Genomic DNA, 140,824 nt, shown 5'->3' with positions numbered 1-140,824 from the left:
AGGAGATTATTTAAATACAATATTGTAAGAACAATGAGGATCCACAACGTGCATGCAGTCACTCACAAGAAACAAAACCGGAGGCCTTTTACTTCAGGGTACTCACAAGAAACAGTCGCTCACTCCAATAAAGAAGTGGGGTGTCATTAATCCCAGGAAGTTTCCTTAGACACTGTTCCTGTCTAAGGAAAGGACTCCAGTTCACAGACCCGCAGCTCCGAGAAGACCACTCAAAGGGGGTCTTCGGCGGGAACCCCGTTTCATTGTTTGGCCAGATGTGGCTGTGGGCGTTACAACATAGTCCAGAAGCTTCTCAGCGAGTCTGGGTATCTCCTTTGTTAAGGACCCTGTCGACTGACCAAGGGTCCCACCCCTCCTGACCCATCGGTTGGTAGAGGTGAAGTTTATTGACAACACCTTGGTACCATTCTAGGTGTATGTATGTGGGGACAGGCACAGTGGGGCACAGAAGGTGCTAAAGAGCCGTCAACCTCCTCACTGAAAGCTCCAGATTTCAGGGGAATGTGTAACTGCCTCACAATCCAGCCTGTGACCACAGTCATCTGGCAAACTACTTTGGAGTGGTGGTGCAGTCACCTCTTGCCTCCAAAGTCAAAAGGGGGCATTCTGTTGGTGAGTTTGAGTGCCTACTGTGGATCGTCATACCTTATGTGTCATTTTCTTGTTGCAAATCAACCTACAACAAAATAATACAAATTACAACAATTACAGTTATTAACAAATATTGGAGAAAGCTGGTTAGCCATACTAATAAGGAAAATAAATGCATTGAAAGTGCTTTCGACAGTTAGTCCCCAGTCCAAATCATGTAAATCTGTATCATTCTGATATGGCAGTGCCTCTTCCTTTGATCTCTTCTATTTCTTTGTTGCCCTCTGCCGCAGGGACAGATGCTGGATCTCTGGCATTAGGTCCTGCATCGTGTTTGTCCAGCTCGTAGAAAGGTTTAACATATTTCACAGGAAGCCACTTTGGTCCTGTTGGAAGAAGAACACAAGCAGAGCCCTTCCCCAGGCAATTAACTACAGGCCCTTGCCACTGACTGTTGTGCAGGGGATCCGGTTATAAAACCTTTGGTCTCTGAGACAGTGAATCTGGAACACGGCAGTGTTTTTCCACTGCTGCGATAGAGGAGGGAGGCACAGTACGATTCAAAACATTTAAAGCATATATTGCATTGTCTGACTGTTCTTGAAGCACCATATTTGCCCTTTTGTGTTTTAATAACATCTGTTTCAGTGTGGAATGTGCTCGTTCAGTGATGGCCTGTCCAGTGGGAGAATGTGGAACACCTGTGACATGCGAAACACCCCACTGCTATAGAAATTATTGCATGGATCTAGCAGTGTATCCAGGACTGTTGTCAGTTTTAATCTGTTATGGCACTCCCAGCATAGCAAAACAGTCGATCCAGTGGGGCTGAACATCTCGGCTTTTCTCACTTGTATGTGCAGATGCACAAAACGTACCTGAAAAAGTATCTATAGAAACATGTACGTATTTCAAACGGCCAAAAGATGAAACACGTGTAACATCAGAGTACCAAACGCCATTAGCCGAGAGTTCCCGAGGGTTAACTCCAAGGGAGGGCGAGCTTGTAATCAGACCTTGACATTCCCTCCAGCGCATCCACGGCACCACTCGGTTTGGTGGAAAAGCAAAACTGAAGTGTCTTGGGTGATGCAGAGACCAGGGAAAGGTGCCTGGCTTTAGCTCTCTGCCAAGCACACCTGGGGAAACCCTTTGAAATGCTTCAGTCACTTTAGCAGAGAAAAATAACACCCCCACACAGCTGCCAGGCTTTCACTGCTCACGCAGGGACAAAGGACAGCACGGGGACAGCACAGCTCTCACTCCGGAGCTCGCCGGCTCTGACACCCGTGTCTGTTTAGGACAAATATCAATGGGAAAGATTTCGTGCTCTGGGATTCAGGTCATCTGGAGAACACCAGCAAGGAGAACGACTGCCAAAACCTGCACAACGATGTGACCAGCTCCAGCTGCCCTGGGGAAGGAGGCGGCTGGTGCTTGTCCCAGCCCAGCCACGCCATGGGCGACCCAGAGCAGATGACAGCAAAGCCTCTTTCCAGGCTCTCTTCACTGTGAGACCGTGGGGCAGGGTCCCATCCTGGGGGGACATGGGAGCACATCCTGCCCGAGCTCTCACGGGCCACTCTGCTGCACAGGGAGCAGAGGAAGGGACAAAGGCGCCTGGGTGGGCAGGTAGCCCCCCAGCGCTGGGTGGTGCAGTGACACAGCGCGGTGACACTTGGCGCAGCCACCATCACCCCAAGTGGCTCATTTTGCCCACCAAGGTGGTTCTGTCTCCAGGATGATTCTCCCCTGTCCTGGGGGCTGGAGGAGAAGCTCCAGTGTCTGGTCCAGAAGTTGCAGTACCTGGAGCAGTGGGCAGCCCACCTGCCCCCTGAGTGCAAGATCCTGGACGAGAGCAGCAAGGTACGTGGGGTGTCCATCCCTGCTGGGGTCTTTGGGGACCCGCACCAGGCTCCTCCTGATGGCCCGTCCCAAGTGAGAAGAATGGCGGTGGCCCCATGTCGAGCGATCCTCGGAACGTGATGGTTTCCTTTGCGGAGAGAGACGGTAGGAGCAGCGATGATGGTAGGAGAGCATAGCGGGGACGCGTCCCCCGGCGACTGTCCCTGCCCCTGCCTGTTGGGATTTCTGACCATCCTTGCCTGTCTCTCCATGTCCCAGCAGTACCCAGCCCATGAGTTCTCTCCAGACCTTGGGGCTGTCTCCAAGGCTTTGAGCATGGGTGGTGCTTTTAGGTGGGGATGTGGGAGCATGAAGGTGGCCGGTGGGGTGGCGAGCGTTGGACCACAGAGGGAACAAGAAAAGCTCCGTGGGAACAGGGAGCAGCTCCCCTGCCTGTGTGAGGCCGTGCAGGAGGATGCCCAGGCTCTGGCCACGGCCCGGAAGGTAGCGGGAGGTCCCATCTGCCACATCCCCCTGCCTGGTCCTGGCCCTGCAGAGCCACCTGCTCCGCCAGCCCTCTCCGGGAGCAGACAGCAGTAGGACGTGACCGTCCCCATGCTGACGGGCAGTGCTGGAGTCACCAGTCCTGGAAGGGTTTGAATGATGCAGAGATGAGGTTCTCAGGACATGTGGCAGTGCCAGGGGTGGGTTATGGTTTGACTCAATCTTGAAATGATTCTATCATTATTGAATCAGGGTTATATCATCTACACTTTATGGATGACACAAGTACAACACAAGTGGCACCTGTTTACAGTAGAACTCCACCAAAACTCTCTTGCCAGCTCTCCGGTTTCATCTCCGTGTGTGTGGCCGCATCATGCCCTGCACACATCAGTGTCCCTCTGTCACCTCTGCTCACCCACGGACTGGGTGCACGGAAAGGTCAATTTAATTCAGAAATTAATTGCAAAGATAGTAAAACAAGCTCCTTATAGTTACCTTCATAAGTGATTTCACATACCATGTATGACATCTTCCCATATGTTAATTCCCTTCCAAGGCATCTCAGATGCCCAGGTCCCAGCTTCGCATCGTGCGCTGAGCTACAGCCGAGGGCAGGACTGGCTCCAGCGCTGCCTTTTCACTCATTTCTTGCTGTTTCTGTTGGCTGCAGCATCTTAGAAGTGCCCGAGCATCCACACCCACGGGGAGATGCTGATTTGTTGGCTACAAATAGGAAGACAACACTAATCCTTCTCAATTCAGCACAACTGAAAAGTCATCAGTCTTTCTGTGATGTTTTTCCAGCAGGTTCCCTTTATTAGATTTTTCCCCAGGGGCTGTGCCAAAGGCTGTGCTGGGATTGAGCCCGATTGCTTTTCAGAAAGTGCCATTCTGTGGCCAAGTGTGAAATCCTTGCTGCTTCCTGTTCTAAAACTGAAGTCAGCAAAGCCACCTCAGACACCATAATCCCTGTAGCACACCACGGATGTGCTGCAGTGAGGCAAATACCCAACCTCTCAGCCTTGCTCATCCCCAGATCTACAACAGTCCTGCTCCCACACCTTCACGGTTCTACATGGACCCTTAGTTTTAATTACCCGTTCATTTTTTTCTTTGAGGGACAACTATCATTATTTTTCACTGTGAGGCCTGACTTAATCACAGGGTTTGGAAGTTGAAGATGACGCTCAAATAAATGAATCAAAAATCACCACCACTCTACTGTAAGGGGAGTTTCCCAGAGTGAAACTGCTGCTTACAGCACCCCCTCATCCACATCGTTATAACAAACATGTCAGACAAAATCAGACCCAGGACTGCCCTGTGTGCTACACCACTAGTTACCGGCCTCCACGTAGACTTTGCGACACTGATCACCACCCCCTAGGCTCGGTCCACACTTCTTCAGCTTATAAACTCTAATCAATCCACCCAATCTCCAATAAGATTTATTATTATCATTGAGACACCTTGGAGACATGTCGAGCTTTATTAGTGTCTGTATTACCAGCAGGTCTAGCAGGATAAATCCAGGACAGGACTCAGTCCACTCACTGCCTTGGGAAATAGCTGAATACACCAAGAATATCTCTTCAGTAAAAAACATACAGGGGAGACGTCTTTTATACTTAGAAACTACAGGGGTCGTGGCAGCTGGACGCCAGAACCCTCAGATAACGGTTGGTTGTTGGACTGAGGGATCAGCTCAGATAAATGTATTAAAGCCCAGCTCAGGAGCGGGTATCTTCCCCTCCCCAGTGAAAGAGTCCACAGGCAGGCCTTTCGCTTTCCGTAGCCAGGCTTTCCTGCGCGCTCGCTCCCGTTCTTCCGTGAGCTGCTGCTCTGCCTTACACTGAGCTGCAACAGCTGCCTCGCACCGCTCCTTCCATTTTTCCGTCAGAAGCCTGAACCCACCGTTAGGCTGGGAAGGGTCTGCAGCACTCGTGCAAAAAGAGATTTTTCTCCTGGAAACCTCTTTGTTTCCCGTTTGTGCAATGGTCGCATGCGTTGGTTTGGTCCTCTCAGCAGCAGCTGTAACGGGATCAACAACCTGAACCCCATCTCCAGGGGGAGGAATGACTTCAGCAGGAGCTTTCTTTTCCTTCAGCAACCCAGAGCAAGTCTTGAGCCGCACAACAGAGGGAGCAGGGATGGAGGACTTCACAGTGGGGCCATGCAAAGAGTTTTTCAGCTTGAGCTGCAGCATTTTGGTTTCAAAGGGCACAGAGATTACCCTTGGGGTCAGAGAATCACTGTGCAATTTCGCACGTTGGAGCTGGGCTGCCTGATCGTTTTTGCGTTGCAGGGAGGGTTTGTGTATTTGTACCTTTTCAGGGTGGTGTTGCTCACTTTCACAGACTTCCCTGACTTCTGCGTGGCGATGAACGGGGTACCTGAGGGCGGCTGCCTTGCGGGCATTCTGCAGCGTGTTGAGCGTTAAGAGGAACTTGTCAACGGACATGGGACCACTTTCACCTCTTCTCTTTCCAAATTGCCAAGTGGATTCTGCCTTGTCAAGATGCGCAGGTACATTGACAGAAGGGCCATGTTGGAGTCTGCTACCTGTTCCCAAAAATACAACACAGCAGGAGTCAAAAATAGTTTTTCTGATCATCATTGCACTCCTATTTGTTTCCTGTTTCTACAAACTGTGCGTCCCTTACCAAGTAGAGCCACATCAGTGAGGTCAACACCCGGTGGCCTTAAAAGCATGAAAACTTTCTCAGTTTCCCTGCAATACACAGTTTGACTGTGGAGCTGGAAGATCTGTGATACGTCCTGCATTAAATAACTGCTGATTAAAAAAAATCACTGTGTTACGATTTAAAAGGTGCCTGCTCATGTCCAATTGCATTTCCCACGGATGGCAGATCCCAAACGCAGGTGTCCTGTGGCTTTCTGGAGTATTTTCTAATAAATCAGAACTGAACCAGCAGCCTGTTTCCCTGCACACCAGCTGTAATAATGTGAATAATACTGATTTCTCTGTTACTGAGCTGGAAAAACGACAGTGCCTGTCTGTATGGGGATATAGCGGAAGATTTGGCGAGGAGCTTAGTTAAATGTAAATACGCTCAAGTGACTTGCACCTGTCTGTAAAAACGCACACACATCACACTCATTGTTTTACTGACCTTGTGTGCTTGGCGAGCAGAACCTCTGTGTTAGATACCATAGGCCTGTGAGAAACTCCAGGCACCTCATCACTATGGCTGAGATTCCTGCTCTGGTGTGAGAAAGAGCAGGAGGCTGCGCCTGCCTGAAGCCTCGAAGCACAGGTGAGCTCAGCAGCTCAGAGCTCCCAGCAGGGCTGAACTGACCAGCGCCTGCGTCCCTGCCGGTGTCACCTCTGCTGGGAGCTCCCGTGAGGCTTCGGAGATCCCCCGGTAGAGAGGGAACTAAAATGAAGCTCGCTCTTTGCAGCACACCCGTGCCCTCTGGCTCTTCTTGCGACGCCTGCGGATGTGCACACACTGTCTGGACAAATGTCTCCAATTTATACCAAACCTTTCTAAAAAGGCACAAAAGTTTTACAAAAGCCTACAAGTGACGGAACCATTGAAACCAACAGCACACCTCCCAGACCGCACTTTTGAAAAGCACAGAGTCTGTATATTGATTAAGATGAAGGCAGCCATATACTTGCAATTATTTCAAATTCATTTTAGGAAACGCCAGCGTGTTGCAGAGGCCGTTTGTAATGTTTTGAGGTGTTCCCCAGCCTTTCAGTGACCGGCAGCGGACCCAGGTTGAAAACAGGAGCCGCCAGCACCTTCTGGTTCCAGAGCCAGGCGGCGCATCCGGTCGTGGTACAGCCTTCGCCAGCTGGGAACCGCGGTTCTGCTCCAAGTCGCCTGCTGCTGGTTGGTCTTCCCCGCCACCTCTCGGGCAGCATCCAAGGTGTAGTCCCAGCTGACGTCCTCAAACTGGAACACCAGCACTACGGCTGGAGAATTTATCACCATCCTGAAGGAGGGAAGGAAAAGCTGTGAAAGCACCAATACCATTAACCCAGGGCTTAGTGCCTGCAGACACTTCAACAGCTCTGAGATGACCTGCACTTGTTTAAGGGAGCAGGAACAATTAACCCCATCGGTGGTGCTGCACATTGTAACCCAACCTCTGTGTGAGCTCTGTGGGGCTCTTTTCATTCAGCTCTATAATAAATTTAGTTGTAAGATGATTAGGATGAAAACTTGCAGCAGTAGAGTGAGCTAGATCAGTGCAATGCCAAAAGAAACTGGAGACACCATATTATGAGGGACATTTAATGTAAATTGGAGGGGTGGAGCGGGCCTGGCTGGGATGGAGTTTTCTTCATAGCAGCCCATATTTTGCTGTGGTTCAGAGCTGTGACCAAAACACCAGCATTTTAGCCATTGCTTATGCAGAAGCTGGGAACCACCTTCACTTCAGAGGTGCAGATGTGAGGACACCTGGGAGAACTTTCCACTGCTGGCTTTTACAAAGAGGCAGTAAGGCAGGGAACAGGTAGAGGCTTTGTCAGGCCTTGGCTCGAGTCCCCAACCTGCTAAGAAATTTGGGTGCTCAATTCAACTTTACAGTTGGTCCATAGAATCTTTTAAGCTGGAAAAAACCAGTAAGATCATGAAGTCGACCATAAACTCGGCACTGCCGAGTCCACCGCTGAGCCACGGCCTGAGGTGCCACATCTTTAAAATACCTTCGGGGATGGGGACTCCACCGCTTGCCCGGGCAGCCAGTTCCTCTGTGTGTCTTAAGTTGGATAGAAACGGGAAATTGTCAATTGCTGGATGGAGTAAGCAAATCTATTTTTAGCCACTGCTAACAAAACCAAGTTATTAAAGCAGTCAACAAGCAGTAGAGCCCTTTAAAGCTTATTTGTGAGAAGGAAAAATGCTTAATTCCTTCAATTACCAAGTTATCTACCTAGTTTAGTTCAGAGACGACAGCTGCCCTCACCAACCTGTTTTCTGACACATGGACAGAAGAGATGGGGCCCCCGCTGGTATCGGCCGTCAGCACTTTCAGGCAGGTCCCAGTCAGGTAGTTAAATATACGGATGTTCCCGTCAGCGCAGCCGCTGATGACCCGGAGATAGAGGAGCTGCAGAGACACGACTTCCCTGGAAACACAACACGGCAGCGCTGGGACATCCACCGTGCTTTCCCGAGGAGACGCGATCAGCTCCCTCTTTTGTCCTGGAGGAGATGCAGAGCTCTGCCTCCATCAACAGCCTGAATAAAGAAGCTCATGGAGATATTTCAAAGGCCTGGTAGCGAAGTCCTTCATAATCCCTCCCTGCCCAAACCAACCAACCCAGCGCATCCTCAGAGCAGCCACTGTGGCTGTGGCCATCTGCCGTGTTTTGAATTGCATTTTTATGTCCAGGAAAGTAAAAGAAAATAATCTGATGGTACAGTTGTAATGAGGATTAGAAAATAACATAGTACACAGTTGGCAGGGTTCAGCATATAACTTGGCCACCTCTGACATAGACCGTGTCTTCTCTTGACCAGGTAGCATGACACCCTCTTGCATACAGGTTATGATCCTTGGATTATTAGACTATGCCCTGCCATCCCTGTTCCTGAACAAGTGGTTGCAATATTTGCATTTGAGGTTGTTATAGGTCTTAACTGACAAACACTGGTTATGATCACATAGTGCCTGACACTTTTAAAGATGAAGACTGTTGAATGTGGGGATATTTCAGATACTAAGCTTGATAATTGAGGCATTCTGTGTTTCTATAAGGAAGATGTTTTCTTTACAGACTTAGTAGATTGCTGAATACAACTCGAAACGCATCCGATTCCTACTTTGGGTGGTGGAAAGCTACGAGGCATCTGCTCAGCTTTCCCAACATGCTCCATCCCAGGGCGCTCCCATCGGTGCTGCCTGTGACAAGGTGCCACTGGTCAAAGGACAAGCACTTCACTGGGCCTTGGTGCTCCTCTAATGTCTGCAAAGTAAAAGAAATAGGTGTAACCCTCAGTAATCTAGATGTAAATACGCCAAGGTATCTTATGGCATTCCCAATACCAGCCTCATGTACTATATTGTAGTTTTATCAGGTATTATTCTAATGTACCAATATACTCTGTGGATAACTGTTGGGTTTATAGTCACCAGAAATATTTCGGGCTCGCTGCTGATAATGAGCTGCTGGTGTGGAATTAACATTAATTTTCCATCTTTATTTATGTGCTCAATAGATGTCACCACACCAAGACCTTTATCATCCATTGAATACTCACCCAGGAGAGAAGAGACCCAATGGCCCTGACTGTAATGAAAGGGACAACCGCAAATGTAGCTCAGCTGGAGCTGGGAAATCCTGCATCTGAGATGCTCTCAATTTGCAGCTAGATTGCTGTCAATTTGCAGACAGAAAGAGCTTCACTCCTCTCAAATGTGGACTAACACTGATTCTGGACACCTGCTAAGGTAATTAGCAGTCTGCAGCCTCAACCTTTAAAATGCAGAGCAGCCATCCAGCTGCTTCAGCTGCATCAACTGCTACCAGTTGTGAAGGTTTCATATTTTAGGCTGACAGGTGAGACCCAACCCCAAGAGCTGTTGGTCAGACCCCAACCTCTTCCCAGGGTCTGAATGTTCCTGCAGGAGCAGAGGTGAACGTTTCTACAGGAATGAAGGGGTCAGGCACAGCACATCAAACCCTGCATTAAAATTGACAGTTGTTTGCAAACAAGTTTTATATTATTTGCTTACAAATAAATCTGTGGTTTCTTTTACCAGTTTAGGCTGCCTTTGGTTTGGGGCTTTTTTTTTTTCTTCAGAAAATTTTTGACAGGAACCAAAGGCTGTGATAAACTAGCACAGATTTTTAAACATTTAGCACAAAACGATCCACCTAAGAAGAAACTCACTTTGATCAGAGCGCCCGTATCCGCAGCCCAGACTCTGACCAGCCCTCGCTCGCACCCGCTGACAACGCGGGCACCGTCGGTTCTGACCACCCAGACAGCGCTGCTGTGCTGCAGGGTCTGGAGACATCGCCCACTCCTCAGATTCCACACTGTTGGGAGCAAGGGGGAGAAAGGTCACAAATTAATAGTAAAGAAACCTCTGGCAAAGCTGCAAGCTGATACCATTTTCCCCGAGAGCTGGTGTGGCCTTAGAGCCACAAAACCTTTAAAAGTGAATAAAAGCAGAAGTAACGAGAATTTATGCAGTGACACAGAGACCTTGCATGTGCACGTGGCCACAGCTTCGGCTGCTCTGGAATCGAAATGGGATGCTAAACTCCACCCTCCAATCGATGCCCTTGCTCTATTCAGACGCTGCCCGTGTCACCCGTCACACCTCCAGCACTCTGCCCATCTCGCTACTCCCGGCCTTTGTCTGGAAGCTCCTGGTCTCACCTTTTACCATCCCATCCCTGGCTCCCGACACGAGCTGCTCTTCGTGTAAATCCAAGCAGGTGACTGTCCCACGGTGACCATCGAAGACTTTCACACAAGCACCACTGTAGATATTCCAGCACCTACAAAGGACCAACCAAAACAGGAATACAGCGATTAACTTAATTGATGGCTTATTCATTTTATTATTTCCTACTTAACAGGCCCAGCGTTCCTCCTCTACACACTAGGCTAAAGCCAGGAGTCATTCCACTAAGGTGTCAGAGTATTTGGAATGATCAAGTCAGGATTAGTAGTAATTTTTTGCCAATACCATTTGTTCTACCTGCAGACTACCTGGAAACACATGTCTAGATTCCACCTTAGGCACAGCTACCTCCAATTAACCTTAAAATGTAGAGCTTTGCAGATAAAATTGTTTCTTTAGTGGCTGGTGTCAATGTGATTCCTGTTGGCCTCGGAGAACACCAGCACCTGTTCAGACAAACATTTTGGAGCAGGGAAGAGCAGGGGGGTCAGAGCCTGAGTCACTGTAAACTCTTTCCCTTTTTAAGTGCTGCCTTTCATGAATTTCTGGTATTGCTGTGCCAGAGCCAGACAGCCTGCTGTTCAGCTTTTACCCCTCCTTGTGATACTCTCGAGATGTAGAGATGAATAACACGGAAGAGCTGAGCATCTCCTTGTCTGAGGGGGCAGTGTCTGCAAAGGAGCAGCTGTGCAGCGGGTACCAGGCTGTTAAACCTGCTCAGCCAAACTGTCACAGATAAACCCAGCCTTGCTGAACTCAGTGCTGACCTTAGCAAGGCCAGAATCTCACAGCAAGTGCCTTTGGGAAACATCTGGTGTTTTGAGGCACTTTAGGAAGACCTGTGCGTCACCAGGTGAAACCGGAAAAGAGAAGCTGTCCTATGTGAGTGGGGGTTGTTTCCTTATCTACTGTCCTTTCCTCGTTACTATAACGAAAGTGAGGGAAGGAAGATTCCGAAGATGGGCTGGAAGGACTAAAGATGAATGTTTTCCTGGATATTCCAAGAGGCTGGTAATCCCGTGGCACGGTCCCTGTGCTGCTCACCTGATGCTGAGATCAAAGCCTGTGCTGAGGACCAAGCCTTTGTTCTCATCGAGGAGCAGAGCTTTGCTCCCAGCACTACCAGAGAGCAGAGGCGGCACTTCTTTCGTCCCCGGCATGCCAAGGAACCGCACTTTTCGGCTTGCAGAGCCAACGGCTACCAGGTCACCACCACTGTAGTGGATTATTCTGCTCTGGTCTGATCTGGATAAGAAACAGCGACTGAGATGAGCTTTAGCCAGGTGACAAGGTACAACATGTCTAAGGTTGTGACAGGGATTTCTCTGATGCTTAATGGTCTTCACTGAGCAACCTGACACACAACACACTTAAATGGGTGAATCCTTTGCAGGGCACCACAGCCAAGGTCCCTAATTCTGCATATTTAAGGTTGTATCTGGAGAATAAGCTCAATAGGTGCTGGAGTGAGTTGAGAGAAGGGAACAGAGCTGGTGAGGGGCTGGAGCACAAGTGTGATGGGAGCGGCTGAGGGACCTGGGGGGTTCAGCTGGAGAACAGGAGCTGAGGGGAGACCTTCTGATCTCTGAACTGCCTGAAAGGAGCTTGGAGCCAGGGGGGTCGGGCTCTGCTCCCCAGGAACAAGCGCCAGGAGCAGAGGAAACGGCCTCAAGTTGCACCAGGGGAGGTTGAGGTTGGATGTGGGGAACAATTTCTTCCCCAAAGGGCTGTGGGGCATTGGAACAGGCTGCCCAGGGCAGTGCTGGAGTCACCATCCCTGGAGGGCTGGACAGACGGACATGAGGTTCTCAGGGACATGGGGCAGTGCCAGGGGTGGGTTTAATGGCTGGACTCCATGATCTTGAGGGTCTTTTCCAATCAACGCAATTCTGTAATTCTAAAACAGGGAGAGTGCTCTGTATCCTTTGTGATACACTGGGGATCACCAACCCTTAAGCCTTTTAAAATTCCCCTGCTATCTTTATTAAAAACTGGATTTGACACTGAGGATTTTTCAACACTGATGCTGAGGGACTCTCCCCTCCAGCCACACATTCCCACAGAAGGACCGCAGGGAACAGAACGGGTTTGCAGGAGCTGCTGTTGGGCCCTACAGGGTTAGTGCAGAGAGCAGCCAGGCAATCTACTCACTGGTCCATGAGGACACGAACACTGTAGGAGCCACAGAAGACATTTCTCTCTTCTAGTTGGATTGTGTCGGTTTTCAGATCGCTATAGGCTTTCTGCAGATTGTCTTTCTCCTCCCGTCTTTCTCCTCTCTGTCCAAAGAGAAATAGGGAAAAGTAACTCATGGAGGGAGGAAGGTAGCATTATTCCACAGTATTAAACATCAAGGCTTGGTCCCTACTATAGTGATGAGACCAGAGACAGAATGTGTTGGTAAAGAACACCCAGAGTGCAGGAGCTTCCTGTTTGGTGCAGAAACAAGGGTTGTTCCTTGGCAAAAATGCAAGGCCTGACATCTGCACCCTTGATTTCTGGGGAAAATGCTGTGCCCTCGGGATGCTGCCCGACCCTGCTCGCAGCCCTGGCCCCAAGGCTATGCCTGCGAGATGCATTAGGACAAGGCAGGATTTAGGGATGCAGGCTCCTGCTCGTGACAGAAGGTGCTGAGCAAGCTCTGGTCCTTAGGAGTTGCTCACGACGGTACAAACCAGAAGAGCAAAGCAACTCCAAATTCACTGTCACATCTTCCAAGATGTGTCCTCCTTCTTCCTCAAATGCTGAAATGCAGGATCCATGGAAGGCAAACACCTTTCAACATACCTGCGGTTTACTTTCACAGTCATGGCCTTCAATGACATCCCCCTCTTCGTTTAACACTGGAACTGTCACATCGACTCTTTTGGCATAGGTTGGAACTGCTCTTCTGGGGCACAACCCCTGGAATGAACCGGCAGAGGCACCACAGTCACCGCAGAGCCCGAGCACACAGAGGACGCTGCTCACGGGTGGTGCTCCAGCATCTCCATGGGACGCTGAAGCCACACGCAAATCTGAACTGCACACACTGGTTTACTGTTCCTTAAGAGACCTGACTTGCATTTACCACCTTGTTGCTATATGACTTGACTTGTTGTGAAAAATCATTGCCCTTTCTTTTTTTCCTCCAAAATCCAGTCTTGAGCTTCTAAGAGCCTCCAAAACTTTTCCATTTCAACAGAAAAAAGTTTGAAAGTGCATCTCATCTCTGGTGAGCGCTCACTTGGTTCAGAATCCAAACCCACTGAGATGAGAGGCTCTCAAAACATCTTCAGCAATATCTAAGTTTCATATGTAATGCGCAAAGCCTGACATGAAACAGCCTTTAAATGCTGGCACAGAGCTGAGATTTCAATGCTCTCTTCACAAATCAAAGCACACAAAGATCTCCTACTTTCTCTCTTTGGGGATTTACCTTTACACTTAGCTTGCTCTATGGCAAGTCTGTCCTAAGCAGGACAGGCATTTCCTAGCAGTTCTGCTTTACTGTGTCCCAACCGCCAGCTGTGACTTCTCACAAAGTCATCTCATCTTTCCATCTTCCTTGGTGGAGCAAATAAAGCTCAGGGAGCTGTTGCAGGTCTGCCAAATTGTCACCAGCTCCTGGAAATACAGCATTTGCATTCCTGACCAAACCCTGTTTTCTTTGTTACAAGAGTGTTTTGATCCATTTTTAGAGTCGCAGGCTCCCTGAAGGTCAGTAAAGGCTCTTACGTTGTGCTTACTGGTGATAGTATGAACATCTAACCTGGCTTAACTCTGCAGATGGAAGAACAGGACAAAGGTGGGAGGTGGCCTCTAGTAAAAGCATTTCCATCTAAGGGTTTGGGCAGTAGCAGAAAAACCCTCTTTTTAAAGCACATCATCATGGCAGAAGCCCAGACATCATACCTGCAAATATAGGATACTCTCCTGGATTATTTTTTGACATTCACGTTCCTTATTGACTTCTTCAACCAGATGAGCCCAGAATCTATTCACAGACGCACATGCTTCGAGGGATTTTTCATCCAAAAGTCCTGAGGAATTAAAAGGACAGAATGGTCAACCAAGATCCACACTACAGGCCATCCATGGCCCTCGGGGGAAACCACACTTGGAAAAACGAGGGCAGCTTTACCAAAGATGTACAGGGACAGGTGAGATGGCAGGCAGCTAATTAAGTTCTTGTACCCAAAGACATTAGAGGGTGACCGGTGGGCGGCAGGACCCACAGCCTCATCTCGACCAGTTAAGGGGCACAGCAGGCGAGTTCTCCTCTGCATCAGGACCCTCCCGGGGTAGGCACTTGATGCCGTGGGGCCAGCAGCTCACTGCTGGTGGGTGACCACCTAGGAAACAGAGGAATTGACAGTTTTGTAAGCACTTGAGCTTCAGTGGCTATTAATGATGCTGTTGTTAGCAGTGCACCGCAAGAGCTGGTTGATTTTCCTTAAACCCTTCAGTATTGTACTGGTGAAAGGAAAACACTGGACACTCAGTGTCTTGCAGGACAATTCAAGCCAGCAAGGCTGGGGGGCAGAGGTGTGTGGGATGACAACTCTTCCCACTCCCCTTTGTCCCGAGGAGCAGGCAGGGGCTCCCGAACAGCCCGGAATCCCAGTTCTAGTCTGCAAACAAAAGCTCCCTCCCCAGAGGAGGGAGGGCTGTGTGCTGCTCCTCCCCACCGCCGGCCCTGCAGGGAGGGGCTCTGCTGACAGCCACCCAGGCTGCTGACAGGCGACATCTTCCTGCCTGGGCACAGTTGCTTGCAGTTTGTGTTAAATTCAGCCACTTTAAGCCTCAGCTGGGAGAAATCAAGAGGATTTTCGCAGCTCAGGGGAATCCAGCACAAGCCCCAGCAAAGCAGCATTTGCTTTTCCTACACCCTTAACCCTCAAAAACACTACAGGGAAAACCAGCACGGCATCCGCACCCAGAACACCGAACCGCGCCGGCCTGGTTGCCCTCGGTGCGAGGTTTCGGTCCCCTCCAAGCAGCACATGAAGCATCAAGCGGTGCCCCCAGGCCCAGGTTCAGACAAACCCCTTTGTCCCCGGCTCCACCCGCGCCCACCGGCCCCGGGCCCGCTCACCCGCCCCGATGCCCCCGCCGCGTCCCGTTGCCAGGAGGCAACCGCTTAACGGAAACCTCCGAGCGCCGCCCGTGTTCTGCCGACAGCCGCGCCCGCCCGCCAGCGCCCGGCGTTCCGTGCCGAGCACGGGAACCCGCGGCGGGGCAGGGGGCACAGAGCCCCCGGAGCACAAGGCAGCTGGAAAGTGAAGCAGAGGGGCTGTAAAAAGACCTCAGGGAAGTGGGAGAGAAGAGAGGGGTAAAACAGCCAAACACCACACACACTCCAAAACAACAACCAGCAAACCACACTTCCTTAGCCATCTAATGATTCAAAAATGCATGTAGATTAAGATTAAAGACCTGTTCATCTATCATTTGGAAGAAGGTAGGGGGATTAATTAGATTATTAGAAAAAACCTTTTGAAAAGAAGATCAAGTTCTGCAGAACAGCCTGCAAAGGCCAGGATGAACTCGTACCTCCCCAGGGACTCCCCTCAGCCTTGCAAGGACAGGCCCAGATGCATCAGGACAGCAGTGGCACGTACCTGGGTCATGCTCTGTTCACAGCAAGTTCGGAGTTATCGCTGTGCCTGTTAGGCAGGAGTGGAAACGATGGTGCTGGATGGGAGCACAACAGTCTCTGCCCTGCGGAGATCTCAGCGCTGTGCAAAGCACTCGAGGCACCATCCCATGCACATCCCCATGGTCACATTCGCCGTGCAGGATTTTAACACAGCCCTCGGGCTGAGCAAGCAGAGAAATGCAATGCTCCAGCCTCAGCTATTTCTCCAGCGCTGGGTTGTTTTCCTGCCCCAAAGAGCTACTTAGAACAAATCCACCCCTTTTCACCAGTACCAAGCACTGCTACGGGGTCTCTCTGGGTGCTTGCTCAACTAGATCAAAGTTTGGAGCTCTGCCCAGATCACAAACCCCTCCAGAAATGCGTTTTACTCCCTACGCACAAAAATGCTTCTCTTACCTACCTTCCTGCATATCTAATGGTATCTCATAAATCATATTTTCTAGCAAAACAGTCCATTTGGGATTACAGCACCCAGCACCGAGACACTGCTGTCCCAGGTGAGAGAAGCTCTCAGACCCCAGACCTCCAGGAGGGTTCTGGAGGGAGCAGCCACCTCTCCCTGGGCCAGATTGCATTCTGTCCCCTTCTCCATGTTCACAAGAAGGTGCAAGCACCCTGATAGGGCAGCTCCTACTAAAACCAGCACTGAGACCCTCATACAACCGCCCATGGCCTCCTGGCTTTCACAGAGACCCCCAGCCCCAGCGCTGAGATGTCACTCTCCACACCAAACCTGAGCCCTGCCAGGGGGACCAGGAGCACATCCCACCCTGCCAGCTCTGTTCAGAAAACCCAGAGTTACCTTCCTAGCTGCACATGGCTTCCTACCTGTGGGGTGCTCAGCACAGCAAACAAGCTGGGGCTGCGGGTGGCCCCAGCACCCCCACCCCAGGCAGCAAAGGGGGAACCATGGCAGCAGCAGATCCCACAACACATCCAGTACCCATCAGGGGGAAATAAAACACCTGAGTGGGGGCAGGCAAACCAAGAAACCCCCACAGTGGGCACAGAGAACAGGGCTGAGCAGGACACATCCCAGCACTGGGGCTGCTGGGCTTAAATTGGTGTCCAGGAGCAGAGGGGTGCAGGTGAGGATGTTCAGGGTAATGAAGGCATCAGGGTGGGGATGCCCGTGGGAGGGGGTGTTGGGGGCTCTGAGGTGCCTGGGGATGTGTGTGTGTCCCCAGCCGTGCAGGGGACAGGGGGACAAGCACAGCCCTGTAACACACACGTAGTGGCTGCTGCTGGGTGTCACGGTGTGGAGACCCAGGATCGCCCCAACACGCTGCCCTGCGCTGGGCCCAGGCGGGTGCTCCCCCAAACTGCCAGCACCCACTCCTGGGCACCCCCCCCACTGGCTGCCACCCCTGGGCAGGCACAACGGTGCTGGGCTGTACTGGGACCTGCTGGTTCACAGCAGGATTTGGGGGGGGCCTGGAAGAGTAGTCAGGCACCCCACCCCATGCTGAGCTGGATCCATCCACCAGCACCATGTGGAGGACATTGGGGTGCAGGTGGGCTGGGAGGGGGCTTGCAGGGTGAAGGGGCAGCATAGTGGGGTACAGGACAGGATAGTGGGGTGCAGGGAGAAATAGCAGGGTGCAGATGGATGACGCCCACTGGAGGGCAGGTAGAAACACAGTCCATGGATCCCAGGCCACCCCACCAGCTCCTGGTGAAGCCAACCTGCGGTAACTGGGCATTGGTGCTCATGGTGGGGGACCAGCCATAGCAAGCGCCCACGGTGTATCCCAGCAGGGCTCACCACATCATGGGGGAGGCACAAGGATGTTGGGGGGCAACTCATGAAGAGCAATCACACCCCCAGCCCAGGATCCCTGCTCTGCTCCCCCAGGTCCCATCTCGGTCCTCACACCAGCGGGACCTCAGGGCAGTGCATGGGGGGACCCTCACCCTTGGCTGCTGCCTCAGCCCCCAGGTGGGGTCCCACAGGGCTCTCCCACCCCCCTCCCAGCTGGGTGCCCCTGTGGGTGCAGCAGAACCCCCCCCAACATCCATTTTAAGCCTTTTTCCAGGAAATAGGAGCCAGAAGCCGCTGAGCGGTCACTGTCAGCCCCTGCCCGCACGGAAGCCACTCGGGGTTGCAGTCAAGCCGGGTCAGCCGTGTTTATTGAGAATGGTTGTGGAGGGATTAAAAACATTTCCACTAGCTCTGTAAGAATGTATAAACCTATACTCTGCTTCTCCCTGAATAAATGCCTCTCTGACCGTCATGCAAAGGGAGGTACTTCTGTAAGAAAATAGCAACGTTAAAAAAAGGAAAGCGCTAATACACCCTGCAGGGCCCTGCCGTGTCAGGGGGGTCCCTGCCCGCGGGGGCCAAGGGACCCTCTGGCTGGCACGGGGACATGGGTGACGCACGCGGACGCTGCTCCAGCACCCTGCAGCACCCACCCCCAGTACAGCCCCCGTCAGCAGAGCCCTTGGTGTGCAAACCCCTTCGCTCAGGGGTGACCTCCCCGGGGACCACGGCTCAGGTGGCTCTGATAGGGAGGGGACACGTCCCCGCGCTAGGGAGCTCCCAGTGATCCCATTGCTCCCAGTTCTGCCTCCACCCTGCAGCTTTGCTGTCCCATCATCTCTCCCCATAGCCAGGGACACCCCTGCGGGGGACACGGCACAGTGTTCTGCAGGGCAGCAACACGGATGGGGACATCCTGGGGGGACACAGGGACACAAAACTGTGTCCCCAGCAGCAGGGCAGATGGAGGGGCTGGGATCGCTCCTCCACTTAAGCCAGGGCCAAGCTGAGCGTAACAGTGGAAAGCAGGCAGCTCGAGGTGACACGGGGACAAGGGACACGATTGGCGAGCAGATTGGCCAGTGGCCCTGCCCCGAGCGGCAAGGGGCACAGAGAAAGCCAAAGCTTGGGGATCAGAGCTGTCCCCAGCCCGCCAGGGGGTGGCTGGGGCAGCATCTGGCCGAGACAAGGGGCCTGTCCCCCTGGGTGGCCTGTCCCCTCGCTGTCCCCGCGGGCTGGGCGCTGGCCGCTTGGCGAAGGCGATACCGCAGCAGCGTAGGGTGGCGGGTGCGGCGTTGGTACCGGGGCAGGATGGAGCGCGATGTAAACATTTCTGATCTGGGGGGTGGCAAGGAGGAGAAGGAGGAGGAGGAGGGGGCTAGTGCCAGTCCTTCATCTGCTTCTGGATCTTCTGCAGCATCTCCTGCATCCGCCGCAGCTGGAGGGGAGCAGAGCAGGGAGCGTGGCGGGGGCTCGCACCCCCCAGCCCCCTTGCAAACCATAGTGGGGTTGAGCATCCCAAGCAAATTGGGATCCGCGAGTGCTGTGGGTTGGGGAGGGAACCTCTGACACCCCTCCAGCACCCCCCACCATGGCTGGCAGCTGCTGGGGTCTGCGGGAAGGGTGGTCCCTTGCTGTGGTCGCCGTTTGCTCTGCCCGCTCCGTGATCTTACTCACCATCTTCTGTATTATCACAAAACGCACATTTTGAGTCAACGGATTCTCATGATTTAACAGTCTGTGAACTTACTGTACCATATAACAGACAAAGACCTATTAAACGGTAATATGCTTAAACAGATACCTACAAAGGAAACAGGTTAATAAGGAAAGCATCTTGCAGAGTTCAGCAAGTTTACTGTGACCTGTGTGTTATCAGTTAACTCTCTCAGCTTGTTGAAGTTCAAACCGTTCCGCCTGTAAAACTGTCCGAAATGATTTAATGATCTCTTGTAGAGATTTCTTTTGTCCTGTTCCTCTCGCCTTAAAAGCAACATTAATTGTAACAAAGTGTTATACTTCAAGATTCTATTCTTCGGCCACTTTTCCCAATCATTTGACTTATACAGGAGCCACCATTAATTATAATATTTCACAAGATCTTCCTTCCTCATATTTCCAAGTGCTTTCCTATGTTTTAAAACACCTCCCAATACCGATTTCTTAGGAACACGAATGAAAACAGCCGTTCCCGACCCCATCTCGTAAGTAAAGACCATGAGAAGAGGGAGGGGGGAAGCACAGGGCTGCTGGCAGCGCGAGTGGGATAAGTGGGGAGAAAGTCTTACGGTGCACTTATAGCACAAAGAAACAATTCTGACAACAACCAGTAAAACAATGAACTCGCGTTCCTGACAAGCTGCTTGATTTTCAGCGAGGCAATGCACAGAAGCATGCAATATGTACTGTAAAACCCGCAGATAACACGTCGATAGCAAACATTAGCATTCTCTGCTGCTAATTTCAACACCAGCGCTTCCTTAACTTCTAAGTTTTCAACCTACTTATTGATGGCCTCTTGAAGATGGTCGATAAATTGCATGTAATTCTCATTGGGACCCTGATAATAGTTATAAACGATTTGGCTGCTTTGCTGGTTTCAGACACCTCTACTATAGCTTGATATGCGAAGTCCGTTGACTGTCTCAGGATTTCAGAACTAATCGCTCCTGTAATTGTGGTGTGCCAATTAGTGTCTGTCCCAGGAGTTGGGGGATACCCACTCCTTTCAACGAGTCCCCATCGTTCCGTCCTAAATGATCCACAGCTGTTACACTGCATAGGTCTAATTTTGCTTGAGTCTTTCATGGTTTTTATCTGATCTCGAGGCAACACATACACGAACTCTTTTTCCTGTTAACTTTTGAAGAAAATGCTGCAAACCCCCGTCCTCATCCGAGTCATCAGATAACGCGGACTCGGGCGGTGCTGCAGAATCGTTAGGAACAGGGGGGTTCGGAACAGTGCACGTTCTCGCCAATACTTTCTAGCATCATAGCTATTCGTATAACGCGAGTCCCCAGGCGCACCCCCTTTCCCGTCACGATCAGCGTGACCGCATTGCCGACTGCTGGATTCCAGCGACTCCTTCTGCTCTCTCGTGGAAGTTGGAGGGTTAAAAGGCGATAAAAAAAAGATACAAATTGGCAAAATTGTTTGCGACTTTAGCATTCTCAGCTTTCTCAGGTTCTTTGGGCAAGTTGTCCGACTCCAATCCTCTGGACTTGCTGTTCTCACCAGGGTTGGGCAATGGTACAGGAACCCACCCGCTCGGCATTTTTCCTCCCCCCGCCCCGGACTGCTGAGCTATCGGGGGTGCCGAAAGCACAGCAGGGGATGGAGTAGGGAGGGAATCAAAGACACGAACCGGGTGAACTTCACAGCGACTTTCAGGATACTTATCAGGCTGCAACGCTGCAAAAATTCCGGCAGCAGCAGACCGTTCAGCCTTAAGATCTTTTAAGGTGCTAATTATAAGCTTCCATGTAGTTGCTAATGATTTAACTTCTTTACCTCCATTGCTGACTTTATCGCATAATTTCTGCCCTGTGTCGTCCCAAAGTTCAAGTTTGAGTCACTAATGCTCATAACAGTCTTTTCAGGTTTTAATTGCTTCGCTGTAGTAATTATCAGTTTCCAGGCGGTTAAAAGGCCGAGAATATGTTTTTCACTGCGACTAATTGCCTTCCACAACACCGTTCCCACTTTTTCTCAAGTCTCTCTTTGAAAAGCTCCTAAGAGATCAGCAGGAAACCCATTGCCTCTGCACCAAATTAATAGTCTTTTGAGGTTACTCTCCTCATGCTTCACCCCTCTCTTAGAGAGAATATGCGAGAGGAGCCGCAGTATTTCTTCTTCTTTAAAAATATTCTGCCCCGTCTCCTCCCGCCCCCAGCTGCCCACCTCTTTGGGTGTCCGTTGCAACGATATCGGATGCTTTATCCCTCCTCTGTCGCTTCTGTAGCGATCAATCAGGAGTCACGCAGCCCGCAGACCGCGTCCCGGTCACGGTCCAGCCGAGCCGTTCCAGCTGGGGCTCGCTCCCCGCAGCGATCGTCCCCCTGCCGTAAATTCTCCTTATGGGTCACGTCGGGGTCACCACTTGCGGGGGCGAAAACTCATGGACTCCACACAATTCAATATGGATTCAAGCGAAGCCATTTATTAGAGAAACAAGCCTCTTTATATACGCAGTTATTTCCTGATCACGCGTCCACGCTCCAGGCGTGCACGGGCCGATTGGATGTTGTCCGTGTTCACGAGCTGTCCACGGGCCCGAGTCTCACTGCTGATAGGCCTGTTGATTTACATCCCCCACCACGGCTGGCAGCTGCTGGGATGCTGCGGGAAGGGTGCTCCCTTGCTGTGGTCGCCGTTTGCTCTGCCCGCTCCGTGACGATTAAACAGAGCTCTGGTTTGTGCTCCTGACACGACCTTTGCCTTTGTGCCATTAACGCGGTGTGAATTCTGTAGAATCGAAGCAGGGAGAGCTGATGTCAACGGGAGGAGCTTTGACGTGTGGGGTGCGGAGAGTCTGCGGGACTGGATGCTCTTGGAAGCTGATTTCTGCGGCGGCCGATTTACGGGAGCTCGTGCAAGGCTGGGTTAAGTTTCTTTAGGAATATTTTCAAAGTATTTGCCACTATAGACTCTGAGTTTTGCTGAGGGCCACTGCAATGGAGATTCTTGAACACTTTCTCCTGCCCCCAGGCTAATCTTCCGCGGTGTTTAAATGCTGCCTAGGAAAGTTCAGTGGCATAATGATTCTATTTGCTGTGTGGCCACAGCCTCAGTGTGGAAATCTCTCGGTGGACAGATCGGTAAGATTCCTCGCGTGTACAATCCGTGCTTTTCAGACGCCCATCTCTTCATGCGTGCTTTGTGAAGCGCTGAGGATGGTAACGTTGATATTTAGCTTGTCCCTGGCAATTAGCGCTAACATTCAATTCATGAATGTGCGAGTGAGACGCTGAGGAAGAGCCTCCGATGATGTTGTGTCAGTAATACTCGATTTCCTAATCCCGCCATTTGTTTTCTACATCCCAACACGCGGGGCACAAGAGGACGGCTGCAGGTCAAAGAGCTTCTGTTACAGAAACTTCATCTAAGCCAATTTACGCGCTTGATGCTAGGAAGGCAATTTCCTTATCAAGTCTGTTTTTTCTGCAAATTAAATGTTAAGTGTTTTCTCTGGTAGGGGGAGCTTCATTTGATCTATTAACACATCAATGCACATGCTTGCAGTTGTTGTCATAGTTGTCCTTCAGCAGGAATGTATGGTAAGCATCCAAATAAAGATCAGTATTGGCGGCTGGTTTCCGTGTGCGGGTTTGAAGAACTCCCTGCGCAAGCGTGTCCTGACCAATGAGGTGGAATTTGGGAAGGAGGATGTGCAGGGAGTGACAGACTCCTCCTGGCACTTGGAGCGAGCTGGCAGCTCCCGGGCGAGCGCTGCTGTGTTGTGTGTCCGTGTGCGCGTGTTTTGGCTGTGAGCGGCCGTGTGGCCGTTGGAGCTGCCGCGTGGCCGTTGGAGCTGCCGCGGCAACGGTTCCGCAGGCAACGGACACCCGGTTCCACAGGCGGTGCCGGCGGCGGCTCCGGCAGGCGGTGGAGCGGCCATGGCTGCGGCGGGGCCGGGGGACCGGGACGCGACTGCCACCGTGCGGGGCCAGAAGACACGGCTGAGCCGGCGCGCCCAGGAGCTGCGCGCCGCCACCGCCGTGCAAGGTGCTGCCCCTTGGGCTTGGCGGGGACGGGCTGGGGCTCTCGCTCCCCCCGTTGTCCCGCACCAACGGCGCCTTCGTGTCCCCCAGAGCAAGGGAGTGAGTTTTTCACGCAGTCCTGCGAGAAAAAGCTCCGTGGGAACAGGGAGCGGCTCCCCCGCCTGTGTGAGGCCGTGCAGGAGGATGCCCAGGCTCTGGCCACGGCCCGGAAGGTAGCGGGAGGTCCCATCTGCCACGTCCCCCTGCCCGGTGCTGGCCCTGCAGAGCCACCTGCTCCGCCAGCCCTCTCCGGGAGCAGACAGCAGTAGGACGTGACCGTCCCCATGCTGACGGGGACGTTCTCTTTGCCCGCAGCACAAGCCCGTCCTGGCCCCCGAGGTCCTCAGGGCGCACAACTTGCCCCCCGATCTGGCCGGGCTGACGGTGGAGGTAACGGGCTCTGGTGGGCACGGGCTGGTGCGGGGGCTGGGGCTCAAGGGACGCTGGGAACAGGGTGCGCCGTGGAGGGACCCGGTGCCGGCACAAGGACAAGCCCACAGGGCTGGTGTGGTGAGACACGGGGTGTACACCTGTGTCCCACGGGTCCCTTTCCACCGCAGGACGCATCCGTGCAAGGTCCTCCTTTAGCTCCCGGAGCAGATCCCTTGCCCCAGCAGAGCTCCTGGCCCTTCCAGCCTGCCTCTCCTGGGCTGTCTGACCGCAGAGTCCCCCAGCCCTGAGGTGTTGATGTCACCTCTGCCTTACCCCGCCCACCCCCCAGAGCAAAGCTCTCCCAGTCCCCATCCTTCCAAGGGAGTGACAATGTCCTGGAGCAACGTCCCAGCGTCCCCGGCTCTACGGTGGGGGGAGTTTCCCAGGCAGGACCCCCTTCTCCCGCGGGTGCTCCAGCTTGGTGACCTCTGGCTTGCCCATCCAGGAGGCCCGGGAGAAGCTCCGGGCCACAATCTACAAACAGGCCAACACGCTCAACATGCTGGACTACCAGCTGAGGCAGCGCTGCCAGACCCGGGACAAGCTGCAGCAGCAGCTGCTGCGGCTGCAGGAGGAGGAGTCGGATGAGACCAAGAAGCAAAAGCGGGTACCCAGGACCCCTCTTCCTGGGGTGGCTGCACCCATGGGAGGCTTGAACCCAAGCCCTGCAGCCCCTGGGTAGGTGCTGGGTTCAGCAGGTGGTGTCAGCCCATGTGTCCCCCCCCATCTCTGCCCCAGATGATTCGCCAGCTGGAGAAGGACCTTGACAAGATGCGCGCCAAACTCCGCGCTGCAGAGAAAGTGGGCACCGTGTACGAGCGGGTGTATGATGCCCTGCAGAAGGTGAGCCCCTCCTCAGCGGGCCATCGTCCCACCCGCTCCCCCTGCAAAGGCAGCGAGGTGCCCCAGGGACTGTGCTGGAGGGACGTCCTCCTGGCTCAGCGAGGTCCTTCTGCTCCCCTCCATGAAGTGGTGAGAGCCTGGCCCGGGTTGCCCAGAGAGGTGGTGGAGGAACCATCCCTGGAGACATCCCAGGCCAGGCTGGAGTGGGCTCTGAGCAACCTGAGCTGGTGAAGACGTCCCCGCTGATGGCAGGGGTGGCACTGGGGGAGCTGGGAAGGTCCCTTCAACCCCAGCTATTCTAGGATTCTGTGATTCCATCCATTGTCACAGTGTGGGGACCCCCAGGGCTCAGTGGGGTGACACGCTGTGGTTCCCTGTGTCCCAGGAGGTGAGCCAGCTGACTAGAGACGTGGAGCGCATGTGCAGGGAGTCCGAGCTGGACGACATGGAGCTGAAGGACATGGAGGCCAGGGCCGAGGAGGCCTGCAAAGCTGCTGAGAGAGCCCAGGTGAGATCAGCCAAGGCACCCTGGGGCCCACTGCCACCCTCCAGAGCCCACAGACAGCACCATGCACCCAGGCTGGTGGATCTTCCTGCAATGAAGAACAAAAGAGACTAAGCTGGGCTGGCCCACGGCACCTAGATCCTCTGGAGCTCCTCTCACGTCTCATTCTTGGGCCAGGATGCCCTAGGGCTGGGGACAACGTGCCCAAAGCAACAGCCATGGTGAAAGTAGCACTCTCCACCCTCCAGCCCTCCCTGCCCTCCATCCTGCTCGCTTTCCTACCCAGCCCATTTACACGGGGGGTCATTTATGACACTGGCCATCTCAGAAGCTCAGCTGGCTCACAGAGGTCCATCCTCAGAACAAGAAAGCCCTTGAGGTGCTGGAGCGAGTTGAGAGAAGGGAACAGAGCTGGTGAGGGGCTAGAGCACAAGTGTGATGGGAGCGGCTGAGGGACCTGGGGGGTTCAGCTGGAGAACAGGAGCTGAGGGGAGACCTTCTGATCTCTGAACTGCCTGAAAGGAGCTTGGAGCCAGGGGGGTCGGGCTCTGCTCCCCAGGAACAAGCGCCAGGAGCAGAGGAAACGGCCTCAAGTTGCGCCAGGGGAGGGTGAGGTTGGATGTGGGGAACAATTTCTTCCCCAAAGGGCTGTGGGGCATTGGAACAGGCTGCCCAGGGCAGTGCTGGAGTCACCATCCCTGGAGGGCTGGACAGACGGACATGAGGTTCTTAGGGACATGGGGCAGTGCCAGGGGTGGGTTGACGGTCGGACTCGATGATCTTGAGGGGCTTTTCCAAGCCAAATGATTCCATGATTCTGTGGTCCCAGCTTCTGCAGCCACTTCTCTCTTCTCTGATACCCTCCAGAAGGAGCTGGCCAAGAGGGAAGCCGAGTTCCTTGCGGAGCGCTCCCTGGACACCCAGAAGGTTCCCATGGAGAGGCTGTGGCTGAGGGAACTGAGCGAAAAGAAAGTGCCAGCGGTGAGCTGAGGGGAAAGCAGCAGCACCGAGCCCCATGGGTGGGGGTGGCAGGGCCAGCTCCCCAGGGTGCCAGCAGCTCGCGGGGTGACCATGAACGTCCTTACAGGCAGCCAAGTCCGAGCCCAGCACGGACGTCTCGACCCAGCAGGACCCAGTGGTGGGTGAGTGCTTGGCGGGGTGCAGTGGGGTGGGACGCGGGGGCAGCTCCGGGCATCCCTCTCTGCCGCTTTTCTCCCGCCTCAGCCACCGAACTGGAGGCCGCCGAGTCCCAGAGAGACCGCGAGGCCAGGATAAGCGAGACGATGGAGGCGGCCAAGGCTGCAGTACAGTGCTCCCGCCTCTGGGTAACGGAACAAGCCATCTCCCCAAAAACCTGAGGCTGCTCGTAGCCACAGGGAGCCGAGACCTCTCAGCTCGCTTTGTTTTCTTGAGGGGTTCTCAGCTCTCATGTGGGCCTGGAGAGCCCAGAGCCCCTATGTGTGGGCAAGGATGGAGCTGTGTTTCTCCACGCCTTGAGCCTGCAGTGGTCCCTGGTGCAGAAACCTCCCTGAGGCCACGGGCCAGCTCCTGCACCCTGCATGAGCACTGTGGGCTGAGTTCTCGTGCTGTCCCTTGGTTAGAACGTCCCCAGCAAGCTCCTGACACAGGACTCAACCTTGGAGGACCTGGAGAAGTACATCAAGGAGCAGGAAGAGCTGCAGGAGGAGCTGAAGAAAAAACTGAGGGATCTGGAGCTGAAGAAGGCTTTGCTCCTGTTTCAACCGGCCCCCAACAAAACCAGGTGCTGCTGGCCTCGGGACAGCCGTGTCATAGAATCACAGACTCGCTTTGGTTGAAAAAGACTCTCAAGATCACTGAGTCCAACCATCAACCCACCCCTGGCACTGCCCCATGTCCCTGAGAACCTCATGTCCTTCTGTCCAACCCTCCAGGGATGGTGACTCCAGCACTGCCCTGGGCAGCCTGTTCCAATGCCCCACAGCCCTTTGGGGAAGAAACTGTGCCCCAGATCCAAGCTCAACATCCCTTGGCGCAACTTGAGGCCATTTCTGTTTGTCCTATCACTTGTTAGGATTAGGGTGGCGAGAGCCTGTCCCATGTTGGCCAGAGAGGTGGTGGATGAACCATCCCTGGAGACATCCCAGGCCAGGCTGGACGGGGCTCTGAGCAACCTGAGCTGGTGAAGATGTCCCCGCTCATGGCAGGGGGGGGTGGGTTGCAACCTGAGCAGCTTTTGCAATGATTTGTGGTGTCTCTGCACCCCTGTGCAGTTGTATGCATGTGGCTGTGGTTGGCTGCAGGATGCTGGAGAAGGAGCTGAGGGCGAAACTGCAGGAGCAAGAGGCCCGGCGGGACCGGTCGCGAGCCCAGATGCTGAAGAACGAGGAGCTCCTCTTTCAGATTGAGAACAGAATCGACCACCTCCTCTTCCGTGTGCGTGACATCACCGTGCCCGGCCAGGTAACCCCCCAGCGCTGGGTGGTGCAGTGACACAGCGCGGTGACACTTGGCGCAGCCACCGTCACCCCAGGTGGCTCATTTTGCCCACCAAGGTTGTTCTCTCTGTCTCCAGGATGATTCTCTCCTGTCCCGGGGGCTGGAGGAGAAGCTCCAGTGCCTGGTCCAGAAGTGGCAGTACCTGGAGCAGCGGGTGGCCCACCTGCCCCCTGAGTACAAGATCCTGGACGAGAGCAGCAAGGTACGTGGGGTGTCCATCCCTGCTGGGGTCTTCGGGGACCCGCACCAGGAGGCTCCTCCTGATGGCCCGTCCCAAGTGAGGAGAATGGCGGTGGCCCCGTGGAGCAGCTCAGCTCCAGGTGGCACTGGGCACTGCAGGGCGTTGTTGCCAGGGGATCATCAAGGGCATCCCTTGGGTTGTAACACCCACCTCCCCTTCAACAACTAACCCAGGGTGTGTTTCACAGATTTTTGTGAAGGCCAGGGATTTTCTAGAGAAGAAAATGTCAAGCGATCCTCGGAACGTGATGGTTTCCTTCGAGGAGAGAGACAGCAGCGCTGATGGTAGGAGAACACAGCGGGGACGCGTCCCACGGCGACTGTCCCTGCCCCTGCCTGTTGGGATTTCTGACCATCCTCGCCTGTCTCTCCCTGTCCCAGCAGAGCCCAGCCCATGAGTTCTCTCCAGACCTTGGGGCTGTCTCCAAGGCTTTGAGCATGGGTGGTGCTTTTAGGTGGGGATGTGGGAGCATGAAGGTGGCCGGTGGGGTGGCGAGCGTTGGACCACAGAAGGAACAAGAAAAGATGCTATGGGGGAGGGAGGGAGAGCCTTGTCTTCAAAATCACCTGGTTTCGAAGAATAACCAGTGCTGGGGTCTGTCTGTGGCCTCTTCCTCTTGGATGCTCTTGGAGGAGCCACTGAGTTTTTGGAGCTTGCCACCTCTTTTGAATGAAGCTGGAGCGGCGCCCAGCACCGCGTGGCTCCAGACCTTTCTGGGAAGCCCCAGCAGCTGGGGATGGGCCACAGCAGCGGCACTGCCAGGCCCTGCAGGTCAGCCTGGGATGCTGGGCAGGAAGAGCCAGGGCTTGGCAGGAAAGCTCACTGGGATGCCACCAGCCCTCCAAAACGTGCTGGCTCTCCCTGGTGACACCGGCACAGTGGAGGTGGCCCTGCAGACCCTCCCCAGCCCATTTCTCTCTGTTCGCTCCTCCAGAATCCTCTGAATCCTCTGAAGAGAAGGAGGACGAAGATGGCGAGCACGTCCCCACTCGGGAAGACATCAAGAGGGAGGGGCAGCTGCTGATCCAAAGACACAAAAAAGCCATCGAAAAGTAGCAACCGCTCCACGAGAGCTTTGGATGCCCCCGCCCACCCCTTGTTCTTTGGATGCCCCCACTACCCCTGTGTTTTGGATGGCCCAGACCATCCACTTGACCCTGTATTCTCCCACCACCCCTTGTACCCTTTCTCCAACAGGTTTAATAAAGCAGATCTTTTTCGTTCCTCCCAAACCTGTGGTCAAGCTGCAATGGGGGGTCCTAGGTCACTTCTGTCACCCGGGACGCATGAGGGTCAAACCTTGAGGAGCACTCACCTGGGTTTGGAGGCAGCCCCATCGCCCTGGCCCTCACCCAGCTGTTCTCCTCGCAGAGCTGGGGATGGGCTGGGGTGGGGACGGCGTTCCTGGCCAGAGGAAAGCCGGGGGCAGCCTGGCTTTTCCCCACTTGATGCTGTGGAGCCAGCAACTTCCTGGGACCTCTGTCCCCCAGACGGCTCTGAGTGCACCAGTGGGCCACTGTGTGTCCACAAACATCTGCCAAAGCCTCAGGTAACCAAGAAACCCACCTCTCAGCAGTGACATCACCGAATCCAAGAGCCAGAGTCTGTTGGTCAACAGCTGGGAATGTCCAGTTCCAGGTATTCTGACAGCCTGAAGGTCATAGAGAAGAAAATCATGGAATCCCAGAATCAGACTCACAGAACAGTTTGGGTTGGAAGGGACCTTCAAAGCTCCTCCAGTCCAACCTCTGCCATGAGCAGGGACATCTTCACCCAGATCAGGTTGCAGCTGGTAGAAATGATGACCTTTCAGAGCGTGCTGGTGGTACTTTGTCCCTTGTGCCCTGCCCTGATGTGCAGAGGAGACAGAAGGGACACTGGGAAGCTTTGGGGAAGACCCTCCATATGCTGAGGTGTTGCGTCTCCTTCCTCTTCAGCCTCTAAAAGGCATTTGGTAAAGAGCAGAGTTGGAACTGGGGGTTCCCACCTTTTGAGATAAACTGTAAAAACTCATTAATCATTTTGGTTGGAAAAGACCCTCCAGATCATGGAGCCCAACCATAACCCACCCCTGGCACTGCCCCATATCTCTGAGAACCTCATCTCCGTCTGTCCAACCCTCCAGGGATGGTGACTCCAGCACTGCCCTGGGCAGCCTGTTCCAATGCCCCACGGCCCTTTGGGGAGGAAATTGTTCCCTATATCCCATCTAAAGCCTCCCCTGGTGCCAGTTGTTTCAGGGTCTTGGTCTGGTCTTTGCACTGGGACTGTGGGGAACAGAGAAGCCACAAAACGTGTTGAAGACTTCTCTCTGGTAAAGCTGGACTCCAAGGACATTCGCACATCCCACGCACTTGGGGGCGGTTATCCGGCCCGAGATACCATTCTCACAAGTCTGGGCTATAACTTTTTACAATTACAAGAAACGTACACAAAGTAATCTGTCCAAGGCCCTTTATATGTTATTATGTTAGTATTATGTCTTTGACCATCCAAATGGTCACGTTAGTATTGATCTTCCTTTATCATCCAGATGGCTGGAACCGCACGTCTTGCTCTCCCATATTTGACTTTCCAACATTTTCCCCTTTTTTGTTTTAAAATCAGGTTCTCAATGAGTGCAGTAAGGACCCTGGCTTTGTTCTTCTTTGCATTCTGTATCATTGTCCAGATGATTCGAAGGACTACAAGAAAAACATCACACAAGCATATCCAAATCCCTCAAAAACCCATATACGTAGACTGAGAGCTGAAAGTGAAGTTTTAGGGTCTAATCACTTTATGCTATGAGATAATGTTAGCCATTTTGTCTTACAGTCCTAGCTCTTACAAACTGTGTAATTATTTGCAGGGTACTGGCTAAATCCTAAATCAGGCCTTGCACATTAGCAAAGACTGTTATTTTACTTGATATCACTCATAAACACTAGAATTCAAGTTCAACAGTATTACACATATTTAGCACTCTGATAAGAGAAAATACAGGTTCAGATAGCAGCTAAGGAGATTATTTAAATACAATATTGTAAGAACAATGAGGATCCACAACGTGCATGCAGTCACTCACAAGAAACAAAACCGGAGGCCTTTTACTTCAGGGTACTCACAAGAAACAGTCGCTCACTCCAATAAAGAAGTGGGGTGTCATTAATCCCAGGAAGTTTCCTTAGACGCTGTTCCTGTCTAAGGAAAGGACTCCAGTTCACAGACCCGCAGCTCCGAGAAGACCACTCAAAGGGGGTCTTCGGCGGGAACCCCGTTTCATTGTTTGGCCAGATGTGGCTGTGGGCGTTACAACATAGTCCAGAAGCTTCTCAGCGAGTCTGGGCATCTCCTTTGTTAAGGACCCTGTCGACTGACCAAGGGTCCCACCCCTCCTGACCCATCAGTTGGTAGAGGTGAAGTTTATTGACAACACCTTGGTACCATTCTAGGTGTATGTATGTGGGGACAGGCACAGTGGGGCACAGAAGGTGCTAAAGAGCCGTCAACCTCCTCACTGAAAGCTCCAGATTTCAGGGGAATGTGTAACTGCCTCACAATCCAGCCTGCGACCACAGCCATCTGGCAAACTACTTTGGAGTGGTGGTGCAGTCACCTCTTGCCTCCAAAGTCAAAAGGGGGCATTCTGTTGGTGAGTTTGAGTGCCTACTGTGGATCGTCATACCTTATGTGTCATTTTCTTGTTGCAAATCAACCTACAACAAAATAATACAAATTACAACAATTACAGTTATTAACAAATATTGGAGAAAGCTGGTTAGCCATACTAATAAGGAAAATAAATGCATTGAAAGTGCTTTCGACAGTTAGTCGCCAGTCCACATCATGTAAATCTGTATCATTCTGATATGGCAGTGCCTCTTCCTTTGATCTCTTCTATTTCTTTGTTGCCCTCTGCCGCAGGGACAGATGCTGGATCTCTGGCATTAGGTCCTGCATCGTGTTTGTCCAGCTCGTAGAAAGGTTTAACATATTTCACAGGAAGCCACTTTGGTCCTGTTGGAAGAAGAACACAAGCAGAGCCCTTCCCCAGGCGATTAACTACAGGCCCTTGCCACTGACTGTTGTGCAGGGGATCCGGTTATAAAACCTTTGGTCTCTGAGACAGTGAATCTGGAACACGGCAGTGTTTTTCCGCTGCTGCGATAGAGGAGGGAGGCACAGTACGATTCAAAACATTTAAAGCATTTATTGCATTGTCTGATTGTTCTTGAGGCACCATATTTGCCCTTTTTTGTTTTAATAACATGTGTTTCAGTGTGGAATGTGCTCGTTCAGTGATGGCCTGTCCAGTGGGAGAATGTGGAACACCTGTGACATGCGAAACACCCCACTGCTATAGAAATTATTGCATGGATCTAGCAGTGTATCCAGGACTGTTGTCAGTTTTAATCTGTTGTGGCACTCTCAGCATAGCAAAACAGTCGATCCAGTGGGGCTGAACATCTCGACTTTTCTCACTTGTATGTGCAGATGCACAAAACGTACCTGAAAAAGTATCTATAGAAACATGTACGTATTTCAAACGGCCAAAAGATGAAACACGTGTAACATCAGAGTGCCAAACGCCATTAGCTGAGAGTCCGCGAGGGTTAACTCCAAGGGAGGGCGAGCTTGTAATCAGACCTTGACATTCCCTCCAGCGCATCCACGGCAGCACTCGGTTTGGTGGAAAAGCAAAACTGAATTCTCTTGGGTGATGCAGAGACCAGGGAAAGGTGCCTGGCTTTAGCTCTCTGCCAAGCACACCTGGGGAACCCTTTGAAATGCTTCAGCCACTTTAGCAGAGAAAAATAACACCCCCACACAGCTGCCAGGCTTTCACTGCTCACGCAGGGACAAAGGACAGCGCGGGGACAGCACAGCTCTCACTCCGGAGCTCGCCGGCTCTGACACCCGTGTCTGTTTAGGACAAACATCAATGGGAAAGATTTCGTGCTCTGGGATTCAGGTCATCTGGAGAACACCAGCAAGGAGAACGACTGCCAAAACCTGCACAACGATGTGACCAGCTCCAGCTCCCCTGGGGAAGGAGGCGGCTGCTGCTTGTCCCAGCCCAGCCACGCCATGGGCGACCCAGAGCAGATGACAGCAAAGCCTCTTTCCAGGCTCTCTTCGCTGTGAGACCGTGGGGCAGGGTCCCATCCTGGGGGGACATGGGAGCACATCCTGCCCGAGCTCTCACGGGCCACTCTGCTGCACAGGGAGCAGAGGAAGGGACAAAGGCGCCTGGGTGGGCAGGTAGCCCCCCAGCGCTGGGTGGTGCAGTGACACAGCGCGGTGACACTTGGTGCAGCCACCATCACCCCAAGTGGCTCATTTTGCCCACCAAGGTGGTTCTGTCTCCAGGATGATTCTACCCTGTCCTGGGGGGTGGAGGAGAAGCTCCAGTGCTTGGGCCAGAAGCTGCAGTACCTGGAGCAGTGGGCAGCCCACCTGCCCCCTGAGTGCAAGATCCTCGATGAGAGCAATGAGGTACGTGGGGTGTCCATCCCTGCTGGGGTCTTTGGGGACCCGCACCAGGCTCCTCCTGGCGGCCCGTCCCAAGTGAGGAGAATGGCGGTGGCCCCATGTCGAGCGATCCTCGGAACGTGATGGTTTCCTTTGCAGAGAGAGACGGTAGGAGCAGCGATGACGGTAGGAGAGCATAGCGGGGACGCGTCCCACGGCGACTGTCCCTGCCCCTGCCTGTTGGGATTTCTGACCATCCTCGCCTGTCTCTCCGTGTCCCAGCAGTACCCAGCCCATGAGTTCTCTCCAGACCTTGGGGCTGTCTCCAAGGCTTTGAGCACGGGTGGTGCTTTTAGGTGGGGATGTGGGAGCATGAAGGTGGCCGGTGGGGTGGCAAGCATTGGACCACAGAGGGAACAAGAAAAGCTCCGTGGGAACAGGGAGCAGCTCCCCTGCCTGTGTGAGGCCGTGCAGGAGGATGCCCAGGCTCTGGCCATGGCCCGGAAGGCAGCGGGAGGTCCCATCTGCCACGTCCCCCTGCCCGGTGCTGGCCCTGCAGAGCCACCTGCTCCACCAGCCCTCTCTGGGAGCAGACAGCAGTAGGACGTGACCGTCCCCATGCTGACGGGCAGTGCTGGAGTCACCAGTCCTGGAGGGGTTTCAATGATGCAGAGATGAGGTTCTCAGGACATGTGGCAGTGCCAGGGGTGGGTCATGGTTGGACTCAATCTTGAAATGATTCTATGATTATTGAATCAGGGTTATATTATCTACACTTTATGGATGACACAAGTACAACACAAGTGGCACCTGTTTACAGCAGAACTCCACCAAAACTCTCTTGCCAGCTCTCTGGTTTCATCTCCGTGTGTGTGGCCGCATCATGCCCTGCACACACCAGTGTCCCTCTGTCACCTCTGCTCGCCCACGGACTGGGTGCACGGAAAGGTCAATTTAATTCAGAAATTAATTGCAAAGATAGTAAAACAAGCTCCTTATAGTTACCTTCATAAGTGATTTCACATACCATGTATGACATCTTCCCATATGTTAATTTCCTTCCAAGGCATCTCAGATGCCCAGGTCCCAGCTTCGCATCGTGCGCTGAGCTACAGCCGAGGGCAGGACTGGCTCCAGCGCTGCCTTTTCACTCATTTCTTGCTGTTTCTGTTGGCTGCAGCATCTTAGAAGTGCCCGAGCATCCACACCCATGGGGAGATGCTGATTTGTTGGCTACAAATAGGAAGACAGCACTAATCCTTCTCACTTCAGCACAACTAAAAAGTCATCAGTCTTTCTGTGATGTTTTTCCAGCAGGTTCCCTTTATTAGATTTTTCCCCAGGGGCTGTGCCAAAGGCTGCGCTGGGATTGAGCCCGATTGCTTTTCAGAAAGTGCCATTCTGTGGCCAAGTGTGAAATCCTTGCTGCTTCCTGTTCTAAAACTGAAGTCAGCAAAGCCACCTCAGACACCATAATCCCTGTAGCACACCACGGATGTGCTGCAGTGAGGCAAATACCCAACCTCTCAGCCTTGCTCATCCCCAGATCTACAACAGTCCTGCTCCCACATCTTCACGGTTCTACATGGACCCTTAGTTTTAATTACCCATTCATTTTTTTCTTTGAGGGACAACTATCATTATTTTTCACTGTGAGGCCTGACTTAATCACAGGGTTTGGAAGTTGAAGATGACGCTCAAATAAATGAATCAAAAATCACCACCACTCTACTGTAAGGGGAGTTTCCCAGAGTGAAACTGCTGCTTACAGCACCCCCTCATCCACACCATTATAACAAACATGCCAGACAAAATCAGACCCAGGACTGCCCTGTGTGTCACACCACTAGTTACCGGCCTCCACGTAGACTTTGCGACACTGATCACCAACCCCTAGGCTCGGTCCACACTTCTTCAGCTTATAAACTCTAATCAATCCACACAATCTCCAATAAGATTTATTATTATCATTGAGACACCTTGGAGACATGTCGAGCTTTATTAGTGTCTGTATTACCAGCAGGTCTAGCAGGATAAATCCAGGACAGGACTCAGTCCACTCACTGCCTTGAGAAACAGCTGAATACACCAAGAATATCTCTTCAGTAAAAAACATACAGGGGAGACGTCTTTTATACTTAGAAACTACAGGGGTCGTGGCAGCTGGACGCCAGAACCCTCAGATAACGGTTGGTTGTTGGACTGAGGGATCAGCTCAGATAAATGTATTAAAGCCCAGCTCAGGAGCGGGTATCTTCCCCTCCCCAGTGAAAGAGTCCACCGGCAGGCCTTTCGCTTTCCGTAGCCAGGCTTTCCTGCGCGCTCGCTCCCGTTCTTCCGTGAGCTGCTGCTCTGCCTTACACTGAGCTGCAACAGCTGCCTCGCACCGCTCCTTCCATTTTTCCGTCAGAAGCCTGAACCCACCGTTAGGCTGGGAAGGGTCTGCAGCACTCGTGCAAAAAGAGATTTTTCTCCTGGAAACCACTTTGTTTCCCGTTTGTGCAATGGTCGCATGCGTTGGTTTGGTCCTCTCAGCAGCAGCTGTAACAGGATCAACAACCTGAACCCCATCTCCAGGGGGAGGAATGACTTCAGCAGGAGCTTTCTTTTCCTTCAGCAACCCAGAGCAAGTCTTGAGCCGCACAACAGAGGGAGCAGGGATGGAGGACTTCACAGTGGGGCCATGCAAAGAGTTTTTCAGCTTGAGCTGCAGCATTTTGGTTTCAAAGGGCACAGAGATTACCCTTGGGGTCAGAGAATCACTGTGCAATTTCGCACGTTGGAGCTGGGCTGCCTGATCGTTTTTGCGTTGCAGGGAGGGTTTGTGTATTTGTACCTTTTCAGGGTGGTGTTGCTCACTTTCACAGACTTCCCTGACTTCTGCGTGGCGATGAACGGGGTACCTGAGGACGGCTGCCTTGCGGGCATTCTGCAGCGTGTTGAGCGATAAGAGGAACTTGTCAACGGACATGGGACCACTTTCACCTCTTCTCTTTCCAAATTGCCAAGTGGATTCTGCCTTGTCAAGATGCGCAGGTACATTGATAGGAGGGCCATGTTGGAGTCTGCTACCTGTTCCCAAAAATACAACACAGCAGGAGTCAAAAATAGTTTTTCTGATCATCATTGGCAGGTTGTGCGATTATGCCCTTGACTGAGAACTGGACGGGGATTGTGTAAAATGCTCAGCCCCACGGACTTTGCCATAGTGATACGTTTGTCACTGTGTTCTGCCATGTCATTCCCATGTCAGTGCTTTGCAACAACAATTCTCCTTTTCCAGTCTGGCCAGCTGGAACTTCTGCCCCCTGGAAATATAGTTCAGAGAACATTAAGTTCAGTGCAGAAAGGCAGAGCACAGCAAAGCAAACTAATGAAAGCGGTGCTTGTTCCTCATTTACGGACTTTAGAACTGATTAATCTGCACATACATATGACCCTGTTGGCTGAGACAATTCACACGTAATTTTTTTAAACAATTTTCTGAGTTGCTGCTATGGATTAAATACCAGCTCCTCAAATTTTGTGCATGGTTCTGCTGCACCTGTTTAAGAAATGAAACATAGTACAAGGATGTAACAAAACCCCCTAGACAGCAGAGAAGTAGAGCCGTACAGCTAGAGCTGAGCACTTGTCCTGTGTCTTCAATGCACAGCAGGTTCTGCAGCCATCACAGGCTCTGCCAGTGATGCGTGTGAGCGCTGCAAACCTTCCATCCCGAGCAGGCCCGGCTTCCAGAGATCCTCGTGTTTCACTCTTTAGTTTATCTGAGGTGCACTCGTTTGAGGAATCGCTGTCCTGCCTACCCGCCAAGGGTCCTCACCAGGAATATCTGCCGGGAATCCTCTAGAACGTGCTCTCGCCAGTTTTCCCGAGGTGAGGGCGCGGGGTTGTGTGGTGTCAGGACCACACAGTTTATTGCGCTGCTCTGCCTGAACGTGAGAACTCTGCTTCATCTTGAGCAAATGCGGGTGCTGCTGGCAAGCCGCTGATTTCATCGGTTTCTTGGAGAGAGCTAGAAAACAACAAAAAAGTAATCTCAACTTCACTGGTGTCCAACCTTTAAAATTTAAGTCTTTGGTTACTGTTTCGCCTCTTATCACAGCTTCCAAAGATCTAGGGATTAGAAACAATCCAAACACATTTGTTTAGCAGAAAACTTCACAGCATTCAAAGATGACAGCAAATGTAGATCTTTTAAAATATTAAGTATGTACACACAGCCCGTACTTTTTTGCCACTAGAATTACAATACGCTGCACTCCTGTTTGTTTCCTGTTTCTACAAACTGTGCGTCCCTTACCAAGTAGAGCCACATCAGTGAGGTCAACACCCGGTGGCCTTAAAAGCATGAAAACTTTCTCAGTTTCCCTGCAATACACAGTTTGACTGTGGAGCTGGAAGATCTGTGATACGTCCTGCATTAAATAACTGCTGATTAAAAAAAATCACTGTGTTACGATTTAAAAGGTGCCTGCTCATGTCCAATTGCATTTCCCACGGATGGCAGATCCCAAACGCAGGTGTCCTGTGGCTTTCTGGAGTATTTTCTAATAAATCAGAACTGAACCAGCAGCCTGTTTCCCTGCACACCAGCTGTAATAATGTGAATAATACTGATTTCTCTGTTACTGAGCTGGAAAAACGACAGCGCCTGTCTGTATGGGGATATAGCGGAAGATTTGGCAAGGAGCTTAGTTAAATGTAAATACGCTCAAGTGACTTGCACCTGTCTGTAAAAAAGCACACACATCACACTCATTGTTTTACTGACCTTGTGTGCTTGACGAGCAGAACCTCTGTGTTAGATACCATAGGCCTGTGAGAAACTCCAGGCACCTCATCACTATGGCTGAGATTCCTGCTCTGGTGTGAGAAAGAGCAGGAGGCTGCGCCTCCCTGAAGCCTTGAAGCACAGGTGAGCTCAGCAGCTCAGAGCTCCCAGCAGGGCTGAACTGACCAGCGCCTGCGTCCCTGCCGGTGTCACCTCTGCTGGGAGCTCCCGTGAGGCTTCGGAGATCCCCCGGTAGAGAGGGAACTAAAATGAAGCTCGCTCTTTGCAGCACACCCGTGCCCTCTGGCTCTTCTTGCGACGCCTGCGGATGTGCACACACTGTCTGGACAAATGTCTCCAATTTATACCAAACCTTTCTAAAAAGGCACAAAAGTTTTACAAAAGCCTACAAGTGATGGAACCATTGAAACCAACAGCACACCTCCCAGACCGCACTTTAGAAAAGCACAGAGTCTGTATATTGATTAAGATGAAGGCAGCCATATACTTGCAATTATTTCAAATTCATTTTAGGAAATGCCAGCGTGTTGCAGAGGCCGTTTGTAATGTTTTGAGGTGTTCCCCAGCCTTTCAGTGACCGGCAGCGGACCCAGGTTGAAAACAGGAGCCGCCAGCACCTTCTGGTTCCAGAGCCAGGCGGCGCATCCGGTCGTGGTACAGCCTTCGCCAGCAGGGAACCGCGGTTCTGCTCCAAGTCGCCTGCTGCTGGTTGGTCTTCCCCGCCACCTCTCGGGCAGCATCCAAGGTGTAGTCCCAGCTGACGTCCTCAAACTGGAACACCAGCACTACGGCTGGAGAATTTATCACCATCCTGAAGGAGGGAAGGAAAAGCTGTGAAAGCACCAATACCATTAACCCAGGGCTTAGTGCCTGCAGGCACTTCAACAGCTCTGAGATGACCCGCACTTGTTTAAGGGAGCAGGAACAATTAACCCCATTGGTGGTGCTGCACATGGTAACCCAACCTCTGTGTGAGCTCTGTGGGGCTCTTTTCATTCAGCTCTATAATAAATTTAGTTGTAAGATGATTAGGATGAAAACTTGCAGCAGTAGAGTGAGCTAGATCAGTGCAATGCCAAAAGAAACTGGAGACACCATATTATTAGGGACATTTAATGGAAATTGGAGGGGTGGAGCGGACCTGGCTGGGATGGAGTTTTCTTCATAGCAGCCCATATTTTGCTGTGGTTCAGAGCTGTGACCAAAACACCAGCATTTTAGCCATTGCTTATGCAGAAGCTGGGAACCACCTTCAGTTCAGAGGTGCAGATGTGAGGACACCTGGGAGAACTTTCCACTGCTGGCTTTTACAAAGAGGCAGTAAGGCAGGGAACAGGTAGAGGCTTTGTCAGGCCTTGGCTTGAGTCCCCAACCTGTTAAGAAATTTGGGTGCTCAATTCAACTTTACAGTTGGTCCATAGAATCTTTTAAGCTGGAAAAAACCATTAAGATCATGAAGTCGACCATAAACTCGGCACTGCCGAGTCCACCGCTGAGCCGCGGCCTGAGGTGCCACATCTTTAAAATACCTTCGGGGATGGGGACTCCACCGCTTGCCCGGGCAGCCAGTTCCTCTGTGTGTCTTAAGTTGGATAGAAACGGGAAATTGTCAATTGCTGGATGGAGTAAGCAAATCTATTTTTAGCCACTGCTAACAAAACCAAGTTATTAAAGCAGTCAACAAGCAGTAGAGCCCTTTAAAGCTTATTTGTGAGAAGGAAAAATGCTTAATTCCTTCAATTACCAAGTTATCTACCTAGTTTAGTTCAGAGACGACAGCTGCCCTCACCAACCTGTTTTCTGACACATGGACAGAAGAGATGGGGCTCCCGCTGGTTTCGGCCGTCAGCACTTTCAGGCAGGTCCCAGTCAGGTAGTTAAATATACGGATGTTCCCGTCAGCGCAGCCGCTGATGACCCGGAGATAGAGGAGCTGCAGAGACACGACTTCCCTGGAAACACAACACGGCAGCGCTGGGACATCCACCGTGCTTTCCCGAGGAGACGCGATCAGCTCCCTCTTTTGTCCTGGAGGAGATGCAGAGCTCTGCCTCCATCAACAGCCTGAATAAAGAAGCTCATGGAGATATTTCAAAGGCCTGGTAGCGAAGTCCTTCATAATCCCTCCCTGCCCAAACCAACCAACCCAGCGCATCCTCAGAGCAGCCACTGCGGCTGTGGCCATCTGCCGTGTTTTGAATTGCATTTTTATGTCCAGAAAAGTAAAAGAAAATAATCTGATGGTACAGTTGTAATGAGTATTAGAAAATAACATAGTACACAGTTGGCAGGGTTCAGCATATAACTTGGCCACCTCTGACATAGACCGTGTCTTCTCTTGACCAGGTAGCATGACACCCTCTTGCATACAGGTTATGATCCTTGAATTATTAGACTATGCCCTGCCATCCCTGTTCCTGAACAAGTGGTTGCAATATTTGCATTTGAGGTTGTTATAGGTCTTAACTGACAAACACTGGTTATGATCACATAGTGCCTGACACTTTTAAAGATGAAGACTGTTGAATGTGGGGATATTTCAGATACTAAGCTTGATAATTAAGGCATTCTGTGTTTCTATAAGGAAGATGTTTTCTTTACAGACTTAGTAGATTGCTGAATACAACTCGAAACGCATCCGATTCCTACTTTGGGTGGTGGAAAGCTACGAGGCATCTGCTCAGCTTTCCCAACATGCTCCATCCCAGGGCGCTCCCATCGGTGCTGCCTGTGACAAGGTGCCACTGGTCAAAGGACAAGCACTTCACTGGGCCTTGGTGCTCCTCTAATGTCTGCAAAGTAAAAGAAATAGGTGTAACCCTCAGTAATGGCCCTGACTGTAATGAAAGGGACAATCGCAAATGTAGTTCAGCTGGAGCTGGGAAATCCTGCATCTGAGATGCTCTCAATTTGCAGCTAGATTGCTAGATTGCTGTCAATTTGCAGACAGAAAGAGCTTCACTCCTCTCAAATGTGGACTAACACTGATTCTGGACACCTGCTAAGGTAATTAGCAGTCTCCAGCCTTGACCTTTAAAATGCAGAGCAGCCATCCAGCTGCTTCAGCTGCATCAACTGCTACCAGTTGTGAAGGTTTCATATTTTAGGCTGACAGGTGAGACCCAACCCCAAGAGCTGTTGGTCAGACCCCAACCTCTTCCCAGGGTCTGAATGTTCCTGCAGGAGCAGAGGTGAACATTTCTACAGGAATGAAGGGGTCAGGCACAGCACATCAAACCCTGCATTAAAATTGACAGTTGTTTGCAAACAAGTTTTGTATCATTTGCTTACAAATAAATCTGTGGTTTCTTTTACCAGTTTAGGCTGCCTTTGGTTTGGGGCTTTTTTTTTTTCTTCAGAAAATTTTTGGCAAGAACCAAAGGCTGTGATAAACTAGCACAGATTTTTAAACATTTAGCACAAAACGATCCACCTAAGAAGAAACTCACTTTGATCAGAGCGCCCGTATCCGCAGCCCAGACTCTGACCAGCCCTCGCTCGCACCCGCTGACAACGCGGGCACCGTCGGTTCTGACCACCCAGACAGCGCTGCTGTGCTGCAGGGTCTGGAGACATCGCCCACTCCTCAGATTCCACACTGTTGGGAGCAAGGGGGAGAAAGGTCACAAATTAATAGTAAAGAAACCTCTGGCAAAGCTGCAAGCTGATACCATTTTCCCCGAGAGCTGGTGTGGCCTTAGAGCCACAAAACCTTTAAAAGTGAATAAAAGCAGAAGTAACGAGAATTTATGCAGTGACACAGAGACCTTGCATGTGCACGTGGCCACAGCTTCGGCTGCTCTGGAATCGAAATGGGATGCTAAACTCCACCCTCCAGTTGATGCCCTTGCTCTATTCAGACGCTGCCCCTGTCACCCGTCACACCTCCAGCACTCTGCCCATCTCGCTACTCCCGGCCTTTGTCTGGAAGCTCCTGGTCTCACCTTTTACCATCCCATCCCTGGCTCCCGACACGAGCTGCTCTTCGTGTAAATCCAAGCAGGTGACTGTCCCACGGTGACCATCAAAGACTTTCACACAAGCACCACTGTAGATATTCCAGCACCTACAAAGGACCAACCAAAACAGGAATACAGCGATTAACTTAATTGATGGCTTATTCATTTTATTATTTCCTACTTAACAGGCCCAGCGTTTCTCCTCTACACACTAGGCTAAAGCCAGGAGTCATTCCACTAAGGTGTCAGAGTATTTGGAATGATCAAGTCAGGATTAGTAGTAATTTTTTACCAATATCATTTGTTCTACCTGCAGACTACCTGGAAACACATGTCTAGATTCCACCTTAGGCACAGCTACCTCCAATTAACCTTAAAATGTAGAGCTTTGCAGATAAAATTGTTTCTTTAGTGGCTGGTGTCAATGTGATTCCTGTTGGCCTCGGAGAACACCAGCACCTGTTCAGACAAACATTTTGGAGCAGGGAAGAGCAGGGGGGTCAGAGCCTGAGTCACTGTAAACTCTTTCCCTTTTTAAGTGCTGCCTTTCATGAATTTCTGGTATTGCTGTGCCAGAGCCAGACAGCCTGCTGTTCAGCTTTTACCCCTCCTTGTGATACTCTCGAGATGTAGAGATGAATAACACGGAAGAGCTGAGCATCTCCTTGTCTGAGGGGGCAGTGTCTGCAAAGGAGCAGCTGTGCAGCGGGTACCAGGCTGTTAAACCTGCTCAGCCAAACTGTCACAGATAAACCCAGCCTTGCTGAACTCAGTGCTGACCTTAGCAAGGCCAGAATCTCACAGCAAGTGCCTTTGGGAAACATCTGGTGTTTTGAGGCACTTTAGGAAGACCTGTGCGTCACCAGGTGAAACCGGAAAAGAGAAGCTGTCCTATGTGAGTGGGGGTTGTTTCCTTATCTACTGTCCTTTCCTCGTTACTATAACGAAAGTGAGGGAAGGAAGATTCCGAAGATGGGCTGGAAGGACTAAAGATGAATGTTTTCCTGGATATTCCAAGAGGCTGGTAATCCCGTGGCACGGTCCCTGTGCTGCTCACCTGATGCTGAGATCAAAGCCTGTGCTGAGGACCAAGCCTTTGTTCTCATCGAGGAGCAGAGCTTTGCTCCCAGCACTACCAGAGAGCAGAGGCGGCACTTCTTTCGTCCCCGGCATGCCAAGGAACCGCACTTTTCGGCTTGCAGAGCCAACGGCTACCAGGTCACCACCACTGTAGTGGATTATTCTGCTCTGGTCTGATCTGGATAAGAAACAGCGACTGAGATGAGCTTTAGCCAGGTGACAAGGTACAACATGTCTAAGGTTGTGACAGGGATTTCTCTGATGCTTAATGGTCTTCACTGAGCAACCTGACACACAACACACTTAAATGGGTGAATTCTTTGCAGGGCACCACAGCCAAGGTCCCTAATTCTGCATATTCAAGATTGTATCTGGAGAATAAGCTCAATAGGTGCTGGAGCGAGTTGAGAGAAGGGAACAGAGCTGGTGAGGGGCTGGAACACAAGTGTGATGGGAGCGGCTGAGGGACCTGGGGGGTTCAGCTGGAGAACAGGAGCTGAGGGGAGACCTTCTGATCTCTGAACTGCCTGAAAGGAGCTTGGAGCCAGGGGGGTCGGGCTCTGCTCCCCAGGAACAAGCGCCAGGAGCAGAGGAAACGGCCTCAAGTTGCACCAGGGGAGGTTGAGGTTGGATGTGGGGAACAATTTCTTCCCCAAAGGGCTGTGGGGCATTGGAACAGGCTGCCCAGGGCAGTGCTGGAGTCACCAGCCCTGGAGGGCTGGTCAGACGGACATGAGGTTCTCAGGGACATGGGTCAGTGCTAGGGGTGGGTTATGGTTGGACTCCATGATCTTGAGGGTCTTTTCCAATCAAAACAATTCTGTAATTCTAAAAGAGGGAGAGTGCTCTGTATCCTTTGTGATACACTGGGGATCACCAACCCTTAAGTCTTTAAAAATTCCCCTGCTGTCTTTATTAAAAACTGGATTTGACACTGAGGATTTTTCAACACTGATGCTGAGGGACTCTCCCCTCCAGCCACACATTCCCACAGAAGGACCGCAGGGAACAGAACGGGTTTGCAGGAGCTGCTGTTGGGCCCTACAGGGTTAGTGCAGAGAGCAGCCAGGCAATCTACTCACTGGTCCATGAGGACACGAACACTGTAGGAGCCACAGAAGACATTTCTCTCTTCTAGTTGGATTGTGTCGGTTTTCAGATCGCGATAGGCTTCCTGCAGATTGTCTTTCTCCTCCCGTCTTTCTCCTCTCTGTCCAAAGAGAAATAGGGAAAAGTAACTCATGGAGGGAGGAAGGTAGCATTATTCCACAGTATTAAACATCAAGGCTTGGTCCCTACTATAGTGATGAGACCAGAGACAGAATGTGTTGGTAAGGAACACCCAGAGTGCAGGAGCTTCCTGTTTGGTGCAGAAACAAGGGTTGTTCCTTGGCAAAAATGCAAGGCCTGACATCTGCACCCTTGATTTCTGGGGAAAATGCTGTGCCCTTGGGATGCTGCCCGACCCTGCTCGCAGCCCTGGCCCCAAGGCTACGCCTGCGAGATGCAGTAGGACAAGGCAGGATTTAGGGATGCAGGCTCCTGCTCGTGACAGAAGGTGCTGAGCAAGCTCTGGTCCTTAGGAGTTGCTCACGACGGTACAAACCAGAAGAGCAAAGCAACTCCAAATTCACTGTCACATCTTCCAAGATGTGTCCTCCTTCTTCCTCAAATGCTGAAATGCAGGGTCCATGGAAGGCAAACACCCTTCAACATACCTGCGGTTTACTTTCACAGTCATGGCCTTCAATGACATCCCCCTCTTCGTTTAACACTGGAACTGTCACATCGACTCTTTTGGCATAGGTTGGAACTGCTCTTCTGGGGCACAACCCCTGGAATGAACCGGCAGAGGCACCACAGTCACCGCAGAGCCCGAGCACACAGAGGACGCTGCTCACGGGTGGTGCTCCAGCATCTCCATGGGACGCTGAAGCCACACGCAAATCTGAACTGCACACACTGGTTTACTGTTCCTTAAGAGACCTGACTTGCATTTACCACCTCGTTGCTATATGACTTGACTTGTTGTGAAAAATCATTGCCCTTTCTTTTTTTCCTCCAAAATCCAGTCTTGAGCTTCTAAGAGCCTCCAAAACTTTTCCATTTCAACAGAAAAAAGTTTGAAAGTGCATCTCATCTCTGGTGAGCGCTCACTTGGTTCAGAATCCAAACCCGCTGAGATGAGAGGCTCTCAAAACATCTTCAGCAATATCTAAGTTTCATATGTAATGCGCAAAGCCTGACATGAAACAGCCTTTAAATGCTGGCACAGAGCTGAGATTTCAATGCTCTCTTCACAAATCAAAGCACACAAAGATCTCCTACTTTCTCTCTTTGGGGATTTACCTTTACACTTAGCTTGCTCTATGGCAAGTCTGTCCTAAGCAGGACAGGCATTTCCTAGCAGTTCTGCTTTACTGTGTCCCAACCGCCAGCTGTGACTTCTCACAAAGTCATCTCATCTTTCCATCTTCCTTGGTGGAGCAAATAAAGCTCAGGGAGCTGTTGCAGGTCTGCCAAATTGTCACCAGCTCCTGGACATACAGGATTTGCATTCCTGACCAAACCCTGTTTTCTTTGTTACAAGAGTGTTTTGATCCATTTTTAGAGTCGCAGGCTCCCTGAAGGTCAGTAAAGGCTCTTACGTTGTGCTTACTGGTGATAGTATGAACATCTAACCTGGCTTAACTCTGCAGATGGAAGAACAGGACAAAGGTGGGAGGCGGCCTCTAGTAAAAGCATTTCCATCTAAGGGTTTGGGCAGTAGCAGAAAAACCCTCTTTTTAAAGCACATCATCATGGCAGAAGCCCAGACATCATACCTGCAAATATAGGATACTCTCCTGGATTGTTTTTTGACATTCACGTTCCTTATTGACTTCTTCAACCAGATGAGCCCAGAATCTATTCACAGACGCACATGCTTCGAGGGATTTTTCATCCAAAAGTCCTGAGGAATTAAAAGGACAGAATGCTCAACCAAGATCCACACTACAGGCCATCCATGGCCCTCGGGGGAAACCACACTTGGAAAAACGAGGGCAGCTTTACCAAAGATGTACAGGGACAGGTGAGATGGCAGGCAGCTAATTAAGTTCTTGTACCCAAAGGCATTAGAGGGTGACCGGTGGGCGGCAGGACCCACAGCCTCATCTCGACCAGTTAAGGGGTACAGCAGGCGAGTTCTCCTCTGCATCAGGACCCTCCCGGGGTAGGCACTTGATGCCGTGGGGCCAGCAGCTCACTGCTGGTGGGTGACCACCTAGGAAACAGAGGAATTGACAGTTTTGTAAGCACTTGAGCTTCAGTGGCTATTAATGATGCTGCTGTTAGCAGTGCACCGCAAGAGCTGGTTGATTTTCCTTAAACCCTTCACTATTGTACTGTTGAAAGGAAAACACTGGACACTCAGTGTCTTGCAGGACAATTCAACCCAGCAAGGCTGGGGGGCAGAGGTGTGTGGGATGACAACTCTTCCCACTCCCCTTTGTCCCGAGGAGCAGGCAGGGGCTCCCGAACAGCCCGGAATCCCAGTTCTAGTCTGCAAACAAAAGCTCCCTCCCCAGAGGAGGGAGGGCTGTGTGCTGCTCCTCCCCACCGCCGGCCCTGCAGGGAGGGGCTCTGCTGACAGCCACCCAGGCTGCTGACAGGCGACATCTTCCTGCCTGGGCACAGTTGCTTGCAGTTTGTGTTAAATTCAGCCATTTTAAGCCTCAGCTGGGAGAAATCAAGAGGATTTTCGCAGCTCAGGGGAATCCAGCACAAGCCCCAGCAAAGCAGCATTTGCTTTTCCTACACCCTTAACCCTCAAAAACACTACAGGGAAAACCAGCACGGCATCCGCACCCAGAACACCGAACCGCGCCGGCCTGGTTGCCCTCGGTGCGAGGTTTCGGTCCCCTCCAAGCAGCACATGAAGCATCAAGCGGTGCCCCCAGGCCCAGGTTCAGACAAACCCCTTTGTCCCCGGCTCCACCCGCGCCCACCGGCCCCGGGCCCGCTCACCCGCCCCGATGCCCCCGCCGCGTCCCGTTGCCAGGAGGCAACCGCTTAACGGAAACCTCCGAGCGCCGCCCGTGTTCTGCCGACAGCCGCGCCCGCCCGCCAGCGCCCGGCGTTCCGTGCGAGCACGGGAACCCGCGGCGGGGCAGGGGGCACAGAGCCCCCGGAGCACAAGGCAGCTGGAAAGTGAAGCAGAGGGGCTGTAAAAAGACCTCAGGGAAGTGGGAGACAAGAGAGGGGTAAAACAGCCAAACACCACACACACTCCAAAACAACAACCAGCAAACCACACTTCCTTAGCCATCTAATGATTCAAAAATGCATGTAGATTAAGATTAAAGACCTGTTCATCTATCATTTGGAAGAAGGTAGGGGGATTAATTAGATTATTAGAAAAAACCTTTTGAAAAGAAGATCAAGTTCTGCAGAACAGCCTGCAAAGGCCAGGATGAACTCGTACCTCCCCAGGGACTCCCCTCAGCCTTGCAGGGACAGGCCCAGATGCATCAGGACAGCAGTGGCACGTACCTGGGTCATGCTCTGTTCACAGCAAGTTCGGAGTTATCGCTGTGCCTGTTAGGCAGGACTGGAAACGATGGTGCTGGATGGGAGCACAACAGTCTCTGCCCTGCGGAGATCTCAGCGCTGTGCAAAGCACTCGAGGCACCATCCCATGCACATCCCCATGGTCACATTCGCCGTGCAGGATTTTAACACAGCCCTCGGGCTGAGCAAGCAGAGAAATGCAATGCTCCAGCCTCAGCTATTTCTCCAGCGCTGGGTTGTTTTCCTGCCCCAAAGAGCTACTTAGAACAAATCCACCCCTTTTCACCAGTACCAAGCACTGCTACGGGGTCTCTCTGGGTGCTTGCTCAACTAGATCAAAGTTTGGAGCTCTGCCCAGATCACAAACCCCTCCAGAATTGCGTTTTACTCCCTACGCACAAAAATGCTTCTCTTACCTACCTTCCTGCATATCTAATGGTATCTCATAAATAATATCTTCTAGCAAAACAGTCCATTTGGGACTACAGCGCCCAGCACCGAGACACTGCTGTCCCAGGTGAGAGAAGCTCTCAGACCCCAGACCTCCAGGAGGGTTCTGGAGGGAGCAGCCACCTCTCCCTGGGCCAGATTGCATTCTGTCCCCTTCTCCATGTTCACAAGAAGGTGCAAGCACCCTGATAGGGCAGCTCCTACTAAAACCAGCACTGAGACCCTCATACAACCGCCCATGGCCTCCTGGCTTTCACAGAGACCCCCAGCCCCAGCGCTGAGATGTCACTCTCCACACCAAACCTGAGCCCTGCCAGGGGGACCAGGAGCACATCCCACCCTGCCAGCTCTGTTCAGAAAACCCAGAGTTACCTTCCTAGCTGCACATGACCTCCTACCTGTGGGGTGCTCAGCACAGCAAACAAGCTGGGGCTGCGGGTGGCCCCAGCACCCCCACCCCAGGCAGCAAAGGGGGAACCATGGCAGCAGCAGATCCCACAACACATCCAGTACCCATCAGGGGGAAATAAAACACCTGAGTGGGGGCAGGCAAAGCAAGAAACCCCCACAGTGGGCACAGAGAACAGGGCTGAACAGGACACATCCCAGCACTGGGGCTGCTGGGCTTAAATTGGTGTCCAGGAGCAGAGGGGTGCAGGTGAGGATGTTCAGGGTAATGAAGGCATCAGGGTGGGGATGCCCGTGGGAGGGGGTGTTGGGGGCTCTGAGGTGCCTGGGGATGTGTGTGTGTCCCCAGCCGTGCAGGGGACAGGGGGACAAGCACAGCCCTGTGACACACACGTAGTGGCTGCTGCTGGGTGTCACGGTGTGGAGACCCAGGATCGCCCCAACACGCTGCCCTGGGCTGGGCCCAGGCGGGTGCTCCCCCAAACTGCCAGCACCCACTCCTGGGCACCCCCCCCACTGGCTGCCACCCCTGGGCAGGCACAGCGGTGCTGGGCTGTACTGGGACCTGCTGGTTCACAGCAGGATTTGGGGGGGACCTGGAAGAGTAGTCAGGCACCCAACCCGTGCTGAGCTGGATCCATTCACCAGCACCATGTGGAGGACATTGGGGTGCAGGTGGGCTGGGAGAGGGCTTGCAGGGTGAAGGGGCAGGATAGTGGGGTACAGGACAGGATAGTGGGGTGCAGGGAGAAATAGCAGGGTGCAGATGGATGACGCCCACTGGAGGGCAGGTAGAAACACAGTCCATGGATCCCAGCCCACCCCACCAGCTCCTGGTGAAGCCAACCTGCGGTAACTGGGCATTGGTGCTCATGGTGGGGGACCAACCATAGCGAGCGCCCACGGTGTATCCCAGCAGGGCTCACCACATCATGGGGGGGGCACAAGGATGTTGGGGGGCAACTCATGAAGAGCAATCGCATCCCCAGCCCAGGATCCCTGCTCTGCTCCCCCAGGTCCCATCACGGTCCTCACACCAGCGGGACCCCAGGGCAGTGCATGGGGGGACCCTCACCCTTGGCTGCTGCCTCAGCCCCCAGGTGGGGTCCCACAGGGCTCTCCCAGCCCCCTCCAAGCTGGGTGCCCCTGTGGGTGCAGCAGAACCCCCCCCAACATCCATTTTAAGCCTTTTTCCAGGAAATAAGAGCCAGAAGCCGCTGAGCGGTCACTGTCAGCCCCTGCCCGCACGGAAGCCACTCGGGGTTGCAGTCAAGCCGGGTCAGCCGTGTTTATTGAGAATGGTTGTGGAGGGATTAAAAACATTTCCACTAGCTCTGTAAGAATGTATAAACCTATACTCTGCTTCTCCCTGAATAAATGCCTCTCTGACCCTCATGCAAAGGGAGGTACTTCTGTAAGAAAATAGCAACGTTAAAAAAAGGAAAGCGCTAATACACCCTGCAGGGCCCTGCCGTGTCAGGGGGGTCCCTGCCCGCGGGGGCCAAGGGACCCTCTGGCTGGCACGGGGACATGGGTGACGCACGCGGACGCTGCTCCAGCACCCTGCAGCACCCACCCCCAGTACAGCCCCCGTCAGCAGAGCCCTTGGTGTGCAAACCCCTTCGCTCAGGGGTGACCCCCCCGGGGACCACGGCTCAGGTGGCTCTGATAGGGAGGGGACACGTCCCCGCGCTAGGGAGCTCCCAGTGATCCCATTGCTCCCAGTTCTGCCTCCACCCTGCAGCTTTGCTGTCCCATCATCTCTCCCCATAGCCAGGGACACCCCTGCGGGGGACACGGCACAGTGTTCTGCAGGGCAGCAACACGGATGGGGACATCCTGGGGGGACACAGGGACACAAAACTGTGTCCCCAGCAGCAGGGCAGATGGAGGGGCTGGGATCGCTCCCCCACTTAAGCCAGGGCCAAGCTGAGCGTAACAGTGGAAAGCAGGCAGCTCGAGGTGACACGGGGACAAGGGACACGATTGGCGAGCAGATTGGCCAGTGGCCCTGCCCCGAGCGGCAAGGGGCACAGAGAAAGCCAAAGCTTGGGGATCAGAGCTGTCCCCAGCCCGCCAGGGGGTGGCTGGGGCAGCATCTGGCCGAGACAAGGGGCCTGTCCCCCTGGGTGGCCTGTCCCCTCGCTGTCCCCGCGGGCTGGGCGCTGGCCGCTTGGCGAAGGCGATACCGCAGCAGCGTAGGGTGGCGGGTGCGGCGTTGGTACCGGGGCAGGATGGAGCGCGATGTAAACATTTCTGATCTGGGGGGTGGCAAGGAGGAGAAGGAGGAGGAGGAGGGGGCTAGTGCCAGTCCTTCATCTGCTTCTGGATCTTCTGCAGCATCTCCTGCATCTGCCGCAGCTGGAGGGGAGCAGAGCAGGGAGCGTGGCGGGGGCTCGCACCCCCCAGCCCCCTTGCAAACCATAGTGGGGTTGAGCATCCCAAGCAAATTGGGATCCGCGAGTGCTGTGGGTTGGGGAGGGAACCTCTGACACCCCTCCAGCACCCCCCACCATGGCTGGCAGCTGCTGGGGTCTGCGGGAAGGGTGGTCCCTTGCTGTGGTCGCCGTTTGCTCTGCCCGCTCCGTGATCTTACTCACCATCTTCTGTATTATCACAAAACGCACATTTTGAGTCAACGGATTCTCATGATTTAACAGTCTGTGAACTTACTGTACCATAGAACAGACAAAGACCTATTAAACGGTAATATGCTTAAACAGATACCTACAAAGGAAACAGGTTAATAAGGAAAGCATCTTGCAGAGTTCAGCAAGTTTACTGTGACCTGTGTGTTATCAGTTAACTCTCTCAGCTTGTTGAAGTTCAAACCGTTCCGCCTGTAAAACTGTCCGAAATGATTTAATGATCTCTTGTAGAGATTTCTTTTGTCCTGTTCCTCTCGCCTTAAAAGCAACATTAATTGTAACAAAGTGTTATACTTCAAGATTCTATTCTTCGGCCACTTTTCCCAATCATTTGACTTATACAGGAGCCACCATTAATTATAATATTTCACAAGATCTTCCTTCCTCATATTTCCAAGTGCTTTCCTATGTTTTAAAACACCTCCCAATACCGATTTCTTAGGAACACGAATGAAAACAGTCGTTCCCGACCCCATCTCGTAAGTAAAGACCATGAGAAGAGGGAGGGGGGAAGCACAGGGCTGCTGGCAGCGCGAGTGGGAAAAGTGGGGAGAAAGTCTTACGGTGCACTTATAGCACAAAGAAACAATTCTGACAACAACCAGTAAAACAATGAACTCGCGTTCCTGACAAGCTGCTTGATTTTCAGCGAGGCAATGCACAGAAGCATGCAATATGTACTGTAAAACCCTCAGATAACACGTCGATAGCAAACATTAGCATTCTCTGCTGCTAATTTCAACACCAGCGCTTCCTTAACTTCTAAGTTTTCAACCTACTTATTGATGGCCTCTTGAAGATGGTCGATAAATTGCATGTAATCCTCATTGGGACCCTGATAATAGTTATAAACGATTTGGCTGCTTTGTTGGTTTCAGACACCTCTACTATAGCTTGATATGCAAAGTCCGTTGACTGTCTCAGGATTTCAGAACTAATCGCTCCTGTAATTGTGGTGTGCCAATTAGTGTCTGTCCCAGGAGTTGGGGGATACCCACTCCTTTCAACGAGTCCCCATCGTTCCGTCCTAAATGATCCACAGCTGTTACACTGCATAGGTCTAATTTTGCTTGAGTCTTTCATGGTTTTTATCTGATCTCGAGGCAACACATACACGAACTCTTTTTCCTGTTAACTTTTGAAGAAAATGCTGCAAACCCCCGTCCTCATCCGAGTCATCAGATAACGCGAACTCGGGCGGTGCTGCAGAATCGTTAGGAACAGGGGGGTTCGGAACAGTGCACGTTCTCGCCAATACTTTCTAGCATCATAGCTATTCGTATAACCTGAGTCCCCAGGCGCACCCCCTTTCCCGTCACGATCAGCGTGACCGCATTGCCGACTGCTGGATTCCAGCGACTCCTTCTGCTCTCTCGTGGAAGTTGGAGGGTTAAAAGGCGATAAAAAAAGATACAAATTGGCAAAATTGTTTGCGACTTTAGCATTCTCAGCTTTCTCAGGTTCTTTGGGCAAGTTGTCCGGCTCCATTCCTCTGGACTTGCTGTTCTCACCAGGGTTGGGCAATGGTACAGGAACCCACCCGCTCGGCATTTTTCCTCCCCCCGCCCCGGACTGCTGAGCTATCGGGGGTGCCGAAAGCGCAGCAGGGGATGGAGTAGGGAGGGAATCAAAGACACGAACCGGGTGAACTTCACAGCGACTTTCAGGATACTTATCAGGCTGCAACGCTGCAAAAATTCCGGCAGCAGCAGACCGTTCAGCCTTAAGATCTTTTAAGGTGCTAATTATAAGCTTCCATGTGGTTGCTAATGATTTAGCTTCTTTACCTCCATTGCTGACTTTATCGCATAATTTCTGCCCTGTGTCGTCCCAAAGTTCAAGTTTGAGTCACTAATGCTCATAACAGTCTTTTCAGGTTTTAATTGCTTCGCTGTAGTAATTATCAGTTTCCAGGCGGTTACAAGGCCGAGAATATGTTTTTCACTGCGACTAATTGCCTTCCACAACACCGTTCCCACTTTTTCTCAAGTCTCTCTTTGAAAAGCTCCTAAGAGATCAGCAGGAAACCCATTGCCTCTGCACCAAATTAATAGTCTTTTGAGGTTACTCTCCTCATGCTTCACCCCTCTCTTAGAGAGAATATGCGAGAGGAGCCGCAGTATTTCTTCTTCTTTAAAAATATTCTGCCCCGTCTCCTCCCGCCCCCAGCTGCCCACCTCTTTGGGTGTCCGTTGCAACGATATCGGATCCTTTATCCCTCCTCTGTCGCTTCTGTAGCGATCAATCAGGAGTCACGCAGCCCGCAGACCGCGTCCCGGTCACGGTCCAGCCGAGCCGTTCCAGCTGGGGCTCGCTCCCCGCAGCGACCGTCCCCCTGCCGTAAATTCTCCTTATGGGTCACGTCGGGGTCACCACTTGCGGGGGCGAAAACTCATGGACTCCACACAATTCAATATGAATTCAAGCGAAGCCATTTATTAGAGAAACAAGCCTCTTTATATATGCAGTTATTTCCTGATCACGCGTCCACGCTCCAGGCGTGCACGGGCCGATTGGATGTTGTCCGTGTTCACGAGCTGTCCACGGGCCCGAGTCTCACTGCTGATAGGCCTGTTGATTTACATCCCCCACCACGGCTGGCAGCTGCTGGGATGCTGCGGGAAGGGTGCTCCCTTGCTGTGGTCGCCGTTTGCTCTGCCCGCTCCGTGACGATTAAACAGAGCTCTGGTTTGTGCTCCTGACACGACCTTTGCCTTTGTGCCATTAACGCGGTGTGAATTGTGTAGAATCGAAGCAGGGAGAGCTGATGTCAACGGGAGGAGCTTTGACGTGTCGGGTGTGGAGAGTCTGCGGGACTGGATGCTCTTGGAAGCTGATTTCTGCGGCGGTCGATTTATGGGAGCTCGTGCAAGGCTGGGTTAAGTTTCTTTAGGAATATTTTCAAAGTATTTGCCACTATAGACTCTGAGTTTTGCTGAGGGCCACTGCAATGGAGATTCTTGAACACTTTCTCCTGCCCCCAGGCTAATCTTCCGCGGTGTTTAAATGCTGCCTAGGAAAGTTCAGTGGCATAATGATTCTATTTGCTGTGTGGCCACAGCCTCAGTGTGGAAATCTCTCCGTGGACAGATGGGTAAGATTCCTCATGTGTACAATCCGTGCTTTTCAGACGCCCATCACTTCATGCGTGCTTTGTGAAGCGCTGAGGATGGTAACGTTGATATTTAGCTTGTCCCTGGCAATTAGTGCTAAAATTCAATTCATGAATGTGCGAGTGAGACGCTGAGGAAGAGCCTCCGATGATGTTGTGTCAGTAATACTCGATTTCCTAATCCCGCCGTTTGTTTTCTACATCCCAACACGCAGGGCACAAGAGGACGGCTGCAGGTCAAAGAGCTTCTGTTACAGAAACTTCATCTCAGCCAATTTACGCGCTTGGTGCTAGGAAGGCAATTTCCTTATCAAGTCTGTTTTTTCTGCAAATGAAATGTTAAGTGTTTTCTCTGGTAGGGGGAGCTTCATTTGATCTATTAACACATCAGTGTACATGCTTGCACTTGTCATATTTGTCCTTCAGCAGGAATGTATGGTAAGCATCCAAATAAAGATCAGTATTGGCGGTTGGTTTGCATGTGCGGGTTTGAAGAACTCCCTGCGCAAGCGTGTCCTGACTAATGAAGCGGAATTTGGGAAGGAGGATGTGCAGGGAGTGACAGACTCCTCCTGGCACTTGGAGCGAGCTGGCAGCTCCCGGGCGAGCGCTGCTGTGTTGTGTGTCCGTGTGCGCGTGTTTTGGCTGTGAGCGGCCGTGTGGCCGTTGGAGCTGCCGCGTGGCCGTTGGAGCTGCCGCGGCAACGGTTCCGCAGGCAACGGACACCCGGTTCCACAGGCGGTGCCGGCGGCGGCTCCGGCAGGCGGTGGAGCGGCCATGGCTGCGGCGGGGCCGGGGGACCGGGACGCGACTGCCACCGTGCGGGGCCAGAAGACACGGCTGAGCCGGCGCGCCCAGGAGCTGCGCGCCGCCACCGCCGTGCAAGGTGCTGCCCCTTGGCCTTGGCGGGGGCGGGCTGGGGCTCTCGCTCCCCCCGTTGTCCCGCACCAACGGCGCCTTCGTGTCCCCCAGAGCAAGGGAGTGAGTTTTTCACGCAGTCCTGCGAGAAAAAGCTCCGTGGGAACAGGGAGCGGCTCCCCCGCCTGTGTGAGGCCGTGCAGGAGGATGCCCAGGCTCTGGCCACGGCCCGGAAGGTAGCGGGAGGTCCCATCTGCCACGTCCCCCTGCCCGGTGCTGGCCCTGCAGAGCCACCTGCTCCGCCAGCCCTCTCCGGGAGCAGACAGCAGTAGGACGTGACCGTCCCCATGCTGACGGGGACGTTCTCTCTGCCCGCAGCACAAGCCCGTCCTGGCCCCCGAGGTCCTCAGGGCGCACAACTTGCCCCCCGATCTGGCCGGGCTGACGGTGGAGGTAACGGGCTCTGGTGGGCACGGGCTGGTGCGGGGGCTGGGGCTCAAGGGACACTGGGAACAGGGTGCGCCGTGGAGGGACCCGGTGCCGGCACAAGGACAAGCCCACAGGGCTGGTGTGGTGAGACACGGGGTGTTCACCTGTGTCCCACGGGTCCCTTTCCACCGCAGGACGCATCCGTGCAAGGTCCTCCTTTAGCTCCCGGAGCAGATCCCTTGCCCCAGCAGAGCTCCTGGCCCTTCCAGCCTGCCTCTCCTGGGCTGTCTGACGCAGAGTCCCCCAGCCCTGAGGTGTTGATGTCACCTCTGCCTTACCCCACCCACCCCCCAGAGCAAAGCTCTCCCAGTCCCCATCCTTCCAAGGGAGTGACAATGTCCTGGAGCAACGTCCCAGCGTCCCCGGCTCTACGGTGGGGGGAGTTTCCCAGGCAGGACCCCCTTCTCCCGCGGGTGCCCAGCAAGCGCTGCCTCCAGCTTGGTGACCTCTGGCTTGCCCATCCAGGAGGCCCGGGAGAAGCTCCGGGCCACAATCTACAAACAGGCCAACACGCTCAACATGCTGGACTACCAGCTGAGGCAGCGCTGCCAGACCCGGGACAAGCTGCAGCAGCAGCTGCTGCGGCTGCAGGAGGAGGAGTCGGATGAGACCAAGAAGCAAAAGCGGGTACCCAGGACCCCTCTTCCTGGGGTGGCTGCACCCATGGGAGGCTTGAACCCAAGCCCTGCAGCCCCTGGGTAGGTGCTGGGTTCAGCAGGTGGTGTCAGCCCATGTGTCCCCCCCATCTCTGCCCCAGATGATTCGCCAGCTGGAGAAGGAGCTTGACAAGATGCGCGCCAAACTCCGCGCTGCAGAGAAAGTGGGCACCGTGTACGAGCGGGTGTATGATGCCCTGCAGAAGGTGAGCCCCTCCTCAGCGGGCCATCGTCCCACCTGCTCCCCCTGCAAAGGCAGCGAGGTGCCCCAGGGACTGTGCTGGAGGGACGTCCTCCTGGCTCAGCGAGGTCCTTCTGCTCCCCTCCATGAAGTGGTGAGAGCCTGGCCCGGGTTGCCCAGAGAGGTGGTGGAGGAACCATCCCTGGAGACATCCCAGGCCAGGCTGGAGTGGGCTCTGAGCAACCTGAGCTGGTGAAGACGTCCCCGCTGATGGCAGGGGTGGCACTGGGGGAGCTGGGAAGGTCCCTTCAACCCCAGCTATTCTAGGATTCTGTGATTCCATCCATTGTCACAGTGTGGGGACCCCCAGGGCTCAGTGGGGTGACACGCTGTGGTTCCCTGTGTCCCAGGAGGTGAGCCAGCTGACTAGAGACGTGGAGCGCATGTGCAGGGAGTCCGAGCTGGACGACATGGAGCTGAAGGACATGGAGGCCAGGGCCGAGGAGGCCCGCAAAGCTGCTGAGAGAGCCCAGGTGAGATCAGCCAGGGCACCCTGGGGCCCACTGCCACCCTCCAGAGCCCACAGACAGCACCATGCACCCAGGCTGGTGGATCTTCCTGCAATGAAGAACAAAAGAGACTAAGCTGGGCTGGCCCACGGCACCTAGATCCTCTGGAGCTCCTCTCACGTCTCATTCTTGGGCCAGGATGCCCTAGGGCTGGGGACAACGTGCCCAAAGCAACAGCCATGGTGAAAGTAGCACTCTCCACCCTCCAGCCCTCCCTGCCCTCCATCCTGCTCGCTTTCCTACCCAGCCCATTTACACGGGGGGTCATTTATGACACTGGCCATCTCAGAAGCTCAGCTGGCTCACAGAGGTCCATCCTCAGAACAAGAAAGCCCTTGAGGTGCTGGAGCGAGTTGAGAGAAGGGAACAGAGCTGGTGAGGGGCTAGAGCACAAGTGTGATGGGAGCGGCTGAGGGACCTGGGGGGTTCAGCTGGAGAACAGGAGCTGAGGGGAGACCTTCTGATCTCTGAACTGCCTGAAAGGAGCTTGGAGCCAGGGGGGTCGGGCTCTGCTCCCCAGGAACAAGCGCCAGGAGCAGAGGAAACGGCCTCAAGTTGCGCCAGGGGAGGTTGAGGTTGGATGTGGGGAACAATTTCTTCCCCAAAGGGCTGTGGGGCATTGGAACAGGCTGCCCAGGGCAGTGCTGGAGTCACCATCCCTGGAGGGCTGGACAGACGGACATGAGGTTCTTAGGGACATGGGGCAGTGCCAGGGGTGGGTTGACGGTCGGACTCGATGATCTTGAGGGGCTTTTCCAAGCCAAATGATTCCATGATTCTGTGGTCCCAGCTTCTGCAGCCACTTCTCTCTTCTCTGATACCCTCCAGAAGGAGCTGGCCAAGAGGGAAGCCGAGTTCCTTGCGGAGCGCTCCCTGGACACCCAGAAGGTTCCCATGGAGAGGCTGTGGCTGAGGGAACTGAGCGAAAAGAAAGTGCCAGCGGTGAGCTGAGGGGAAAGCAGCAGCACCGAGCCCCATGGGTGGGGGTGGCAGGGCCAGCTCCCCAGGGTGCCAGCAGCTCGGGGGGTGACCATGAACGTCCTTACAGGCAGCCAAGTCCGAGCCCAGCACGGACGTCTCGACCCAGCAGGACCCAGTGGTGGGTGAGTGCTTGGCGGGGTGCAGTGGGGTGGGACGCGGGGGCAGCTCCGGGCATCCCTCTCTGCCGCTTTTCTCCCGCCTCAGCCACCGAACTGGAGGCCGCCGAGTCCCAGAGAGACCGCGAGGCCAGGATAAGCGAGACGATGGAGGCGGCCAAGGCTGCAGTACAGTGCTCCCGCCTCTGGGTAACGGAACAAGCCATCTCCCCAAAAACCTGAGGCTGCTCGTAGCCACAGGGAGCCGAGACCTCTCAGCTCGCTTTGTTTTCTTGAGGGGTTCTCAGCTCTCATGTGGGCCTGGAGAGCCCAGAGCCCCTATGTGTGGGCAAGGATGGAGCTGTGTTTCTCCACGCCTTGAGCCTGCAGTGGTCCCTGGTGCAGAAACCTCCCTGAGGCCACGGGCTAGCTCCTGCACCCTGCATGAGCACTGTGGGCTGAGTTCTCGTGCTGTCCCTTGGTTAGAACGTCCCCAGCAAGCTCCTGACACAGGACTCAACCTTGGAGGACCTGGAGAAGTACATCAAGGAGCAGGAAGAGCTGCAGGAGGAGCTGAAGAAAAAACTGAGGGATCTGGAGCTGAAGAAGGCTTTGCTCCTGTTTCAACCGGCCCCCAACAAAACCAGGTGCTGCTGGCCTCGGGACAGCCGTGTCATAGAATCACAGACTCGCTTTGGTTGAAAAAGACTCTCAAGATCACTGAGTCCAACCATCAACCCACCCCTGGCACTGCCCCATGTCCCTGAGAACCTCATGTCCGTCTGTCCAACCCTCCAGGGATGGTGACTCCAGCACTGCCCTGGGCAGCCTGTTCCAATGCCCCACAGCCCTTTGGGGAAGAAACTGTGCCCCAGATCCAAGCTCAACATCCCTTGGCGCAACTTGAGGCCATTTCTGTTTGTCCTATCACTTGTTAGGATTAGGGTGGCGAGAGCCTGTCCCATGTTGGCCAGAGAGGTGGTGGATGAACCATCCCTGGAGACATCCCAGGCCAGGCTGGACGGGGCTCTGAGCAACCTGAGCTGGTGAAGATGTCCCCGCTCATGGCAGGGGGGGGTGGGTTGCAACCTGAGCAGCTTTTGCAATGATTTGTGGTGTCTCTGCACCCCTGTGCAGTTGTATGCATGTGGCTGTGGTTGGCTGCAGGATGCTGGAGAAGGAGCTGAGGGCGAAACTGCAGGAGCAAGAGGCCCGGCGGGACCGGTCGCGAGCCCAGATGCTGAAGAACGAGGAGCTCCTCTTTCAGATTGAGAACAGAATCGACCACCTCCTCTTCCGTGTGCGTGACATCACCGTGCCCGGCCAGGTAACCCCCCAGCGCTGGGTGGTGCAGTGACACAGCGCGGTGACACTTGGCGCAGCCACCGTCACCCCAGGTGGCTCATTTTGCCCACCAAGGTTGTTCTCTCTGTCTCCAGGATGATTCTCTCCTGTCCCGGGGGCTGGAGGAGAAGCTCCAGTGCCTGGTCCAGAAGTGGCAGTACCTGGAGCAGCGGGTGGCCCACCTGCCCCCTGAGTACAAGATCCTGGACGAGAGCAGCAAGGTACGTGGGGTGTCCATCCCTGCTGGGGTCTTCGGGGACCCGCACCAGGAGGCTCCTCCTGATGGCCCGTCCCAAGTGAGGAGAATGGCGGTGGCCCCGTGGAGCAGCTCAGCTCCAGGTGGCACTGGGCACTGCAGGGCGTTGTTGCCAGGGGATCATCAAGGGCATCCCTTGGGTTGTAACACCCACCTCCCCTTCAACAATTAACCCAGGGTGTGTTTCACAGATTTTTGTGAAGGCCAGGGATTTTCTAGAGAAGAAAATGTCAAGCGATCCTCGGAACGTGATGGTTTCCTTCGAGGAGAGAAGCAGCAGCGATGACGGTAGGAGAGCATAGCGGGGACGCGTCCCACGGCGACTGTCCCTGCCCCTGCCTGTTGGGATTTCTGACCGTCCTCGCCTGTCTCTCCTGTCCCAGCAGAGCCCAGCCCATGAGTTCTCTCCAGACCTTGGGGCTGTCTCCAAGGCTTTGAGCATGGGTGGTGCTTTTAGGTGGGGATGTGGGAGCATGAAGGTGGCCGGTGGGGTGGCGAGCGTTGGACCACAGAAGGAACAAGAAAAGATGCTATGGGGCAAGGAGGGAGAGCCTTGTCTTCAAAATCACCTGGTTGCGAAGAATAACCAGTGCTGGGGTCTGTCTGTGGCCTCTTCCCATTGCATGCTCTTGGAGGAGCCACTGAGGCTTTGGAGCTTGCCACCTCTTTTGAATGAAGCTGGAGCGGCGTCCAGCACCGCGTGGCTCCAGACCTTTCTGGGAAGCCCCAGCAGCTGGGGATGGGCCACAGCAGCGGCACTGCCAGGCCCTGCAGGTCAGCCTGGGATGCTGGGCAGGAAGAGCCAGGGCTTGGCAGGAAAGCTCACTGTGATGCCACCAGCCCTCCAAAACGTGCTGGCTCTCCCTGGTGACACCGGCACAGCAGAGGTGGCCCTGCAGACCCTCCCCAGCCCATTTCTCTCTGTTCGCTCCTCCAGAATCCTCTGAATCCTCTGAAGAGAAGGAGGACGAAGATGGCGAGCACGTCCCCACCCGGGAAGACATCAAGAGGGAGGGGCAGCTGCTGATCCAAAGACACAAAAAAGCCATCGAAAAGTAGCAACCGCTCCACGAGAGCTTTGGATGCCCCAGCCCACCCCTTGTTCTTTGGATGCCCCCACTACCCCTGTGTTTTGGATGGCCAAGACCATCCACTTGATCCTGTATTCCCCCGCCACCTCTTGTACCCTTTCTCCAACAGGTTTAATAAAGCAGATCTTTTTCGTTCCTCCCAAACCTGTGGTCCAGCTGCAATGGGGGGTTCTAGGTCACTTCTGTCACCCGGGACGCATGGGGGTCAAACCCTGAGGAGCACTCACCTGGGTTTGGAGGCAGCCCCATCGCCCTGGCCCTCACCCAGCTGTTCTCCTCGCAGAGCTGGGGATGGGCTGGGGTGGGGACGGCGTTCCTGGCCAGAGGAAAGCCGGGGGCAGCCTGGCTTTTCCCCACTTGATGCTGTGGAGCCAGCAACTTCCTGGGACCTCTGTCCCCCAGACGGCTCTGAGTGCACCAGTGGGCCGCTGTGTGTCCACAAACATCTGCCAAAGCCTCAGGTAACCGAGAAACCCACCTCTCAGCAGTGACATCACCGAATCCAAGAGCCAGAGTCTGTTGGTCAACAGCTGGGAATGTCCCAGTTCCAGGTATTCTGACAGCCTGAAGGTCATAGAGAAGAAAATCATAGAATCCCCGAAACAGACTCACAGAACAGTTTGGGTTGGAAGGGACCTTCAAAGCTCATCCAGTCCAACCTCTGCCATGAGCAGGGACATCTTCACCCAGATCAGGTTGCAGCTGGTAGAAATGATGACCTTTCAGAGCGTGCTGGTGGTACTTTGTCCCTTGTGCCCTGCCCTGATGTGCAGAGGAGACAGAAGGGACACTGGGAAGCTTTGGGGAAGACCCTCCATATGCTGAGGTGGTGTGTCTCCTTCCTCTTCAGCCTCTATGGCCAGAAGCATTCCCTACCAGGACAGCAGAAGTTTAGGAGGTGACTAGAACATTGATACACGAAATAATATCAAGGTTTGGAGTTCCAGCTGTTATATCCTCAGATAGAGGGCCACATTTTATCTATGTGTATGTGAAGTCTTTTGCAGAGAACTTTGGAACCATAATAGGAAGGTCCGTTTCAAGACCTCCTGATATCCTTCACTGCTACCAATATTAAAGAACAGAATGGCTGGATTCACCATTCTAGAGTGAAGAAAGCCTGCGAAACACCATGGAGGGTAACCCGGGTGCAACCTGGAAAACTGTATTTTTCACAATCACCTTTTAGTCCTTCTGAGTCAGCAGCCTGGGTGGTGCTCACCGCATTGGGAAGAAGAGACCCAAAAGAACAAAACAAGTAGAATTTTTGGTAGATATGGGGGCAACACTAATGAAAACCTGGAAAGAAGAAACTCCAGCCCCACGATGGGAGGGGCCTTTTCTTGTTTTGTTAACTACAGAAACAGCTGTTCGGAGGGCACAGAAAGGATGGACACACGTCTCTCGAGTGAAAGGACCACTGATGGAAGAAAGAACCTGGAAAGTAACTCAGGAACCGGGGGAATTGAAACTGAACTTGACACGGGATCGGTGATGTAACTACTATTAGTATTAGGAATGTGAATGCCCAGTATAAATGAAAATGAGAATGGTTTAATAGTTAAATGTGTTGAACCGAGTTGTATATGTAATTCTCTTGTTATATTCAATGTTTAGGTTGTAAATGGAGTGTGGGATAAGCATATCCACAAAGGGAACTTACCAACAGGATTGTGTAATATATGTCTAAGAATACAAGATAAGGAAACCAGAGGTAGGTTGAGGATTCTTGTCGCCACTGGAAGAATAGAAAAAGAATAGTGAAGAATGGTGGGAGGTATTTACTGAAGAGGTGAATGGGAATTTAGAGAGTCCACCAGTGATGAGAAGAATAGAGCGTAGAAAGAGAAACCAAATTCCGTGTTGCTCCTGTTGTTCCTGGGAAGTGACGGCCAAGAGGTGGGAAACGACAAAAGTCGCCATGCTAAAGGCAAAAATAGGAAAGGCGGGGACATGGCCCTTGCTGCCGAGAAGATGACGAACTCGGCTGCCGGCTGCAGCCTGGTCGGCCAGAGAGGCAGAGGGTGTGGAAACCTGGACCTGATCCTCTTGCCAGGAGTGGTGACTTATTGTTCCCAACTTAGCCTGGCCAATCCCTGTACCAAGTGCCACGAGCGTGTGAGAATAGGAAGACTAACCCAATATGTTCTAAATTATCACGCTCGTATTAATTCTGGATGTTATGATAGAACAGAATTGGAGAAGTGTGAAATCCAAGGGCAGAAATTATGGGTAACAACTAACCCAGGGAAAGGTGGACTCGGTGTAGGCTTTGTCTCCTGCCCTAGGGGAGAACAGAATATCTGTTTTAGACAAGCTGGTGTGTGGGGCTATTCAGATGGAGGGGGAGTGCAAGATCAGTATAAGGAGGAGTTAATTAAGAGTGCCACTCAGGAATTCAAAAGAAGGCAAGAGAAAGAGAAATTGGTACAGAAAAGCAGTGATTGGGGTGAAGAAATAAGGCAAAAGACAAGGGATTACAATTACCAACAGGAGGGAAAAACATGTTTATAGATCTTATAGAAAGATAGGCCAGGAATTAAATGTCACCTCATGCTGGATATGTGGGGGGTCTCAAATGACTGAATACGTTGGACGAACCCCTTGTAAGCTGGTGTTGCGGGTAAATTCATCAAATACCTCTATTCCTCCCACTTGATGGCCAGGTCCACCTCATGGATATTGGTCTTGAATTTGTAGCCTGGTGGAAGAAAATAGGGTTCATGATAGTGTGTGCATTTCTGGGTTTACTGTTTGTGTCATGTATGGTCCCATGCTTTATGCGGTTAATACATTCAGTAGTCCAAGGCATGCAAATCTCAGGCATGCCTATAGATCCTGAAACGGCAACAAAAGGAACTAGGTATAAATTAATGATTTTAAAAGATAACACCAAACTGGATCAAGCCGTCGCTAGGCAAGTGCCAGCGAACTTTGAAGCCAAAGCACTGGGAAGCTTTGGGGAAGACCCTCCATACGCTGAGGTGTTGCGTCTCCTTCCTCTTCAGCCTCTAAAAGGTATTTGGTAAAGAGCAGAGTTGGAATCGGGGGTTCCCATCTTTTGCGATAAACTGTAAAAACTCATTAATCATTTTGGTTGGAAAAGACCCTCCAGATCATGGAGCCCAACCATAATCCACCCCTGGCACTGCCCCATGTCCTGAGAACCTCATCTCCATCTGTCCAACCCTCCAGGGATGGTGACTCCAGCACTGCCCTGGGCAGCCTGTTCCAATGCCCCACAGCCCTTTTCAGGAAGAAATTGTTCCCTAATCCCATCTAAAGCCTCCCCTGGTGCCAGTTGTTTCAGGCTCTTGGTCTGGTCTTTGCACTGGGACTGTGGGGAACAGAGAAGCCACAAAACGTGTTGAAGACTTCTCTCTGGTAAAGCTGGACTCCATTTTTCCATCTCAGTTTTTGGAGAATCTGCTCTGTGGCCTGTTTGCCAAATGCAAGGGAACACTGAGATGCTTTAGCTGCCTTGAAAGGAGGGAAGAGCAACGACACGCAGCAACATAGGAATTTCAGGTCTACTGAAACCATTAAGTTGTGAGCAGAAGATACAAAGGCCAATTGCTTTATCATGAGCATTCACTGAATGTGTTCAGACACAGCATCCCAACTCCTCACCACGTCTGCGAGGAGAAGACGTCACCGCACCAGCGAGCTCCTGCCCGGGACACAACAGCGGGTGCAATCGGACTGACTGCCGCTGTCTTAGCCTGGCCCGGGAGAGGCAGCCGTCAAAATGGATGTGACAAGCGGCGAAAAGGTACAAGAGCGAGTGGGAAGACACCAGAGGCAATGCCTGGGTTTCTAGAGTAAGAAAAAACAAAAGACAACCAACCAGGAAGGCAGCAGCAGAGTCTGGAGCATCCCTCTGCCAAAGTGAGCCCTGGGCCAGACAGGACAGTCCTGCCTGGGACAACCTGCCTGCACCAGGCAGGGGAGCTGCATGGGGCACAGTAGGGCACTGTCCCCACCCCATGGGGGCCATGGGGCAGTAGAGCCATGCAGAGGGTCCCCAAGATGGAGATCATAAAATCATCTAATTATTTTGGTTGGAAGAGACCCTCAAGATCATCGAGTCCAACCCAAACCTGGCACTAAGCCGTGTCCCTGAGAACCTCATCTCCGTGTTTGTCCAACCCCTCCAGGGATGGTGACTCCACCACTGCCTGGGGGAGCACACGTGTCTCCAAATGCTGGAAAAAGAAAGGTTGCACGGTGCTCTCTAATACAGGAATATTAATAATATAAAGGATAATGCAGGGGAGGGAAATGGCTGATGCCATTGGGGTTTCTTTAGGTGGCAAGTGGGGGGTGACACAGCCCAGGGAAGGAAAGGAGAGATTTCCTCTTCTGCCCTGAGAAACCCTTATTCCTTCCACAACAACCACTGCCAAAGGCTTGACAGGAGCTCCAGCGCAGTTGTCTGCAGCCGGTGCCGGCGAGAAACCTAAAATAGGACACGGGAGAATTTGCACGGGAGCGTTCACCACGCGGAAATATCTCTGCCCTGGGAGGGCTGAGATTGAGTGGGTTGGAGGTTCTTTTTGTTTTCAAAATCACATGAAATGAAATGCAATGCAACGAAGGGTAGGTGCAGGCTGGGACTGACACTGGAGCCTCAGCACTGGGTTTTATCCTTCACAGAGAAAGGGAACCAGGCTAACTCAGCCTGGGGGGGAGGCCAAAACAAGGGGCTCCTTTGGCTGTTCTGCGATGGGAGATGCAGGCAGGGCCACCAGTGTGGGGTCTGTCCTGGAGCTGCAAGGGTGGGATGCGGGACGAGGCAGCCAGAGCTGCTTCCACACAAGGAGGCACAAACATCTGCCATTTCCATGCTGGTTTTAGGAGGGTTAATATATGTGATGATGATTTTTGACCCACACATCGCCTGGGTTGGCATCGCCAGCCACAGGTTGGGTTTTAGCATCGTTCTAAAATGCTGGAGGGAGCAGGGTGGGACTGAGGCAGCACTGGTGACAGAGGGACAGACCCCCTGGGGTCCATGTCTGTCTTGTGCTGGACAACCCAGAGCTGGACTCGGTTCTCTGGGGGGCCCCAGGAGAGCAGAGCAGAGGGGAAGCATCCCCTCCCTCCACCGGCTGGTGATGTGGCCCAGGAGACACTTGGCTTTCTGGGCTGCAAGTGCACATTGCCGGCTTATGTCCCTTTTGTCACCCACCAGCCCTTCTCCACAGGGTTGCTATCCATCCATCCATCCATCCATCCATCCCTCCCTCCCTCCCTCCCTCCCTCCCTCCCTCCCTCCCTCTCCCAGTCTGTACTGGTACTGGGGTTGCCCTGACCCAGATGCAGGACCTTGCACTTGGCCTGCTTGAATTTCATGAGGTTCACATGGACCCCCCAGCCTGTCCAGGTCCCTCTGGATGTCACCCCTTCCCTCCAGCGCATCGACCGCACCACTCGGCTTGGTGGAAAAGCAAAACTGAAGTGTCTTGGGTGATGCAGAGACCAGGGAAAGGTGCCTGGCTTTAGCTCTCTGCCAAGCACGCCTGGCGAAACCCTTTGAAATGCTTCAGCCACTTTAGCAGAGAAAAATAACACCCCCACACAGCTGCCAGGCTTTCACCGCTCACGCAGGGACAAAGGACAGCGCGGGGACAGCACAGCGCTCACTCCAGAGCTCGCTGGCTCTGACACCCGTGCCTGTTTGGGACAAATATCAATGGGAAAGATTTCGTGCTCTGGGATTTAGGTCATCTGGAGAACACCAGCAAGGAGAACGACTGCCAAAACCTGCACAATGATGTGACCAGCTCCAGCTCCCCTGGGGAAGGAGGCGGCTGCTGCTTGTCCCAGCCCAGCCACGCCATAGGCGACCCAGAGCAGATGACAGCAAAGCCTCTTTCCAGGCTCTCTTCGCTGTGAGACCATGGGGCAGGGTCCCATCCATGGGGGACATGGGGAGCACATCCTGCTGGAGCTCTCGCAGGCCGCTCTGCTGCACGGGGAGCAGAGGAAGGGACAGAGGGCCCTGGGTGGCCCCAAAGGAGCTTGGAGCAAAGCAGGGGGCACAGAAACCCAGGGAGGGTCATGTTAGAATTTTGGACTCCCCAACAGTCTCTTGGGGGAGAACATGCTAAAATTCTGGGATGAAGAGAAGTTCACCCAAGGAAAAAGCGATGGATAAATGGACTCAAGGAGTGGACTCCCCCAGTTTGTAACAAAGTCCTGGGGAGATATAAGAAACAAACTAGAAAACTCGAAGAGATAAGGTTACCTTCATAAGTGATTTCACATACCATGTATGACATCTTCCCATATGTTAATTCCCTTCCAAGGCATCTCAGATGCCCAGGTCCCAGCTTCGCATCGTGTGCTGAGCTACAGCCGAGGGCAGGACTGGCTCCAGCGCTGCCTTTTCACTCATTTCTGGCTGTTTCTGTTGGCTGCAGCATCTTAGAAGTGCCCGAGCATCCACACCCACGGGGAGATGCTGATTTATTGGCTACAAATAGGAAGACAACACTAATCCTTCTCACTTCAGCACAACTAAAAAGTCATCAGTCTTTCTGTGATGTTTTTCCAGCAGGCTCCCTTTATTAGATTTTTCCCCAGGGGCTGTGCCAAAGGCTGCGCTGGGATTGAGCCCGATTGCTTTTCAGAAAGTGCCATCCTGTGGCCAAGTGTGAAATCCTTGCTGGTTCCTGTTCTAAAACTGAAGTCAGCAAAGCCACCTCAGACACCATAATCCCTGTAGCACACCACGGATGTGCTGCAGTGAGGCAAATACCCAACCTCTCAGCCTTGCTCATCCCCAGATCTACAACAGTCCTGCTCCCACATCTTCACGGTTCTACATGGACCCTTAGTTTTAATTACCCATTCATTTTTTTCTTTGAGGGACAACTATCATTATTTTTCACTTTGAGGCCTGACTTAATCACAGGGTTTGGAAGTTGAAGATGACGCTCAAATAAATGAATCAAAAATCACCACCACTCTACTGTAAGGGGAGTTTCCCAGAGTGAAACTGCTGCTTACAGCACCCCCTCATCCACATCGTTATAACAAACATGCCAGACAAAATCAGACCCAGGACTGCCCTGTGTGCTACACCACTAGTTACCGGCCTCCACGTAGACTTTGCGACACTGATCACCAACCCCTAGGCTCGGTACACACTTCTTCAGCTTATAAACTCTAATCAATCCACACAATCTCCAATAAGATTTATTATTATCATTGAGACACCTTGGAGACATATGTCGAGCTTTATTAGTGTCTGTATTACCAGCAGGTCTAGCAGGATAAATCCAGGACAGGACTCAGTCCACTCACTGCCTTGGGAAATAGCTGAATACACCAGGAATATCTCTTCAGAAAAAAACATACAGGGGAGACGTCTTTTATACTTAGAAACTACAGGGGTCGTGGCAGCTGGACGCCAGAACCCTCAGATAACGGTTGGTTGTTGGACTGAGGGATCAGCTCAGATAAATGTATTAAAGCCCAGCTCAGGAGCGGGTATCTTCCCCTCCCCAGTGAAAGAGTCCACCGGCAGGCCTTTCGCTTTCCGTAGCCAGGCTTTCCTGCGCGCTCGCTCCCGTTCTTCCGTGAGCTGCTGCTCTGCCTTACACTGAGCTGCAACAGCTGCCTCGCACCGCTCCTTCCATTTTTCCGTCAGAAGCCTGAACCCACCGTTAGGCTGGGAAGGGTCTGCAGCACTCGTGCAAAAAGAGATTTTTCTCCTGGAAACCACTTTGTTTCCCGTTTGTGCAATGGTCGCATGCGTTGGTTTGGTCCTCTCAGCAGCAGCTGTAACGGGATCAACAACCTGAACCCCATCTCCAGGGGGAGGAATGACTTCACCAGGAGCTTTCTTTTCCTTCAGCAACCCAGAGCAAGTCTTGAGCCGCACAACAGAGGGAGCAGGGATGGAGGACTTCACAGTGGGGCCATGCAAAGAGTTTTTCAGCTTGAGCTGCAGCATTTTGGTTTCAAAGGGCACAGAGATTACCCTTGGGGTCAGAGAATCACTGTGCAATTTGGCACGTTGGAGCTGGGCTGCCTGATCGTTTTTGCGTTGCAGGGAGGGTTTGTGTATTTGTACCTTTTCAGGGTGGTGTTGCTCACTTTCACAGACTTCCCTGACTTCTGCGTGGCGATGAACGGGGTACCTGAGGGCGGCTGCCTTGCGGGCATTCTGCAGCGTGTTGAGCGTTAAGAGGAACTTGTCAACGGACATGGGACCACTTTCACCTCTTCTCTTTCCAAATTGCCAAGTGGATTCTGCCTTGTCAAGATGCGCAGGTACATTGACAGAAGGGCCATGTTGGAGTCTGCTACCTGTTCCCAAAAATACAACACAGCAGGAGTCAAAAATAGTTTTTCTGATCATCATTGCACTCCTATTTGTTTCCTGTTTCTACAAACTGTGCGTCCCTTACCAAGTAGAGCCACATCAGTGAGGTCAACACCCGGTGGCCTTAAAAGCATGAAAACTTTCTCAGTTTCCCTGCAATACACAGTTTGACTGTGGAGCTGGAAGATCTGTGATACGTCCTGCATTAAATAACTGCTGATTAAAAAAAATCACTGTGTTACGATTTAAAAGGTGCCTGCTCATGTCCAATTGCATTTCCCACGGATGGCAGATCCCAAGCACAGGTGTCCTGTGGCTTTCTGGAGTATTTTCTAATAAATCAGAACTGAACCAGCAGCCTGTTTCCCTGCACACCAGCTGTAATAATGTGAATAATACTGATTTCTCTGTTACTGAGCTGGAAAAACGACAGCGCCTGTCTGTATGAGGATATAGCGGAAGATTTGGTGAGGAGCTTAGTTAAATGTAAATACGCTCAAGTGACTTGCACCTGTCTGTAAAAAAGCACACACATCACACTCATTGTTTTACTGACCTTGTGTGCTTGACGAGCAGAACCTCTGTGTTAGATACCATAGGCCTGTGAGAAACTCCAGGCACCTCATCACTATGGCTGAGATTCCTGCTCTGGTGTGACAAAGAGCAGGAGGCTGCGCCTGCCTGAAGCCTCGAAGCACAGGTGAGCTCAGCAGCTCAGAGCTCCCAGCAGGGCTGAACTGACCAGCGCCTGCGTCCCTGCCGGTGTCACCTCTGCTGGGAGCTCCCGTGAGGCTTCGGAGATCCCCCGGTAGAGAGGGAACTAAAATGAAGCTCGCTCTTTGCAGCACACCCGTGCCCTCTGGCTCTTCTTGCGACGCCTGCGGATGTGCACACACTGTCTGGACAAATGTCTCCAATTTATACCAAACCTTTCTAAAAAGGCACAAAAGTTTTACAAAAGCCTACAAGTGACGGAACCATTGAAACCAACAGCACACCTCCCAGACCGCGCTTTAGAAAAGCACAGAGTCTGTATATTGATTAAGACGAAGGCAGCCGTATACTTGCAATTATTTCAAATTCATTTTAGGAAACGCCAGCGTGTTGCAGAGGCCGTTTGTAATATTTTGAGGTGTTCCCCAGCCTTTCAGTGACCGGCAGCGGACCCAGGTTGAAAACAGGAGCCGCCAGCACCTTCTGGTTCCAGAGCCAGGCGGCGCATCCGGTCGTGGTACAGCCTTCGCCAGCAGGGAACCGCGGTTCTGCTCCAAGTCGCCTGCTGCTGGTTGGTCTTCCCCGCCACCTCTCGGGCAGCATCCAAGGTGTAGTCCCAGCTGACGTCCTCAAACTGGAACACCAGCACTACGGCTGGAGAATTTATCACCATCCTGAAGGAGGGAAGGAAAAGCTGTGAAAGCACCAATACCATTAACCCAGGGCTTAGTGCCTGCAGGCACTTCAACAGCTCTGAGATGACCCCCACTTGTTTAAGGGAGCAGGAACAATTAACCCCATTGGTGGTGCTGCACATGGTAACCCAACCTCTGTGTGAGCTCTGTGGGGCTCTTTTCATTCAGCTCTATAATAAATTTAGTTGTAAGATGATTAGGATGAAAACTTGCAGCAGTAGAGTGAGCTAGATCAGTGCAATGCCAAAAGAAACTGGAGACACCATATTATTAGGGACATTTAATGGAAATTGGAGGGGTGGAGCGGGCCTGGCTGGGATGGAGTTTTCTTCATAGCAGCCCATATTTTGCTGTGGTTCAGAGCTGTGACCAAAACACCAGCATTTTAGCCATTGCTTATGCAGAAGCTGGGAACCACCTTCAGTTCAGAGGTGCAGATGTGAGGACACCTGGGAGAACTTTCCACTGCTGGCTTTTACAAAGAGGCAGTAAGGCAGGGAACAGGTAGAGGCTTTGTCAGGCCTTGGCTCGAGTCCCCAACCTGCTAAGAAATTTGGGTGCTCAATTCAACTTTACAGTTGGTCCATAAAATCTTTTAAGCTGGAAAAAACCATTAAGATCATGAAGTCGACCATAAACTCGGCACTGCCGAGTCCACCGCTGAGCCACGGCCTGAGGTGCCACATCTTTAAAATACCTTCGGGGATGGGGACTCCACCGCTTGCCCGGGCAGCCAGTTCCTCTGTGTGTCTTAAGTTGGATAGAAACGGGAAATTGTCAATTGCTGGATGGAGTAAGCAAATCTATTTTTAGCCACTGCTAACAAAACCAAGTTATTAAAGCAGTCAACAAGCAGTAGAGCCCTTTAAAGCTTATTTGTGAGAAGGAAAAATGCTTAATTCCTTCAATTACCAAGTTATCTACCTAGTTTAGTTCAGAGACGACAGCTGCCCTCACCAACCTGTTTTCTGACACATGGACAGAAGAGATGGGGCCCCCGCTGGTTTCGGCCGTCAGCACTTTCAGGCAGGTCCCAGTCAGGTAGTTAAATACACGGATGTTCCCGTCAGCGCAGCCGCTGATGACCCGGAGATAGAGGAGCTGCAGAGACACGACTTCCCTGGAAACACAACACGCAGCGCTGGGACATCCACCGTGCTTTCCCGAGGAGACGCGATCAGCTCCCTCTTTTGTCCTGGAGGAGATGCAGAGCTCTGCCTCCATCAACAGCCTGAATAAAGAAGCTCATGGAGATATTTCAAAGGCCTGGTAGCGAAGTCCTTCATAATCCCTCCCTGCCCAAACCAACCAACCCAGCGCATCCTCAGAGCAGCCACTGTGGCTGTGGCCATCTGCCGTGTTTTGAATTGCATTTTTATGTCCAGGAAAGTAAAAGAAAATAATCTGATGGTACAGTTGTAATGAGTATTAGAAAATAACATAGTACACAGTTGGCAGGGTTCAGCATATAACTTGGCCACCTCTGACATAGACCGTGTCTTCTCTTGACCAGGTAGCATGACACCCTCTTGCATACAGGTTATGATCCTTGAATTATTAGACTATGCCCTGCCATCCCTGTTCCTGAACAAGTGGTTGCAATATTTGCATTTGAGGTTGTTATAGGTCTTAACTGACAAACACTGGTTATGATCACATAGTGCCTGACACTTTTAAAGATGAAGACTGTTGAATGTGGGGATATTTCAGATACTAAGCTTGATAATTAAGGCATTCTGTGTTTCTATAAGGAAGATGTGTTCTTTACAGACTTAGTAGATTGCTGAATACAACTCCAAACGCATCCGATTCCTACTTTGGGTGGTGGAAAGCTACGAGGCATCTGCTCAGCTTTCCCAACATGCTCCATCCCAGGGCGCTCCCATCGGTGCTGCCTGTGACAAGGTGCCACTGGTCAAAGGACAAGCACTTCACTGGGCCTTGGTGCTCCTCTAATGTCTGCAAAGTAAAAGAAATAGGTGTAACCCTCAGTAATCTAGATGTAAATACGCCAAGGTATCCTATGGCATTCCCAATACCAGCCTCATGTACTATATTGTAGTTTTATCAGGTATTATTCTAATGTACCAATATACTCTGTGGATAACTGTTGGGTTTATAGTCACCAGAAATATTTCGGGCTCGCTGCTGATAATGAGCTGCTGGTGTGGAATTAACATTAATTTTCCATCTTTATTTATGTGCTCAATAGATGTCACCACACCAAGACCTTTATCATCCATTGAATACTCACCCAGGAGAGAAGAGACCCAACGGCCCTGACTGTAATGAAAGGGACAATCGCAAATGTAGCTCAGCTGGAGCTGGGAAATCCTGCATCTGAGATGCTCTCAATTTGCAGCTAGATTGCTGTCAATTTGCAGACAGAAAGAGCTTCACTCCTCTCAAATGTGGACTAACACTGATTCTGGACACCTGCTAAGGTAATTAGCAGTCTCCAGCCTCAACCTTTAAAATGGAGAGCAGCCATCCAGCTGCTTCAGCTGCATCAACTGTTACCAGTTGTGAAGGTTTCATATTTTAGGCTGACAGGTGAGACCCAACCCCAAGAGCTGTTGGTCAGACCCCAACCTCTTCCCAGGGTCTGAATGTTCCTGCAGGAGCAGAGGTGAACGTTTCTACAGGAATGAAGGGGTCAGGCACAGCACATCAAACCCTGCATTAAAATTGACAGTTGTTTGCAAACAAGTTTTATATTATTTGCTTACAAATAAATCTGTGGTTTCTTTTACCAGTTTAGGCTGCCTTTGGTTTGGGGCTTTTTTTTTTTCTTCAGAAAATTTTTGGCAAGAACCAAAGGCTGTGATGAACTAGCACAGATTTTTAAACATTTAGCACAAAACGATCCACCTAAGAAGAAACTCACTTTGATCAGAGCGCCCGTATCCGCAGCCCAGACTCTGACCAGCCCTCGCTCGCACCCGCTGACAACGCGGGCACCGTCGGTTCTGACCACCCAGACAGCGCTGCTGTGCTGCAGGGTCTGGAGACATCGCCCACTCCTCAGATTCCACACTGTTGGGAGCAAGGGGGAGAAAGGTCACAAATTAATAGTAAAGAAACCTCTGGCAAAGCTGCAAGCTGATACCATTTTCCCCGAGAGCTGGTGTGGCCTTAGAGCCACAAAACCTTTAAAAGTGAATAAAAGCAGAAGTAACGAGAATTTATGCAGTGACACAGAGACCTTGCATGTGCACGTGGCCACAGCTTCGGCTGCTCTGGAATCAAAATGGGATGTTAAACTCCACCCTCCAATTGATGCCCTTGCTCTATTCAGACGCTGCCCGTGTCACCCGTCACACCTCCAGCACTCTGCCCATCTCGCTACTCCCGGCCTTTGTCTGGAAGCTCCTGGTCTCACCTTTTACCATCCCATCCCTGGCTCCCGACACGAGCTGCTCTTCGTGTAAATCCAAGCAGGTGACTGTCCCACGGTGACCATCGAAGACTTTCACACAAGCACCACTGTAGATATTCCAGCACCTACAAAGGACCAACCAAAACAGGAATACAGCGATTAACTTAATTGATGGCTTATTCATTTTATTATTTCCTACTTAACGGGCCCAGCGTTTCTCCTCTACACACTAGGCTAAAGCCAGGAGTCATTCCACTAAGGTGTCAGAGTATTTGGAATGATCAAGTCAGGATTAGTAGTAATTTTTTACCAATATCATTTGTTCTACCTGCAGACTACCTGGAAACACATGTCTAGATTCCACCTTAGGCACAGCTACCTCCAATTAACCTTAAAATGTAGAGCTCTGCAGATAAAATTGTTTCTTTAGTGGCTGGTGTCAATGTGATTCCTGTTGGCCTCGGAGAACACCAGCACCTGTTCAGACAAACATTTTGGAGCAGGGAAGAGCAGGGGGGTCAGAGCCTGAGTCACTGTAAACTCTTTCCCTTTTTAAGTGCTGCCTTTCATGAATTTCTGGTATTGCTGTGCCAGAGCCAGACAGCCTGCTGTTCAGCTTTTACCCCTCCTTGTGATACTCTCGAGATGTAGAGATAAATAACACGGAAGAGCTGAGCATCTCCTTGTCTGAGGGGGCAGTGTCTGCAAAGGAGCAGCTGTGCAGCGGGTACCAGGCTGTTAAACCTGCTCAGCCAAACTGTCACAGATAAACCCAGCCTTGCTGAACTCAGTGCTGACCTTAGCAAGGCCAGAATCTCACAGCAAGTGCCTTTGGGAAACATCTGGTGTTTTGAGGCACTTTAGGAAGACCTGTGCGTCACCAGGTGAAACCGGAAAAGAGAAGCTGTCCTATGTGAGTGGGGGTTGTTTCCTTATCTACTGTCCTTTCCTCGTTACTATAACGAAAGTGAGGGAAGGAAGATTCCGAGGATGGGCTGGAAGGACTAAAGATGAATGTTTTCCTGGATATTCCAAGAGGCTGGTAATCCCGTGGCACGGTCCCTGTGCTGCTCACCTGATGCTGAGATCAAAGCCTGTGCTGAGGACCAAGCCTTTGTTCTCATCGAGGAGCAGAGCTTTGCTCCCAGCACTACCAGAGAGCAGAGGCGGCACTTCTTTCGTCCCCGGCATGCCAAGGAACCGCACTTTTCGGCTTGCAGAGCCAACGGCTACCAGGTCACCACCACTGTAGTGGATTATTCTGCTCTGGTCTGATCTGGATAAGAAACAGTGACTGAGATGAGCTTTAGCCAGGTGACAAGGTACAACATGTCTAAGGTTGTGACAGGGATTTCTCTGATGCTTAATGGTCTTCACTGAGCAACCTGACACACCACACACTTAAATGGGTGAATCCTTTGCAGGGCACCACAGCCAAGGTCCCTAATTCTGCATATTTAAGGTTGTATCTGGAGAATAAGCTCAATAGGTGCTGGAGTGAGTTGAGAGAAGGGAACGGAGCTGGTGAGGGGCTGGAGCACAAGTGTGATGGGAGCGGCTGAGGGACCTGGGGGGTTCAGCTGGAGAACAGGAGCTGAGGGGAGACCTTCTGATCTCTGAACTGCCTGAAAGGAGCTTGGAGCCAGGGGGGTCGGGCTCTGCTCCCCAGGAACAAGCGCCAGGAGCAGAGGAAATGGCCTCAAGTTGCACCAGGGGAGGTTGAGGTTGGATGTGGGGAACAATTTCTTCCCCAAAGGGCTGTGGGGCATTGGAACAGGCTGCCCAGGGCAGTGCTGGAGTCACCATCCCTGGAGGGCTGGACAGACGGACATGAGGTTCTCAGGACATGGGTCAGTGCTAGGGGTGGGTTATGGTTGGACTCCATGATCTTGAGGGTCTTTTCCAATCAACACAATTCTGTAATTCTAAAACAGGGAGAGTGCTCTGTATCCTTTTGTGATACACTGGGGATCACCAACCCTTAAGCCTTTAAAAATTCCCCTGCTATCTTTATTAAAAACTGGATTTGACACTGAGGATTTTTCAACACTGATGCTGAGGGACTCTCCCCTCCAGCCACACATTCCCACAGAAGGACCGCAGGGAACAGAACGGGTTTGCAGAAGCTGCTGTTGGGCCCTACAGGGTTAGTGCAGAGAGCAGCCAGGCAATCTACTCACTGGTCCATGAGGACACGAACACTGTAGGAGCCACAGAAGACATTTCTCTCTTCTAGTTGGATTGCATCGGTTTTCAGATCGCTATAGGCTTCCTGCAGATTGTCTTTCTCCTCCCGTCTTTCTCCTCTCTGTCCAAAGAGAAATAGGGAAAAGTAACTCATGGAGGGAGGAAGGTAGCATTATTCCACAGTATTAAACATCAAGGCTTGGTCCCTACTATAGTGATGAGACCAGAGACAGAATGTGTTGGTAAGGAACACCCAGAGTGCAGGAGCTTCCTGCTTGGTGCAGAAACAAGGGTTGTTCCTTGGCAAAAATGCAAGGCCTGACATCTGCACCCTTGATTTCTGGGGAAAATGCTGTGCCCTCGGGATGCTGCCCGACCCTGCTCGCAGCCCTGGCCCCAAGGCTACGCCTGCGAGATGCAGTAGGACAAGGCAGGATTTAGGGATGCAGGCTCCTGCTCGTGACAGAAGGTGCTGAGCAAGCTCTGGTCCTTAGGAGTTGCTCACGATGGTACAAACCAGAAGAGCAAAGCAACTCCAAATTCACTGTCACATCTTCCAAGATGTGTCCTCCTTCTTCCTCAAATGCTGAAATGCAGGATCCATGGAAGGCAAACACCTTTCAACATACCTGCGGTTTACTTTCGCAGTCATGGCCTTCAATGACATCCCCCTCTTCGTTTAACACTGGAACTGTCACATCGACTCTTTTGGCATAGGTTGGAACTGCTCTTCTGGGGCACAACCCCTGGAATGAACCGGCAGAGGCACCACAGTCACCGCAGAGCCCGAGCACACAGAGGACGCTGCTCACGGGTGGTGCTCCAGCATCTCCATGGGACGCTGAAGCCACACGCAAATCTGAACTGCACACACTGGTTTACTGTTCCTTAAGAGACCTGACTTGCATTTACCACCTTGTTGCTATATGACTTGACTTGTTGTGAAAAATCATTGCCCTTTCTTTTTTTCCTCCAAAATCCAGTCTTGAGCTTCTAAGAGCCTCCAAAACTTTTCCATTTCAACAGAAAAAAGTTTGAAAGTGCATCTCATCTGTGGTGAGCGCTCACTTGGTTCAGAATCCAAACCCACTGAGATGAGAGGCTCTCAAAACATCTTCAGCAATATCTAAGTTTCATATGTAATGCGCAAAGCCTGACATGAAACAGCCTTTAAATGCTGGCCCAGAGCTGAGATTTCAATGCTCTCTTCACAAATCAAAGCACACACAGATCTCCTACTTTCTCTCTTTGGGGATTTACCTTTACACTTAGCTTGCTCTATGGCAAGTCTGTCCTAAGCAGGACAGGCATTTCCTAGCAGTTCTGCTTTACTGTGTCCCAACCGCCAGCTGTGACTTCTCACAAAGTCATCTCATCTTTCCATCTTCCTTGGTGGAGCAAATAAAGCTCAGGGAGCTGTTGCAGGTCTGCCAAATTGTCACCAGCTCCTGGAAATACAGCATTTGCATTCCTGACCAAACCCTGTTTTCTTTGTTACAAGAGTGTTTTGATCCATTTTTAGAGTCGCAGGCTCCCTGAAGGTCAGTAAAGGCTCTTACGTTGTGCTTACTGGTGATAGTATGAACATCTAACCTGGCTTAACTCTGCAGATGGAAGAACAGGACAAAGGTGGGAGGCGGCCTCTAGTAAAAGCATTTCCATCTAAGGGTTTGGGCAGTAGCAGAAAAACCCTCTTTTTAAAGCACATCATCATGGCAGAAGCCCAGACATCATACCTGCAAATATAGGATACTCTCCTGGATTGTTTTTTGACATTCACGTTCCTTATTGACTTCTTCAACCAGATGAGCCCAGAATCTATTCACAGACGCACATGCTTCGAGGGATTTCTCATCCAAAAGTCCTGAGGAATTAAAAGGACAGAATGGTCAACCAAGATCCACACTACAGGCCATCCATGGCCCTCGGGGGAAACCACCCTTGGAAAAACGAGGGCAGCTTTACCAAAGATGTACAGGGACAGGTGAGATGGCAGGCAGCTAATTAAGTTCTTGCACCCAAAGACATTAGAGGGTGACCGGTGGGCGGCAGGACCCACAGCCTCATCTCGACCAGTTAAGGGGCACAGCAGGCGAGTTCTCCTCTGCATCAGGACCCTCCCGGGGTAGGCACTTGATGCCGTGGGGCCAGCAGCTCACTGCTGGTGGGTGACCACCTAGGAAACAGAGGAATTGACAGTTTTGTAAGCACTTGAGCTTCAGTGGCTATTAATGATGCTGTTGTTAGCAGTGCACCACAAGAGCTGGTTGATTTTCCTTAAACCCTTCACTATTGTACTGTTGAAAGGAAAACACTGGACACTCAGTGTCTTGCAGGACAATTCAACCCAGCAAGGCTGGGGGGCAGAGGTGTGTGGGATGACAACTCTTCCCACTCCCCTTTGTCCCGAGGAGCAGGCAGGGGCTCCCGAACAGCCCGGAATCCCAGTTCTAGTCTGCAAACAAAAGCTCCCTCCCCAGAGGAGGGAGGGCTGTGTGCTGCTCCTCCCCACCGCCGGCCCTGCAGGGAGGGGCTCTGCTGACAGCCACCCAGGCTGCTGACAGGCGACATCTTCCTGCCTGGGCACAGTTGCTTGCAGTTTGTGTTAAATTCAGCCACTTTAAGTCTCAGCTGGGAGAAATCAAGAGGATTTTCGCAGCTCAGGGGAATCCAGCACAAGCCCCAGCAAAGCAGCATTTGCTTTTCCTACACCCTTAACCCTCAAAAACACTACAGGGAAAACCAGCACGGCATCAGCACCCAGAACACCGAACCGCGCCGGCCTGGTTGCCCTCGGTGCGAGGTTTCGGTCCCCTCCAAGCAGCACATGAAGCATCAAGCGGTGCCCCCAGGCCCAGGTTCAGACAAACCCCTTTGTCCCCGGGTCCCACCCGCGCCCACCGGCCCCGGGCCCGCTCACCCGCCCCGATGCCCCCGCCGCGTCCCGTTGCCAGGAGGCAACCGCTTAACGGAAACCTCCGAGCGCCGCCCGTGTTCTGCCGACAGCCGCGCCCGCCCGCCAGCGCCCGGCGTTCCGTGCCGAGCACGGGAACCCGCGGCGGGGCAGGGGGCACAGAGCCCCCGGAGCACAAGGCAGCTGGAAAGTGAAGCAGAGGGGCTGTAAAAAGACCTCAGGGAAGTGGGAGACAAGAGAGGGGTAAAACAGCCAAACACCACACACACTCCAAAACAACAACCAGCAAACCACACTTCCTTAGCCATCTAATGATTCAAAAATGCATGTAGATTAAGATTAAAGACCTGTTCATCTATCATTTGGAAGAAGGTAGGGGGATTAATTAGATTATTAGAAAAAACCTTTTGAAAAGAAGATCAAGTTCTGCAGAACAGCCTGCAAAGGCCAGGATGAACTCGTACCTCCCCAGGGACTCCCCTCAGCCTTGCAGGGACAGGCCCAGATGCATCAGGACAGCAGTGGCACGCACCTGGGTCATGCTCTGTTCACAGCAAGTTCGGAGTTATCGCTGTGCCTGTTAGGCAGGAGTGGAAACGATGGTGCTGGATGGGAGCACAACAGTCTCTGCCCTGCGGAGATCTCAGCGCTGTGCAAAGCACTCGAGGCACCATCCCATGCACATCCCCAGGGTCACATTCGCCGTGCAGGATTTTAACACAGCCCTCGGGCTGAGCAAGCAGAGAAATGCAATGCTCCAGCCTCAGCTATTTCTCCAGCGCTGGGTTGTTTTCCTGCCCCAAAGAGCTACTTAGAACAAATCCACCCCTTTTCACCAGTACCAAGCACTGCTACGGGGTCTCTCTGGGTGCTTGCTCAACTAGATCAAAGTTTGGAGCTCTGCCCAGATCACAAACCCCTCCAGAATTGCGTTTTACTCCCTACGCACAAAAATGCTTCTCTTACCTACCTTCCTGCATATCTAATGGTATCTCATAAATAATATTTTCTAGCAAAACAGTCCATTTGGGATTACAGCACCCAGCACCGAGACACTGCAGTCCCAGGTGAGAGAAGCTCTCAGACCCCAGACCTCCAGGAGGGCTCTGGAGGGAGCAGCCACCTCTCCCTGGGCCAGATTGCATTCTGTCCCCTTCTCCATGTTCACAAGAAGGTGCAAGCACCCTGATAGGGCAGCTCCTACTAAAACCAGCACTGAGACCCTCATACAACCGCCCATGGCCTCCTGGCTTTCACAGAGACCCCCAGCCCCAGCGCTGAGATGTCACTCTCCACACCAAACCTGAGCCCTGCCAGGGGGACCAGGAGCACATCCCACCCTGCCAGCTCTGTTCAGAAAACCCAGAGTTACCTTCCTAGCTGCACATGACTTCCTACCTGTGGGGTGCTCAGCACAGCAAACAAGCTGGGGCTGCGGGTGGCCCCAGCACCCCCACCCCAGGCAGCAAAGGGGGAACCATGGCAGCAGCAGATCCCACAACACATCCAGTACCCATCAGGGGGAAAGAAAACACCTGAGTGGGGGCAGGTAAAACAAGAAACCCCCACAGTGGGCACAGAGAACAGGGCTGAACAGGACACATCCCAGCACTGGGGCTGCTGGGATTAAATTGGTGTCCAGGAGCAGAGGGGTGCAGGTGAGGATGTTCAGGGTAATGAAGGCATCAGGGTGGGGATGCCCGTGGGAGGGGCTGTTGGGGGCTCTGAGGTGCCTGGGGATGTGTGTGTGTCCCCAGCCGTGCAGGGGACAGGGGGACAAGCACAGCCCTGTGACACACACGTAGTGGCTGCTGCTGGGTGTCACGGTGTGGAGACCCAGGATCGCCCCAACACGCTGCCCTGGGCTGGGCCCAGGTGGGTGCTCCCCCAAACTGCCAGCACCCACTCCTGGGCACCCCCCCCACTGGCTGCCACCCCTGGGCAGGCACAGCGGTGCTGGGCTGTACTGGGACCTCCTGGTTCACAGCAGGATTTCGGGGGGGCCCAGGAAGAGTAGTCAGGCACCCCACCCCGTGCTGAGCTGGATCCATCCACCAGCACCATGTGCAGGACATTGGGGTGCAGGTGGGCTGGGAGGGGGCTTGCAGGGTGAAGGGGCAGCATAGTGGGGTACAGGACAGGATAGTGGGGTGCAGGGAGAAATAGCAGGGTGCAGATGGATGATGCCCACTGGAGGGCAGGTAGAAACACAGTCCATGGATCCCAGTACCACCCCACCAGCTCCTGGTGAAGCCAACCTGCGGTAACTGGGCATTGGTGCTCATGGTGGGGGACCAGCCATAGCAAGCGCCCACGGTGTATCCCAGCAGGGCTCACCCCATCATGGGGGGGGCACAAGGATGTTGGGGGCAACTCATGAAGAGCAATCGCACCCCCAGCCCAGGATCCCTGCTCTGCTCCCCCAGGTCCCATCACGGTCCTCACACCAGCGGGACCCCAGGGCAGTGCATGGGGGGACCCTCACCCTTGGCTGCTGCCTCAGCCCCCAGGTGGGGTCCCACAGGGCTCTCCCACCCCCCTCCAAGCTGGGTGCCCCTGTGGGTGCAGCAGAACCCCCCCCAACATCCATTTTAAGCCTTTTTCCAGGAAATAGGAGCCAGAAGCCGCTGAGCGGTCACTGTCAGCCCCTGCCCGCACGGAAGCCACTCGGGGTTGCAGTCAAGCCGGGTCAGCCGTGTTTATTGAGAATGGTTGTGGAGGGATTAAAAACATTTCCACTAGCTCTGTAAGAATGTATAAACCTATACTCTGCTTCTCCCTGAATAAATGCCTCTCTGACCGTCATGCAAAGGGAGGTACTTCTGTAAGAAAATAGCAACGTTAAAAAAAGGAAAGCGCTAATACACCCTGCAGGGCCCTGCCGTGTCAGGGGGGTCCCTGCCCGCGGGGGCCAAGGGACACTCTGGCTGGCACGGGGACATGGGTGACGCACGCGGACGCTGCTCCAGCACCCTGCAGCACCCACCCCCAGTACAGCCCCCGTCAGCAGAGCCCTTGGTGTGCAAACCCCTTCGCTCAGGGGTGACCCCCCCGGGGACCACGGCTCAGGTGGCTCTGATAGGGAGGGGACACGTCCCCGCGCTAGGGAGCTCCCAGTGATCCCATTGCTCCCAGTTCTGCCTCCACCCTGCAGCTTTGCTGTCCCATCATCTCTCCCCATAGCCAGGGACACCCCTGCGGGGGACACGGCACAGTGTTCTGCAGGGCAGCAACACGGATGGGGACATCCTGGGGGGACACAGGGACACAAAACTGTGTCCCCAGCAGCAGGGCAGATGGAGCGGCTGGGATCGCTCCTCCACTTAAGCCAGGGCCAAGCTGAGCGTAACAGTGGAAAGCAGGCAGCTCGAGGTGACACGGGGACAAGGGACACGATTGGCGAGCAGATTGGCCAGTGGCCCTGCCCCGAGCGGCAAGGGGCACAGAGAAAGCCAAAGCTTGGGGATCAGAGCTGTCCCCAGCCCGCCAGGGGGTGGCTGGGGCAGCATCTGGCCGAGACAAGGGGCCTGTCTCCCTGGGTGGCCTGTCCCCTCGCTGTCCCCGCGGGCTGGGCGCTGGCCGCTTGGCGAAGGCGATACCGCAGCAGCGCAGGGTGGCGGGTGCGGCGTTGGTACCGGGGCAGGATGGAGTGCGATGTAAACATTTCTGATCTGGGGGGTGGCAAGGAGGAGAAGGAGGAGGAGGAGGGGGCTAGTGCCAGTCCTTCATCTGCTTCTGGATCTTCTGCAGCATCTCCTGCATCCGCCGCAGCTGGAGGGGAGCAGAGCAGGGAGCGTGGCGGGGGCTCGCACCCCCCAGCCCCCTTGCAAACCATAGTGGGGTTGAGCATCCCAAGCAAATTGGGATCCGCGAGTGCTGTGGGTTGGGGAGGGAACCTCTGACACCCCTCCAGCACCCCCCACCATGGCTGGCAGCTGCTGGGGTCTGCGGAGAAGGGTGGTCCCTTGCTGTGGTCGCCGTTTGCTCTGCCCGCTCCGTGATCTTACTCACCATCTTCTGTATTATCACAAAACGCACATTTTGAGTCAACGGATTCTCATGATTTAACAGTCTGTGAACTTACTGTACCATATAACAGACAAAGACCTATTAAACGGTAATATGCTTAAACAGATACCTACAAAGGAAACAGGTTAATAAGGAAAGCATCTTGCAGAGTTCAGCAAGTTTACTGTGACCTGTGTGTTATCAGTTAACTCTCTCAGCTTGTTGAAGTTCAAACCGTTCCGCCTGTAAAACTGTCCGAAATGATTTAATGATCTCTTGTAGAGATTTCTTTTGTCCTGTTCCTCTCGCCTTAAAAGCAACATTAATTGTAACAAAGTGTTATACTTCAAGATTCTATTCTTCGGCCACTTTTCCCAATCATTTGACTTATACAGGAGCCACCATTAATTATAATATTTCACAAGATCTTCCTTCCTCATATTTCCAAGTGCTTTCCTATGTTTTAAAACACCTCCCAATACCGATTTCTTAGGAACACGAATGAAAACAGTCGTTCCCGACCCCATCTCGTAAGTAAAGACCATGAGAAGAGGGAGGGGGGAAGCACAGGGCTGCTGGCAGCGCGAGTGGGAAAAGTGGGGAGAAAGTCTTACGGTGCACTTATAGCACAAAGAAACAATTCTGACAACAACCAGTAAAACAATGAACTCGCGTTCCTGACAAGCTGCTTGATTTTCAGCGAGGCAATGCACAGAAGCATGCAATATGTACTGTAAAACCCGCAGATAACACGTCGATAGCAAACATTAGCATTCTCTGCTGCTAATTTCAACACCAGCGCTTCCTTAACTTCTAAGTTTTCAACCTACTTATTGATGGCCTCTTGAAGATGGTCGATAAATTGCATGTAATCCTCATTGGGACCCTGATAATAGTTATAAACGATTTGGCTGCTTTGTTGGTTTCAGACACCTCTACTATAGCTTGATATGCGAAGTCCGTTGACTGTCTCAGGATTTCAGAACTAATCGCTCCTGTAATTGTGGTGTGCCAATTAGTGTCTGTCCCAGGAGTTGGGGGATACCCACTCCTTTCAACGAGTCCCCATCGTTCCGTCCTAAATGATCCACAGCTGTTACACTGCATAGGTCTAATTTTGCTTGAGTCTTTCATGGTTTTTATCTGATCTCGAGGCAACACATACACGAACTCTTTTTCCTGTTAACTTTTGAAGAAAATGCTGCAAACCCCCGTCCTCATCCGAGTCATCAGATAACGCGGACTCGGGCGGTGCTGCAGAATCGTTAGGAACAGGGGGGTTCGGAACAGTGCACGTTCTCGCCAATACTTTCTAGCATCATAGCTATTCGTATAACGTGAGTCCCCAGGCGCACCCCCTTTCCCGTCACGATCAGCGTGACCGCATTGCCGACTGCTGGATTCCAGCGACTCCTTCTGCTCTCTCGTGGAAGTTGGAGGGTTAAAAGGCGATAAAAAAAAGATACAAATTGGCAAAATTGTTTGCGACTTTAGCATTCTCAGCTTTCTCAGGTTCTTTGGGCAAGTTGTCCGGCTCCATTCCTCTGGACTTGCTGTTCTCACCAGGGTTGGGCAATGGTACAGGAACCCACCCGCTCGGCATTTTTCCTCCCCCCGCCCCGGACTGCTGAGCTATCGGGGGTGCCGAAAGCGCAGCAGGGGATGGAGTAGGGAGGGAATCAAAGACACGAACCGGGTGAACTTCACAGCGACTTTCAGGATACTTATCAGGCTGCAACGCTGCAAAAATTCCGGCAGCAGCAGACCGTTCAGCCTTAAGATCTTTTAAGGTGCTAATTATAAGCTTCCATGTGGTTGCTAATGATTTAGCTTCTTTACCTCCATTGCTGACTTTATCGCATAATTTCTGCCCTGTGTCGTCCCAAAGTTCAAGTTTGAGTCACTAATGCTCATAACAGTCTTTTCAGGTTTTAATTGCTTCGCTGTAGTAATTATCAGTTTCCAGGCGGTTAAAAGGCCGAGAATATGTTTTTCACTGCGACTAATTGCCTTCCACAACACCGTTCCCACTTTTTCTCAAGTCTCTCTTTGAAAAGCTCCTAAGAGATCAGCAGGAAACCCATTGCCTCTGCACCAAATTAAGAGTCTTTTGAGGTTACTCTCCTCATGCTTCACCCCTCTCTTAGAGAGAATATGCGAGAGGAGCCGCAGTATTTCTTCTTCTTTAAAAATATTCTGCCCCGTCTCCTCCCGCCCCCAGCTGCCCACCTCTTTGGGTGTCCGTTGCAACGATATCGGATCCTTTATCCCTCCTCTGTCGCTTCTGTAGCGATCAATCAGGAGTCACGCAGCCCGCAGACCGCGTCCCGGTCACGGTCCAGCCGAGCCGTTCCAGCTGGGGCTCGCTCCCCGCAGCGATCGTCCCCCTGCCGTAAATTCTCCTTATGGGTCACGTCGGGGTCACCACTTGCGGGGGCGAAAACTCATGGACTCCACACAATTCAATATGGATTCAAGCGAAGCCATTTATTAGAGAAACAAGCCTCTTTATATATGCAGTTATTTCCTGATCACGCGTCCACGCTCCAGGCGTGCACGGGCCGATTGGATGTTGTCCGTGTTCACGAGCTGTCCACGGGCCCGAGTCTCACTGCTGATAGGCCTGTTGATTTACATCCCCCACCACGGCTGGCAGCTGCTGGGATGCTGCGGGAAGGGTGCTCCCTTGCTGTGGTCGCCGTTTGCTCTGCCCGCTCCGTGACGATTAAACAGAGCTCTGCTTTGTGCTCCTGACACGACCTTTGCCTTTGTGCCATTAACGCGGTGTGAATTGTGTAGAATCGAAGCAGGGAGAGCTGATGTCAACGGGAGGAGCTTTGACGTGTCGGGTGTGGAGAGTCTGCGGGACTGGATGCTCTTGGAAGCTGATTTCTGCGGCGGCCGATTTACGGGAGCTCGTGCAAGGCTGGGTTAAGTTTCTTTAGGAATATTTTCAAAGTATTTGCCACTATAGACTCTGAGTTTTGCTGAGGGCCACTGCAATGGAGATTCTTGAACACTTTCTCCTGCCCCCAGGCTAATCTTCCGCGGTGTTTAAATGCTGCCTAGGAAAGTTCAGTGGCATAATGATTCTATTTGCTGTGTGGCCACAGCCTCAGTGTGGAAATCTCTCCGTGGACAGATCGGTAAGATTCCTCGCGTGTACAATCCGTGCTTTTCAGACGCCCATCTCTTCATGCTTGCTTTGTGAAGCGCTGAGGATGGTAACGTTGATATTTAGCTTGTCCCTGGCAATTAGCGCTAACATTCAATTCATGAATGTGCGAGTGAGACGCTGAGGAAGAGCCTCCGATGATGTTGTGTCAGTAATACTCGATTTCCTAATCCCGCCATTTGTTTTCTACATCCCAACACGCAGGGCACAAGAGGACGGCTGCAGGTCAAAGAGCTTCTGTTACAGAAACTTCATCTAAGCCAATTTACGCGCTTGATGCTAGGAAGGCAATTTCCTTATCAAGTCTGTTTTTTCTGCAAATGAAATGTTAAGTGTTTTCTCTGGTAGGGGGAGCTTCATTTGATTTATTAACACATCAATGTACATGCTTGCAGTTGTTGTCATAGTTGTCCTTCAGCAGGAATGTATGGTAAGCATCCAAATAAAGATCAGTATTGGCGGCTGGTTTCCGTGTGCGGGTTTGAAGAACTCCCTGCGCAAGCGTGTCCTGACTAATGAGGTGGAATTTGGGAAGGAGGATGTGCAGGGAGTGACAGACTCCTCCTGGCACTTGGAGCGAGCTGGCAGCTCCCGGGCGAGCGCTGCTGTGTTGTATGTCCGTGTGCGCGTGTTTTGGCTGTGAGCGGCCGTGTGGCCGTTGGAGCTGCCGCGTGGCCGTTGGAGCTGCCGCGGCAACGGTTCCGCAGGCAACGGACACCCGGTTCCACAGGCGGTGCCGGCGGCGGCTCCGGCAGGCGGTGGAGCGGCCATGGCTGCGGCGGGGCCGGGGGACCGGGACGCGACTGCCACCGTGCGGAGCCAGAAGACACGGCTGAGCCGGCGCGCCCAGGAGCTGCGCGCCGCCACCGCCGTGCAAGGTGCTGCCCCTTGGGCTTGGCGGGGACGGGCTGGGGCTCTCGCTCCCCCCGTTGTCCCGCACCAACGGCGCCTTCGTGTCCCCCAGAGCAAGGGAGTGAGTTTTTCACGCAGTCCTGCGAGAAAAAGCTCCGTGGGAACAGGGAGCGGCTCCCCCGCCTGTGTGAGGCCGTGCAGGAGGATGCCCAGGCTCTGGCCACGGCCCGGAAGGTAGCGGGAGGTCCCATCTGCCACGTCCCCCTGCCCGGTGCTGGCCCTGCAGAGCCACCTGCTCCGCCAGCCCTCTCCGGGAGCAGACAGCAGTAGGACGTGACCGTCCCCATGCTGACGGGGACGTTCTCTCTGCCCGCAGCACAAGCCCGTCCTGGCCCCCGAGGTCCTCAGGGCGCACAACTTGCCCCCCGATCTGGCCGGGCTGACGGTGGAGGTAACGGGCTCTGGTGGGCACGGGCTGGTGCGGGGGCTGGGGCTCAAGGGACGCTGGGAACAGGGTGCGCCGTGGAGGGACCCGGTGCCGGCACAAGGACAAGCCCACAGGGCTGGTGTGGTGAGACACGGGGTGTTCACCTGTGTCCCACGGGTCCCTTTCCACCGCAGGACGCATCCGTGCAAGGTCCTCCTTTAGCTCCCGGAGCAGATCCCTTGCCCCAGCAGAGCTCCTGGCCCTTCCAGCCTGCCTCTCCTGGGCTGTCTGACGCAGAGTCCCCCAGCCCTGAGGTGTCACCTCTGCCTTACCCCACCCACCCCCCAGAGCAAAGCTCTCCCAGTCCCCATCCTTCCAAGGGAGTGACAATGTCCTGGAGCAACGTCCCAGCGTCCCCGGCTCTACGGTGGGGGGAGTTTCCCAGGCAGGACCCCCTTTTCCCGCGGGTGCCCAGCAAGCGCTGCCTCCAGCTTGGTGACCTCTGGCTTGCCCATCCAGGAGGCCCGGGAGAAGCTCCGGGCCACAATCTACAAACAGGCGAACACGCTCAACATGCTGGACTACCAGCTGAGGCAGCGCTGCCAAATCCGGGACAAGCTGCAGCAGCAGCTGCTGCGGCTGCAGGAGGAGGAGTCGGATGAGACCAAGAAGCAAAAGCGGGTACCCAGGACCCCTCTTCCTGGGGTGGCTGCACCCATGGGAGGCTTGAACCCAAGCCCTGCAGCCCCTGGGTAGGTGCTGGGTTCAGCAGGTGGTGTCAGCCCATGTGTCCCCCCCATCTCTGCCCCAGATGATTCGCCAGCTGGAGAAGGAGCTTGACAAGATGCGCGCCAAACTCCGCGCTGCAGAGAAAGTGGGCACCGTGTACGAGCGGGTGTATGATGCCCTGCAGAAGGTGAGCCCCTCCTCAGCGGGCCATCGTCCCACCTGCTCCTCCTGCAAAGGCAGCGAGGTGCCCCAGGGACTGTGCTGGAGGGACGTCCTCCTGGCTCAGCGAGGTCCTTCTGCTCCCCTCCATGAAGTGGTGAGAGCCTGGCCCGGGTTGCCCAGAGAGGTGGTGGAGGAACCATCCCTGGAGACATCCCAGGCCAGGCTGGAGTGGGCTCTGAGCAACCTGAGCTGGTGAAGACGTCCCCGCTGATGGCAGGGGTGGCACTGGGGGAGCTGGGAAGGTCCCTTCAACCCCAGCTATTCTAGGATTCTGTGATTCCATCCATTGTCACAGTGTGGGGACCCCCAGGGCTCAGTGGGGTGACACGCTGTGGTTCCCTGTGTCCCAGGAGGTGAGCCAGCTGACTAGAGACGTGGAGCGCATGTGCAGGGAGTCCGAGCTGGACGACATGGAGCTGAAGGACATGGAGGCCAGGGCCGAGGAGGCCCGCAAAGCTGCTGAGAGAGCCCAGGTGAGATCAGCCAGGGCACCCTGGGGCCCACTGCCACCCTCCAGAGCCCACAGACAGCACCATGCACCCAGGCTGGTGGATCTTCCTGCAATGAAGAACAAAAGAGACTAAGCTGGGCTGGCCCACGGCACCTAGATCCTCTGGAGCTCCTCTCACGTCTCATTCTTGGGCCAGGATGCCCTAGGGCTGGGGACAACGTGCCCAAAGCAACAGCCATGGTGAAAGTAGCACTCTCCACCCTCCAGCCCTCCCTGCCCTCCATCCTGCTCGCTTTCCTACCCAGCCCATTTACACGGGGGGTCATTTATGACACTGGCCATCTCGGAAGCTCAGCTGGCTCACAGAGGTCCATCCTCAGAACAAGAAAGCCCTTGAGGTGCTGGAGCGAGTTGAGAGAAGGGAACAGAGCTGGTGAGGGGCTAGAGCACAAGTGTGATGGGAGCGGCTGAGGGAGCTGGGGGGTTCAGCTGGAGAACAGGAGCTTCTGATCTCTGAACTGCCTGAAAGGAGCTTGGAGCCAGGGGGGTCGGGCTCTGCTCCCCAGGAACAAGCGCCAGGAGCAGAGGAAACGGCCTCAAGTTGCGCCAGGGGAGGTTGAGGTTGGATGTGGGGAACAATTTCTTCCCCAAAGGGCTGTGGGGCATTGGAACAGGCTGCCCAGGGCAGTGCTGGAGTCACCATCCCTGGAGGGCTGGACAGACGGACATGAAGTTCTTAGGGACATGGGGCAGTGCCAGGGGTGGGTTGACGGTCGGACTCGATGATCTTGAGGGGCTTTTCCAAGCCAAATGATTCCATGATTCTGTGGTCCCAGCTTGTGCAGCCACTTCTCTCTTCTCTGATATCCTCCAGAAGGAGCTGGCCAAGAGGGAAGCCGAGTTCCTTGCGGAGCGCTCCCTGGACACCCAGAAGGTTCCCATGGAGAGGCTGTGGCTGAGGGAACTGAGCGAAAAGAAAGTGCCAGCGGTGAGCTGAGGGGAAAGCAGCAGCACCGAGCCCCATGGGTGGGGGTGGCAGGGCCAGCTCCCCAGGGTGCCAGCAGCTCGGGGGGTGACCATGAACGTCCTTACAGGCAGCCAAGTCCGAGCCCAGCACGGACGTCTCGACCCAGCAGGACCCAGTGGTGGGTGAGTGCTTGGCGGGGTGCAGTGGGGTGGGACGCGGGGGCAGCTCCGGGCATCCCTCTCTGCCGCTTTTCTCCCGCCTCAGCCACCGAACTGGAGGCCGCCGAGTCCCAGAGAGACCGCGAGGCCAGGATAAGCGAGACGATGGAGGCGGCCAAGGCTGCAGTACAGTGCTCCCGCCTCTGGGTAACGGAACAAGCCATCTCCCCAAAAACCTGAGGCTGCTCGTAGCCACAGGGAGCCGAGACCTCTCAGCTCGCTTTGTTTTCTTGAGGGGTTCTCAGCTCTCATGTGGGCCTGGAGAGCCCAGAGCCCCTATGTGTGGGCAAGGATGGAGCTGTGTTTCTCCACGCCTTGAGCCTGCAGTGGTCCCTGGTGCAGAAACCTCCCTGAGGCCACGGGCTAGCTCCTGCACCCTGCATGAGCACTGTGGGCTGAGTTCTCGTGCTGTCCCTTGGTTAGAACGTCCCCAGCAAGCTCCTGACACAGGACTCAACCTTGGAGGACCTGGAGAAGTACATCAAGGAGCAGGAAGAGCTGCAGGAGGAGCTGAAGAAAAAACTGAGGGATCTGGAGCTGAAGAAGGCTTTGCTCCTGTTTCAACCGGCCCCCAACAAAACCAGGTGCTGCTGGCCTCGGGACAGCCGTGTCATAGAATCACAGACTCGCTTTGGTTGGAAAAGACTCTCAAGATCACTGAGTCCAACCATCAACCCACCCCTGGCACTGCCCCATGTCCCTGAGAACCTCATGTCCGTCTGTCCAACCCTCCAGGGATGGTGACTCCAGCACTGCCCTGGGCAGCCTGTTCCAATGCCCCACAGCCCTTTGGGGAAGAAACTGTGCCCCAGATCCAAGCTCAACATCCCTTGGCGCAACTTGAGGCCATTTCTGTTTGTCCTATCACTTGTTAGGATTAGGGTGGCGAGAGCCTGGCCCATGTTGGCCAGAGAGGTGGTGGATGAACCATCCCTGGAGACATCCCAGGCCAGGCTGGACGGGGCTCTGAGCAACCTGAGCTGGTGAAGATGTCCCCGCTCATGGCAGGGGGGGGTGGGTTGCAACCTGAGCAGCTTTTGCAATGATTTGTGGTGTCTCTGCACCCCTGTGCAGTTGTATGCATGTGGCTGTGGTTGGCTGCAGGATGCTGGAGAAGGAGCTGAGGGCGAAACTGCAGGAGCAAGAGGCCCGGCGGGACCGGTCGCGAGCCCAGATGCTGAAGAACGAGGAGCTCCTCTTTCAGATTGAGAACAGAATCGACCACCTCCTCTTCCGTGTGCGTGACATCACCGTGCCCGGCCAGGTAACCCCCCAGCGCTGGGTGGTGCAGTGACACAGCGCGGTGACACTTGGCGCAGCCACCGTCACCCCAGGTGGCTCATTTTGCCCACCAAGGTTGTTCTCTCTGTCTCCAGGATGATTCTCTCCTGTCCCGGGGGCTGGAGGAGAAGCTCCAGTGCCTGGTCCAGAAGTGGCAGTACCTGGAGCAGCGGGTGGCCCACCTGCCCCCTGAGTACAAGATCCTGGACGAGAGCAGCAAGGTACGTGGGGTGTCCATCCCTGCTGGGGTCTTCGGGGACCCGCACCAGGAGGCTCCTCCTGATGGCCCGTCCCAAGTGAGGAGAATGGCGGTGGCCCCGTGGAGCAGCTCAGCTCCAGGTGGCACTGGGCACTGCAGGGCGTTGTTGCCAGGGGATCATCAAGGGCATCCCTTGGGTTGTAACACCCACCTCCCCTTCAACAACTAACCCAGGGTGTGTTTCACAGATTTTTGTGAAGGCCAGGGATTTTCTAGAGAAGAAAATGTCAAGCGATCCTCGGAACGTGATGGTTTCCTTCGAGGAGAGAGACAGCAGCGCTGATGGTAGGAGAACACAGCGGGGACGCGTCCCCCGGCGACTGTCCCTGCCCCTGCCTGTTGGGATTTCTGACCGTCCTCGCCTGTCTCTCCTGTCCCAGCAGAGTCCAGCCCATGAGTTCTCTCCAGACCTTGGGGCTGTCTCCAAGGCTTTGAGCATGGGTGGTGCTTTTAGGTGGGGATGTGGGAGCATGAAGGTGGCCGGTGGGGTGGCGAGCGTTGGACCACAGAAGGAACAAGAAAAGATGCTATGGGGGAGGGAGGGAGAGCCTTGTCTTCAAAATCACCTGGTTTCGAAGAATAACCAGTGCTGGGGTCTGTCTGTGGCCTCTTCCTCTTGGATGCTCTTGGAGGAGCCACTGAGTTTTTGGAGCTTGCCACCTCTTTTGAATGAAGCTGGAGCGGCGTCCAGCACCGCGTGGCTCCAGACCTTTCTGGGAAGCCCCAGCAGCTGGGGATGGGCCACAGCAGCGGCACTGCCAGGCCCTGCAGGTCAGCCTGGGATGCTGGGCAGGAAGAGCCAGGGCTTGGCAGGAAAGCTCACTGGGATGCCACCAGCCCTCCAAAACGTGCTGGCTCTCCCTGGTGACACCGGCACAGTGGAGGTGGCCCTGCAGACCCTCCCCAGCCCATTTCTCTCTGTTCGCTCCTCCAGAATCCTCTGAATCCTCTGAAGAGAAGGAGGACGAAGATGGCGAGCACGTCCCCACTCGGGAAGACATCAAGAGGGAGGGGCAGCTGCTGATCCAAAGACACAAAAAAGCCATCGAAAAGTAGCAACCGCTCCACGAGAGCTTTGGATGCCCCCGCCCACCCCTTGTTCTTTGGATGCCCCCACTACCCCTGTGTTTTGGATGGCCCAGACCATCCACTTGACCCTGTATTCTCCCACCACCCCTTGTACCCTTTCTCCAACAGGTTTAATAAAGCAGATCTTTTTCGTTCCTCCCAAACCTGTGGTCAAGCTGCAATGGGGGGTCCTAGGTCACTTCTGTCACCCGGGACGCGTGAGGGTCAAACCTTGAGGAGCACTCACCTGGGTTTGGAGGCAGCCCCATCGCCCTGGCCCTCACCCAGCTGTTCTCCTCGCAGAGCTGGGGATGGGCTGGGGTGGGGACGGCGTTCCTGGCCAGAGGAAAGCCGGGGGCAGACTGGCTTTTCCCCACTTGATGCTGTGGAGCCAGCAACTTCCTGGGACCTCTGTCCCCCAGACGGCTCTGAGTGCACCAGTGGGCCACTGTGTGTCCACAAACATCTGCCAAAGCCTCAGGTAACCAAGAAACCCACTTCTCAGCAGTGACATCACCGAATCCAAGAGCCAGAGTCTGTTGGTCAACAGCTGGGAATGTCCAGTTCCAGGTATTCTGACAGCCTGAAGGTCATAGAGAAGAAAATCATGGAATCCCAGAATCAGACTCACAGAACAGTTTGGGTTGGAAGGGACCTTCAAAGCTCCTCCAGTCCAACCTCTGCCATGAGCAGGGACATCTTCACCCAGATCAGGTTGCAGCTGGTAGAAATGATGACCTTTCAGAGCGTGCTGGTGGTACTTTGTCCCTTGTGCCCTGCCCTGATGTGCAGAGGAGACAGAAGGGACACTGGGAAGCTTTGGGGAAGACCCTCCATATGCTGAGGTGTTGCGTCTCCTTCCTCTTCAGCCTCTAAAAGGCATTTGGTAAAGAGCAGAGTTGGAACTGGGGGTTCCCACCTTTTGAGATAAACTGTAAAAAGTCATTAATCCTTTTGGTTGGAAAAGACCCTCCAGATCATGGAGCCCAACCATAACCCACCCCTGGCACTGCCCCATATCTCTGAGAACCTCATCTCCGTCTGTCCAACCCTCCAGGGATGGTGACTCCAGCACTGCCCTGGGCAGCCTGTTCCAATGCCCCACAGCCCTTTGGGGAGGAAATTGTTCCCTATATCCCATCTAAAGCCTCCCCTGGTGCCAGTTGTTTCAGGCTCTTGGTCTGGTCTTTGCACTGGGACTGTGGGGAACAGAGAAGCCACAAAACGTGTTGAAGACTTCTCTCTGGTAAAGCTGGACTCCAAGGACATTCGCACATCCCACGCACTTGGGGGCGGTTATCCGGCCCGAGATACCATTCTCACAAGTCTGGGCTATAACTTTTTACAATTACAAGAAACGTACACAAAGTAATCTGTCCAAGGCCCTTTATATGTTATTATGTTAGTATTATGTCTTTGACCATCCAAATGGTCACGTTAGTATTGATCTTCCTTTATCATCCAGATGGCTGGAACCGCACGTCTTGCTCTCCCATATTTGACTTTCCAACATTTTCCCCTTTTTTGTTTTAAAATCAGGTTCTCAATGAGTGCAGTAAGGACCCTGGCTTTGTTCTTCTTTGCATTCTGTATCATTGTCCAGATGATTCGAAGGACTACAAGAAAAACATCACACAAGCATATCCAAATCCCTCAAAAACCCATATACGTAGACTGAGAGCTGAAAGTGAAGTTTTAGGGTCTAATCACTTTATGCTATGAGATAATGTTAGCCATTTTGTCTTACAGTCCTAACTCTTACAAACTGTGTAATTATTTGCAGGGTACTGGCTAAATCCTAAATCAGGCCTTGCACATTAGCAAAGACTGTTATTTTACTTGATATCACTCATAAACACTAGAATTCAAGTTCAACAGTATTACACATATTTAGCACTCTGATAAGAGAAAATACAGGTTCAGATAGCAGCTAAGGAGATTATTTAAATACAATATTGTAAGAACAATGAGGATCCACAACGTGCATGCAGTCACTCACAAGAAACAAAACCGGAGGCCTTTTACTTCAGGGTACTCACAAGAAACAGTCGCTCACTCCAATAAAGAAGTGGGGTGTCATTAATCCCAGGAAGTTTCCTTAGACACTGTTCCTGTCTAAGGAAAGGACTCCAGTTCACAGACCCGCAGCTCCGAGAAGACCACTCAAAGGGGGTCTTCGGCGGGAACCCCGTTTCATTGTTTGGCCAGATGTGGCTGTGGGCGTTACAACATAGTCCAGAAGCTTCTCAGCGAGTCTGGGCATCTCCTTTGTTAAGGACCCTGTCGACTGACCAAGGGTCCCACCCCTCCTGACCCATCGGTTGGTAGAGGTGAAGTTTATTGACAACACCTTGGTACCATTCTAGGTGTATGTATGTGGGGACAGGCACAGTGGGGCACAGAAGGTGCTAAAGAGCCGTCAACCTCCTCACTGAAAGCTCCAGATTTCAGGGGAATGTGTAACTGCCTCACAATCCAGCCTGCGACCACAGCCATCTGGCAAACTACTTTGGAGTGGTGGTGCAGTCACCTCTTGCCTCCAAAGTCAAAAGGGGGCATTCTGTTGGTGAGTTTGAGTGCCTGCTGTGGATCGTCATATCTTATGTGTCATTTTCTTGTTGCAAATCAACCTACAACAAAATAATACAAATTACAACAATTACAGTTATTAACAAATATTGGAGAAAGCTGGTTAGCCATACTAATAAGGAAAATAAATGCATTGAAAGTGCTTTCGACAGTTAGTCGCCAGTCCACATCATGTAAATCTGTATCATTCTGATACGGCAGTGCCTCTTCCTTTGATCTCTTCTATTTCTTTGTTGCCCTCTGCCGCAGGGACAGATGCTGGATCTCTGGCATTAGGTCCTGCATCGTGTTTGTCCAGCTCGTAGAAAGGTTTAACATATTTCACAGGAAGCCACTTTGGTCCTGTTGGAAGAAGAACACAAGCAGAGCCCTTCCCCAGGCAATTAACTACAGGCCCTTGCCACTGACTGTTGTGCAGGGGATCCGGTTATAAAACCTTTGGTCTCTGAGACAGTGAATCTGGAACACGGCAGTGTTTTTCCGCTGCTGCGATAGAGGAGGGAGGCACAGTACGATTCAAAACATTTAAAGCATATATTGCATTGTCTGATTGTTCTTGAGGCACCATATTTGCCCTTTTTTGTTTTAATAACATGTGTTTCAGTGTGGAATGTGCTCGTTCAGTGATGGCCTGTCCAGTGGGAGAATGTGGAACACCTGTGACATGCGAAACACCCCACTGCTATAGAAATTATTGCATGGATCTAGCAGTGTATCCAGGACTGTTGTCAGTTTTAATCTGTTATGGCACTCCCAGCATAGCAAAACAGTCGATCCAGTGGGGCTGAACATCTCGGCTTTTCTCACTTGTATGTGCAGATGCACAAAACGTACCTGAAAAAGTATCTATAGAAACATGTACGTATTTCAAACGGCCAAAAGATGAAACACGTGTAACATCAGAGTGCCAAACGCCATTAGCTGAGAGTCCGCGAGGGTTAACTCCAAGGGAGGGCGAGCTTGTAATCAGACCTTGACATTCCCTCCAGCGCATCCACGGCACCACTCGGTTTGGTGGAAAAGCAAAACTGAAGTGTCTTGGGTGATGCAGAGACCAGGGAAAGGTGCCTGGCTTTAGCTCTCTGCCAAGCACACCTGGGGAACCCTTTGAAATGCTTCAGTCACTTTAGCAGAGAAAAATAACACCCCCACACAGCTGCCAGGCTTTCACTGCTCACGCAGGGACAAAGGACGGCGCGGGGACAGCACGGCTCTCACTCCGGAGCTCGCCGGCTCTGACACCGGTGCCTGTTTAGGACAAATATCAATGGGAAAGATTTTGTGCTCTGGGATTCAGGTCATCTGGAGAACACCAGCAAGGAGAACGACTGCCAAAACCTGCACAACGATGTGACCAGCTCCAGCTGCCCTGGGGAAGGAGGCGGCTGGTGCTTGTCCCAGCCCAGCCACGCCATGGGCGACCCAGAGCGGCTGAGAACAAAGCCTCTTTCCAGGCTCTCTTCCCTGTGAGAACGTGGGGCAGGGTCCCATCCATGGGGGACATGGGAGCACATCCTGCCCGAGCTCTCACGGGCCACTCTGCTGCACAGGGAGCAGAGGAAGGGACAAAGGCGCCTGGGTGGGCAGGTAGCCCCCCAGCGCTGGGTGGTGCAGCGACACAGCGCGGTGACACTTGGTGCAGCCACCATCACCCCAAGTGGCTCAATTTGCCCACCAAGGTGGTTCTGTCTCCAGGATGATTCTCCCCTGTCCTGGGGGCTGGAGGAGAAGCTCCAGTGCCTGGTCCAGAAGTGGCAGTACCTGGAGCAGTGGGCAGCCCACCTGCCCCCTGAGTGCAAGATCCTCGATGAGAGCAATGAGGTACGTGGGGTGTCCATCCCTGCTGGGGTCTTTGGGGACCCGCACCAGGCTCCTCCTGATGGCCCGTCCCAAGTGAGAAGAATGGCGGTGGCCCCATGTCGAGCGATCCTCGGAACGTGATGGTTTCCTTTGCGGAGAGAGACGGTAGGAGCAGCGATGACGGTAGGAGAGCATAGCGGGGACGCGTCCCACGGCGACTGTCCCTGCCCCTGCCTGTTGGGATTTCTGACCATCCTTGCCTGTCTCTCCCTGTCCCAGCAGAACCCAGCCCATGAGTTCTCTCCAGACCTTGGGGCTGTCTCCAAGGCTTTGAGCATGGGTGGTGCTTTTAGGTGGGGATGTGGGAGCATGAAGGTGGCTGGTGGGGTGGCAAGCATTGGACCACAGAGGGAACAAGAAAAGCTCCGTGGGAACAGGGAGCAGCTCCCCTGCCTGTGTGAGGCCGTGCAGGAGGATGCCCAGGCTCTGGCCATGGCCCGGAAGGTAGCGGGAGGTCCCATCTGCCACATCCCCCTGCCTGGTCCTGACCCTGCAGAGCCACCTGCTCCGCCAGCCCTCTCCGGGAGCAGACAGCAGTAGGACGTGACCGTCCCCATGCTGACGGGCAGTGCTGGAGTCACCAGTCCTGGAGGGGTTTGAATGATGCAGAGATGAGGTTCTCAGGACATGTGGCAGTGCCAGGGGTGGGTTATGGTTGGACTCAATCTTGAAATGATTCTATCATTATTGAATCAGGGTTATATCATCTACACTTTATGGATGACACAAGTACAACACAAGTGGCACCTGTTTACAGTAGAACTCCACCAAAACTCTCTTGCCAGCTCTCCGGTTTCATCTCCATGTGTGTGGCCGCATCATGCCCTGCACACACCAGTGTCCCTCTGTCACCTCTGCTCACCCACGGACTGGGTGCACGGAAAGGTCAATTTAATTCAGAAATTAATTGCAAAGATAGTAAAACAACCTCCTTATAGTTACCTTCATAAGTGATTTCACATACCATGTATGACATCTTCCCATATGTTAATTCCCTTCCAAGGCATCTCAGATGCCCAGGTCCCAGCTTCGCATCGTGCGCTGAGCTACAGCCGAGGGCAGGACTGGCTCCAGCGCTGCCTTTTCACTCATTTCTTGCTGTTTCTGTTGGCTGCAGCATCTTAGAAGTGCCCGAGCATCCACACCCACGGGGAGATGCTGATTTATTGGCTACAAATAGGAAGACAACACTAATCCTTCTCAATTCAGCACAACTGAAAAGTCATCAGTCTTTCTGTGATGTTTTTCCAGCAGGTTCCCTTTATTAGATTTTTCCCCAGGGGCTGTGCCAAAGGCTGTGCTGGGATTGAGCCCGATTGCTTTTCAGAAAGTGCCATCCTGTGGCCAAGTGTGAAATCCTTGCTGTTTCCTATTCTAAAACTAAAGTCAGCAAAGCCACCTCAGACACCATAATCCCTGTAGCACACCACGGATGTGCTGCAATGAGGCAAATACCCAACCTCTCAGCCTTGCTCATCCCCAGATCTACAACAGTCCTGCTCCCACATCTTCACGGTTCTACATGGACCCTTAGTTTTAATTACCCATTCATTTTTTTCTTTGAGGGACAACTATCATTATTTTTCACTGTGAGGCCTGACTTAATCACAGGGTTTGGAAGTTGAAGATGACGCTCAAATAAATGAATCAAAAATCACCACCACTCTACTGTAAGGAGAGTTTCCCAGCGTGAAACTGCTGCTTACAGCACCCCCTCATCCACACCGTTATAACAAACATGTCAGACAAAATCAGACCCAGGACTGCCCTGTGTGCTACACCACTAGTTACCGGCCTCCACGTAGACTTTGCGACACTGATCACCACCCCCTAGGCTTGGTCCACACTTCTTCAGCTTATAAACTCTAATCAATCCACCCAATCTCCAATAAGATTTATTATTATCATTGAGACACCTTGGAGACATATGTCGAGCTTCAGTAGCGTCTGTATTACCAGCAGGTCTAGCAGGATAAATCCAGGACAGGACTCAGTCCACTCACTGCCTTGAGAAATAGCTGAATACACCAAGAATATCTCTTCAGAAAAAAACATACAGGGGAGACGTCTTTTATACTTAGAAACTACATGGGTCGTGGCAGCTGGACACCAGAACCCTCAGATAACGGTTGGTTGTTGGACTGAGGGATCAGCTCAGATAAATGTATTAAAGCCCAGCTCAGGAGCGGGTATCTTCCCCTCCCCAGTGAAAGAGTCCACCGGCAGGCCTTTCGCTTTCCGTAGCCAGGCTTTCCTGCGCGCTCGCTCCCGTTCTTCCGTGAGCTGCTGCTCTGCCTTACACTGAGCTGCAACAGCTGCCTCGCACCGCTCCTTCCATTTTTCTGTCAGAAGCCTGAACTGTGTTACGATTTAAAAGGTGCCTGCTCCTGTCCAATTGCATTTCCCACGGATGGCAGATCCCAAACGCAGGTGTCCTGTGGCTTTCTGGAGTATTTTCTAATAAATCAGAACTGAACCAGCAGCCTGTTTCCCTGCACACCAGCTGTAATAATGTGAATAATACTGATTTCTCTGTTACTGAGCTGGAAAAACGACAGCGCCTGTCTGTATGGGGATATAGCGGAAGATTTGGCGAGGAGCTTAGTTAAATGTAAATACGCTCAAGTGACTTGCACCTGTCTGTAAAAAAGCACACACATCACACTCATTGTTTTACTGACCTTGTGTGCTTGACGAGCAGAACCTCTGTGTTAGATACCATAGGCCTGTGAGAAACTCCAGGCACCTCATCACTATGGCTGAGATTCCTGCTCTGGTGTGAGAAAGAGCAGGAGGCTGCGCCTGCCTGAAGCCTCGAAGCACAGGTGAGCTCAGCAGCTCAGAGCTCCCAGCAGGGCTGAACTGACCAGCGCCTGCGTCCCTGCCGGTGTCACCTCTGCTGGGAGCTCCCGTGAGGCTTCGGAGATCCCCCGGTAGAGAGGGAACTAAAATGAAGCTCGCTCTTTGCAACACACCCGTGCCCTCTGGCTCTTCTTGCGACGCCTGCGGATGTGCACACACTGTCTTGGCAAATGTCTCGAATTTATACCAAACCTTTCTAAAAAGGCACAAAAGTTTTACAAAAGCCTACAAGTGATGGAACCATTGAAACCAACAGCACACCTCCCAGACCGCGCTTTAGAAAAGCACAGAGTCTGTATATTGATTAAGACGAAGGCAGCCATATACTTGCAATTATTTCAAATTCATTTTAGGAAACGCCAGCGTGTTGCAGAGGCCGTTTGTAATGTTTTGAGGTGTTCCCCAGCCTTTCAGTGACCGGCAGCAGACCCAGGTTGAAAACAGGAGCCGCCAGCACCTTCTGGTTCCAGAGCCAGGCGGCGCATCCGGTCGTGGTACAGCCTTCGCCAGCAGGGAACCGCGGTTCTGCTCCAAGTCGCCTGCTGCTGGTTGGTCTTCCCCGCCACCTCTCGGGCAGCATCCAAGGTGTAGTCCCAGCTGACGTCCTCAAACTGGAACACCAGCACTACGGCTGGAGAATTTATCACCATCCTGAAGGAGGGAAGGAAAAGCTGTGAAAGCACCAATACCATTAACCCAGGGCTTAGTGCCTGCAGGCACTTCAACAGCTCTGAGATGACCTGCACTTGTTTAAGGGAGCAGGAACAATTAACCCCATCGGTGGTGCTGCACATGGTAACCCAACCTCTGTGTGAGCTCTGTGGGGCTCTTTTCATTCAGCTCTATAATAAATTTAGTTGTAAGATGATTAGGATGAAAACTTGCAGCAGTAGAGTGAGCTAGATCAGTGCAATGCCAAAAGAAACTGGAGACACCATATTATGAGGGACATTTAATGGAAATTGGAGGGGTGGAACGGGCCTGGCTGGGATGGAGTTTTCTTCATAGCAGCCCATATTTTGCTGTGGTTCAGAGCTGTGACCAAAACACCAGCATTTTAGCCATTGCTTATGCAGAAGCTGGGAACCACCTTCACTTCAGAGGTGCAGATGTGAGGACACCTGGGAGAACCTTTCACTGTTGGCTTTTACAAAGAGGCAGTAAGGCAGGGAACAGGTAGAGGCTTTGTCAGGCCTTGGCTCGAGTCCCCAACCTGCTAAGAAATTTGGGTGCTCAATTCAACTTTACAGTTGGTCCATAGAATCTTTTAAGCTGGAAAAAACCATTAAGATCATGAAGTCGACCATAAACTCGGCACTGCCGAGTCCACCGCTGAGCCACGGCCTGAGGTGCCACATCTTTAAAATACCTTCGGGGATGGGGACTCCACCGCTTGCCCGGGCAGCCAGTTCCTCTGTGTGTCTTAAGTTGGATAGAAACGGGAAATTGTCAATTGCTGGATGGAGTAAGCAAATCTATTTTTAGCCACTGCTAACAAAACCAAGTTATTAAAGCAGTCAACAAGCAGTAGAGCCCTTTACAGCTTATTTGTGAGAAGGAAAAATGCTTAATTCCTTCAATTACCAAGTTATCTACCTAGTTTAGTTCAGAGACGACAGCTGCCCTCACCAACCTGTTTTCTGACACATGGACAGAAGAGATGGGGCCCCCGCTGGTATCGGCCGTCAGCACTTTCAGGCAGGTCCCAGTCAGGTAGTTAAATATACGGATGTTCCCGTCAGCGCAGCCGCTGATGACCCGGAGATAGAGGAGCTGCAGAGACACGACTTCCCTGGAAACACAACACGCAGCGCTGGGACATCCACCGTGCTTTCCCGAGGAGACGCGATCAGCTCCCTCTTTTGTCCTGGAGGAGATGCAGAGCTCTGCCTCCATCAACAGCCTGAATAAAGAAGCTCATGGAGATATTTCAAAGGCCTGGAAGCGAAGTCCTTCATAATCCCTCCCTGCCCAAACCAACCAACCCAGCGCATCCTCAGAGCAGCCACTGTGGCTGTGGCCATCTGCCGTGTTTTGAATTGCATTTTTATGTCCAGGAAAGTAAAAGAAAATAATATGATGGTACAGTTGTACTCAGTATTAGAAAATAACATAGTACACAGTTGGCAGGGTTCAGCATATAACTTGGCCACCTCTGACATAGACCGTGTCTTCTCTTGACCAGGTAGCATGACACCCTCTTGCATACAGGTTATGATCCTTGAATTATTAGACTATGCCCTGCCATCCCTGTTCCTGAACAAGTGGTTGCAATATTTGCATTTGAGGTTGTTATAGGTCTTAACTGACAAACACTGGTTATGATCACATAGTGCCTGACACTTTTAAAGATGAAGACTGTTGAATGTGGGGATATTTCAGATACTAAGCTTGATAATTAAGGCATTCTGTGTTTCTATAAGGAAGATGTTTTCTTTACAGACTTAGTAGATTGCTGAATACAACTCGAAACGCATCCGATTCCTACTTTGGGTGGTGGAAAGCTACGAGGCATCTGCTCAGCTTTCCCAACATGCTCCATCCCAGGGCGCTCCCATCGGTGCTGCCTGTGACAAGGTGCCACTGGTCAAAGGACAAGCACTTCACTGGGCCTTGGTGCTCCTCTAATGTCTGCAAAGTAAAAGAAATAGGTGTAACCCTCAGTAATCTAGATGTAAATACGCCAAGGTATCCTATGGAATTCCCAATACCAGCCTCATGTACTATATTGTAGTTTTATCAGGTATTATTCTAATGTACCAATATACTCTGTGGATAACTGTTGGGTTTATAGTCACCAGAAATATTTCGGGCTCGCTGCTGATAATGAGCTGCTGGTGTGGAATTAACATTAATTTTCCATCTTTATTTATGTGCTCAATAGATGTCACCACACCAAGACCTTTATCATCCATTGAATACTCACCCAGGAGAGAAGAGACCCAATGGCCCTGACTGTAATGAAAGGGACAATCGCAAATGTAGTTCAGCTGGAGCTGGGAAATCCTGCATCTGAGATGCTCTCAATTTGCAGCTAGATTGCTGTCAATTTGCAGATAGAAAGAGCTTCACTCCTCTCAAATGTGGACTAACACTGATTCTGGACACCTGCTAAGGTAATTAGCAGTCTCCAGCCTTGACCTTTAAAATGCAGAGCAGCCATCCAGCTGCTTCAGCTGCATCAACTGCTACCAGTTGTGAAGGTTTCATATTTTAGGCTGACAGGTGAGACCCAACCCCAAGAGCTGTTGGTCAGACCCCAACCTCTTCCCAGGGTCTGAATGTTCCTGCAGGAGCAGAGGTGAACATTTCTACAGGAATGAAGGGGTCAGGCACAGCACATCAAACCCTGCATTAAAATTGACAGTTGTTTGCAAACAAGTTTTATATTATTTGCTTACAAATAAATCTGTGGTTTCTTTTACCAGTTTAGGCTGCCTTTGGGTTGGGGTTTTATTTTTTTCTTCAGAAAATTTTTGGCAAGAACCAAAGGCTGTGATAAACTAGCACAGATTTTTAAACATTTAGCACAAAACGATCCACCTAAGAAGAAACTCACTTTGATCAGAGCGCCCGTATCCGCAGCCCAGACTCTGACCAGCCCTCGCTCGCACCCGCTGACAACGCGGGCACCGTCGGTTCTGACCACCCAGACAGCGCTGCTGTGCTGCAGGGTCTGGAGACATCGCCCACTCCTCAGATTCCACACTGTTGGGAGCAAGGGGGAGAAAGGTCACAAATTAATAGTAAAGAAACCTCTGGCAAAGCTGCAAGCTGATACCATTTTCCCCGAGAGCTGGTGTGGCCTTAGAGCCACAAAACCTTTAAAAGTGAATAAAAGCAGAAATAACGAGAATTTATGCAGTGACACAGAGACCTTGCATGTGCACGTGGCCACAGCTTCGGCTGCTCTGGAATCGAAATGAGATGCTAAACTCCACCCTCCAATCGATGCCCTTGCTCTATTCAGACGCTGCCCGTGTCACCCGTCACACCTCCAGCACTCTGCCCATCTCGCTACTCCCGGCCTTTGTCTGGAAGCTCCTGGTCTCACCTTTTACCATCCCATCCCTGGCTCCCGACACGAGCTGCTCTTCGTGTAAATCCAAGCAGGTGACTGTCCCACGGTGACCATCGAAGACTTTCACACAAGCACCACTGTAGATATTCCAGCACCTACAAAGGACCAACCAAAACAGGAATACAGCGATTAACTTAATTGATGGCTTATTCATTTTATTATTTCCTACTTAACAGGCCCAGCGTTTCTCCTCTACACACTAGGCTAAAGCCAGGAGTCATTCCACTAAGGTGTCAGAGTATTTGGAATGATCAAGTCAGGATTAGTAGTAATTTTTTACCCATATCATTTGTTCTACCTGCAGACTACCTGGAAACACATGTCTAGATTCCACCTTAGGCACAGCTACCTCCAATTAACCTTAAAATGTAGAGCTCTGCAGATAAAATTGTTTCTTTAGTGGCTGGTGTCAATGTGATTCCTGTTGGCCTCGGAGAACACCAGCACCTGTTCAAACCAACATTTTGGAGCAGGGAAGAGCAGGGGGGTCAGAGCCTGAGTCACTGTAAACTCTTTCCCTTTTTAAGTGCTGCCTTTCATGAATTTCTGGTATTGCTGTGCCAGAGCCAGACAGCCTGCTGTTCAGCTTTTACCCCTCCTTGTGATACTCTCGAGATGTAGAGATAAATAACACGGAAGAGCTGAGCATCTCCTTGTCTGAGGGGGCAGTGTCTGCAAAGGAGCAGCTGTGCAGCGGGTACCAGGCTGTTAAACCTGGTCAGCCAAACTGTCACAGATAAACCCAGCCTTGCTGAACTCAGTGCTGACCTTAGCAAGGCCAGAATCTCACAGCAAGTGCCTATGGGAAACATCTGGTGTTTTGAGGCACTTTAGGAAGACCTGTGCGTCACCAGGTGAAACCGGAAAAGAGAAGCTGTCCTATGTGAGTGGGGGTTGTTTCCTTATCTACTGTCCTTTCCTCGTTACTATAACGAAAGTGAGGGAAGGAAGATGGGCTGGAAGGACTAAAGATGAATGTTTTCCTGGATATTCCAAGAGGCTGGTAATCCCGTGGCACGGTCCCTGTGCTGCTCACCTGATGCTGAGATCAAAGCCTGTGCTGAGGACCAAGCCTTTGTTCTCATCGAGGAGCAGAGCTTTGCTCCCAGCACTACCAGAGAGCAGAGGCGGCACTTCTTTCGTCCCCGGCATGCCAAGGAACCGCACTTTTCGGCTTGCAGAGCCAACGGCTACCAGGTCACCACCACTGTAGTGGATTATTCTGCTCTGGTCTGATCTGGATAAGAAACAGCGACTGAGATGAGCTTTAGCCAGGTGACAAGGTACAACATGTCTAAGGTTGTGACAGGGATTTCTCTGATGCTTAATGGTCTTCACTGAGCAACCTGACACACAACACACTTAAATGGGTGAATCCTTTGCAGGGCACCACAGCCAAGGTCCATAATTCTGCATATTTAAGGTTGTATCTGGAGAATAAGCTCAATAGGTGCTGGAGTGAGTTGAGAGAAGGGAACAGAGCTGGTGAGGGGCTGGAGCACAAGTGTGATGGGAGCGGCTGAGGGACCTGGGGGGTTCAGCTGGAGAACAGGAGCTGAGGGGAGACCTTCTGATCTCTGAACTGCCTGAAAGGAGCTTGGAGCCAGGGGGGTCGGGCTCTGCTCCCCAGGAACAAGCGCCAGGAGCAGAGGAAACGGCCTCAAGTTGCACCAGGGGAGGGTGAGGTTGGATGTGGGGAACAATTTCTTCCCCAAAGGGCTGTGGGGCATTGAAACAGGCTGCCCAGGGCAGTGCTGGAGTCACCATCCCTGGAGGGCTGGACAGACGGACATGAGGTTCTCAGGAACATGGGTCAGTGCTAGGGGTGGGTTAATGTTTGGACTCCATGATCTTGAGGGTCTTTTCCAATCAACACAATTCTGTAATTCTAAAACAGGGAGAGTGCTCTGTATCCTTTTGTGATACACTGGGGATCACCAACCCTTAAGCCTTTAAAAATTCCCCTGCTATCTTTATTAAAAACTGGATTTGACACTGAGGATTTTTCAACACTGATGCTGAGGGACTCTCCCCTCCAGCCACACATTCCCACAGAAGGACCGCAGGGAACAGAACGGGTTTGCAGGAGCTGCTGTTGGGCCCTACAGGGTTAGTGCAGAGAGCAGCCAGGCAATCTACTCACTGGTCCATGAGGACACGAACACTGTAGGAGCCACAGAAGACATTTCTCTCTTCTAGTTGGATTGCATCGGTTTTCAGATCGCTATAGGCTTCCTGCAGATTGTCTTTCTCCTCCCGTCTTTCTCCTCTCTGTCCAAAGAGAAATAGGGAAAAGTAACTCATGGAGGGAGGAAGGTAGCATTATTCCACAGTATTAAACATCAAGGCTTGGTCCCTACTATAGTGATGAGACCAGAGACAGAATGTGTTGGTAAGGAACACCCAGAGTGCAGGAGCTTCCTGCTTGGTGCAGAAACAAGGGTTGTTCCTTGGCAAAAATGCAAGGCCTGACATCTGCACCCTTGATTTCTGGGGAAAATGCTGTGCCCTCGGGATGCTGCCCGACCCTGCTCGCAGCCCTGGCCCCAAGGCTACGCCTGCGAGATGCAGTAGGACAAGGCAGGATTTAGGGATGCAGGCTCCTGCTCGTGACAGAAGGTGCTGAGCAAGCTCTGGTCCTTAGGAGTTGCTCACGACGGTACAAACCAGAAGAGCAAAGCAACTCCAAATTCACTGTCACATCTTCCAAGATGTGTCCTCCTTCTTCCTCAAATGCTGAAATGCAGGATCCATGGAAGGCAAACACCTTTCAACATACCTGCGGTTTACTTTCGCAGTCATGGCCTTCAATGACATCCCCCTCTTCGTTTAACACTGGAACTGCCACATCGACTCTTTTGGCATAGGTTGGAACTGCTCTTCTGGGGCACAACCCCTGGAATGAACCGGCAGAGGCACCACAGTCACCGCAGAGCCCGAGCACACAGAGGACGCTGCTCACGGGTGGTGCTCCAGCATCTCCATGGGACGCTGAAGCCACACGCAAATCTGAACTGCACACACTGGTTTACTGTTCCTTAAGAGACCTGACTTGCATTTACCACCTCGTTGCTATATGACTTGACTTGTTGTGAAAAATCATTGCCCTTTCTTTTTTTCCTCCAAAATCCAGTCTTGAGCTTCTAAGAGCCTCCAAAACTTTTCCATTTCAACAGAAAAAAGTTTGAAAGTGCATCTCATCTCTGGTGAGCGCTCACTTGGTTCAGAATCCAAACCCACTGAGATGAGAGGCTCTCAAAACACCTTCAGCAATATCTAAGTTTCATATGTAATGCGCAAAGCCTGACATGAAACAGCCTTTAAATGCTGGCCCAGAGCTGAGATTTCAATGCTCTCTTCACAAATCAAAGCACACAAAGATCTCCTACTTTCTCTCTTTGGGGATTTACCTTTACACTTAGCTTGCTCTATGGCAAGTCTGTCCTAAGCAGGACAGGCATTTCCTAGCAGTTCTGCTTTACTGTGTCCCAACCGCCAGCTGTGACTTCTCACAAAGTCATCTCATCTTTCCATCTTCCTTGGTGGAGCAAATAAAGCTCAGGGAGCTGTTGCAGGTCTGCCAAATTGTCACCAGCTCCTGGACATACAGGATTTGCATTCCTGACCAAACCCTGTTTTCTTTGTTACAAGAGTGTTTTGATCCATTTTTAGAGTCGCAGGCTCCCTGAAGGTCAGTAAAGGCTCTTACGTTGTGCTTACTGGTGATAGTATGAACATCTAACCTGGCTTAACTCTGCAGATGGAAGAACAGGACAAAGGTGGGAGGCGGCCTCTAGTAAAAGCATTTCCATCTAAGGGTTTGGGCAGTAGCAGAAAAACCCTCTTTTTAAAGCACATCATCATGGCAGAAGCCCAGACATCATACCTGCAAATATAGGATACTCTCCTGGATTGTTTTTTGACATTCACGTTCCTTATTGACTTCTTCAACCAGATGAGCCCAGAATCTATTCACAGACGCACATGCTTCGAGGGATTTCTCATCCAAAAGTCCTGAGGAATTAAAAGGACAGAATGGTCAACCAAGATCCACACTACAGGCCATCCATGGCCCTCGGGGGAAACCACCCTTGGAAAAACGAGGGCAGCTTTACCAAAGATGTACAGGGACAGGTGAGATGGCAGGCAGCTAATTAAGTTCTTGCACCCAAAGACATTAGAGGGTGACCGGTGGGCGGCAGGACCCACAGCCTCATCTCGACCAGTTAAGGGGCACAGCAGGCGAGTTCTCCTCTGCATCAGGACCCTCCCGGGGTAGGCACTTGATGCCGTGGGGCCAGCAGCTCACTGCTGGTGGGTGACCACCTAGGAAACAGAGGAATTGACAGTTTTGTAAGCACTTGAGCTTCAGTGGCTATTAATGATGCTGTTGTTAGCAGTGCACCACAAGAGCTGGTTGATTTTCCTTAAACCCTTCACTATTGTACTGTTGAAAGGAAAACACTGGACACTCAGTGTCTTGCAGGACAATTCAACCCAGCAAGGCTGGGGGGCAGAGGTGTGTGGGATGACAACTCTTCCCACTCCCCTTTGTCCCGAGGAGCAGGCAGGGGCTCCCGAACAGCCCGGAATCCCAGTTCTAGTCTGCAAACAAAAGCTCCCTCCCCAGAGGAGGGAGGGCTGTGTGCTGCTCCTCCCCACCGCCGGCCCTGCAGGGAGGGGCTCTGCTGACAGCCACCCAGGCTGCTGACAGGCGACATCTTCCTGCCTGGGCACAGTTGCTTGCAGTTTGTGTTAAATTCAGCCATTTTAAGTCTCAGCTGGGAGAAATCAAGAGGATTTTCGCAGCTCAGGGGAATCCAGCACAAGCCCCAGCAAAGCAGCATTTGCTTTTCCTACACCCTTAACCCTCAAAAACACTACAGGGAAAACCAGCACGGCATCTGCACCCAGAACACCGAACCGCGCCGGCCTGGTTGCCCTCGGTGCGAGGTTTCGGTCCCCTCCAAGCAGCACATGAAGCATCAAGCGGTGCCCCCAGGCCCAGGTTCAGACAAACCCCTTTGTCCCCGGCTCCACCCGCGCCCACCGGCCCCGGGCCCGCTCACCCGCCCCGATGCCCCCGCCGCGTCCCGTTGCCAGGAGGCAACCGCTTAACGGAAACCTCCGAGCGCCGCCCGTGTTCTGCCGACAGCCGCGCCCGCCCGCCAGCGCCCGGCGTTCCGTGCCGAGCACGGGAACCCGCGGCGGGGCAGGGGGCACAGAGCCCCCGGAGCACAAGGCAGCTGGAAAGTGAAGCAGAGGGGCTGTAAAAAGACCTCAGGGAAGTGGGAGACAAGAGAGGGGTAAAACAGCCAAACACCACACACACTCCAAAACAACAACCAGCAAACCACACTTCCTTAGCCATCTAATGATTCAAAAATGCATGTAGATTAAGATTAAAGACCTGTTCATCTATCATTTGGAAGAAGGTAGGGGGATTAATTAGATTATTAGAAAAAACCTTTTGAAAAGAAGATCAAGTTCTGCAGAACAGCCTGCAAAGGCCAGGATGAACTCGTACCTCCCCAGGGACTCCCCTCAGCCTTGCAGGGACAGGCCCAGATGCATCAGGACAGCAGTGGCACGTACCTGGGTCATGCTCTGTTCACAGCAAGTTCGGAGTTATCGCTGTGCCTGTTAGGCAGGACTGGAAACGATGGTGCTGGATGGGAGCACAACAGTCTCTGCCCTGCGGAGATCTCAGCGCTGTGCAAAGCACTCGAGGCACCATCCCATGCACATCCCCATGGTCACATTCGCCGTGCAGGATTTTAACACAGCCCTCGGGCTGAGCAAGCAGAGAAATGCAATGCTCCAGCCTCAGCTATTTCTCCAGCGCTGGGTTGTTTTCCTGCCCCAAAGAGCTACTTAGAACAAATCCACCCCTTTTCACCAGTACCAAGCACTGCTACGGGGTCTCTCTGGGTGCTTGCTCAACTAGATCAAAGTTTGGAGCTCTGCCCAGATCACAAACCCCTCCAGAAATGCGTTTTACTCCCTACGCACAAAAATGCTTCTCTTACCTACCTTCCTGCATATCTAATGGTATCTCATAAATAATATTTTCTAGCAAAACAGTCCATTTGGGATTACAGCACCCAGCACCGAGACACTGCTGTCCCAGGTGAGAGAAGCTCTCAGACCCCAGACCTCCAGGAGGGCTCTGGAGGGAGCAGCCACCTCTCCCTGGGCCAGATTGCATTCTGTCCCCTTCTCCATGTTCACAAGAAGGTGCAAGCACCCTGATAGGGCAGCTCCTACTAAAACCAGCACTGAGACCCTCATACAACCGCCCATGGCCTCCTGGCTTTCACAGAGACCCCCAGCCCCAGCGCTGAGATGTCACTCTCCACACCAAACCTGAGCCCTGCCAGGGGGACCAGGAGCACATCCCACCCTGCCAGCTCTATTCAGAAAACCCAGAGTTACCTTCCTAGCTGCACATGACTTCCTACCTGTGGGGTGCTCAGCACAGCAAACAAGCTGGGGCTGCGGGTGGCCCCAGCACCCCCACCCCAGGCAGCAAAGGGGGAACCATGGCAGCAGCAGATCCCACAACACATCCAGTACCCATCAGGGGGAAAGAAAACACCTGAGTGGGGGCAGGTAAAACAAGAAACCCCCACAGTGGGCACAGAGAACAGGGCTGAACAGGACACATCCCAGCACTGGGGCTGCTGGGATTAAATTGGTGTCCAGGAGCAGAGGGGTGCAGGTGAGGATGTTCAGGGTAATGAAGGCATCAGGGTGGGGATGCCCGTGGGAGGGGGTGTTGGGGGCTCTGAGGTGCCTGGGGATGTGTGTGTGTCCCCAGCCGTGCAGGGGACAGGGGGACAAGCACAGCCCTGTGACACACACGTAGTGGCTGCTGCTGGGTGTCACGGTGTGGAGACCCAGGGTCGCCCCAACACGCTGCCCTGCGCTGGGCCCAGGCGGGTGCTCCCCCAAACTGCCAGCACCCACTCCTGGGCACCCCCCCCACTGGCTGCCACCCCTGGGCAGGCACAGCGGTGCTGGGCTGTACTGGGACCTCCTGGTTCACAGCAGGATTTCGGGGGGGCCCAGGAAGAGTAGTCAGGCACCCCACCCCGTGCTGAGCTGGATCCATCCACCAGCACCATGTGCAGGACATTGGGGTGCAGGTGGGCTGGGAGGGGGCTTGCAGGGTGAAGGGGCAGCATAGTGGGGTACAGGACAGGATAGTGGGGTGCAGGGAGAAATAGCAGGGTGCAGATGGATGATGCCCACTGGAGGGCAGGTAGAAAGACAGTCCATGGATCCCAGTACCACCCCACCAGCTCCTGGTGAAGCCAACCTGCGGTAACTGGGCATTGGTGCTCATGGTGGGGGACCAGCCATAGCAAGCGCCCACGGTGTATCCCAGCAGGGCTCACCCCATCATGGGGGGGGCACAAGGATGTTGGGGGCAACTCATGAAGAGCAATCGCACCCCCAGCCCAGGATCCCTGCTCTGCTCCCCCAGGTCCCATCACGGTCCTCACACCAGCGGGACCCCAGGGCAGTGCATGGGGGGACCCTCACCCTTGGCTGCTGCCTCAGCCCCCAGGTGGGGTCCCACAGGGCTCTCCCACCCCCCTCCAAGCTGGGTGCCCCTGTGGGTGCAGCAGAACCCCCCCCAACATCCATTTTAAGCCTTTTTCCAGGAAATAGGAGCCAGAAGCCGCTGAGCGGTCACTGTCAGCCCCTGCCCGCACGGAAGCCACTCGGGGTTGCAGTCAAGCCGGGTCAGCCGTGTTTATTGAGAATGGTTGTGGAGGGATTAAAAACATTTCCACTAGCTCTGTAAGAATGTATAAACCTATACTCTGCTTCTCCCTGAATAAATGCCTCTCTGACCGTCATGCAAAGGGAGGTACTTCTGTAAGAAAATAGCAACGTTAAAAAAAGGAAAGCGCTAATACACCCTGCAGGGCCCTGCCGTGTCAGGGGGGTCCCTGCCCGCGGGGGCCAAGGGACCCTCTGGCTGGCACGGGGACATGGGTGACGCACGCGGACGCTGCTCCAGCACCCTGCAGCACCCACCCCCAGTACAGCCCCCGTCAGCAGAGCCCTTGGTGTGCAAACCCCTTCGCTCAGGGGTGACCCCCCCGGGGACCACGGCTCAGGTGGCTCTGATAGGGAGGGGACACGTCCCCGCGCTAGGGAGCTCCCAGTGATCCCATTGCTCCCAGTTCTGCCTCCACCCTGCAGCTTTGCTGTCCCATCATCTCTCCCCATAGCCAGGGACACCCCTGCGGGGGACACGGCACAGTGTTCTGCAGGGCAGCAACACGGATGGGGACATCCTGGGGGGACACAGGGACACAAAACTGTGTCCCCAGCAGCAGGGCAGATGGAGCGGCTGGGATCGCTCCTCCACTTAAGCCAGGGCCAAGCTGAGCGTAACAGTGGAAAGCAGGCAGCTCGAGGTGACACGGGGACAAGGGACACGATTGGCGAGCAGATTGGCCAGTGGCCCTGCCCCGAGCGGCAAGGGGCACAGAGAAAGCCAAAGCTTGGGGATCAGAGCTGTCCCCAGCCCGCCAGGGGGTGGCTGGGGCAGCATCTGGCCGAGACAAGGGGCCTGTCTCCCTGGGTGGCCTGTCCCCTCGCTGTCCCCGCGGGCTGGGCGCTGGCCGCTTGGCGAAGGCGATACCGCAGCAGCGCAGGGTGGCGGGTGCGGCGTTGGTACCGGGGCAGGATGGAGCGCGATGTAAACATTTCTGATCTGGGGGGTGGCAAGGAGGAGAAGGAGGAGGAGGAGGGGGCTAGTGCGAGTCCTTCATCTGCTTCTGGATCTTCTGCAGCATCTCCTGCATCCGCCGCAGCTGGAGGGGAGCAGAGCAGGGAGCGTGGCGGGGGCTCGCACCCCCCAGCCCCCTTGCAAACCATAGTGGGGTTGAGCATCCCAAGCAAATTGGGATCCGCGAGTGCTGTGGGTTGGGGAGGGAACCTCTGACACCCCTCCAGCACCCCCCACCATGGCTGGCAGCTGCTGGGGTCTGCGGGAAGGGTGGTCCCTTGCTGTGGTCGCCGTTTGCTCTGCCCGCTCCGTGATCTTACTCACCATCTTCTGTATTATCACAAAACGCACATTTTGAGTCAACGGATTCTCATGATTTAACAGTCTGTGAACTTACTGTACCATATAACAAAGACCTATTAAACGGTAATATGCTTAAACAGATACCTACAAAGGAAACAGGTTAATAAGGAAAGCATCTTGCAGAGTTCAGCAAGTTTACTGTGACCTGTGTGTTATCAGTTAACTCTCTCAGCTTGTTGAAGTTCAAACCGTTCCGCCTGTAAAACTGTCCGAAATGATTTAATGATCTCTTGTAGAGATTTCTTTTGTCCTGTTCCTCTCGCCTTAAAAGCAACATTAATTGTAACAAAGTGTTATACTTCAAGATTCTATTCTTCGGCCACTTTTCCCAATCATTTGACTTATACAGGAGCCACCATTAATTATAATATTTCACAAGATCTTCCTTCCTCATATTTCCAAGTGCTTTCCTATGTTTTAAAACACCTCCCAATACCGATTTCTTAGGAACACGAATGAAAACAGTCGTTCCCGACCCCATCTCGTAAGTAAAGACCATGAGAAGAGGGAGGGGGGAAGCACAGGGCTGCTGGCAGCGCGAGTGGGAAAAGTGGGGAGAAAGTCTTACGGTGCACTTATAGCACAAAGAAACAATTCTGACAACAACCAGTAAAACAATGAACTCGCGTTCCTGACAAGCTGCTTGATTTTCAGCGAGGCAATGCACAGAAGCATGCAATATGTACTGTAAAACCCGCAGATAACACGTCGATAGCAAACATTAGCATTCTCTGCTGCTAATTTCAACACCAGCGCTTCCTTAACTTCTAAGTTTTCAACCTACTTATTGATGGCCTCTTGAAGATGGTCGATAAATTGCATGTAATTCTCATTGGGACCCTGATAATAGTTATAAACGATTTGGCTGCTTTGCTGGTTTCAGACACCTCTACTATAGCTTGATATGCAAAGTCCGTTGACTGTCTCAGGATTTCAGAACTAATCGCTCCTGTAATTGTGGTGTGCCAATTAGTGTCTGTCCCAGGAGTTGGGGGATACCCACTCCTTTCAACGAGTCCCCATCGTTCCGTCCTAAATGATCCACAGCTGTTACACTGCATAGGTCTAATTTTGCTTGAGTCTTTCATGGTTTTTATCTGATCTCGAGGCAACACACACACGAACTCTTTTTCCTGTTAACTTTTGAAGAAAATGCTGCAAACCCCCGTCCTCATCCGAGTCATCAGATAACGCGGACTCGGGCGGTGCTGCAGAATCGTTAGGAACAGGGGGGTTCGGAACAGTGCACGTTCTCGCCAATACTTTCTAGCATCATAGCTATTCGTATAACCTGAGTCCCCAGGCGCACCCCCTTTCCCGTCACGATCAGCGTGACCGCATTGCCGACTGCTGGATTCCAGCGACTCCTTCTGCTCTCTCGTGGAAGTTGGAGGGTTAAAAGGCGATAAAAAAAAGATACAAATTGGCAAAATTGTTTGCGACTTTAGCATTCTCAGCTTTCTCAGGTTCTTTGGGCAAGTTGTCCGGCTCCATTCCTCTGGACTTGCTGTTCTCACCAGGGTTGGGCAATGGTACAGGAACCCACCCGCTCGGCATTTTTCCTCCCCCCGCCCCGGACTGCTGAGCTATCGGGGGTGCCGAAAGCGCAGCAGGGGATGGAGTAGGGAGGGAATCAAAGACACGAACCGGGTGAACTTCACAGCGACTTTCAGGATACTTATCAGGCTGCAACGCTGCAAAAATTCCGGCAGCAGCAGACCGTTCAGCCTTAAGATCTTTTAAGGTGCTAATTATAAGCTTCCATGTGGTTGCTAATGATTTAGCTTCTTTACCTCCATTGCTGACTTTATCGCATAATTTCTGCCCTGTGTCGTCCCAAAGTTCAAGTTCGAGTCACTAATGCTCATAACAGTCTTTTCAGGTTTTAATTGCTTCGCTGTAGTAATTATCAGTTTCCAGGCGGTTACAAGGCCGAGAATATGTTTTTCACTGCGACTAATTGCCTTCCACAACACCGTTCCCACTTTTTCTCAAGTCTCTCTTTGAAAAGCTCCTAAGAGATCAGCAGGAAACCCATTGCCTCTGCACCAAATTAATAGTCTTTTGAGGTTACTCTCCTCATGCTTCACCCCTCTCTTAGAGAGAATATGCGAGAGGAGCCGCAGTATTTCTTCTTCTTTAAAAATATTCTGCCCCGTCTCCTCCCGCCCCCAGCTGCCCACCTCTTTGGGTGTCCGTTGCAACGATATCGGATCCTTTATCCCTCCTCTGTCGCTTCTGTAGCGATCAATCAGGAGTCACGCAGCCCGCAGACCGCGTCCCGGTCACGGTCCAGCCGAGCCGTTCCAGCTGGGGCTCGCTCCCCGCAGCGACCGTCCCCCTGCCGTAAATTCTCCTTATGGGTCACGTCGGGGTCTCCACTTGCGGGGGCGAAAACTCATGGACTCCACACAATTCAATATGAATTCAAGCGAAGCCATTTATTAGAGAAACAAGCCTCTTTATATACGCAGTTATTTCCTGATCACGCGTCCACGCTCCAGGCGTGCACGGGCCGATTGGATGTTGTCCGTGTTCACGAGCTGTCCACGGGCCCGAGTCTCACTGCTGATAGGCCTGTTGATTTACATCCCCCACCACGGCTGGCAGCTGCTGGGATGCTGCGGGAAGGGTGCTCCCTTGCTGTGGTCGCCGTTTGCTCTGCCCGCTCCGTGACGATTAAACAGAGCTCTGCTTTGTGCTCCTGACACGACCTTTGCCTTTGTGCCATTAACGCGGTGTGAATTGTGTAGAATCGAAGCAGGGAGAGCTGATGTCAACGGGAGGAGCTTTGACGTGTGGGGTGCGGAGAGTCTGCGGGACTGGATGCTCTTGGAAGCTGATTTCTGCGGCGGCCGATTTACGGGAGCTCGTGCAAGGCTGGGTTAAGTTTCTTTAGGAATATTTTCAAAGTATTTGCCACTATAGACTCTGAGTTTTGCTGAGGGCCACTGCAATGGAGATTCTTGAACACTTTCTCCTGCCCCCAGGCTAATCTTCCGCGGTGTTTAAATGCTGCCTAGGAAAGTTCAGTGGCATAATGATTCTATTTGCTGTGTGGCCACAGCCTCAGTGTGGAAATCTCTCCGTGGACAGATCGGTAAGATTCCTCGCGTGTACAATCCGTGCTTTTCAGACGCCCATCTCTTCATGCGTGCTTTGTGAAGCGCTGAGGATGGTAACGTTGATATTTAGCTTGTCCCTGGCAATTAGCGCTAACATTCAATTCATGAATGTGCGAGTGAGACGCTGAGGAAGAGCCTCCGATGATGTTGTGTCAGTAATACTCGATTTCCTAATCCCGCCGTTTGTTTTCTACATCCCAACACGCAGGGCACAAGAGGACGGCTGCAGGTCAAAGAGCTTCTGTTACAGAAACTTCATCTAAGCCAATTTACGCGCTTGATGCTAGGAAGGCAATTTCCTTATCAAGTCTGTTTTTTCTGCAAATGAAATGTTAAGTGTTTTCTCTGGTAGGGGGAGCTTCATTTGATCTATTAACACATCAATGCACATGCTTGCAGTTGTTCTCATAGTTGTCCTTCAGCAGGAATGTATGGTAAGCATCCAAATAAAGATCAGTATTGGCGGCTGGTTTCCGTGTGCGGGTTTGAAGAACTCCCTGCGCAAGCGTGTCCTGACCAATGAGGTGGAATTTGGGAAGGAGGATGTCCAGGGAGTGACAGACTCCTCCTGGCACTTGGAGCGAGCTGGCAGCTCCCGGGCGAGCGCTGCTGTGTTGTGTGTCCGTGTGCGCGTGTTTTGGCTGTGAGCGGCCGTGTGGCCGTTGGAGCTGCCGCGTGGCCGTTGGAGCTGCCGCGGCAACGGTTCCGCAGGCAACGGACACCCGGTTCCACAGGCGGTGCCGGCGGCGGCTCCGGCAGGCGGTGGAGCGGCCATGGCTGCGGCGGGGCCGGGGGACCGGGACGCGACTGCCACCGTGCGGGGCCAGAAGACACGGCTGAGCCGGCGCGCCCGGGAGCTGCGCGCCGCCACCGCCGTGCAAGGTGCTGCCCCTTGGGCTTGGCGGGGGCGGGCTGGGGCTCTCGCTCCGCCCGTTGTCCCGCACCAACGGCGCCTTCGTGTCCCCCAGAGCAAGGGAGTGAGTTTTTCACGCAGTCCTGCGAGAAAAAGCTCCGTGGGAACAGGGAGCGGCTCCCCCGCCTGTGTGAGGCCGTGCAGGAGGATGCCCAGGCTCTGGCCACGGCCCGGAAGGTAGCGGGAGGTCCCATCTGCCACGTCCCCCTGCCCGGTGCTGGCCCTGCAGAGCCACCTGCTCCGCCAGCCCTCTCCGGGAGCAGACAGCAGTAGGACGTGACCGTCCCCATGCTGACGGGGACGTTCTCTCTGCCCGCAGCACAAGCCCGTCCTGGCCCCCGAGGTCCTCAGGGCGCACAACTTGCCCCCCGATCTGGCCGGGCTGACGGTGGAGGTAACGGGCTCTGGTGGGCACGGGCTGGTGCGGGGGCTGGGGCTCAAGGGACGCTGGGAACAGGGTGCGCCGTGGAGGGACCCGGTGCCGGCACAAGGACAAGCCCACAGGGCTGGTGTGGTGAGACACGGGGTGTTCACCTGTGTCCCACGGGTCCCTTTCCACCGCAGGACGCATCCGTGCAAGGTCCGGAGCAGATCCCTTGCCCCAGCAGAGCTCCTGGCCCTTCCAGCCTGCCTCTCCTGGGCTGTCTGACCGCAGAGTCCCCCAGCCTTGAGGTGTTGATGTCACCTCTGCCTTACCCCACCCACCCCCCAGAGCAAAGCTCTCCCAGTCCCCATCCTTCCAAGGGAGTGACAATGTCCTGGAGCAACGTCCCAGCGTCCCCGGCTCTACGGTGGGGGGAGTTTCCCAGGCAGGACCCCCTTCTCCCGCGGGTGCCCAGCAAGCGCTGCCTCCAGCTTGGTGACCTCTGGCTTGCCCATCCAGGAGGCCCGGGAGAAGCTCCGGGCCACAATCTACAAACAGGCCAACACGCTCAACATGCTGGACTACCAGCTGAGGCAGCGCTGCCAAACCCGGGACAAGCTGCAGCAGCAGCTGCTGCGGCTGCAGGAGGAGGAGTCGGATGAGACCAAGAAGCAAAAGCGGGTACCCAGGACCCCTCTTCCTGGGGTGGCTGCACCCATGGGAGGCTTGAACCCAAGCCCTGCAGCCCCTGGGTAGGTGCTGGGTTCAGCAGGTGGTGTCAGCCCATGTGTCCCCCCCATCTCTGCCCCAGATGATTCGCCAGCTGGAGAAGGACCTTGACAAGATGCGCGCCAAACTCCGCGCTGCAGAGAAAGTGGGCACCGTGTACGAGCGGGTGTATGATGCCCTGCAGAAGGTGAGCCCCTCCTCAGCGGGCCATCGTCCCACCTGCTCCCCCTGCAAAGGCAGCGAGGTGCCCCAGGGACTGTGCTGGAGGGACGTCCTCCTGGCTCAGCGAGGTCCTTCTGCTCCCCTCCATGAAGTGGTGAGAGCCTGGCCCGGGTTGCCCAGAGAGGTGGTGGAGGAACCATCCCTGGAGACATCCCAGGCCAGGCTGGAGTGGGCTCTGAGCAACCTGAGCTGGTGAAGACGTCCCCGCTGATGGCAGGGGTGGCACTGGGGGAGCTGGGAAGGTCCCTTCAACCCCAGCTATTCTAGGATTCTGTGATTCCATCCATTGTCACAGTGTGGGGACCCCCAGGGCTCAGTGGGGTGACACGCTGTGGTTCCCTGTGTCCCAGGAGGTGAGCCAGCTGACTAGAGACGTGGAGCGCATGTGCAGGGAGTCCGAGCTGGACGACATGGAGCTGAAGGACATGGAGGCCAGGGCCGAGGAGGCCCGCAAAGCTGCTGAGAGAGCCCAGGTGAGATCAGCCAGGGCACCCTGGGGCCCACTGCCACCCTCCAGAGCCCACAGACAGCACCATGCACCCAGGCTGGTGGATCTTCCTGCAATGAAGAACAAAAGAGACTAAGCTGGGCTGGCCCACGGCACCTAGATCCTCTGGAGCTCCTCTCACGTCTCATTCTTGGGCCAGGATGCCCTAGGGCTGGGGACAACGTGCCCAAAGCAACAGCCATGGTGAAAGTAGCACTCTCCACCCTCCAGCCCTCCCTGCCCTCCATCCTGCTCGCTTTCCTACCCAGCCCATTTACACGGGGGGTCATTTATGACACTGGCCATCTCAGAAGCTCAGCTGGCTCACAGAGGTCCATCCTCAGAACAAGAAAGCCCTTGAGGTGCTGGAGCGAGTTGAGAGAAGGGAACAGAGCTGGTGAGGGGCTGGAGCACAAGTGTGATGGGAGCGGCTGAGGGACCTGGGGGGTTCAGCTGGAGAACAGGAGCTTCTGATCTCTGAACTGCCTGAAAGGAGCTTGGAGCCAGGGGGGTCGGGCTCTGCTCCCCAGGAACAAGCGCCAGGAGCAGAGGAAACAGCCTCAAGTTGCGCCAGGGGAGGTTGAGGTTGGATGTGGGGAACAATTTCTTCCCCAAAGGGCTGTGGGGCATTGGAACAGGCTGCCCAGGGCAGTGCTGGAGTCACCATCCCTGGAGGGCTGGACAGACGGACATGAGGTTCTTAGGGACATGGGGCAGTGCCAGGGGTGGGTTGACGGTCGGACTCGATGATCTTGAGGGGCTTTTCCAAGCCAAATGATTCCATGATTCTGTGGTCCCAGCTTCTGCAGCCACTTCTCTCTTCTCTGATACCCTCCAGAAGGAGCTGGCCAAGAGGGAAGCCGAGTTCCTTGCGGAGCGCTCCCTGGACACCCAGAAGGTTCCCATGGAGAGGCTGTGGCTGAGGGAACTGAGCGAAAAGAAAGTGCCAGCGGTGAGCTGAGGGGAAAGCAGCAGCACCGAGCCCCATGGGTGGGGGTGGCAGGGCCAGCTCCCCAGGGTGCCAGCAGCTCGGGGGGTGACCATGAACGTCCTTACAGGCAGCCAAGTCCGAGCCCAGCACGGACGTCTCGACCCAGCAGGACCCAGTGGTGGGTGAGTGCTTGGCGGGGTGCAGTGGGGTGGGACGCGGGGGCAGCTCCGGGCATCCCTCTCTGCCGCTTTTCTCCCGCCTCAGCCACCGAACTGGAGGCCGCCGAGTCCCAGAGAGACCGCGAGGCCAGGATAAGCGAGACGATGGAGGCGGCCAAGGCTGCAGTACAGTGCTCCCGCCTCTGGGTAACGGAACAAGCCATCTCCCCAAAAACCTGAGGCTGCTCGTAGCCACAGGGAGCCGAGACCTCTCAGCTCGCTTTGTTTTCTTGAGGGGTTCTCAGCTCTCATGTGGGCCTGGAGAGCCCAGAGCCCCTATGTGTGGGCAAGGATGGAGCTGTGTTTCTCCACGCCTTGAGCCTGCAGTGGTCCCTGGTGCAGAAACCTCCCTGAGGCCACGGGCTAGCTCCTGCACCCTGCATGAGCACTGTGGGCTGAGTTCTCGTGCTGTCCCTTGGTTAGAACGTCCCCAGCAAGCTCCTGACACAGGACTCAACCTTGGAGGACCTGGAGAAGTACATCAAGGAGCAGGAAGAGCTGCAGGAGGAGCTGAAGAAAAAACTGAGGGATCTGGAGCTGAAGAAGGCTTTGCTCCTGTTTCAACCGGCCCCCAACAAAACCAGGTGCTGCTGGCCTCGGGACAGCCGTGTCATAGAATCACAGACTCGCTTTGGTTGAAAAAGACTCTCAAGATCACTGAGTCCAACCATCAACCCACCCCTGGCACTGCCCCATGTCCCTGAGAACCTCATGTCCGTCTGTCCAACCCTCCAGGGATGGTGACTCCAGCACTGCCCTGGGCAGCCTGTTCCAATGCCCCACAGCCCTTTGGGGAAGAAACTGTGCCCCAGATCCAAGCTCAACATCCCTTGGCGCAACTTGAGGCCATTTCTGTTTGTCCTATCACTTGTTAGGATTAGGGTGGCGAGAGCCTGTCCCATGTTGCCCAGAGAGGTGGTGGATGAACCATCCCTGGAGACATCCCAGGCCAGGCTGGACGGGGCTCTGAGCAACCTGAGCTGGTGAAGATGTCCCCGCTCATGGCAGGGGGGGGTGGGTTGCAACCTGAGCAGCTTTTGCAATGATTTGTGGTGTCTCTGCACCCCTGTGCAGTTGTATGCATGTGGCTGTGGTTGGCTGCAGGATGCTGGAGAAGGAGCTGAGGGCGAAACTGCAGGAGCAAGAGGCCCGGCGGGACCGGTCGCGAGCCCAGATGCTGAAGAACGAGGAGCTCCTCTTTCAGATTGAGAACAGAATCGACCACCTCCTCTTCCGTGTGCGTGACATCACCGTGCCCGGCCAGGTAACCCCCCAGCGCTGGGTGGTGCAGTGACACAGCGCGGTGACACTTGGCGCAGCCACCGTCACCCCAGGTGGCTCATTTTGCCCACCAAGGTTGTTCTCTCTGTCTCCAGGATGATTCTCTCCTGTCCCGGGGGCTGGAGGAGAAGCTCCAGTGCCTGGTCCAGAAGTGGCAGTACCTGGAGCAGCGGGTGGCCCACCTGCCCCCTGAGTACAAGATCCTGGACGAGAGCAGCAAGGTACGTGGGGTGTCCATCCCTGCTGGGGTCTTCGGGGACCCGCACCAGGAGGCTCCTCCTGATGGCCCGTCCCAAGTGAGGAGAATGGCGGTGGCCCCGTGGAGCAGCTCAGCTCCAGGTGGCACTGGGCACTGCAGGGCGTTGTTGCCAGGGGATCATCAAGGGCATCCCTTGGGTTGTAACACCCACCTCCCCTTCAACAACTAACCCAGGGTGTGTTTCACAGATTTTTGTGAAGGCCAGGGATTTTCTAGAGAAGAAAATGTCAAGCGATCCTCGGAACGTGATGGTTTCCTTCGAGGAGAGAGACAGCAGCGCTGATGGTAGGAGAACACAGCGGGGACACGTCCCCCGGCGACTGTCCCTGCCCCTGCCTGTTGGGATTTCTGACCATCCTCGCCTGTCTCTCCCTGTCCCAGCAGAGCCCAGCCCATGAGTTCTCTCCAGACCTTGGGGCTGTCTCCAAGGCTTTGAGCATGGGTGGTGCTTTTAGGTGGGGATGTGGGAGCATGAAGGTGGCCGGTGGGGTGGCGAGCGTTGGACCACAGAAGGAACAAGAAAAGATGCTATGGGGGAGGGAGGGAGAGCCTTGTCTTCAAAATCACCTGGTTTCGAAGAATAACCAGTGCTGGGGTCTGTCTGTGGCCTCTTCCTCTTGGATGCTCTTGGAGGAGCCACTGAGTTTTTGGAGCTTGCCACCTCTTTTGAATGAAGCTGGAGCGGCGTCCAGCACCGCGTGGCTCCAGACCTTTCTGGGAAGCCCCAGCAGCTGGGGATGGGCCACAGCAGCGGCACTGCCAGGCCCTGCAGGTCAGCCTGGGATGCTGGGCAGGAAGAGCCAGGGCTTGGCAGGAAAGCTCACTGGGATGCCACCAGCCCTCCAAAACGTGCTGGCTCTCCCTGGTGACACCGGCACAGTGGAGGTGGCCCTGCAGACCCTCCCCAGCCCATTTCTCTCTGTTCGCTCCTCCAGAATCCTCTGAATCCTCTGAAGAGAAGGAGGACGAAGATGGCGAGCACGTCCCCACTCGGGAAGACATCAAGAGGGAGGGGCAGCTGCTGATCCAAAGACACAAAAAAGCCATTGAAAAGTAGCAACCGCTCCACGAGAGCTTTGGATGCCCCCGCCCACCCCTTGTTCTTTGGATGCCCCCACTACCCCTGTGTTTTGGATGGCCCAGACCATCCACTTGACCCTGTATTCTCCCACCACCCCTTGTACCCTTTCTCCAACAGGTTTAATAAAGCAGATCTTTTTCGTTCCTCCCAAACCTGTGGTCAAGCTGCAATGGGGGGTCCTAGGTCACTTCTGTCACCCGGGACGCATGAGGGTCAAACCTTGAGGAGCACTCACCTGGGTTTGGAGGCAGCCCCATCGCCCTGGCCCTCACCCAGCTGTTCTCCTCGCAGAGCTGGGGATGGGCTGGGGTGGGGACGGCGTTCCTGGCCAGAGGAAAGCCGGGGGCAGCCTGGCTTTTCCCCACTTGATGCTGTGGAGCCAGCAACTTCCTGGGACCTCTGTCCCCCAGACGGCTCTGAGTGCACCAGTGGGCCACTGTGTGTCCACAAACATCTGCCAAAGCCTCAGGTAACCAAGAAACCCACCTCTCAGCAGTGACATCACCGAATCCAAGAGCCAGAGTCTGTTGGTCAACAGCTGGGAATGTCCAGTTCCAGGTATTCTGACAGCCTGAAGGTCATAGAGAAGAAAATCATGGAATCCCAGAATCAGACTCACAGAACAGTTTGGGTTGGAAGGGACCTTCAAAGCTCCTCCAGTCCAACCTCTGCCATGAGCAGGGACATCTTCACCCAGATCAGGTTGCAGCTGGTAGAAATGATGACCTTTCAGAGCGTGCTGGTGGTACTTTGTCCCTTGTGCCCTGCCCTGATGTGCAGAGGAGACAGAAGGGACACTGGGAAGCTTTGGGGAAGACCCTCCATATGCTGAGGTGTTGCGTCTCCTTCCTCTTCAGCCTCTAAAAGGCATTTGGTAAAGAGCAGAGTTGGAACTGGGGGTTCCCACCTTTTGAGATAAACTGTAAAAACTCATTAATCATTTTGGTTGGAAAAGACCCTCCAGATCATGGAGCCCAACCATAACCCACCCCTGGCACTGCCCCATATCTCTGAGAACCTCATCTCCGTCTGTCCAACCCTCCAGGGATGGTGACTCCAGCACTGCCCTGGGCAGCCTGTTCCAATGCCCCACAGCCCTTTGGGGAGGAAATTGTTCCCTATATCCCATCTAAAGCCTCCCCTGGTGCCAGTTGTTTCAGGCTCTTGGTCTGGTCTTTGCACTGGGACTGTGGGGAACAGAGAAGCCACAAAACGTGTTGAAGACTTCTCTCTGGTAAAGCTGGACTCCAAGGACATTCGCACATCCCACGCACTTGGGGGCGGTTATCCGGCCCGAGATACCATTCTCACAAGTCTGGGCTATAACTTTTTACAATTACAAGAAACGTACACAAAGTAATCTGTCCAAGGCCCTTTATATGTTATTATGTTAGTATTATGTCTTTGACCATCCAAATGGTCACGTTAGTATTGATCTTCCTTTATCATCCAGATGGCTGGAACCGCACGTCTTGCTCTCCCATATTTGACTTTCCAACATTTTCCCCTTTTTTGTTTTAAAATCAGGTTCTCAATGAGTGCAGTAAGGACCCTGGCTTTGTTCTTCTTTGCATTCTGTATCATTGTCCAGATGATTCGAAGGACTACAAGAAAAACATCACACAAGCATATCCAAATCCCTCAAAAACCCATATACGTAGACTGAGAGCTGAAAGTGAAGTTTTAGGGTCTAATCACTTTATGCTATGAGATAATGTTAGCCATTTTGTCTTACAGTCCTAACTCTTACAAACTGTGTAATTATTTGCAGGGTACTGGCTAAATCCTAAATCAGGCCTTGCACATTAGCAAAGACTGTTATTTTACTTGATATCACTCATAAACACTAGAATTCAAGTTCAACAGTATTACACATATTTAGCACTCTGATAAGAGAAAATACAGGTTCAGATAGCAGCTAAGGAGATTATTTAAATACAATATTGTAAGAACAATGAGGATCCACAACGTGCATGCAGTCACTCACAAGAAACAAAACCGGAGGCCTTTTACTTCAGGGTACTCACAAGAAACAGTCGCTCACTCCAATAAAGAAGTGGGGTGTCATTAATCCCAGGAAGTTTCCTTAGACACTGTTCCTGTCTAAGGAAAGGACTCCAGTTCACAGACCCGCAGCTCCGAGAAGACCACTCAAAGGGGGTCTTCGGCGGGAACCCCGTTTCATTGTTTGGCCAGATGTGGCTGTGGGCGTTACAACATAGTCCAGAAGCTTCTCAGCGAGTCTGGGCATCTCCTTTGTTAAGGACCCTGTCGACTGACCAAGGGTCCCACCCCTCCTGACCCATCGGTTGGTAGAGGTGAAGTTTATTGACAACACCTTGGTACCATTCTAGGTGTATGTATGTGGGGACAGGCACAGTGGGGCACAGAAGGTGCTAAAGAGCCGTCAACCTCCTCACTGAAAGCTCCAGATTTCAGGGGAATGTGTAACTGCCTCACAATCCAGCCTGTGACCACAGTCATCTGGCAAACTACTTTGGAGTGGTGGTGCAGTCACCTCTTGCCTCCAAAGTCAAAAGGGGGCATTCTGTTGGTGAGTTTGAGTGCCTACTGTGGATCGTCATACCTTATGTGTCATTTTCTTGTTGCAAATCAACCTACAACAAAATAATACAAATTACAACAATTACAGTTATTAACAAATATTGGAGAAAGCTGGTTAGCCATACTAATAAGGAAAATAAATGCATTGAAAGTGCTTTCGACAGTTAGTCGCCAGTCCACATCATGTAAATCTGTATCATTCTGATATGGCAGTGCCTCTTCCTTTGATCTCTTCTATTTCTTTGTTGCCCTCTGCCGCAGGGACAGATGCTGGATCTCTGGCATTAGGTCCTGCATCGTGTTTGTCCAGCTCGTAGAAAGGTTTAACGTATTTCACAGGAAGCCACTTTGGTCCTGTTGGAAGAAGAACACAAGCAGAGCCCTTCCCCAGGCGATTAACTACAGGCCCTTGCCACTGACTGTTGTGCAGGGGATCCGGTTATAAAACCTTTGGTCTCTGAGACAGTGAATCTGGAACACGGAAGTGTTTTTCCACTGCTGCGATAGAGGAGGGAGGCACAGTACGATTCAAAACATTTAAAGCATATATTGCATTGTCTGATTGTTCTTGAGGCACCATATTTGCCCTTTTTTGTTTTAATAACATGTGTTTCAGTGTGGAATGTGCTCGTTCAGTGATGGCCTGTCCAGTGGGAGAATGTGGAACACCTGTGACATGCGAAACACCCCACTGCTATAGAAATTATTGCATGGATCTAGCAGTGTATCCAGGACTGTTGTCAGTTTTAATCTGTTGTGGCACTCTCAGCATAGCAAAACAGTCGATCCAGTGGGGCTGAACATCTCGACTTTTCTCACTTGTATGTGCAGATGCACAAAACGTACCTGAAAAAGTATCTATAGAAACACGTACGTATTTCAAACAGCCAAAAGATGAAACACGTGTAACATCAGAGTGCCAAACGCCATTAGCTGAGAGTCCGCGAGGGTTAACTCCAAGGGAGGGCGAGCTTGTAATCAGACCTTGACATTCCCTCCAGCGCATCCACGGCACCACTCGGTTTGGTGGAAAAGCAAAACTGAATTCTCTTGGGTGATGCAGAGACCAGGGAAAGCTGCCTGGCTTTAGCTCTCTGCCAAGCACACCTGGGGAACCCTTTGAAATGCTTCAGCCACTTTAGCAGAGAAAAATAACACCCCCACACAGCTGCCAGGCTTTCATCGCTCACGCAGGGACAAAGGACAGCGCGGGGACAGCACAGCTCTCACTCCGGAGCTCGCCGGCTCTGACACCCGTGTCTGTTTAGGACAAATATCAATGGGAAAGATTTCGTGCTCTGGGATTCAGGTCATCTGGAGAACACCAGCAAGGAGAACGACTGCCAAAACCTGCACAACGATGTGACCAGCTCCAGCTCCCCTGGGGAAGGAGGCGGCTGGTGCTTGTCCCAGCCCAGCCACGCCATGGGCGACCCAGAGCAGATGACAGCAAAGCCTCTTTCCAGGCTCTCTTCGCTGTGAGACCATGGGGCAGGGTCCCATCCTGGGGGGACATGGGAGCACATCCTGCCCGAGCTCTCACGGGCCACTCTGCTGCACAGGGAGCAGAGGAAGGGACAAAGGCGCCTGGGTGGGCAGGTAGCCCCCCAGCGCTGGGTGGTGCAGTGACACAGCGCGGTGACACTTGGTGCAGCCACCATCACCCCAAGTGGCTCATTTTGCCCACCAAGGTGGTTCTGTCTCCAGGATGATTCTACCCTGTCCTGGGGGGTGGAGGAGAAGCTCCAGTGCTTGGGCCAGAAGCTGCAGTACCTGGAGCAGTGGGCAGCCCACCTGCCCCCTGAGTGCAAGATCCTCGATGAGAGCAATGAGGTACGTGGGGTGTCCATCCCTGCTGGGGTCTTTGGGGACCCGCACCAGGCTCCTCCTGGCGGCCCGTCCCAAGTGAGGAGAATGGCGGTGGCCCCATGTCGAGCGATCCTCGGAACGTGATGGTTTCCTTTGCGGAGAGAGACGGTAGGAGCAGCGATGATGGTAGGAGAGCATAGCGGGGACGCGTCCCACGGCGACTGTCCCTGCCCCTGCCTGTTGGGATTTCTGACCATCCTTGCCTGTCTCTCCCTGTCCCAGCAGTACCCAGCCCATGAGTTCTCTCCAGACCTTGGGGCTGTCTCCAAGGCTTTGAGCACGGGTGGCGCTTTTAGGTGGGGATGTGGGAGCATGAAGGTGGCCGGTGGGGTGGCAAGCATTGGACCACAGAGGGAACAAGAAAAGCTCCGTGGGAACAGGGAGCAGCTCCCCTGCCTGTGTGAGGCCGTGCAGGAGGATGCCCAGGCTCTGGCCATGGCCCGGAAGGTAGCGGGAGGTCCCATCTGCCACGTCCCCCTGCCCGGTGCTGGCCCTGCAGAGCCACCTGCTCCGCCAGCCCTCTCCGGGAGCAGACAGCAGTAGGACGTGACCGTCCCCATGCTGACGGGCAGTGCTGGAGTCACCAGTCCTGGAGGGGTTTCAATGATGCAGAGATGAGGTTCTCAGGACATGTGGCAGTGCCAGGGGTGGGTCATGGTTGGACTCAATCTTGAAATGATTCTATGATTATTGAATCAGGGTTATATCATCTACACTTTATGGATGACACAAGTACAACACAAGTGGCACCTGTTTACAGTAGAACTCCACCAAAACTCTCTTGCCAGCTCTCTGGTTTCATCTCCGTGTGTGTGGCCGCATCATGCCCTGCACACACCAGTGTCCCTCTGTCACCTCTGCTCACCCACGGACTGGGTGCACGGAAAGGTCAATTTAATTCAGAAATTAATTGCAAAGATAGTAAAACAAGCTCCTTATAGTTACCTTCACAAGTGATTTCACATACCATGTATGACATCTTCCCATATGTTAATTCCCTTCCAAGGCATCTCAGATGCCCAGGTCCCAGCTTCGCATCGTGCGCTGAGCTACAGCCGAGGGCAGGACTGGCTCCAGCGCTGCCTTTTCACTCATTTCTTGCTGTTTCTGTTGGCTGCAGCATCTTAGAAGCGCCCGAGCATCCACACCCACGGGGAGATGCTGATTTGTTGGCTACAAATAGGAAGACAACACTAATCCTTCTCAATTCAGCACAACTGAAAAGTCATCAGTCTTTCTGTGATGTTTTTCCACCAGTCTCCCTTTATTAGATTTTTCCCCAGGGGCTGTGCCAAAGGCTGCGCTGGGATTGAGCCCGATTGCTTTTCAGAAAGTGCCATTCTGTGGCCAAGTGTGAAATCCTTGCTGCTTCCTGTTCTAAAACTGAAGTCAGCAAAGCCACCTCAGACACCATAATCCCTGTAGCACACCACGGATGTGCTGCAGTGAGGCAAATACCCAACCTCTCAGCCTTGCTCATCCCCAGATCTACAACAGTCCTGCTCCCACATCTTCACGGTTCTACATGGACCCTTAGTTTTAATTACCCATTCATTTTTTTCTTTGAGGGACAACTATCATTATTTTTCACTGTGAGGCCTGACTTAATCACAGGGTTTGGAAGTTGAAGACGACGCTCAAATAAATGAATCAAAAATCACCACCACTCTACTGTAAGGGGAGTTTCCCAGAGTGAAACTGCTGCTTACAGCACCCCCTCATCCACACCGTTATAACAAACATGTCAGACAAAATCAGACCCAGGACTGCCCTGTGTGCTACACCAATAGTTACCGGCCTCCACGTAGACTTTGCGACACTGATCACCACCCCCTAGGCTCGGTCTACACTTCTTCAGCTTATAAACTCTAATCAATCTACCCAATCTCCAATAAGATTTATTATTATCATTGAGACACCTTGGAGACATGTCGAGCTTTATTAGTGTCTGTATTACCAGCAGGTCTAGCAGGATAAATCCAGGACAGGACTCAGTCCACTCACTGCCTTGAGAAATAGCTGAATACACCAAGAATATCTCTTCAGAAAAAACATACAGGGGAGACGTCTTTTATACTTAGAAACTACATGGGTCGTGGCAGCTGGACGCCAGAACCCTCAGATAACGGTTGGTTGTTGGACTGAGGGATCAGCTCAGATAAATGTATTAAAGCCCAGCTCAGGAGCGGGTATCTTCCCCTCCCCAGTGAAAGAGTCCACAGGCAGGCCTTTCGCTTTCCGTAGCCAGGCTTTCCTGCGCGCTCGCTCCCGTTCTTCCGTGAGCTGCTGCTCTGCCTTACACTGAGCTGCAACAGCTGCCTCGCACCGCTCCTTCCATTTTTCCGTCAGAAGCCTGAACCCACCGTTAGGCTGGGAAGGGTCTGCAGCACTCGTGCAAAAAGAGATTTTTCTCCTGGAAACCACTTTTTTTCCCGTTTGTGCAATGGTCGCATGCGTTGGTTTGGTCCTCTCAGCAGCAGCTGTAACGGGATTAACAACCTGAACCCCATCTCCAGGGGGAGGAATGACTTCACCAGGAGCTTTCTTTTCCTTCAGCAACCCAGAGCAAGTCTTGAGCCGCACAACAGAGGGAGCAGGGATGGAGGACTTCACAGTGGGGCCATGCAAAGAGTTTTTCAGCTTGAGCTGCAGCATTTTGGTTTCAAAGGGCACAGAGATTACCCTTGGGGTCAGAGAATCACTGTGCAATTTGGCACGTTGGAGCTGGGCTGCCTGATCGTTTTTGCGTTGCAGGGAGGGTTTGTGTATTTGTACCTTTTCAGGGTGGTGTTGCTCACTTTCACAGACTTCCCTGACTTCTGCGTGGCGATGAACGGGGTACCTGAGGGCGGCTGCCTTGCGGGCATTCTGCAGTGTGTTGAGCGTTAAGAGGAACTTGTCAACGGACATGGGACCACTTTCACCTCTTCTCTTTCCAAATTGCCAAGTGGATTCTGCCTTGTCAAGATGCGCAGGTACATTGACAGAAGGGCCATGTTGGAGTCTGCTACCTGTTCCCAAAAATACAACACAGCAGGAGTCAAAAATAGTTTTTCTGATCATCATTGGCAGGTTGTGCGATTATGGCCTTGACTAAGAACTGGACGGGGATTGTGTAAAATGCTCAGCCCCACGGACTTTGCCATAGTGATACGTTTGTCACTGTGTTCTGCCATGTCATTCCCATGTCAGTGCTTTGCAACAACAATTCTCCTTTTCCAGTCTGGCCAGCTGAAACTTCTGCCCCCTGGAAATATAGTTCAGAGAACATTAAGTTCAGTGCAGAAAGGCAGAGCACAGCAAAGCAAACTAATGAAAGCGGAGCTTGTTCCTCATTTACGGACTTTAGAACTGATTAATCTGCACATACATATGACCCTGTTGGCTGAGACAATTCACACGTAATTTTTTTAAACAATTTTCTGAGTTGCTGCTATGGATTAAATACCAGCTCCTCAAATTTTGTGCATGGTTCTGCTGCACCTGTTTAAGAAATGAAACATAGTACAAGGATGTAACAAAACCCCCTAGACAGCAGAGAAGTAGAGCCGTACAGCTAGAGCTGAGCACTTGTCCTGTGTCTTCAATGCACAGCAGGTTCTGCAGCCATCACAGGCTCTGCCAGTGATGCGTGTGAGCGCTGCAAACCTTCCATCCCGAGCAGGCCCGGCTTCCAGAGATCCTCGTGTTTCATTCTTTAGTTTATCTGAGGTGCACTCGTTTGAGGAATCGCTGTCCTGCCTACCCGCCAAGGGTCCTCACCAGGAATATCTGCCGGGAATCCTCTAGAACGTGCTCTCGCCAGTTTTCCCGAGGTGAGGGCGCGGGGTTGTGTGGTGTCAGGACCACACAGTTTATTGCGCTGCTCTGCCTGAACGTGAGAACTCTGCTTCATCTTGAGCAAATGCGGGTGCTGCTGGCAAGCCGCTGATTTCATCGGTTTCTTGGAGAGAGCTAGAAAACAACAAAAAAGTAATCTCAACTTCACTGGTGTCCAACCTTTAAAATTTAAGTCTTTGGTTACTGTTTCGCCTCTTATCACAGCTTCCAAAGATCTAGGGATTAGAAACAATCCAAACACATTTGTTTAGCAGAAAACTTCACAGCATTCAAAGATGACAGCAAATGTAGATCTTTTAAAATATTAAGTATGTACACACAGCCCGTACTTTTTTGCCACTAGAATTACAATACGCTGCACTCCTGTTTGTTTCCTGTTTCTACAAACTGTGTGTCCCTTACCAAGTAGAGCCACATCAGTGAGGTCAACACCTGGTGGCCTTAAAAGCATGAAAACTTTCTCAGTTTCCCTGCAATACACAGTTTGACTGTGGAGCTGGAAGATCTGTGATACATCCTGCATTAAATAACTGCTGATTAAAAAAAATCACTGTGTTACGATTTAAAAGGTGCCTGCTCCTGTCCAATTGCATTTCCCACGGATGGCAGATCCCAAACGCAGGTGTCCTGTGGCTTTCTGGAGTATTTTCTAATAAATCAGAACTGAACCAGCAGCCTGTTTCCCTGCACACCAGCTGTAATAATGTGAATAATACTGATTTCTCTGTTACTGAGCTGGAAAAACGACAGTGCCTGTCTGTATGGGGATATAGCGGAAGATTTGGCGAGGAGCTTAGTTAAATGTAAATACGCTCAAGTGACTTGCACCTGTCTGTAAAAAAGCACACACATCACACTCATTGTTTTACTGACCTTGTGTGCTTGACGAGCAGAACCTCTGTGTTAGATACCATAGGCCTGTGAGAAACTCCAGGCACCTCATCACTATGGCTGAGATTCCTGCTCTGGTGTGAGAAAGAGCAGGAGGCTGCGCCTGCCTGAAGCCTCGAAGCACAGGTGAGCTCAGCAGCTCAGAGCTCCCAGCAGGGCTGAACTGACCAGCGCCTGCGTCCCTGCCGGTGTCACCTCTGCTGGGAGCTCCCGTGAGGCTTCGGAGATCCCCCGGTAGAGAGGGAACTAAAATGAAGCTCGCTCTTTGCAACACACCCGTGCCCTCTGGCTCTTCTTGCGACGCCTGCGGATGTGCACACACTGTCTGGACAAATGTCTTGAATTTATACCAAACCTTTCTAAAAAGGCACAAAAGTTTTACAAAAGCCTACAAGTGATGGAACCATTGAAACCAACAGCACACCTCCCAGACTGCGCTTTTGAAAAGCACAGAGTCTGTATATTGATTAAGATGAAGGCAGCCGTATACTTGCAATTATTTCAAATTCATTTTAGGAAACGCCAGCGTGTTGCAGAGGCCGTTTGTAATGTTTTGAGGTGTTCCCCAGCCTTTCAGTGACCGGCAGCGGACCCAGGTTGAAAACAGGAGCCGCCAGCACCTTCTGGTTCCAGAGCCAGGCGGCGCATCCGGTCGTGGTACAGCCTTCGCCAGCTGGGAACCGCGGTTCTGCTCCAAGTCGCCTGCTGCTGGTTGGTCTTCCCCGCCACCTCTCGGGCAGCATCCAAGGTGTAGTCCCAGCTGACGTCCTCAAACTGGAACACCAGCACTACGGCTGGAGAATTTATCACCATCCTGAAGGAGGGAAGGAAAAGCTGTGAAAGCACCAATACCATTAACCCAGGGCTTAGTGCCTGCGGGCACTTCAACAGCTCTGAGATGACCTGCACTTGTTTAAGGGAGCAGGAACAATTAACCCCATCGGTGGTGCTGCACATTGTAACCCAACCTCTGTGTGAGCTCTGTGGGGCTCTTTTCATTCAGCTCTATAATAAATTTAGTTGTAAGATGATTAGGATGAAAACTTGCAGCAGTAGAGTGAGCTAGATCAGTGCAATGCCAAAAGAAACTGGAGACACCATATTATGAGGGACATTTAATGTAAATTGGAGGGGTGGAGCGGGCCTGGCTGGGATGGAGTTTTCTTCATAGCAGCCCATATTTTGCTGTGGTTCAGAGCTGTGACCAAAACACCAGCATTTTAGCCATTGCTTATGCAGAAGCTGGGAACCACCTTCACTTCAGAGGTGCAGATGTGAGGACACCTGGGAGAACCTTCCACTGTTGGCTTTTACAAAGAGGCAGTAAGGCAGGGAACAGGTAGAGGCTTTGTCAGGCCTTGGCTCGAGTCCCCAACCTGCTAAGAAATTTGGGTGCTCAATTCAACTTTACAGTTGGTCCATAGAATCTTTTAAGCTGGAAAAAACCATTAAGATCATGAAGTCGACCATAAACTCGGCACTGCCGAGTCCACCGCTGAGCCACGGCCTGAGGTGCCACATCTTTAAAATACCTTCGGGGATGGGGACTCCACCGCTTGCCCGGGCAGCCAGTTCCTCTGTGTGTCTTAAGTTGGATAGAAACGGGAAATTGTCAATTGCTGGATGGAGTAAGCAAATCTATTTTTAGCCACTGCTAACAAAACCAAGTTATTAAAGCAGTCAACAAGCAGTAGAGCCCTTTACAGCTTATTTGTGAGAAGGAAAAATGCTTAATTCCTTCAATTACCAAGTTATCTACCTAGTTTAGTTCAGAGACGACAGCTGCCCTCACCAACCTGTTTTCTGACACATGGACAGAAGAGATGGGGCCCCCGCTGGTTTCGGCCGTCAGCACTTTCAGGCAGGTCCCAGTCAGGTAGTTAAATATACGGATGTTCCCGTCAGCGCAGCCGCTGATGACCCGGAGATAGAGGAGCTGCAGAGACACGACTTCCCTGGAAACACAACACGGCAGCGCTGGGACATCCACCGTGCTTTCCCGAGGAGACGCGATCAGCTCCCTCTTTTGTCCTGGAGGAGATGCAGAGCTCTGCCTCCACCAACAGCCTGAATAAAGAAGCTCATGGAGATATTTCAAAGGCCTGGTAGCGAAGTCCTTCGTAATCCCTCCCTGCCCAAACCAACCAACCCAGCGCATCCTCAGAGCAGCCACTGTGGCTGTGGCCATCTGCCGTGTTTTGAATTGCATTTTTATGTCCAGGAAAGTAAAAGAAAATAATATGATGGTACAGTTGTACTGAGTATTAGAAAATAACATAGTACACAGTTGGCAGGGTTCAGCATATAACTTGGCCACCTCTGACATAGACCGTGTCTTCTCTTGACCAGGTAGCATGACACCCTCTTGCATACAGGTTATGATCCTTGAATTATTAGACTATGCCCTGCCATCCCTGTTCCTGAACAAGTGGTTGCAATATTTGCATTTGAGGTTGTTATAGGTCTTAACTGACAAACACTGGTTATGATCACATAGTGCCTGACACTTTTAAAGATGAAGACTGTTGAATGTGGGGATATTTCAGATACTAAGCTTGATAATTGAGGCATTCTGTGTTTCTATAAGGAAGATGTTTTCTTTACAGACTTAGTAGATTGCTGAATACAACTCGAAACGCATCCGATTCCTACTTTGGGTGGTGGAAAGCTACGAGGCATCTGCTCAGCTTTCCCAACATGCTCCATCCCAGGGCGCTCCCATCGGTGCTGCCTGTGACAAGGTGCCACTGGTCAAAGGACAAGCACTTCACTGGGCCTTGGTGCTCCTCTAATGTCTGCAAAGTAAAAGAAATAGGTGTAACCCTCAGTAATCTAGATGTAAATACGCCAAGGTATCTTATGGCATTCCCAATACCAGCCTCATGTACTATATCATAGTTTTATCAGGTGTTATTTAATGTACCAATATACTCTGTGGATAACTGTTGGGTTTATAGTCACCAGAAATATTTCGGGCTCGCTGCTGATAACGAGCTGCTAGTGTGGAATTAACACTAATTTTCCATCTTTATTTATGTGCTCAATAGATGTCACCACACCAAGACCTTTATCATCCATTGAATACTCACCCAGGAGAGAAGAGACCCAATGGCCCTGACTGTAATGAAAGGGACAACCGCAAATGTAGCTCAGCTGGAGCTGGGAAATCCTGCATCTGAGATGCTCTCAATTTGCAGCTAGATTGCTGTCAATTTGCAGATAGAAAGAGCTTCACTCCTCTCAAATGTGGACTAACACTGATTCTGGACACCTGCTAAGGTAATTAGCAGTCTCCAGCCTCAACCTTTAAAATGCAGAGCAGCCATCCAGCTGCTTCAGCTGCATCAACTGCTACCAGTTGTGAAGGTTTCATATTTTAGGCTGACAGGTGAGACCCAACCCCAAGAGCTGTTGGTCAGACCCCAACCTCTTCCCAGGGTCTGAATGTTCCTGCAGGAGCAGAGGTGAACGTTTCTACAGGAATGAAGGGGTCAGGCACAGCACATCAAACCCTGCATTAAAATTGACAGTTGTTTGCAAACAAGTTTTATATTATTTGCTTACAAATAAATCTGTGGTTTCTTTTACCAGTTTAGGCTGCCTTTGGTTTGGGGCTTTTTTTTTTCTTCAGAAAATTTTTGACAGGAACCAAAGGCTGTGATAAACTAGCACAGATTTTTAAACATTTAGCACAAAACGATCCACATAAGAAGAAACTCACTTTGATCAGAGCGCCCGTATCCGCAGCCCAGACTCTGACCAGCCCTCGCTCGCACCCGCTGACAACGCGGGCACCGTCGGTTCTGACCACCCAGACAGCGCTGCTGTGCTGCAGGGTCTGGAGACATCGCCCACTCCTCAGATTCCACACTGTTGGGAGCAAGGGGGAGAAAGGTCACAAATTAATAGTAAAGAAACCTCTGGCAAAGCTGCAAGCTGATACCATTTTCCCCGAGAGCTGGTGTGGCCTTAGAGCCACAAAACCTTTAAAAGTGAATAAAAGCAGAAATAACGAGAATTTATGCAGTGACACAGAGACCTTGCATGTGCACGTGGCCACAGCTTCGGCTGCTCTGGAATCGAAATGGGATGCTAAACTCCACCCTCCAATTGATGCCCTTGCTCTATTCAGACGCTGCCCGTGTCACCCGTCACACCTCCAGCACTCTGCCCATCTCGCTACTCCCGGCCTTTGTCTGGAAGCTCCTGGTCTCACCTTTTACCATCCCATCCCGGGCTCCCGACACGAGCTGCTCTTCGTGTAAATCCAAGCAGGTGACTGTCCCACGGTGACCATCGAAGACTTTCACACAAGCACCACTGTAGATACTCCAGCACCTACAAAGGACCAACCAAAACAGGAATACAGCGATTAACTTAATTGATGGCTTATTCATTTTATTATTTCCTACTTAACAGGCCCAGCGTTTCTCCTCTACACACTAGGCTAAAGCCAGGAGTCATTCCACTAAGGTGTCAGAGTATTTGGAATGATCAAGTCAGGATTATAGTAATTTTTTACCAATATCATTTGTTCTACCTGCAGACTACCTGGAAACACATGTCTAGATTCCACCTTAGGCACAGCTACCTCCAATTAACCTTAAAATGTAGAGCTCTGCAGATAAAATTGTTTCTTTAGTGGCTGGTGTCAATGTGATTCCTGTTGGCCTCGGAGAACACCAGCACCTGTTCAGACAAACATTTTGGAGCAGGGAAGAGCAGGGGGGTCAGAGCCTGAGTCACTGTAAACTCTTTCCCTTTTTAAGTGCTGCCTTTCATGAATTTCTGGTATTGCTGTGCCAGAGCCAGACAGCCTGCTGTTCAGCTTTTACCCCTCCTTGTGATACTCTCGAGATGTAGAGATGAATAACACGGAAGAGCTGAGCATCTCCTTGTCTGAGGGGGCAGTGTCTGCAAAGGAGCAGCTGTGCAGCGGGTACCAGGCTGTTAAACCTGCTCAGCCAAACTGTCACAGATAGACCCAGCCTTGCTGAACTCAGTGCTGACCTTAGCAAGGCCAGAATCTCACAGCAAGTGCCTTTGGGAAACATCTGGTGTTTTGAGGCACTTTAGGAAGACCTGTGCGTCACCAGGTGAAACCGGAAAAGAGAAGCTGTCCTATGTGAGTGGGGGTTGTTTCCTTATCTACTGTCCTTTCCTCGTTACTATAACGAAAGTGAGGGAAGGAAGATGGGCTGGAAGGACTAAAGATGAATGTTTTCCTGGATATTCCAAGAGGCTGGTAATCCCGTGGCACGGTCCCTGTGCTGCTCACCTGATGCTGAGATCAAAGCCTGTGCTGAGGACCAAGCCTTTGTTCTCATCGAGGAGCAGAGCTTTGCTCCCAGCACTACCAGAGAGCAGAGGCGGCACTTCTTTCGTCCCCGGCATGCCAAGGAACCGCACTTTTCGGCTTGCAGAGCCAACGGCTACCAGGTCACCACCACTGTAGTGGATTATTCTGCTCTGGTCTGATCTGGATAAGAAACAGCGACTGAGATGAGCTTTAGCCAGGTGACAAGGTACAACATGTCTAAGGTTGTGACAGGGATTTCTCTGATGCTTAATGGTCTTCACTGAGCAACCTGACACACAACACTCTTAAATGGGTGAATCCTTTGCAGGGCACCACAGCCAAGGTCCCTAATTCTGCATATTCAAGATTGTGTCTGGAGAATAAGCTCAATAGGTGCTGGAGCGAGTTGAGAGAAGGGAACGGAGCTGGTGAGGGGCTGGAGCACAAGTGTGATGGGAGCGGCTGAGGGACCTGGGGGGTTCAGCTGGAGAACAGGAGCTGAGGGGAGACCTTCTGATCTCTGAACTGCCTGAAAGGAGCTTGGAGCCAGGGGGGTTGGGCTCTGCTCCCCAGGAACAAGCGCCAGGAGCAGAGGAAACGGCCTCAAGTTGCACCAGGGGAGGTTGAGGTTGGATGTGGGGAACAATTTCTAACCCAAAGGGCTGTGGGGCATTGGAACAGGCTGCCCAGGGCAGTGCTGGAGTCACCATCCCTGGAGGGTTGGACAGACGGACATGAGGTTCTCAGGACATGGGTCAGTGCTAGGGGTGGGTTAATGTTTGGACTCCATGATCTTGAGGGTCTTTTCCAATCAACACAATTCTGTAATTCTAAAACAGGGAGAGTGCTCTGTATCCTTTTGTGATACACTGGGGATCACCAACCCTTAAGCCTTTAAAAATTCCCCTGCTATCTTTATTAAAAACTGGATTTGACACTGAGGATTTTTCAACACTGATGCTGAGGGACTCTCCCCTCCAGCCACACATTCCCACAGAAGGACCGCAGGGAACAGAACGGGTTTGCAGAAGCTGCTGTTGGGCCCTACAGGGTTAGTGCAGAGAGCAGCCAGGCAATCTACTCACTGGTCCATGAGGACACGAACACTGTAGGAGCCACAGAAGACATTTCTCTCTTCTAGTTGGATTGTGTCGGTTTTCAGATCGCGATAGGCTTCCTGCAGATTGTCTTTCTCCTCCCGTCTTTCTCCTCTCTGTCCAAAGAGAAATAGGGAAAAGTAACTCATGGAGGGAGGAAGGTAGCATTATTCCACAGTATTAAACATCAAGGCTTGGTCCCTACTATAGTGATGAGACCAGAGACAGAATGTGTTGGTAAGGAACACCCAGAGTGCAGGAGCTTCCTGCTTGGTGCAGAAACAAGGGTTGTTCCTTGGCAAAAATGCAAGGCCTGACATCTGCACCCTTGATTTCTGGGGAAAATGCTGTGCCCTTGGGATGCTGCCCGACCCTGCTCGCAGCCCTGGCCCCAAGGCTACGCCTGCGAGATGCAGTAGGACAAGGCAGGATTTAGGGATGCAGGCTCCTGCTCGTGACAGAAGGTGCTGAGCAAGCTCTGGTCCTTAGGAGTTGCTCACGACGGTACAAACCAGAAGAGCAAAGCAACTCCAAATTCACTGTCACATCTTCCAAGATGTGTCCTCCTTCTTCCTCAAATGCTGAAATGCAGGGTCCATGGAAGTCAAACACCTTTCAACATACCTGCGGTTTACTTTCACAGTCATGGCCTTCAATGACATCCCCCTCTTCGTTTAACACTGGAACTGTCACATCGACTCTTTTGGCATAGGTTGGAACTGCTCTTCTGGGGCACAACCCCTGGAATGAACCGGCAGAGGCACCACAGTCACCGCAGAGCCCGAGCACACAGAGGACGCTGCTCACGGGTGGTGCTCCAGCATCTCCATGGGACGCTGAAGCCACACGCAAATCTGAACTGCACACACTGGTTTACTGTTCCTTAAGAGACCTGACTTGCATTTACCACCTTGTTGCTATAGGACTTGACTTGTTGTGAAAAATCATTGCTCTTTCTTTTTTTCCTCCAAAATCCAGTCTTGAGCTTCTAAGAGCCTCCAAAACTTTTCCATTTCAACAGAAAAAAGTTTGAAAGTGCATCTCATCTCTGGTGAGCGCTCACTTGGTTCAGAATCCAAACCCACTGAGATGAGAGGCTCTCAAAACATCTTCAGCAATATCTAAGTTTCATATGTAATGCGCAAAGCCTGACATGAAACAGCCTTTAAATGCTGGCCCAGAGCTGAGATTTCAATGCTCTCTTCACAAATCAAAGCACACACAGATCTCCTACGTTCTCTCTTTGGGGATTTACCTTTACACTTAGCTTGCTCTATGGCAAGTCTGTCCTAAGCAGGACAGGCATTTCCTAGCAGTTCTGCTTTACTGTGTCCCAACCGCCAGCTGTGACTTCTCACAAAGTCATCTCATCTTTCCATCTTCCTTGGTGGAGCAAATAAAGCTCAGGGAGCTGTTGCAGGTCTGCCAAATTGTCACCAGCTCCTGGAAATACAGCATTTGCATTCCTGACCAAACCCTGTTTCTTTGTTACAAGAGTGTTTTGATCCATTTTTAGAGTCGCAGGCTCCCTGAAGGTCAGTAAAGGCTCTTACGTTGTGCTTACTGGTGATAGTATGAACATCTAACCTGGCTTAACTCTGCAGATGGAAGAACAGGACAAAGGTGGGAGGCGGCCTCTAGTAAAAGCATTTCCATCTAAGGGTTTGGGCAGTAGCAGAAAAACCCTCTTTTTAAAGCACATCATCATGGCAGAACCCAGACATCATACCTGCAAATATAGGATACTCTCCTGGATTATTTTTTGACATTCACGTTCCTTATTGACTTCTTCAACCAGATGAGCCCAGAATCTATTCACAGACGCACATGCTTCGAGGGATTTTTCATCCAAAAGTCCTGAGGAATTAAAAGGACAGAATGGTCAACCAAGATCCACACTACAGGCCATCCATGGCCCTCGGGGGAAACCACGCTTGGAAAAACGAGGGCAGCTTTACCAAAGATGTACAGGGACAGGTGAGATGGCAGGCAGCTAATTAAGTTCTTGTACCCAAACACATTAGAGGGTGACCGGTGGGCGGCAGGACCCACAGCCTCATCTCGACCAGTTAAGGGGCACAGCAGGCGAGTTCTCCTCTGCATCAGGACCCTCCCGGGGTAGGCACTTGATGCCGTGGGGCCAGCAGCTCACTGCTGGTGGGTGACCACCTAGGAAACAGAGGAATTGACAGTTTTGTAAGCACTTGAGCTTCAGTGGCTATTAATGATGCTGTTGTTAGCAGTGCACCGCAAGAGCTGGTTGAT

General features: G+C 52.6%; 4 protein-coding genes and 1 pseudogene across 4 annotated transcripts; 1 reads left to right on the top strand and 4 right to left on the bottom strand.

Moving 5' to 3' along the window:
• Window positions 1-4,529: 4,529 nt before the first annotated feature.
• Window positions 4,530-14,693, bottom strand: LOC136110209 (F-box/WD repeat-containing protein 10-like). The gene is made up of 11 exons (XM_065853442.2): window positions 14,486-14,693; window positions 14,257-14,384; window positions 13,150-13,266; window positions 12,514-12,641; window positions 11,407-11,607; window positions 10,335-10,456; window positions 9,840-9,988; window positions 8,769-8,911; window positions 7,913-8,071; window positions 6,737-6,930; window positions 4,530-5,526 (listed from the first exon to the last, which is right to left on the bottom strand). The coding sequence occupies exons 1-11, from the start codon at window positions 14,628-14,630 to the stop codon at window positions 4,670-4,672; spliced, it is 2,343 nt and encodes a 780-aa protein (XP_065709514.1). The 5' UTR covers window positions 14,631-14,693; the 3' UTR covers window positions 4,530-4,669.
• A 20,857-nt stretch (window positions 14,694-35,550) lies between these two features.
• Window positions 35,551-46,513, bottom strand: LOC136110127 (F-box/WD repeat-containing protein 10-like). The gene is made up of 12 exons (XM_065853324.2): window positions 46,369-46,513; window positions 46,140-46,267; window positions 45,033-45,149; window positions 44,397-44,524; window positions 43,292-43,492; window positions 42,220-42,341; window positions 41,725-41,873; window positions 40,925-41,067; window positions 40,069-40,227; window positions 38,893-39,086; window positions 37,304-37,495; window positions 35,551-36,552 (listed from the first exon to the last, which is right to left on the bottom strand). The coding sequence occupies exons 1-12, from the start codon at window positions 46,511-46,513 to the stop codon at window positions 35,696-35,698; spliced, it is 2,535 nt and encodes an 844-aa protein (XP_065709396.1). The 3' UTR covers window positions 35,551-35,695.
• A 7,948-nt stretch (window positions 46,514-54,461) lies between these two features.
• LOC136110205 (coiled-coil domain-containing protein 183-like) lies at window positions 54,462-68,145 on the top strand (annotated as a pseudogene).
• Window positions 68,146-68,317: 172 nt separating this feature from the next.
• On the bottom strand, window positions 68,318-105,568 carry LOC136110130 (F-box/WD repeat-containing protein 10-like). The gene is made up of 12 exons (XM_071817144.1): window positions 105,564-105,568; window positions 105,392-105,513; window positions 105,045-105,075; window positions 104,191-104,371; window positions 101,825-101,968; window positions 100,625-100,806; window positions 75,281-75,402; window positions 74,750-74,813; window positions 74,071-74,251; window positions 71,705-71,848; window positions 70,533-70,686; window positions 68,318-69,322 (listed from the first exon to the last, which is right to left on the bottom strand). Exons 1-12 carry the CDS (start codon window positions 105,566-105,568, stop codon window positions 68,466-68,468), a joined length of 2,187 nt encoding a protein of 728 aa, XP_071673245.1. The 3' UTR covers window positions 68,318-68,465.
• A 23,966-nt stretch (window positions 105,569-129,534) lies between these two features.
• Window positions 129,535-140,725, bottom strand: LOC136110128 (F-box/WD repeat-containing protein 10-like). The gene is made up of 12 exons (XM_065853325.2): window positions 140,518-140,725; window positions 140,289-140,416; window positions 139,184-139,300; window positions 138,548-138,675; window positions 137,442-137,642; window positions 136,380-136,501; window positions 135,885-136,033; window positions 134,816-134,958; window positions 133,960-134,118; window positions 132,784-132,977; window positions 131,195-131,386; window positions 129,535-130,443 (listed from the first exon to the last, which is right to left on the bottom strand). The coding sequence occupies exons 1-12, from the start codon at window positions 140,660-140,662 to the stop codon at window positions 129,587-129,589; spliced, it is 2,535 nt and encodes an 844-aa protein (XP_065709397.1). The 5' UTR covers window positions 140,663-140,725; the 3' UTR covers window positions 129,535-129,586.
• Window positions 140,726-140,824: the final 99 nt, after the last annotated feature.

Source organism: Patagioenas fasciata, chromosome 19, assembly GCF_037038585.1.
Source record: "Patagioenas fasciata isolate bPatFas1 chromosome 19, bPatFas1.hap1, whole genome shotgun sequence".
Classification (NCBI taxonomy): Eukaryota; Metazoa; Chordata; class Aves; order Columbiformes; family Columbidae; genus Patagioenas; species Patagioenas fasciata.
The sequence above is the reverse complement of the archived record's forward strand: the minus strand, read 5'-3'. Positions and strand labels throughout refer to the sequence as shown.

Excerpts from the sequence above, each read along its gene's own strand:
- LOC136110128 (XM_065853325.2), bottom strand. The coding sequence starts at position 140,662 with ATGCAGAGGAGAACTCGCCTGCTGTGCCCCTTAACTGGTCGAGATGAG. Across the intron at positions 140,417-140,517 it reads CCTGTCCCTGTACATCTTTG|GACTTTTGGATGAAAAATCC; the intron begins GTAAAGCTGCCC and ends TTAATTCCTCAG. Across the intron at positions 137,643-138,547 it reads GTTCGTGTCCTCATGGACCA|ATCAGACCAGAGCAGAATAA; the intron begins GTGAGTAGATTG and ends TTTCTTATCCAG.
- LOC136110130 (XM_071817144.1), bottom strand. Across the intron at positions 105,076-105,391 it reads AGTGCCGCCTCTGCTCTCTG|GCACTTGCTGTGAGATTCTG; the intron begins GTAGTGCTGGGA and ends TGTTTCCCATAG. Across the intron at positions 69,323-70,532 it reads CCTGGCTCTGGAACCAGAAG|GTAGCAGACTCCAACATGGC; the intron begins GTGCTGGCGGCT and ends TTTTGGGAACAG.
- LOC136110209 (XM_065853442.2), bottom strand. The coding sequence starts at position 14,630 with ATGCAGAGGAGAACTCGCCTGCTGTGCCCCTTAACTGGTCGAGATGAG. Across the intron at positions 12,642-13,149 it reads ACTGTGAAAGTAAACCGCAG|AGAGGAGAAAGACGGGAGGA; the intron begins GTATGTTGAAAG and ends CTCTTTGGACAG. Across the intron at positions 11,608-12,513 it reads GTTCGTGTCCTCATGGACCA|ATCAGACCAGAGCAGAATAA; the intron begins GTGAGTAGATTG and ends TTTCTTATCCAG.
- LOC136110127 (XM_065853324.2), bottom strand. The coding sequence starts at position 46,513 with ATGCAGAGGAGAACTCGCCTGCTGTACCCCTTAACTGGTCGAGATGAG. Across the intron at positions 43,493-44,396 it reads GTTCGTGTCCTCATGGACCA|ATCAGACCAGAGCAGAATAA; the intron begins GTGAGTAGATTG and ends TTTCTTATCCAG. Across the intron at positions 39,087-40,068 it reads GTCCATGTGTCAGAAAACAG|GATGGTGATAAATTCTCCAG; the intron begins GTTGGTGAGGGC and ends TCCCTCCTTCAG.